The sequence below is a fragment of the Diplotaxodon limnothrissa genome, linkage group LG23 (genome assembly GCF_057381915.1).
Source record: "Diplotaxodon limnothrissa isolate DT_005_m linkage group LG23, D_limnothrissa_male_GT1.1, whole genome shotgun sequence".
In the NCBI taxonomy this organism is placed as follows: domain Eukaryota; kingdom Metazoa; phylum Chordata; class Actinopteri; order Cichliformes; family Cichlidae; genus Diplotaxodon; species Diplotaxodon limnothrissa.
In genome coordinates, this window is record NC_140617.1 from 1109294 (window position 1) to 1248596 (window position 139303).

The following is a 139303-nucleotide window of genomic DNA, read 5'->3' on the forward strand; positions in this document are numbered from 1 at the left end:
CCGTTTCGGTTCAAAAGCGGCACCGCGCGCTCGCAGGGCTGATCACACGGCCAAGAGCATTAGCGAAGGCCTGAGAATGGAGGCGCAAACAGCTGTGATTAAACTGAGGGATGACGATCCTCTGCTGAGACACAGCCTCATTTGGTCTCCCGGTGGCCTGCATACCTTGGCTTCCAGCAGGCGAAATGCCCCCCAGGGATCCTAAAATACACAGCAGGCCAGGTCTCAGCAGCAGGCTGGGAGGGGAAGAGAGGAAGGGCTAGGGGCAGAGCTGCAGCCTCACAGACCTCAAACAAGAGTCAGGCTGACAAGAGCAACTTTAACCTGTGAGAAACGTTCAGACTTGAAGCTGCTGTCAGGCTAAATTAAGGAGGAACAAAAGCTGACAACGCACAGACTCACACACGATCGCCGTGTGCTTTCCCCTCCGCAGCCAGCAGCTCTTATTTAGCTTTACTTCATCCTTGGGGCACTCCTAAATGAGTAGGAGGTTTAATTTGGGAATCACCGCTCGCTCGGGCCACTGGGGTCACAGAGGTCATTGTGTGCGTTGATACTCCAAGCTCGTGACTGATGCACACTGGCCGTGTGATGCCACTGCATTAGTTAGTTCCACACTGACAAGAGGACGCCTTCAGGCATCTATCAGGAAAACGCACTCTGGACTCACAATGACAACGACGGAGGGAAATTAAATTATTTTATTTCTCTCTTGAATCAGATGACATTTTAGTGATACTACGCACAACACGTGAGCCGTCAAACAGGACGTGAACAAACAGGATCACCTGACGCAGGAAACCGACTATAACAGGGCTGACGACGCTGGCTCTGACCCTTAACGACGTTTAAACATTTAAGTGATAAACACCAGTGCGAGTTTACCGAGCTGCTTTCAGTGAACAGCTGGTGATGCTTTACTTTAAAGAACATCACCCTGTGGTTTGTGATTTTGGTCATCACTACGTTGTTGTTTTTTGGACTGGAAGCCACCACATGTGAGAGCAAACTTCACTGGAGGTGAATCACAGACACAGGCCTGCAGCTGCCTGTCACACATTCACCTCGGCCCGACTTTAAGCCTCAGCAAAGTTTAAACAAGTGAGGTAAGAAAGAAAAGAAACAGTAAAGTTGTCAAAAAGGTCAAGATGAAACTGGTTCTAGTAGCAGGCTGTTAATGTGCTTACTTCTTCTGTAATGCTGCATTTTAACATGCGAGTCTGTGGGTAAATGACTCAATCTGGGAGTGGGCCTCAAGTGGCCACTGGTGGAACTGCAGTTTTTGACTCTTCTTCATTTTTCAGCCCCTCAGGTCAGAACTGGATGTGTAGAAACATGACCAAGCATAAAAATGTACAGCATGTTTCTATCTGCTTACAGCCACATCACAGTATGATGTTTAAATCAAATATACTAAACTGGGGATTTAAGGTAAAGCATTAGCAAACGATGGCACATTTGTTACAAACTGAGTTACAGCTGACGGCGACGGTCCATGAACGCCTTTCAGTGTGCACGGGTACTAAACAGATGCTCCACCAAAGACGAGTGTGTGTGTTTGTAGTTTCACTTGGTGACAAAGTGCATACATGTGTTGACTGGCTCGCAGCCGTCCTGATGAGGGTTAAAATAGTTAAGGCTCAGGTCCTGCCGTCCGTGCATTAAGACTTTGCTGTTGCTCCCAGCAGATTCTGCTGTGTCAAAAAAGAGAATTCTGGCGCTTCGAGTCGTGATTTAAACTTTAATGTGGAGGAGAAAGATTTCAGTTTCAAAAGTGTAAAGTGACAGTCCGTGAAACTGATTTGTTTTGGTGCTGACAGCTACTGATCTGTATCGCTGTAGCTCTACGGAGGCCTGTGAAGACTCTGCTCTTGTAAACACGGGAGCGTGTCGGGACTAAGAGTTCAGAGGATGATCACGGTCATCATCTGAGTCTGGGGAAGATTCTGATGAAGAGGATCATGCTGATAAAGGTGAAGGAGACTAGGATGAGCATCAGCCACAGCAGCCAGTTCACAGACTTCTTCGTGTGCTGCTCCAACCGCTCGGACTCCGTCTTCAGCTTCTCGAAGTTCAGGTCCGCCTGACGCATGGACTGGCTCAGAGTCTGGAGGCAGAGGGAGACGTCGCCGATATAAACATCAAAACCACAGACAAACAAGCCCGCTGACGGGAACTCTCGGAGTCTTTATGCACAGTGTGGCTCCAAAGGCTGTTAGCTGGCCTATACTGCCCCCTTGTGGCCAGAATCAGTTAAACTCCTCCAAGTTTCTCAAAGAGAGGCAGAAATAGCTCTAGAGGTTGCACAACTTTTTTTCTTTCTAACAAATAAATAAATAAATCTTAAAATAAATGATTTCAAAGATTTAATAAATGTAAATACTGCCAGCACGAGAGGAGGGAAAAAAGGATCTTCAATAAAAATATCACAATTAGCACTTTGTCACCTTTTTATGATGCCCTGAATTCGTTAAGTGTGGGCTTCACTCATGGAAAACTATTTTTTATTTAAGCTGGTTCGAGTTTTCCCGATAAGCAGTTAAAACAAGTTTTGTTATGGACCAAGTTTTTCCAAGTTTCCATCATAAGACTCAGATTTGGGCCGGTTGGCGGCCACATCAGGTCCTTCAGCACAAATCTTCTTATTAACGTAACTAAAGGTTTGGAAAGGGCAGCTTTTAGCTTTGATCCCCAGCTGCTGAGAGACTCTGCAGGAGGACCTGGGAGCAGCTGGAAGCCCGCCTCTTTCTTCTTCAGGCTCTGGGCGTGCTCACATGAAACATCATGTGACTCCTCTGCACAAAACGATCCCTACGAGTGTTCCCTACTGCAATCAGGGAAGCTAGCGGATAATTATGATAAAAATCTATGTCAAACATTAAAAAAAAGCCCAAAAGCTGTTCTTCTTAATAGATTTATTCTGAGTGCGCTTTTAGTGCTGCTGCTTATTTGTAGCATTACAGCTTAAACATTGCTCCTGTCCTGCAACCTGATGCAGCAGCTGCAATTCCAGCAGCGTAAAAGAGATTCGGCAGCAGATTAGAGACAGTTTTTGGCTTAACAGCCTACCTACACAAAATGTATATGGGTACAGCAGAGGGTCTATACTGCACTAAATGGCTGTTGTAAATAATAAGTCAGTGGAAATCTGGCCCTTCCAGCATCCTCTGCTCCCACAGAGATTTTCATCACAAGTGATCTCTGTGATTTAGTAAAAAGAAAGGTCCTTCTGACCATTAACCTCCCCTCATAGCACACCCCTCTGCTTGGGCTTTGTATACTCTGACTTCACTTTATTTGGATTTAATTTCTCACTTTCAGCTTGTATTTATATTGGGCAGGATGCATGATCACCCTGAAACAACTTGAGGAAAGTGGCCAAACCTCAGCTAATCATTCCCATATCTTTTACCGACCCAACCATCATAAAAGTTTGTTCCCAGAGTCAGAAGTGAATCAGGAAGAAAGGCTTTGAATGTGTCGCCCCCGTGTCCTACAGAAATCGACAGAAGCAGCTCAAAGTGTCAGAACTGGTCACGATCGGCGAGTTTAATATATATTTAAATGAGAACTGTGCTGGTTGTGCTTCACCTCGACACAGCTAAAGTTCCAGAATCATCTGCACATTCAGGACGCTTCTCTTTAGCCCACTGTGTGTTTTCTGCTGTTAAGTGTGGGAGCTGACTTCCTGTTTAGCTTCAGCGCCACACTGACTCACTGTTCTGACCATATGTTCCCACAGTCTTCCCATTTTGCTCCTGAGTTTAGACACAGCTGACTGGGAGCAAACAACATGTGTTGCATTTCCTTCTTGGAGGACTCGCACTGTTTCGGCTGAACGCGCTGCAGCTTGGGGGCGTGCTTTGGCTCGATTAGCCAGGTGCAAGAGCTCGTTGTGGTCTGAAAAGCGTCTATTTGAACTGCTAACTATTTTGTGCGTTTAGATTTGTGCATGCATTCGGTTTAGAGATGCAAATTAAAAGGTGAATTTTTTCAACTTCTTCATCTGGAAACAAATCTGCCATTAAACTTTTTTTTTCCACAAACACAGACTCAAAAACAGTTTTGCATCAAATCTGTGAGTTATTTATTCCATATATCTGTCCGCTTACCTGGTTGTCTTGTTTGATGATGTTCTGCGCAGCCAAAGTGTTGTTCTTCAGATTTCTGGCCAGGTTCAGCATGTCTTCAGCCAGCTTCTCCTGCAGGTTGTGGTGATGCTGCAGGACGGCGTCCAGCTCTGCGGCAGACTGACGCTCGTCCAGAGGAAAACATCTGCGCAGAGGTGACACAGGTTGAAGCTTTTACACCCAAAAACAAGTCCAACACACGAGATCATTTAGAAAAGCTCGACTTTACCTTCGGTTCCTCAAGTCTCCGTCTAACGTGAGAAGAGAAAAGAAAAATAAAATCACCTCGTCTTAAAAACAAACAAATACAATCCTATCGAAATATAATTCGTCATATTTCCATCTGATGTTATTAAATCCAAGAGGCCGAGTACTTCGTACCTTTTCCCGACGACCCCTGCAGTGACAGAAAAGAACATTTATGAGTTCAAGACAAAATGTGGGAAACGTTTTATTTAGATGTTTCTACCACACTGTGGTAGTTTAGGAGGCGCGCTGCAGTTCGTACAAAGAGGTCACGTCTGCAGTACGGTCAGAGCGTCCTACCGTGCCGAGCAGCTCGTCCCTCATCTCTCCCGTGCACCGCGCCTTCGTCTGCGTGTGGACTTTTTTAGTGACAGACATCCTCTCGTTGGCCATCGTGGCCGTCCGACCGGGGGCGAGGAACTGATTAGCTAAAGCTTTTTCTGTTGGTGAAGACTGAAGCAGAGCGGGAGGGACAGGAAGTCAGAAAACTCAAAGCTTCACTTCAAAATAAAGAAAACACAGTTGTGTCGTGTTAAAAACAGGAAAAACTGACCAGCTTCTCTGCTTCTAGAGTTCCTTTCAGAAAGTTGACTTTTCTCGTGTATTCAGCCAGGACCTCTGGTGTTGGTTTGCTGCAAGGACACACAACCGCTTACTGACAAAGCTTTGTGTTATTAAGCTGCAACGAGCAGATCAAACATCTGCGCTCATAACACGTAAGCCTGATGTGACCTGTTAGAAGATATACTCTTTTCCCTAAACACCAAACATGTTTAAAATAGGTTCTTAGTAATATATGTACATTTCAGGCAAAAAAAGAAAACACTGAGACAGAAAAGTGGAGGCTGGTGTTACCTCGGGCTTTTCCTCAGAGCCACCAGCATCTCTTCCAGGGCGCCCACATACTGGAGGAGACCAAACAGAAACAGTGATGCTGCTCACATGCTCTCGTTCATCTCATCAATCACATCTTTATTTCAAAGTAACAAATGTTAAATAAACATCCGTATATCATAGACTACACTGGGCCAAATAACAGAGTTTAACTGATGAGGTTCTTGTAAAAGTAGGCTGAGTTTCTTACAGAGGGTGGGTCACAAAGCCACACAGAAGCCACTGAGACCAGCTTAGGATGACTGATGACAGCACACACTCACTACTGCAGGTGGACACTAGTGTAGTCTTCATCGACACACACACACACAGATAATGCGGAAAAACAGCTGTGACGCTGCAGAGACGGTTCCTGAGAAAAGCAAATGACTCTGTGCAGTAAACAGCATCAAGTGGAGGCTCCTTAAATTTATCTTTAATAGTTCCTGTTTGTAGCAAAGCATCGTTGAGGTTACACTAACACACACACTGAACACACCTTCAGTTTGCAGCTGTTAGAAAATAAGTCACGGCAAAATGCACCGTATCTCAAACTCCCACCAACGCCCAGTGGTTGCTGATCTCCACCAACCAGTCAAGCTGCAGTTTCCAGCCACGCTGGCACGGATGAGTCAAATTGTTGATTTGGTGACGTCTGCTGTCACAGCGAGTCGGCTCACTGAGAGAAACAAAACAGACTCTCACCACATCAGACCAAGTGTGCATGTGGTCTAATGACAAATGTAATAAGGAGGAAGCAGTGCAAGATGAACGTGTTTGACAGCTGTCAGAGTCGCACTGACTGTTCTTACTTTAGTTACTCTAACCTTTCATTTACTCTAAAAGTAAAAACCATGCAGCTGATTGGTTCATCCTGCTGGTTCAGATTAAAGGGTCTTCACTGCTCAGCTGTAGGGAGCCACTCGGTACAGCGTGACACGAGGTCACTGAGAAGAGGCGTCTTGATTTATTCAGTCCCAAGTGGCCTGGCGACGCCTGTTGTTACTCGTTTGCGTTAAAGCTACAGGTCACACGTTTAACTCAGCGACTGTTCCTTTAAAGCTGCTTATTGTTCATTCTTGGGTGTAAAAAATATTAAACCTCATAAACTAAATTAAAGCTTTCAGTGGAATTTAAACAGGCAAATGCTCTGAATTTAACCAAACACGTGTGTGTCAAAGATAAAAGCTGCACTTTGTTGTAAGACCACTTTGCGCCACAAGAGGGTGCAGTGCAGTGTGTCACCGTAACCTGTGTATTTTAAATCAGCGGTCCCCAACCCCCGGGCCTCGGACCGGTACCGGTCCGTGAGTTGTTTGGTACCGGGCCGCGAGAGTTGAGGCTCGGGTGTGAAATGTGTGGTTTTCAGGGTTTTTATCGTTAACTTGGTAACACGTGTGTTATGAATAAATCTTCTTTTTTTCGGTACCGGTACTAGTTTTATTTTGTTGTATTTATCCGCGACACCTTAAAGGCCGGTCCGTGAAAATATTGTCGGGCATAAACCGGTCCATGGCGCAGAAAAGGTTGGAGAGCGCTGTTTTATATGACAGCCTGGCAAAAGACGAGATCTCACGAGGCTCTTTACTAAAAAGAAAACTGTTAGCAGTGCTGCCCCCTGGTGGTCAAAGTTTTAGTAACAAAAGTTAGCCGTAATTTCCCATCACCGAACAACCACAATCGTCCATGAAAACGGTGGTACAAATCTCTGCGTTACAGAAGTGTCACATCACGACATCGATCATATAGCAACTCTATGAATTCGTGTTTCCTAGCACATAAGCCGCACAGAGAGCCGCGTAATTAATTGAAAATAAATCAAAACTGATGTTCTGAACTCTCAACAGATGTGATCTGGTCCATGTCATCTTTGTTTTAAATTTAAATTCTGTTAACATTTCACCCAATGAGAGTTCACACAGTAACGTGTCTCCATGACATGAAGCATGATGTAAAAAGACCTCAACACAGTTTCAGCGTCCAAACGTAATACCACCAATCTGTTTCAACAGCTGGAGCACAATCACAATATCGCAGCTTTACAGCCGAGCGCATTTACAGGTCAAACCCTGCCAGCAAACTGTCGGGGCAAGAACAAGTACATAAAGGAAACTCCTTCGTTAATGTTAATCGAGGTAAAATGTTCAATTGTTTTGATTTGAGGCCCCGCCCAAGCATATCTGAGTACGAGAGCAGTGTGAGGACTTAATGAGGGAGCTACTCAACAACCTCACTGCTCTGCAAAACATGAAAGAGCTGTTCCTGATGAAAATGGCAACAACAAACATGTTTCACCACTAGAGGCACAAATACTCCGAAGGAGGAGACGCCAGGAGCTGGTGTCTCGGGTTGGAATCCAGTGTGGGGCCTTTCTGTGTGGAGTTTACACAGCACAAAGACATGCATCTGTGGTTAACTGGTGATTCTAAATCGGGCCAGTCCCCTCACCCATCGGCTCTAAGATCTCCACTGCCTACTGGTTAAGACTCAGAGATCAGATTAGTTAGACAGGGAGTCGATCCAGACTTCCTGTACTGGGGGTGCTGGTTCCACAGATCAACAGTGTGGGTGTGAGTGGTTATCCGTCTCTCCATGTAAGCCCTGTGACACACCTCACCTGGCCAGGATGTACCCTCCCCCTCATCCTTTGACAGTTAAGGTTAGCCCCCCCCCCCCCGAGGAATATTGATGGATTGTGCAGATACTTAAGAATTACAAGTTTAAGTTACTTTAGTTTAACAAAAACTAAAACTACACTTCCAGAGAAAACTCGACCCAGAGTATCTCACTGCAACTCTGCGGCTTTCAAAGGAGTGAGGAGGAAAGGAGGTCATTTATGTGAAAAGGGAAAGTCCATCTCTGAACCGAGGAGGGGGCCTAAGAGCACGTCTTTCACTTTCTTACAATGCTGTGATTGCAGCCATTCCCCTGTGACCTCTGAATGGTTCTCATGCCCACCATCAATGAGTATGACAACAGTATATTGAAGATCATGAAACTTGGCTGGTGCTAGTTTTGGCTGATATGCAAATGTTTAAAAGGCTGGGAAACTGCAGTGAGCTGAGAATGAGGAAGTCACAGGTGAGTGATGAAATGTTTCTCCCACTGAAAACAAACAGATGAACAGAAACAGCTTTCTGGGACTAGCTAGAGCACCTGTGTGCTTACATTTGACTTTTGCTGTGTCACTGCTGCTTAGTCACACTTTAAGGTCACCAGCTCACTGGAAAGGAAGAAAGGATGGCTGGATGGATGTCCTTCACCCAACATGATGCGCACTATTTTCCATAGCATAATAAATATTGTCGCAAATATTTCTCTGAAATATCGCGATGTAATTTAAAGGCTGCATCACACCCCGCTGGTGCGCATAAGCTGAGTCTGCAGCTCCTGACTAGGTTAACTGTCTATGAGGCAGCAGGGGTTGGACGGCTGGAGGAAAACTCGGGTTGCAGCTGATTCTCAGCCGATCGTTCTTATTAAAAAAAAGAAGAAGCTATAAATAAATACAGTTACTGTTAAAGATATGAACACATGGAGGATCTTCTGTGAGGAACATGGGTGAAAGGAAAGCTTCGGAAACGAGATTAAACACTAAAATACAGCAAATCTGCTGCAGCAGACTCGCCGTGTGTCGCTACAGTGACATCTCGGCTGTGATTGAACCTGTGCCTGAGGGGCGAACAGCTTAAATGTGCCTCCCGACAAAAACAGAAAGCGGTTTGCGCGACGACGTGGCTAACAGCGGCTCACAACAACAACAGTCAGGCTAACGTCATCACGACACGGTCGTTACAGCCGCTCCGAGCCGTGCCGGGTTACCTTTTCAAGCCTCCACTCCGTCTCTCCCCGTTTCTCCGACGCCAAAGACTCACAGCGAGACAATAACCTGATGAAATTGATTTCTAGTCTGGAAGCCATGTTTGGTTTGAAGCCGACACAGCGGCGCAGCAGTTTGACGTCAAGCCGAGCGGCGCAGACGTTATGGGCGGAGCGTCGCCCCGCCTCTTTTTTTTTACGTTGTCAATGATAATTTTACTTTAAAAAGCTAGACTTATAATAATAATAATAATAATACATTAATTATTATATTAATTATATTAATAATAATAATCTCGCCAGATCCCAAAGTTTTATCTTAATCTATTTCTCTCTATTCGAGAGAAATAAAATAATAAAATAAATATAAAACATCATTCTGGCACGAAACCCACAACATGTCTGTATGTAGTACTTTTTTATTTATGTATGTTTTGCATGTGTTTATATACAGTTCTTAAAAAAAATACTGCCATAAAAACACTAAAAGAAAACAAAGTTAAAAATATTGTTTGTAAATTTTATTTATTGGGCAAATAAAACACTAAATTCACTTTTTTATACCCCAATTTGAGGCGCCATACTGGACTTCTCTGAGAGTCAAGCACAACGATTTTTTATTTTACGCAATGCCAGTAAATAATAATAATAATAATAATAATAATAATAATAATAATGTGCTTTCCTATTTTTTCTGCTTTTTTGTAAAAGATTACATAAATAAAATTAAAAATATGAGTTTTGACTGACAAGCTTGGACAAACTGGCGTCTCAGTCGTTACAGAAACATAGAAAATGAGTTTGATATTTTCAGTACTGTTAATTTAGGGTAATTGTGGCATAAACATTACACTGGGTGGTGGCCTGATAGTCTATCAAGTATCCATGTATGCCTATATTGACTGTATTGATTATGTTTTGTTTTATAATACATGGGTTATTTTGCTGTACGGTATCTATGACACTCAAACTGCTTTACATGTAAACAGATGGAATGAAAGATTAGCACTGGATATAAAGTCATGTTGTGCTTATCACTACACTACAGTGCGTAAAGTATAATAGCCCATTTAGTGCACGGTCTGCATCACTTTATTTAGTGGCGCAGCAAAGATGAGTCAGGGCACTCAGTGTTTAGACCTTTTCTTATGGTCTACATCATCTACAGCTCCTAGAATCATAACTATTTTTGCAACGTGGAGCACCGATTGGAGACAGTTGACTGAATCTTCTCACCAAAGTTTTAATCTGTAGCCGGAAACTTCTGCACCACCAACGGGCTGAAGTTGGAGCTGCGTTTTCCAGATATGAGGCATCTGTGGATCAAGTCCAAGAAGGAGGTCATCCGGCAGGTCACATGACACAGCCTGTTCAAATCTTCAGAGCAACAATTTTAGTCTTCATGTCAAAAAAAATAGTCCCAGTCTGTTCAGGACTTTGTTTAATGATTTGTTAACCTAGTTCAAAGACCCCACATACCTATCACTGCAGCGCCCTTCCACCTGAGCATGCCCAGCTGTGTGGGTGGTGCAGAGAGGAGAACAATCATCTATCAGACTCACGTATCCCAACCCGCATGGAGGTACGTGAAACAACATAAACTTTAATTTGCTTAACAGTGGATGGTGTGCGAGGCTGGTAAATCACCCATGACCAGGAAGGAAAATGCTGACCACAGCTCAGGGCGTAAAAACGGCAAAAATAAATGTAACCACTTCAAGGGGCGCTTGCGTGACACTGTTAAAACTCATGTTGGTGTAATTTCCTGTGCGCGGCTCTGGTGCAGCTTTATGAAGTCTGAAGAAATGACTCGTATGACATCACTTGAAAAACAGATCTTGCATTGTGGCAGCTGATCCTGAACTGTGGAGCCTTTGTGTGCTCAAGGTGCATTAATTCCACTCCACACAAAATCAAAAGCAGCGAGGTCTGTGCAGACGGCTGCAGTTTACTGTGACAAAGAAGCGGCTCATTTAAGAAGACCTGACCCGAGTTGTAATGACTGTTTAAGGCAGGAATGGCTCCGTGAGACTGTAAAATTATACCCACCTCTGGGAGTTTTAGCCATCTTAAAGCAAAATGTTAAACATACACACTCCGGCCACTTTATTAGGTACACCTGTTCACCTAGTGGTTAATGCAAATATCAAATCAGCCGAGTCAGTGCTTTTAAACACGCAGATATAATCAAGACGACCTGCTGAAGCTCAAAATGAGCATCAAAATGAGCAAGAAAGGGGATTTAAGTGATACTGAACAGGGCTGGTTGTTGGTGTGAGGATTTCAAAGACTGCTGATCTGCTGGGATTGTCCCACATAACCATCTCTGGGGATTACAGATAAAGATCCAAATAAGAGCAAATATCCAGCAAGCGGCAGTTTGATGCTAAAGATCAGAGGCTGGCCCGACGGCTTGGAGCTTCTAGGAGTGCAGAAGATCATCTCTGAACATGTTAAACCCTGAAGCAGATGAGCTACACCAGCAGGAGACCACACCAGGTGGTCTGTACCCAGTACTAGCAACATGTACCTAATGTAATGCCATGATGTGCAGTATTTCTAGTTTCATGTTACTACATATTGTCTGTGCTGAAGGTCCAAGTCAACCTATGAACCTAATTTGGAGCAGACTAACTCCTGGAGAGTTTATAAACGTCCTACAGTTTTATTTTAATAACTCTTGTTTATCACCAGCTTCTGTTTCCAGCGTAAAAGAAAATCGTTCTAATTGTGCGTGATGGAAACACAGAGCTGCGCACGTTACAAGCATCATGTACTGTATTTTCATGTTAATACTAAGAAACATTACAGCTCATTCAGTCAAAGTCACCATGCACTCTGTTACACATCAGAACATCTTCCTCATAATCCAGACGAACTAACATCATCATACATCATCATCATCAGCAGTCAGAGAGGAACATTAGTATTACATCTCATACAAAGTTGGCCGGAGCTGTGCTTCAGCAGACTTTTCTAATAATGGGACCGAGTGATTTTAGAGGAGGGGAAGTTCAAGGACACGCGGTGGCACCGCTCTTGGATCGTGGCTGGGTTTGTGTGGGTTTCCGTGGAGAAAGTGGCGTGTGCTGCTCCCGTTCCCTTTGCTGCGTGAATGCAATGACTTCCTATTTGGTGTGTTGTGCGGCGGGTAAAACATGAAGGCGAACAGAGAATGCTGTGTGTGTGCAACAGTCACAATGTGCAGGTTTAGGTCCTTGTTTTCCACGACAAACACATCCCTCCCTCTGCGAGCACCGTTCCATCATCGTGACATGAGAATGAGCTTTTTAACAAGTCAATGTACAACATCAAGGCACTAGCTAACGTTTCAGCGAGCGGGTTTCACTCACTGGGAGAACTAAGAAATGAAAAGTGCGACTGAAACCTGCAATATTTTCTTGAATTAGCACAAATTAATAAAAAAATCATTATGAGGCTACGGGAGGAAACTGCCTCTGGTCCCACTGAAGTAATCAACAGTGAGGACAACATATTAAAAAGATTGAAAAGGTGCTTGGCAACATGTGGTCCAGTCCTTTTGACTAACGACACGTTAGTTCCCTCAGACAGCAGCAGCTGCAGTTTGTGTGAGCTGGGTTCATGCATGTGGAGCCGCAGCAGCTGCGCCTGCGTCGCGTCTCTCCTTTCCTTTACACACATCAAGTTCCAGCCTGTCCGAGCGCTCTGCTGCGTCGAATCCGAGAGCGGTTGAATTCCTTTTGTTTGTCTGCTTGCGGGTCGCCGTCCTTAATCCTCTTCACCGTTCCAGTCGTTTGTGCTCCTCCCCGCTCAGACTTCATCATCCATGTACGGGATGTCTGGGTCAGAAAACCGTCTGTGGACGTTTGAGACTTTCATGTCACTGTGCTGGAGCTGAGGAGTGGGCGCAGCCGTGGAGACGGAAGAAGAGGAAGAGGCGGCTGAAGGAGGACAGGAAGAAAAACGCAGCAGCAAGTCGCACTCTGACCCGTCGAGGTAAAGGGACTGGGTGCTGTCTTTACGGCGGCCAGGCTGCTCTCGTCTCTTGGCCGAGAAGGCAGGCGCTCGGCTTCCGGGAGGGGCGTGAGACTGAGGTGGACTCGAGGTTGGCGCCTGGGAGCAGACTCCCTGCGGGAGTTTAACCGTGTTTGGGATGATGGGGTTGCGACGCTGAAGCGGATGCCTGAAGGAGGCGTTGGAGGATTCAGAAGTTGAAGAAGTGCAGCTAGCCAAAGAAGAGGTGGAGCTAGCAGGGGTGAGGGTCGACACAGAGATGCGTCCACCGGGGACTTTAGGCCTCTGGGTCAGATCTGAAGGTTTGGGAAGACAAAGCGCTTTGGATCTCCTCAGCTGATGAGCACCGCGTCCTGGAAGAGAAGAGGATAGAGGAAGGATGAGGAATATTTAACCAAGAGGCTCACAGCAGAGTGAAAGCCAAAAGGAAGATCATGCAACCATGTTAGGCAAGAAGAAAAATCAAAATGCACCCAGTGAGTTACAATTACAAGCATCTGATCTGATGTGGACGCCAAATGTTCAGCAAATCAACTTTGGGTGAAACGTGAGCATGTAGCCGTGCCACACATGCATTTACATGCACACAAACACACAAAAACACGGTTGCCGTTCCTCCGACCTGCTTTGCTACAGAGCAGACGTCACCGCCCACCTTCACCATCACTGGTCCAGACCTGTGCCACAAAAGACAGGAAGGGCCCCGCCCAGCAGGCCCCGCGGTCTGGTCAGAAACCCGCAGGAGACAGAAACAGGTAGGAAGTCCAGACTGTACCTTACTACTGACCTTCAGGCTCCGAGCTGTGAGCCGAGCGCTGCTGCTCGTCCAAGAGGCTCTCAGAGCTCAGCGAGGCTTCGGAGTCGAGATTCTCCTGGTCTGAACCAGGCTGCTCCATCTCTGGCAGGCGACAGGCAAGATCCTCTCTGAAGGTGAGATGAAGAGGAAATCACATGCATTAGGAAGTGGACAATGAAGACAGCACACCTGAGGAACTGAAAAGTGCTGAGAGCGCAATCTTACTTCTCCTGTTTGATGGACTTGATACGTTCCATCAGGTTCTTCTCGGCCTCCGTGTCCGAATCCAGAGGCTCGTTCTCGGGGACCACGCTCAGATCAGTGCTGACCTTCTCGTGCATCTGCACAAGACAGAGGATCACACCTTCACCCAAACTGAAAACGTCCACAGTATAACAAACGCTAAAGAAACAGACACACATGACTTTAACCCAAACCTGAAACTGAACCAAAAGGTGTTAGTGAGGTCGATGGGGAGGTTTTCATGCACCTGCATATGAATTCTTACAGAAAGTATTCAAAGAGATCCAAGTGAATACACACTTTTACTCTTTTCACCAAAATGTGCTGCCGAGTGATTGCTCTGTAGACAACACCACCTTCAGAGCTCTGTGGCCTTCTTTCCTCTTAAGGTTGAACAAATCAGTCACAAAACAGCTGTTCTTAGGTAGTAACAGTCCTTCAAACCCAGAACCACGGTGTGCTCTCACATCACAAGCAGGGCACAAACCAGTTAACAGCAACATGCAGTCTATTCCCAGTTAGTATGGAAGAATAAACAGTATTAAGGAAAGAAAAACCCCCAAACACACACACGACAGCCAAAGTTTGACCCACATCTTACATGCCATGCACAGGCGCCTCGACATGGCAGACCACTACAAACTACAACTACAAGGTCGACTCTACCAAGAGAAATCGATGATACGTACCACCGCTCCTTTGTAAGGAGCTGGTAGCCTGAGCGGTAAACGCCAGTAGTGCTAAAGAGAGACAAGGAACATTGGACACGTTACGCACGGAAGCTAAAGATATCAGATTCTGACAGTGGGGTCGACTTTATTACGTGACCTTCATCCAGCTTCTTAGTGTCGACTTAATTTGTCTAAATGGACAAGGACGCGGACAGAGGCGAGCGGCGCTCTCTTCCTCACCGTGTTCTGCCTCTTGAGCTTCAGCTGGTTAACGGCTAGAGCCTCGGCGTACTCCAGCTGCTCGATTTCCTCCATCTTCTCGTTGTAGCGCCGGATCTGCTCGTTGATGAGCATCTCCACACATCTGCAAACAAAAGAGCGATCAGGACCCACACTCCTTCCAGCCTTTGGGAGGTTTTGGACCGATTAGACGGCTCACGGGAGGGGCTCATGTGATTGGTGGGGCTTCTTTCTACTATTTTAGCGGCTTAACATTACAATACAAAGCATCTTGAGGATTGGTTCTATATAAAATAAACTGACTTAACCGAACAAATTAAAATGTAAATATTTCCTCTTTCAGAGTCCAAGTGAACACAAAGACCCCACACCCACCCAATTCAACCCTCATATTACATTCATGAGATTTCTTGGCGGTCTTACGTGGTTGTCTTGGCAACGTCTTTCATGCTGAGCAGTGGGTCTGCGCTGTCCGGGCAGCGGAGGATGCACGGTGCAAACACTATGGCCAGTGAGTTGGGAGACATGCGGTTGTGAGCCTCTTCTTTGCACACCCTGCAGGAGAATCACACACACTGCTGTAAATGATCACCTCGCCGTTTAACTGAATACACGCATAACAAATAAGACGGGACGCAATGAGCCATCTCAGCGCAGGAGAAGTGATCAGAATCAAACAAACGAGGATCCCTGCCTGACGAGGTGGAAGACGAGCCTCTCCAAGGTGTTGTAATTTGCAGTCGGGAGCTCGTCCAGCACTTTATAGATGGCATGAAGCTGCTCCTGCTTCTCTGGAAGGTCTGACGAGAGGAAAATGCAACAAAAATCAATTCTTCAAAAACAGACAAAAATGCAAAGACACGAGCGCACTAGTGAGAAACGTCCTCCTCACCGACTGCATGCAGGAAGTCGTTGTAATGTGTGAAGGTCATCAGTGGGTCTGGCAGCTCCCTCAGCCACTGCTTTACCAAGCCTGTCACTGTGTGGATGGGATAGTCTTCGAGGCAGGCCGAGTTGGGGTCTAAACACAAAGTCATCGTCAGCTCAGCGATGTCGTTTTAGGAGTCAGAAAAAGCAGAAACCAAGTTGATGTCTGACCTGTGTCCAGTTTCTGGTGAAGCTCTTTCATCCGGTTGGCAGAGCCCGATTTGCGATAGATGCCCTCCGTGTAGAGGCCGTGCATCTCCACGTGCTCCAGCATCATTTCCAGCACCATCGGTACCGGATTCTTTTCATTGAGCAGGTGACACACACGCACCCCGAAGTGCTGCCCGGTAAACTCGTCATCATTCTGTGGAGTCACCAGACGGCAGCGGTCAGTCGGACCTCGCCATGATCCACCCACAACATCCGAATCACACATTCTTCACTACAAACTTCACTGTGCTGTTATATATAAAAACATGTTCCCAAATATTATTGAACACGTGGAAGCGTGCTTCCCAGGCAGCTGCTTCCTCCCGAAGGGCCGCTTTCATTAACTTTATTTAACGTTTTCAAACACTGCGTGTCTATGATCAAAGATAAATATGCAGCCGACGGCGACAGTGCAAAAATGCTTCTTAAAAAGACCAGCAGAAAAAAAATTACTTGATTAGAAAATTTTATTTTTTATTCAAAGCTAGTGGAACAGGGGCTGGATTAGAAAACTTTTTATGCACAGTGTTTATGACTAATCACTAACCCAGCCCTGTATTTTATTTAATGCACAACACAGACTGTATATAAAAGATGGATACCACTGCAAATCGAAGCCAATGTTCTTAAAACTGCATTCTCTCCAATGGCCAGTAGAGGGCAACGCTGATGGTAACAAACCTCAACTGGAGAGAAAAATGACTCGACTTTAGTTCAGTGAACGTCTCGTGATGAGTTCATGGTCCCAAACATGAGTTTCAAACTTCTTCATGATGATAGGAAATTATGGTTACATTTAAAAACAAAGTGAGGTTTGATTCTGGGCGTGGCTACTTTGTGGCTATGACATGAAAGGGAGTGACATTTCGTAGTCTTCCTGACCTCTCCGTGCAGGTTAGACTACACACCACCTTTAAACATACATTTACACACAATGTCAACTAGCACATCATTTTTATTATGTTTGTGTTTTTTAAATTGAGTTAACAGGAACAGCAGGTAATTTTAAGTAGATGAGAATCATTTAAAACACTGGATTAACTCGTTTACAGTATTCCACAAACTTTAAACACTTCGTCTTCCTCTCATCCACGACTTCAAATCACGGATTAACCAGATGTGAATGTTAGCAGACGGTGGGAGGAGGAGAACCACTGCACCGACATGCTGCAGGAGTGTGCAGGTCTAACCTTTGGTGGGCAAATGCAAACCAGCCATCCTTTACTTACAGTCTATGATGAAAACCCACCTTTTTGGCAGAGAAGGTGGAGCAGTCGATGTTTATCTTGGAGATGCACTTCTTGTGGCACACCATTTTACAATCTGTGAGAAAAGATTAAGAATTGAACTCAGTCGAAGCTGAACTTGAGTCTTTTACAGCATGCTGTGCTGAAAACGCTTCGTCGGGCTCACTCACTGCTGCACATGTAGGCCTTCTCCATGCCCCAGATGTAGGAAGTACACTGGTCACATGACTGCATAATGTTGACCTGATAGTTACTGAAAATGTGATCCAGCGGATTTTCCACCTGAAAAGACAACCAATCAATTAAAGACAAAATCATTACTGTGATAAAAGACGTCAAACGCTGCATCACTTACACTTTTGTCTTTCTTCCTCCTCTTCTTTCTCGCTTTGGCGGGCTGACGACAGACAGGCACAAATCACAGGTGTGAACACTGTTTTTCTTATTCGCAGTGACGAGGCTGAACAAGTCGAGTTGCTTTGTTTTTACCTTTGCAGGTTCAGCCTCCTCCTTCTTCATCTCTCCTCTGATGAAACCATCCAGCACCGACTGGAACAGGTTCACCACCAGTTGGACTTCTTCCTTCCTTTTGCTCCCTGCCAGGTGCATCACTTTGTTCTGGTAGCCTGACATTAGACCTTTGTAGCCGATGGTGGGTTTCTGTTAGGAGACGGGAGGGAAAACGAGGAAGAAGAGACGATGGTGAGGGTGAACGTTGATCGTGTGATGAAGCTGCTTTGATGGCAGCTCAGAGACTTACAGGAAGAGAATACATGGCTTTGATGTTCTCTCTGAACTGCATGGTGGCTGTCACAAAGATGTTTTCCGTCTCTGACAGCGTCTTGCTCCTGGAGCGGAAATCGTTCACCTGCAGAGGAATAAAACCCTTTTAGAAACGTGCGAATCTCATTTCCTTCATCGAGTCCGTCATCTTGTCGCCTTTCGCTCACCTGGTTGCCCAGAAACTCGTCGAGGTGCCGCAGCTCGTTGGCGTTGGTGATTTCTCGATCCAGCGAGGCGTTCCACTGTTCAGAGACTCGTGTGGCTCGGCTGATTTTAATGCTGGGATTTCTGCCTATAGCTTTGCCGCCGCGGTCACCGGATTGAGATCGGGGCGCGTGTCCGGATATCGGGGCTGAAAGAGAGAATGCGTCCCGAGTCGTTAAGGCCAGAAACTACAGCAGGTGAGCAAAGCAGCTTCAGCTACTCCTCTTGTGCGATTTACCTTCCCATGCGGTCGACTTCTCGTTGAGAGTCTGAGCGAAGGTCAGCTCCCCGTTGTCTGGAGTCTGGGCATCTTTGCCTTTTTTAAAGATTTTGCTGAAGAAACCGCTGGGCCTGCGATCCACAGAAGCAAAACACATAAGAACGACCACACATTAGTTCACGTCACAGACACGCCTGACATTCATTCGTTTCTTTTTATGCAACCAGAACATGTGTTTGCACTCCATCAGCAGCTGTGGTACCTGTCAGGTGTGGATGCGACTGAGTGGGCTGAATCCTGGTACCCGGCAGCCTCCTGCTGTCTCTTTCTCACGGAGCCTCCCTTTGAAACATCACCAGAGCTGTCAGTCGGGGAAAGCTGTTCAGCAGAGAATATCCAGTTACTTACACGACATCAGAGTGCAGATGTTTCCACAAACTGACAAACGTTTCTCTATAACGGTCACTTTACATTGAATCGACGGAAAATACCTCTTTGATGGAAGCGCCGGCATCAGAGCCGGGAGACAAGCTGTCGATCGACGAGAATGTTTCATTCCTGAAACGCAGACAGAAGAGGAAGATCGATTAAAGAAAAGCCGAACTGAACCAACTGTTGTAAAGTAGCTTCAGCCAGCAGAATGAGACGTACAGCTTTTTGGTCTGTTCTCTGCTTTGAGGTGGAGAAGGGCTGATGTTCTCAGAGAGCTCCCCGTTGTTACTCCTCCTCCCCCTCCACTTTTCCGGCTTCTCCTTTATCGCCCCAGGCCGACGCTGCAGATTTACCGCGCCGACATTCTCGCTGAGGCCGTTTCTCTCCGACAAAGAGTCGGCGGGCGCCAGAGGTAATGAAGACGGACGGACAGGACCGGCGGAGGGAGGAGAACTTTTTGCCTCCTTCTTCGCTCCCTTGTCTTCCTTCACTTTCCAGTTCACAAAGGTGTACTGGTCCAGCTCCTTGCTGTCTGAGCGCTCTTTTAGCTTCGATGGCTCCTGGTTTTTGCTCTTCGGCGTGGTCGTGGGATCCTTGTTGGTGGATGAAGACGAGGCGACTCGCTCGGACTCTCTGCGGCTGTGTTCCAGCCCTCTTTGCCTCCTCTGCTCCCTCTTCTCCTGGCTCCTGGTTGACAGGCCCCTGTTAACAGTCGAAGATTGTGGTCTCTTTTGTTCAGCGTTTGGAGGTGTGGAGGTTGTGCTAGCTTCTTTATCCTCACCCTCAGCTGGAGATGTGGGCGTAAGTGCACTGGAGATGAGCCTATCAGAGGGCAGATCAGCCTTTGACTCTTCTAGTGTTTGGCTCTCCAGATCCTCCTCCTCCTCATCCAGCTGGGGTCCAGCCTCAGCTTGGTTACTGCAAGCTTCCGAATGCATTGCCTCACGCTCCAGCTCTTTCTCTTTGCCACGTTCTTCCTCTGAATTTGAACTTCTATTAACATCTTCACCCTCCTCTTCCTCCTCTAAACCCTGTGCATTGAGGTTTTTATCCAGCATCTCCTCAGTGACCAGCTCTATATCCGAGTCCTCTCTCGTTTGAGGTTCCTCTGCAAGTCGTTGCTCCTTTGCTTTCCTGGCTGCCTCTTCTGCCCTTCTCCTTGCTGCTTCTTCCATTCTTCGCCTTTGCTCCTCTTCTGCTTTTCTTCTTGCCTCTTCCTCCTCTTCCCTTCGCATCCTCTCTTCTTCTGCAGCCCTCCTCCGAGCCTCTTCTTCCTCCTCCTCTTTCTTCCGTTTCTCCTCACGGATTGAAAGGCACCTGAAATGCACAGCAGATAATGCGACACCAGACTGTCAGCGTCACCTCTCACGCAGCAGATTACACAGGCAGCCCTGCCGAGTGTGTTTTCTACCTTCTGCGTGCAGAGTGTCCTCTGACCAGGGCCTGGATTTTGGTAGCGCCTCTTCTTTGCTTGGCGTACGCCGATCTCTGTCTGTGGCCTCTCCACACCGCCTGGATCAGGGTGGCCGCCTGCCGTCTTTGCTCCTCTCTGCGGTACCGACGCCATGAACGCTGAGAGAGAGGGCGACGGTGAAAACAATCAGCACCGTTCTTAAAATACCTCCCAGAGTTTGGAATCGGGTCTGTGTTTACCTGGATCGTGACGGCCGCCTGCCTCATTTCTAGAAACTCTTTCCTCTGCAGGTGAGCTCTGACCCAGCGCTGCAGGAAGATGATCTTGCGCATTACGTCCTTGTGCAGCACGTCCTGCAGCTGCTGTCGCTCGAGCTCTTTCAAGAACACCTGAAAGGACAAAACACACCAGGGTGGCATCACGAATGTGGATGCTGGTGTCTGCAGGACCACGTTTATAGGAGCGTAACAGGTTGTACCTTTGTTTTGCCTATCTGGTATGTGGTCGGGTTGAGGCCCATCTTCTTCTCAAGCAGCGCTGAGATGTCCTCTTTGCAGGCAGTCGCGTTCTTTGGCAGCAAAACCCTGAACTGCTCCATGAAGTCCTGCAGGAACAGAAAAGCATATGAATACAGCAGGTGGAGCAGTTTCCACTTCTGTTTTTCACATGTGCCCTGACGCAGACCAGAATATTAACATCTAATCAACATGAAAATATGAACTCCGCGCCTGAAGTAAATTTCCCAAAGGAAGGGCACGTTTGCAATACCTGGAATGTGTACTTGGCTCCGTAGCCGGACCTCCTGATGCGAACGGTCTCCAGCATACCCGTGTATCGCAGCTGCTGCAGCACCAAGGCTTCATCCAGATGCATCTCCTTCTGCTCAGTTTGACATAAATACCCACGATCCTCATTTACAAAGTGGTAACAATGTGACGAGTTCTTGTTATTAAAAGCACCAAGAATTTACGCTGTTATTGCATTTAAAAGGAAAGAAAACATCAACGACTAAAGAATCGCGCTTACCTTCTCAGCATTGGAGCGGATACACCGAATGAAGAAAGGCTCGGCTCTGTTTAGAGTCTCTAAGAGTTTGGTCAGAGAAGTCTGAGGACAACAAAAACAGCGGTTTGCCGAAGCTTCGCAGAGGCGATTGTTTGCAAGCACAATGTGCAGATAAGGTTACAGGTAAAGTTACCTGGAACTGGGCACTGATGCTGGGAGGCTTCTTCTTCTTGTGCAGGTGGAGCAGAGACTTGGTAGTGCGATCCTGCAACGTCAGGCTCACGATGAACTTTAGAGATCGAGAATCCAGCAAACTCTGCAGAGCAATAAATGGAAGATGAATTCCTTTGCTTGCAATCTTCAAACTGAGGAAGAGCACAATCTCAGGTTTATCTGCCTTTACACTTTACCTTTGGGATGGGTTGCCTTATTTTGATGCCCTTGTTTTTCCTGCAAAAAGTGAAGAAACAAACTTTGAGTCTGACGGACAGAAGTGCTGAACGCCTGACGACTTAATGAGGAAGCGGATGATGTACGTGAAGGCCAGGTTAGTATGGATGGGTGACTCCTTCATGCGCAGACAGTGATGAACATTAGGCTTGGACCTGAATCGGATGAATGACGAGCGCGAGAAGCAAGACTGATGAGAAGGTGAGTGACGAGGGAAGGACGACAGACAGAGGAAGAGGAAGTATGCTGCAGGAGACGGGATGTAACTCTACACAATGAGCCCAGCAGAGGCTCGTACTCAGACGTACTCTCTCTTTCATCACTGCATAAAAACAAAACCCTAAACTTCAAATCCTCGCCGCTGCTTCTGCTGTAAAATGTAACATGCTGCAAGGCTGCTGGGCCATTACGTCACAAGATGCTCTGAAGGACCTTGCATGCCAACAGTCTAGAAATTCATGCAGCAGCAAAAGTATTCATGGCGTTTCAGCCTTCAAGAAACCTCGGCACCTACACACCAGAGCTAACAATATGAAAACGCAATAATGAATATTTTATTTGATCAAATCACATCAGACTGGAATCATCTGGCTTTAAATGTGACCGCGGAAACTAGTCACTGCTGGAAATATCGACTCCAGCTCCAAACACGTGTGATCTACTTTATTATTTAAATAAAGTTTAACATGAGCATGGTCTGCCTGAGCTGCACTGATCTGAGCAGGAGCTGATGCCAGGTCTGTCTGCAGACTCACTGAAGGACGTGTCGCGGGAAGCGGAGGCGACCCCAGGACTGCAGCAGTTTGCGAGGGTCCTCACCATCCAGCTGCAAGTTCTTAATGGAGCTGATGATCTCTGCATGCATGTTTCTGATCACACCGCACGCACACGCACAATCGGCGTAAACAGGGGGGAGGGAGGGGAAGCAGGAGAGGTGGGGGGGAAACAGAGAAGGGGCAAAGAAGGAGGGAAGGAAAAGAAGTAAAGCGGGGTGTGACAAAACATCTCTGTTAGGAAAACAAACCACCAAAAACACACACTCAGGAGAAACGTCAGCTTTCACACTGTGAAGAATGACCCACAAAACCTTTAGTGTTCATGTAGAAGGAAACCACAACACACAGACACACAACCAGGAAGCTATGAAGCCCTATAAGAGCAAAAAAAAGGACACAGAGGTCGGGAGATACAGGGTCGGACGCACACACACACACACACACACACACACACACACACACACACACACACACACACGCACATACACGCACGCACGCACATACACACGCACACACACACGCACGCACACACACACGCACGCACACACACACGCACACACACACACACACACACACGCACATACACGCACACAGACACACGGACACACACGGACACACACACACGGACACACACACACAGACACACGGACACACACAGACACACACGCACGCACATGCACGCACGCACAAACACACGGGGACACACACAGACACACACGCACGCACACACACACACACGCACGCACGCACACACACACACGCACACACGCATGCACGCACACACACGGACACACACACACGCACGCACGCACATAGACATACGCACACACACGGACACACACACACGCACAGAGACACACACACTCACGCATGCACATGCACGCACGCACAAACACACGGGGACACACACTGTGGTGAGATCACATGCAGAGCTGCTGTTCCCTCTGTCTCCATGCTGCGGCTGTTACTGGCTGTGTGGCTGCTGGACGTCCTCTGGTACTTCAACAGAGGCCGGTGAGGTTAATGGAACACGGGGCTTTTCCGTGCCTCAGATCTAGTCCATGCATTACTTTTGCAGTACTTACCACGACTGGACATGAGAACAGGAGGTCAGACAGTGAAGGAACAACAATTAATGTGCCAGTGAAACATAACCTCTGCAGCTCACTGCTGCACATCTGGAAAGCGTCGGGCGATTGAATGTTGGTGAAAACTGAATTTAGGGTGTTTTTGAAACATAATTTCAGACCTGCAAGCAGGAGGCAGAGGTCTCAGCAGACCAAAATATCTGTTATGGTTTTGTTCCAGTCTCTGAAAGCTCTCAGTCGTCTTTGTGTGTGAGAGCAGGGCTGTCGGCACCTGCACCAGTGTCTGCGAGCGCTTCCTGATGCAAGTAATCCAGGTGGCTAATCAGAGCGGACCAGCTCAAACACTGTCCTGCGCTCTACAGCAAGAATAAATACGAGGAAGAGGGATTATTGCAGCTGGGGGTTTACAGTGAGGGAAGACGAAGCACGACTCTGCTGAGCTCAGTTCGGCTGCTGTGCTGGGCTGACTCCATATTTAAGGGAGCAGACATTTTAGCATGTAACGTATCCGAGTGCTGTGGTTGGACAGCTCGGATGATCGCTTTGTTTGTAAACGAGAGCAAACTCAGAAAACGGCACAAAACAAAACGCAGTTCCTTCGTGTTTGGCCTCGTGCTCTCTGGTGTCTCACGTCTCTCCCCTGGCCAAACAAATTCACTTACTTCTTACTGTCAAAGCTAGCAAAGATGTCTTCAAAGGCCTCTAGAGGGCGCTCCTCTGAGTGATCAAAGTAGAAATCGAGCATAGAAGCTCGTCTGTGGAGGGGAAACGGAGAGGAGAGAACCGCACACACAGAGGATATGGGTGACGGAGGTAAAGTGAAGGAGGATTTATCTTTAGTGGCGCTGGTGAGAGATGCGTCTGTGCCAGTGCTGAGGATTCAATTCAAATTAGACAGTAACAAAGCAGAAAGGATCAATGTGGAGGTCCAGATCTTTCACCTCCAACAGGAAGCTGGTGTGTGTGTGTGGCAGCTTCATGAAGGGTGAACATTATGTTGATCCCGTTTAAAATAATCAGTCTGTGCTTCGTGACAATAACACCGTTATTAGCTGCCACGTCCACAGGCACAGATTTCCTCCAGAAGAGCCTGAAGGTTAAAAAACCAGCCCGAGCACGACACCCAGAAGGCGAGTTTCATAGTTTCGTGTTGAATTACGTTACTTACTTGTACATTCTTTCTATTGCGGTATTGCACCGCTGAAGCTCTCCTAAAGGAGTTCTGGTGACTGGACGGATAACACCTGACACCCCGAACAAACACAAGAGAGAAAAATCATTATTAACATCGGGAAAGCCGTTCGATTTCAAAGTTTCTGGCAGGAAAAAGGTGTTATCAAAGTCACATGACTCTTTTTTGTGTGTTTAGTATATTTAATCCTGATAATGCAAATAAAAAGGCAGCAAATCAGACTTGTGGGAACAGTTTTGGAGAAACTTTAGCCTCAACTCTGCAGGCTGCATTACTTCTATGTGCACAATGACGGAGCAGAGACACTGCAGCAGTGAAAGTCATCAGATCGCTTACTTTCACTGAAACCAATGCAGTCTTTTATAATTATCAGCTTAACAATTAATTCATCTGCAGAATTCAGATTATTTTGCAGACGATTCATTTCAGTTATTAAGATTAATCATGTGCTAAATAATTAATCTGGCATGTCTTCACACTAATAACACACCTGCAGTTTTTGCTGCCCAGGTGCGACCGGCCTCGTTGAAAGCAGCGAGGCCCCTGATCGTAGCTCTCAGGATGCCCCATCGAAACATGGCCACCGGGTCCATGCCTATGAGCTGCCGCACGTACGCTCTGTCGCTGCTCCGCAGCAGCGCCACAATGTCCGGGCGCATGTGGTCTGTGTTCTTCTCCCGGAAATCCTGGTGAGGTGAGAGGCAGTTACGAGTGAGACACAAACCCTCGCACTCAAACCGAGGTCCAATCGTCCTTTTGTCTCCACTCCCTACCTTGATGTGATATTTTACTTTCCCAGCAAAGTGCTGGATGACGAAGGCGGGCTCCATGACCGGCGTGGGGACAAAGTATTTGTTGCACTGGTGCTGCTGCTTGAATTTGGCTAATAAAGTCTCATCTGTGGCATGTGGAAAGCTGGGTCACAGACACAGAGAAGAAGGAACGATGAGAGAAGCACAGATTAAGGAAAAAGAAAATCAGGATAAATCGACGTCGATTAAAATAAACTTTTCTTACTTGCTCTCCTCATCCAGGAGGTAGAGCAGGCCAGTGGGTTTCTTGCTGATGAGATGGATGCAGCCCACGTTGTCTATGTAGTCGATGTTGTGCCAGGTGATGCCCTCTGCTTGGTACTCCTCCTGGATGCGACAGGACAGAGCATTAAGAGGTTAAACGTGTCACCGCTGCTCTTTTAACCCAAATATCTGGATTTTTAGTCTCAAAAAGAAACAAACTGCACCATCGTGTGACTGCAAAGTTATGTTTGACTACAAAAATGCAATATTATTACAATAACTTGATTTATAAACCAGCACGAACTCCCACATAACGGTTCTCCTCCGCGGAGATCGGGTAATGTTTGGATGAGTCATCCTTCACACGCTCGTTATTATAAACAGAGAGTCTGAGGCGCTCGAAGGCAAACCTCCTGACAGTGCAGCGTCCACTGCACGTCTCACCTGCTCCAGATTGAAGATGTGATGGTTGAAGTAATACTGCAGCTGCTCGTTTGCATAGTTGATGCAAAACTGCTCGAAGCTGTTGGTCTCAAAGTCCTCGAAGCCAAAAATGTCCAGGACACCGATGGATAAGCACTGGAAAACAACCAGAACGCCAAGTGAACGCCAGCGCCAAGCGAACAAAGGGAGGCGACCTAACTGGACTTTTCATGTCTTTGCACTTTCTGATGTGTGTGTTTCTTACTGGAACAGACTCCTCCATGTCTTTCTTATTGAGCAGTGCGTGATTGATGCGCAGGACAATCCAGTCAAATAAGGCGCTGTACAGAGATTTGGCCATAGAGTCTCGTGCTGTGATGGCCTGATAGGAGATAAAAGAGGGGGCGATGCACAGAGCGTTAGAGGCAGAAAAACCCAGAACACACCAACAGGAAGAAGAAATCCAAAGCACGAATAAAGAGGAAGTAGACGCTAATGAGAGACTGCACTGATGCTCCTGAGCCCACCTCAGAGTGTCTGTAGGGCAGGATCAGCTTGTCGTTGACCGTCACCGTCTTCCTCTTAGTCAGCGCCTCCACCAGCAGCTCCTCTTTAACCTGAGTGACATCAGCAGTTTAACAGTGGCAGCCGCACACACCTACACAAACTGAAGCACGGAGTCACAAACACACATTCAAGTTACCTTTAGTAGGTCAGAGAGGGTTGCCAGGACCTCTGGTGGGCCCACGTCCAAGCCTTCATCTCGGCCCGTTGCCTTCTTCGTGTAGGTCACGTTGCCAAGGTACAGGATGGCGGAGAGCACAGAAAAGATCCTGCGACACAATAATAACAATGACACACTTTAGAAAGAAGACAAACATGAGACACGTGTGGTGCTGGTCTTCAGCCCGAGCGTCCCTTTGAGCTGTGAACTGAATAGAGCCATTGTAGTAGCTGCACGCCGTCTCTAATAAACTGGCTGATTGGCTCATTAGCTGCAGAGACTGCCAGGCTCTGAAAAGTATCTTTGTTGTAATCTGGGGCTGGTAATGTGACTCAGTGCTCACACTAACATAACTCGTGTTTACAGGACTGAAGGCAAAGATGCTTCTGCGTGGAACAGCGAGGCTTTCACTTCACTTACTGTTTCTTGGTGGCGGGAAGGAAGCCGACCATTTCCATCGCCTGCTGCAGCCGTTCAAAATCGTGACGCAAATCTTCCTCATCTTCAATCTTAAAATTTTGCTGCGAGGAACAAGAACGAGGCAGTTATCGAGTGTTTGGAGATGGAAATAAAAAGGTGAAGCGCAAAACGGACACACGGGTGAAGGACGGAGGCGTGTGAAAAGCAGGTGGAGGAGAGGGGAATAACAACGAGAGAGAACAAAGAGCGGCTCATTAACATGCAGGACACACGGACTGCAGCTTGGCTGCATTCATGAATATATCAGGTCACTCAAAGGGAAGCACGGTGTGACTGTAGTGCAGGGGTCGGCCACCTTTCTGATGACGAGTGGCGTCTAAAGTTCCCTCAGACGTCACTGCGCCATAGCAACCGTGGCATTAGCAATACATGTAATAACGCTCTATATCAGTGGTTGTGTTTGTGTGTATTTCCATGGTGCTGATGCTGAGCAGACAGATCCCTGATGCGTTTGAAGCGTAAAAACTGCCAGCTAGCAACGCCTCTGTCACCGGTAGGCGGAGTGATTTTTAGCCAATTACAAGCTGAATCTGGTAGTTGGGGTTGTTAGCTGAGATAGCGTCATTAAGAAGCGGCACAACTAACGTGTCTACGCGAGCTAATCTGCGATGTGCACCGCTGGCCCGGCCATTTATTTTTGATGCACCTTCTCAGATTAACTCGAGTGCTCAGGGTGGCCGACCCCTGCTGTAAAGGCCACGCCCATGACCAGGTTCAAAGGTTAAAAATCAACAGGAAAGTTATTTGGTGGGCCGAAAACAGGAGACTGAAATTAAATGGAGAAAATAGTTTAGATAGGAAAGCTTGCTGATTCCTGATCTATCAAAAGAGACGTCACACTTTATCTGAAAATGCTTCATTTTAGGTATAAATGAGCTCATCAGCCGTCCTGATGAGTGTAACTCAAATCTGATTCCTTAATACTTAAGAAACATTTCCATTGCTGGTGGAAAAAACCAAAAGCAAAACGTGAGCCTGCTATGAAACATTAAAATGATGCAGGCAGCTTCCTAAATAAAACCTGCTTTAAATGTTATCTTAGCTAAAGCCCAGCTGCAGATCGAGCAGATGCTGTGGGCCAAAACACCAGACAAATATTTTAAATAAATAAATGTTGTTCATTTCCATATTTATCACATTTGTCACAGGCGGCCCTGGAGGAGGGCGACTGAGGCCCCTGTGGTGCCGGAGCAGCGACTCTGTACCTGCTTGAGGTAGAAATAGTCTTCAGGCGGCAGCAATTTGAACTCCTTTCGTTCTTCCTCTGAAGCGCCCAGCAGCAGGTAGTAAAACACGTGATAGTTCCTGGAAAAGGAAAAAAAAAACATGAACTTTACACCAAGTTATTACTGAGGGAAAAAGTTCCCTTCATTTTTATACCATTGCTGTTCATTAGTAGATGTACGAGCTTATGGCCACAAACAGACTGAGTCAACACACTTTATAAAGTCTGAAGCTCGGTGCTGTTTACAGAAGTTTTCCACTGGCGCTATCAGCGAGCAGGTAGCTTTGTTGTATGAGCACACGGGAGTAATGAGTTTCCACACTTATCACTAAGAAACAATAACACCACCCAGCAGACGCACCGTCAACTGCAACTGCAACTATGTGATTAACGGCGCACACGGAGCAGGCGGCAGTGGGCGGGGGGTAACGTGACGTAATCGGCAGCAGTAGGTGAACAGATTTTCCAAAACTAGCTGTGAAAACCTCGACAGGAAGCTCGTCTCCCACCTAAAAACAGCTACTGGAGGCTTTTCTACACACACGAAGCATCAGCTGAGCTCCAGAGTTTAAAGTGTGTTTTTAAGGACAGATACGCACACCTCCATGTGGCAGACACACAAAGGATAAACTAGTGTCAGTCCCACTTTTTAGATTATACTCTTTTAATCTTGTGTTTCTTTTAAAGATCATCATCAGCATTCAGCAGGAACCACTGATGTTAATGTCAGTTTATCTGTGACAGTCGGCCTCTTCCTTTGACTCACTGATAGATCCCACAGAGAAAACAGAATGATGAAGCAGGATTACGTCGCTCTGACTGCGTTTCTCAGTTACCAAAGTGAAATAACTGTTTGCATATTAGTCACACAAGCAGCGACAGACTAGCAGTCTAGTTGGTAGGAAACAGTGCAGTGAGCAACACGAGAGGCAGCGTCAAGGCGACGAGTTGGTTTCAATGTGCAGCAACGAATCTTCTTAACTGTTGGTCAAAACTTGCTTTTCAGTGTTTATTATCTGCAAATAAACACAACTGCAGGTCCTGGTTATATAAGACGACCTCATGAGGGTCAAGACCCCGTCATTCCTCACCTCTCATTCTTCTCCCTAGAGACCAGACGAGACTTCTCCAGGAGGTACTTCTCCACCACTGCCCTGCAAGATGGAGAAAAACACAGTGAGGGGGGAAGGATGAGAAAAAGCAGAAGGAGGATGAATCATCTGATCTAAAAAAGGTCACTCGGCTGTGTCTGTGTCTCCCAGGTCACTTGTGAAAGTGGGCTGCTAATAAAGACTGAGGGGAGGAGCAGGGGAAGTGAGGGCAGATGGTCAGAACAATCAAAGAGGGAACAAAGCTCTCAGATATGGTTGGACGTGTGTCATCACACAGCAACACGCCGGCCGCAGACAGCTTAGGATTCATGTATTTGACTGAATAGGAGACGGAGGGCAGTGAAAAAGCAGGCTGTGTTTTCACTGCAGTCGACAGATACGCAGCTTTATTTACCTGCTGCACCAGGCCAAGGCCATAAAGTTTGCCAAATCAGATTTTATAAGTCAAAGTTGGTTTTTCAGTAGCCAAGCAAAAACAGCACTGACGCCAGTCCTGACACTAAGAATAGAGCTGTGCTGTGAGAAACCGGCTTGCAGCTTCGACTAGAGACAGACAACGTAAAGTTAAACGCTAGCTTACGTGCTCTGTGACGTCGGGGTGTAATCAGTTGTGCCCATCATGACCACAAAAACACCCACAAAATGCTGTTTATCATTATTATTGTAACAAACAAGATCGTCTGACGGGAATCCTGATCACGCTGCCCACAGATACTGAGGTAAGTTGCACTTGAACCTGTTAGAGGCTTCTGCAAACGTCTGAATGTGCACAGGCATGCAGGGGTGTCCAAGCAATACAACAGATGGTGCATCAATAACAATCCCTACTCATTAGCTGATCTGAGAACAGCTGATGTTTGCTGAACGTGAGCTGAAGAAGGTTGAGAGACGGAGAGCATAAAAACATGCAGACTGTCGGTCAGTTCAGAGAGCCGAGGCGAGCAGCAGCTTCCTCTTTGCTGATCCACTCCACTGGAGACGGAGAGACACACAGCCTTTGTCAAGTCTACAGAGCAGAGCTGTGGTGGCCTCCTGAGTCCTTAACCGCCTAGAAGAGTCTACACTAGAAAGAATAATGGTGGTGAAATATGCTGGGCGGTGTGCTTTGAGTAGATATGATATGTTCTGCAAGATAACGATCTTTGGTGGGAATCACAGAAAAGCCTCAGCCTGCTAAAATCGACTCCTCGGATCGAATTACAGAGCTGAGGCTGAGCAACGAGAGCTGGTGCTATCAGGCTGGGGATACCCACCTAGTGTGGAGCTGAACATCGTCAGCACAGGCATCAACGTGTTTATTCACCGCCTATTTTTAGGACCAGAGAATTAATCACTGTGTCAGTCATTAGTCTGAACACTGTACTAAATGTTCGCTGCAGTTAAACAGGGCTCTAGAGTGCGACTAAAAAAAAAATATTTGGTTGCACCTGTGCGACCAAATGTTCAGGTAGCAAAAAATAAATAAATAAATAAATAAAAATCTGTAACCTTCCCTGTGGTCAACAGACACACATTTTGCCCCTATCGTGGACTAAACCAATCAGAGATAGTCAGGGGCGGGACCTCTCTGATTGGCCGTGGTCCAGTTGAAAGTGCAGGTGGAAGTGGGAGGTGAGTAGCTTGAATAAAGCGATATCAATTCATTAAATCCTGAATAGACTTTTAAATATAACTGTGTTTTGCCAGAAACACCAGATTCTCAGATTAAAGCTCACAAAACCATTTCAACAACAACCAAACAGCAGATGAGAGCAGGTACACGGACTCCACACAAAGACGTAAACACAGACCGACGCATCAGAATCAACTTTGTCTTTCTCGGCTTTCTCACCCGACGGCCCGCAGACGGACACGCTGTCGGAGCTCAGCGATCCTGATGCATCAGGTCCGCGCTGTGTTTACGTCTTTTTGCGCTGATTCTGAGCTGCAGGTTTTGTCTCTCCAGCCAAAATCCACCGAGCCAGCAGCAAAAGAAGCAGCAAACTGCGCTTCACATTTAATCAATGTCGTCATGAATTTTGCTGTTTTGCTTCCACGACTATTAAAATCACACTTCATGCACAGCTAGCTCTCTCTCTCTCTCTCTCTGTACTTCAAGAACAGTTTCCCGTCTCCAATCTCTGTTTTCTGTATTATTCAGTCGCTTATTACCCACCAGTCTACCGTTGTTTACAGCGCTGTGTCTAGAAATTTAAACTTTATATGCAGAACATTGTAGAATATTTTTAAGGTTTTCTGCTATAAAAAGCCAGACCAGGAAAATCTCCTTCATGTTTTTCTGTGTTTTATTCTCAGTTACTTTCACACAAAGGCATCTGCTGTGATGTTCACAATTCTGATGAAGTCAGTACTGATAAATGATCAGAATTATAATATTTCTGACTCTTCTGGCTAAGTTGAATCGAATCGGGACTTTGAAAACCAGAATCGAATGGATTATAGAAATCAGTGATGATACCCAGCCCTAGTGAGCAGCCTAGGCACGACAGAAGTGGATGTAGCTGTAATAGGAAAAGAACTATTGCTAACTTTTCTGTTAAGGCCTGATCCTTCTGAAATTCATAGCCAGTGCTCTGACACGGTGTCATCAATCTTTGAATGCTGAAAAAGCACAGTGTATCCAGACAAACACATTATATTACATAAATTATTAGAAAATTTGTGTGCGCCTAACTTTTGTGCTGGTACGCCTAACTTTTTAAAGTTAGGCGTACCGGCACGCCCATGGCAAAAAGTTAGTCTAGAGCCCTGTTAAAGCTCGACGTGTTGCCTTTTTTTTTTAAAGACGCTGAGCATCTGTTCCTCTGCCTTGATGAGGAAATGAGGAAGTGACACGGCTGACCAGACTTTGATGCAGCTCCTAACCAGAGTCTGGCTGCTGAGAAAAAGGAAGGACATGCTAGTGGTTGCAAGTTTCAGTCCATATACACACAGTGAACATAGGAAGGCCCATGTGACGCGGTAGAAAAGTAAAGAGGAAGACGCAGCGCTGTAGAGAACACACACGCACGCACGCACACACACACACACATACACACACACACACACACACGGTGTTACTTACCCTCTGACCACGCCGCTCTCCAGATAATTAACCTGGATGAATTTGCCAAAGCGGCTGGAGTTGTTGTTGTGGGCTGTCTTGGCGTTCCCAAAGGCCTGGAAGAGAGAAGAGGATTAAAGTCAACTACACAGAGCGCATCGATCTAACCAATCAACAATTTAGCCCAATGTTCTGGTCAAATAATGAGAAAAAATGAATTTAAGTGGTTAAAACTGCAGTCGGGCTTGTGTACAGGAGAAGACATCAGAACACACAGCACTACCAAAGTCATTTAAACCTCTGCAGCTTTTCTTTAAACTGTTAACCTTCAAGCCATCAGTGGAATCAGGACCTTTGCTGAAGTCACAACAACCCTCCGTAACTACAAAGAGGCTGCACAGTCCTGGGTTAAACCTTGTTTTGAAGCTGAAACTGTAGAAGCGGGTGGGAGTGAGTGGGGTAAGCATCTGCAACTCATCTGAATTTGCCCTTTTCTTACTCTCATTGAATCGCTCTTTGCACCTCCTCGGGGTCAATGTGTGTGAGAAAGCTTAGGTCAGAAATGATAAATGAGGCTGGGGCAGACCCTCTGTACGGCCGTGTCACACCAACGTTTCTCTCCAGGTCTCGGGCCAATTGCAACCCAGCCAGAGGCGCAACGACCCCAGGCTCACCCAGCCTCTCTGAGGCGCCTTGTTTATTGCACGGATACGTTACGAGAATAGCACGTTTTCCCCCTCTTCATGATGAGATGTTCACATGGTCACACACAAACACAAAACAAGGCCACCACAGGGGAAGTTGACTCAATGCATGTTAAATAGGAAGTACATTCTGTTTTGTAAGGCGGTCGCAGGGTGAATTTGATACACTGGTGTCGGGGAAGATTGGAAAAAAGACTGCAAGTGCGTGCACACACACACGCACGCACACACGCACGCACGCACGCACGCACGCACGCACACAAACACGACTGAGATTCCTTAGGATGAACCGTTGACCCATTTTCTTTTCTCCTGCATATTTACACCCCTTGTGCTTCAGCTCTGTCCGTGCACGCTCATCTGCTCTTTTTTGTTCTTTAAGCAAGAACAACTTTGATCAATTTTTATGTTTTAGTGCAAAAAAAGAACTCAAAATGTGATTTTAATATTGCCTTGAAGGAAGTGAGGGAAGAGTTGTTACTTGTTGATGGATGATGAAAGATGCTCACATGAGGTGTGTGTGTGTGTGTGTGTGCACGTGCGTGCGTGCGTGCGTGTGTGTGTGCACGTGAGTGTGTGTGTGTGTGCACGTGAGTGTGTGTGTACGTGAGAGACCAGAACAGTCTGCAGCTCTGAACTTGCTCAGACGGGGCCTCCACTCACCCACTCACGAAGGTTTTTCCCCTTTTTTTCTGCACACAATTTATCCAAGCTGTCTGCTTGTTCAGATCAACCATGCAGTTGTTTTTATTCTGTTTGCTTAAATGGTTTTCTTTCTATTTCTTCTATTCCCTATATGAAGGTCAGTAAATGTGTTCGGTGTCCAGCACCAAACCCTGGGAAATCTGTGCAGGACCCAGGCTGCTGCACGGAGGGAATTCTAAACATGTTGCAGCATCATTCGTATTCAAACATGCCCTTCATCAGCTCGTCTGATTGGTTTGAAGCGCAGCAGGTATGAGGAAATACAGCAGCTGTTTCGCTGCACGTTGTCTATGGAAAGACGAGGCCTAATAGGAACTCTTACGCAATATGGTTTGCCCTCAACAAGTTCATAAAAGAAGCAGAAAAAGAACGAGGTGGAAAAAAGGCACAACTAGGTGAAAGGGACCTTGGCAATCTACAGCGAGTGCACGCGCTGCATACAGAGAGCTTTCAGCCCACTTCTGTGTGTTTAGTCATTTATTTTAAATGAGCCCACATCCAAAGTATGAACTCCAAATGTGAATAGACGAAGCAGACAGACATTTAGATAAGCATTCAGAGTGGTTGTGATGTGTTTTTGTCCTTTCTCACATTCAAAATTTAATATTGGTGAAACGATCCACCTGATATGAACCGTTTAAAAACATGTGGTTTCGACAGGCCGCAAAATCTGCTGTCAGTGACTGGACATCAAATATCTTTGGGACTTATCCTATGTTAGCTTCAGCAGAGCCAGACAGGTACCTTTAAAGGTTAATCAGCTCCATAAGGAATGGAATTTTAAAACAGTCCCTCAAAAATGAAAAACATATGCGGGAGACCGTGTCATCACACAGCGCACATTTCTCACTGATTTCGACCTGCAGAGAGCCGGTTTCACTGGTATCCAACTCCCCGTACATTCCCACTTTATCAGAGAGCCAGACCTACCAGTCTGAAGACTCACATCCCTATTTAGACAAGCTCCTCCCACACACACACACACACACACACACACACACACACACACACACACACACACACACACACACACACACAGAACACTGGGGGAGTGTCTTTCACTGTGCAGTTCATGAGCAGTTTGTCTCAACAAGCGAGTGTGACATGATATAATTTAAACACAGCTTAAACATGAGATGTAGTGAAAGCCTGCATAAACATGAAGAAACCAAAACAAAAGAAAACCCAGCGTGGAGGGAAAGTTTGATTTTGCACAAGATTGGATGTTTTGTGACTTTGCTGCCCTGAAAGTTGTTGTATTTCCCCATTTTCTGCATAGTTTTAGCGTGCACACTGACGCCAAAGCGGAACGTTAAGACAACTTTGTAATCAGTGAAGATGTGTCCCGGAGCATCGCTGCATCCTTTCAGGTTTTACAGTTCAAAAGAGCTTCAGTTAAAGTTTCCACAGGCGCTGCCTCGCTACAGCAACTGCCAGTTCCCACATTCACAGCGGACAACGGCAGTCACTCATGCAGAAATGACTCAAAGTGCTAGGTGGACATGTTTACTCGTTTGGCAGCAGAAAGTTTAAACTAAAAACTATATCTGTCATGTTTTTGAAGCCTTAGACACACTCATCTATTACCGGTTACATTGGAAAACCAAGCAGCAGGGATCTATATCATCGCTGGCATAACGCTGAGGCGAGGCTGATCGGTGCTTAGAGACAAAATAATCGCTTTGTTGTTGACATGAATGTGAGAAATGCTTTGGAGAGATCACATGATGTTGGCAGCGATTGAATCCAACCACATCTCTGCACAGTTCTTGCTCTAAGCTTGGCTTCAGGCTGCCAATATATCCCACTGACTACGCTTAAACCCTTCGAGCTCGTCTGAACCGCCGACAACGAACGGATTCTTTCAAGCATCACAACGCCGTCGACGTCAGAAACAAATACTTCCATCTCCTGTAATCTTTCTAGACAAAACAAACACAATGATGCCGGTTTGGACAGAGAAAAGTTGTAGAAGTAATTTTTGGGGAGTTTTCTAATTAGATTTATTGATTATTACAACAATCACACACAGAAATGGCAACTTATGCTTTTAAAAAGTATCAGAATCAGAATCAGAAACTTTATTGTCATTGTCATGAGAACAACGAAATTAAGAATGGTCCCCAATCATTGCATCATCCCTAGCAATATCAAAATATAAATAAAACAATAAAATTCAATAAATAAAATAGATAGAATACTTAAAATACTAATAAGATATAACAGTAAAACATTCACATACATTCCCACACACATGCTTCAGACCGTGCATAGATTAACACAAGAGTGGCGTGATGGACATTTTTTTGTAGTATTCAGATGTGTTATTGCAGTTGGATAACAGCTGTGTTTGAGTCTATTAGTCCTTGCTCTGATTGCCCTGTACCGTCTGCCTGAGGGCAACAGTTCGAACAGGGAGTGGCCAGGATGTGAGGTGTCTTTTATGATGTTTTGGGCCTTTTTAAAACAGTGGGCGTTGTGTAGAACTTCCAGTGTGGGGAGAGGGCAGCCAGTGATAGGGCAATTATCACCTGGCAGCTACACAGCACTAAATCAATTCCTGGATGCATGGTGGTAATAAAGCGGTGGTGGTAGTCGTGGTCGAGGGGAAAAAGTAATCGCTTCAGTATGCAAAGGCTGATTGTAACAAATTCTCCCTATTATTAGCAAAGCCTGGAAAGCAAATCAGAAACTGACAGAAACCAACTTAAAAGCTAAATGATGGAGTTTTGCTCTGGTGTAAAAAGTCGTTTTTAACTCTAAACCATCTGCGCCCAACTTAAGTTTCACAATAAACTGCACAATTGTCTATATTTTAGGAACAGGATCTAAAAATACTGGCACCTCCGCAGAAGCACAGGCATACTGAATCTGCAAGCAGGAACAGCTACCACGAGAGGAACCAACCGGCGGGGTCACGAGGAGTCATTCTGCACAATCCATGAAGGAGGAAACGGGCACACACGACTTTTTCTCCGATTCTCATTTAGTGCAAGAATGTCAGCAATTCTGATCTTTGTGAAGTGTGTTTAGTCTGAACTAGGGTTAAGTGACGAGCGCAGCTGCCGAGTCGGTCGTGGAAACGGCAACAAGCGGTGATGATGAAGGAGGCGCAGAGTTAAAGGATGCATCAGCAGGAACATCGTTTCAGTCTGCTGCGCGGGAGCATTTTGTGCTCTCCAAAGATGACGGCGGATAAACTGAGCGCGCTACCACTGTGCAACACGTGGGGCTCATGCTATCGGCGGCACGGCACCTACGGAGACATCGCCACGGTGTGTTTACTGGCAGCGCAAGGAAGACAGCCGGGTAGGAAAGAACAACGTCTACTCCCTGCAGCTTTTAAACAGTCAGGGCTAAAAGCTACAACCAAAGCAGGAGTGTGGGAGGTTTCACAGCTGAGGATGCAGCCTAAAGCTGCTGCAAAGCATTCAGGATTTCAGGGTATCAATGAAGTAACAATATCCCCTCCAGATGACGCTTCAGAAAAGACACAATGAGGAATTTTTACCACACCACGTGGAGCTCTTACTAAAGCAACCTCTGACCCTAACCTGCAGAACCACTGAGTTTTCTGTTTACATCGCAGCGGAGATGGACCGTGAAACTCTGCAGGCTCGGCCACACACGTTAGCGTCTCGCTGACGCGCCGACAAACGGTGACGGAATGGAAATGAAGGGCAAAAGCACATCCCTGTTATTACAGACGAAACAACAACACAACAAATGCAATCAATGCAGCAGCTGAACTGGGGCGTCAGATTGTGTGTCTCAGTAAAACAGGCTCCTGTTTGTCCACTGAAGCACAGCAGCCAGCCGTGCCCTGAAAACCGAGCAGGAGAAGCTGGAATGGCCTGTTCACAAGCACGTGACATGCTGGAGCGCTATGTAGAACAGCAGGAGAGTCTCATGCACAGAAACTATGTCAAGGATACTGGAGAACCTAATTAAGGTTCTCAAACCTCTGAAGGGTACAATGACTGATGAGCACAGAAACCTATCAGCCCTTTGCAGAAGGTTATATTGAAATCCATGACAGCTCCACCATCACAGAGCTACAGTCCTGGACGGCAGACGCAAAGATCTGCACAGAGCCGGATCCTGGATCCAGGATGTAAGTTAAAGCGCTTTTAGGGTTCACAGACTTCAGAACTATTTCCTCTTTTATTTAACGAGACAATCTAAACCCACAGCAGTTCATTCTGATAATCACAGCCGATATGCCACAGTCAGTCCAGTCTGTGTGATGACCTTGCACAGAAGGTATCAAGCCTGCTGTCATAACTGATAACGCATCTGCAGCTTCTGAAGGAAGGCCTTTGGTCCAGAGCCTCGGCGCCGAGTTCAAGAGGAACCTCCCACTGCAGCCATCAGATTTCTGACATGCCTTATTTTTTCAGGCTGAATAATTTTTGATGATCATCTTTGATGGTCATAAAACTTTTTCCAGTGTTGCACTCTGCAGAAAAAAAATGTTGCTAAAGCCAAAGTGCTGCTCCCACCTCAGAGCCTTTTTGGGTCCATCTAAAACAATAGATGTGAGTCGGCAAGGCTGATTCATCGGACTGAAAAGTAACATTAAGCAGGACATGAAGTGAAAAGGTTCAAGAGGTATGTTAAAGTTTTCATGCACCAGTTTTGCTCCTCTTGTGGTTTGGTGTTTTACCAGATTGGAGTCATTTTAAGCCACTCCACCCATGTCTAGATGGGGACCACATCAAACCCCAGCCTGTGGTGTGGTCACAACACACGAATAGACCCTGAAGTGGCACAGCTGACATGTACTGCTACATGTCAGCTGTGTGCGGACTGCAGGGCGAAGCATGTTCTGCTTTTCAGCAAGATGCTGAACGGTATGATTACAGGAGGCCTCTGCATACGTGTGCGTTTATAGGACGGCTGACTCATGGGCTGGCACTGTGACTTAATCACAGTAATGCCAGCTTTCCCCAGACTCACACACAATGCCACCCAGCCTGAATAACTACTCATAAGCAAGAGATAAACAATGGATCAGCAGATGCTATGGCCTCCTCTGCACTTCCTGAACTACAATACAATACTCTGGCCTGCCCACACCCCTCAAGACTCTGAGCTAACAGTAGACAGAGTTACTGCTGCTACTTCCCATGTCGTAGCGACTTCCTGTTTGGTGCTTCGGGATAACAGGAACTTCCTGTCTGAAAGAGTGAGCGTGGCAGGAGGAGGCTTAGGATCTGAAAAAGGCATATGTGCTTGAGTAAGATGTTAAGCTTCCAGCACAGAGCTTTATATTACATAACCAACAGGCCACCTATATTCACGCCTTTATTTAAACTGTTCAACATTTCTCAACTAATTTCTTTGAATATGTGTCACATTTTAAAACGACCACATTTAGAAGAGAGAGTGACAGGTGAAACGTTCAGCTGGTACTTTCACTTAAAATAAATAAAAAACTAGAATTCCACTCGAACGCCGATCTGTGCCCTTCTTAGACGGGCTGATTGTGCGATTAATCGCACAACGACCCACATTACTCATCACATAATTGCATCAAAAGACACCGAGGCCACAAAAAGACAGCTATTTGCCATAACTGCCAGTTGTTGTCCACACTGTACGGTCCAATACAAGCTAAGCCAGCACATATTCCACGATAATAACTGTATGATTATTAGTGTGATGACAGAGCGGTGCAGCATTGTGCGTCTGTAGGAATTCACTCACTTTCAGAGGCAGCTTCAATTAGAAGAACTGAAGTTCTGCTGGTTTCATTATCCATTGTGTGTTACAGCAGGCACACATCCTGTTGCTACTTACAGTGCTGAACATATTCATTAGACCACCTGCCATAAAAACACATTTTTCTGTTTAGGAATGCAAGTAAATAACTGATTTGGTATCTAAAAATAACAATGTGCTTTACTATTTTTCTATAAATTCACAGATGGCAACAATTCTATTTTAGCATTAAAAATTAGGATCTTGCACTCACTAGTGGACTGACCATTAGAGAAACAACATTTATGACATAACTAAGGAATAATGGAGTCTCTCATATCAGGAGCTTTCATCTGCATGAGAAAACAAACTGTTTGCACAGCGTTGCCTGGCTTTCTCTGCATCCGTCTGCGGGACCACGATTGACTCAATCATGCTTTTATCCTGAGCAAACTGCTAATATGCTTGTGTTGTTGAAATAAAGTATTCAGCAAAGTGTTGCAATGGACTAGAAACTGTTTGTATTATCACTTTTTTTTTAAATAACTGAGAGACTTTAATTCTCTTTCCAGCATGCATGAATCTGCACCAGAATATAATCAAAATATTTTGTCTGTTCTAAAGTTTAAAGCTGCATATTTCACCCTCTCAGGAGTATAAGATCATTCTTAACCACAGCTTTCAAACGCACAGTTCTCCTATATGAAAGCCATCTTGCTTAAACAGAGCCAGGCCCTACTGGCAAAAAAAGAAAAAGATGGCTTTAAAGTCTGGCAAAAGAAAACAAAGAAGCCAAAAGAACCACGTAAGAGAGGCTCAACCAGTCGAACCGGTTCACGAGTGGAAGCACAGCTTTATTGCTTTTCTGCAGCTTGAAGCTTTTATTTGTTCCATTATTTTCAGGACAGAGGCTGAAAAATTAAAGAACAGAGCAGCATATAGAAAAAGGGGGGCGCTAAGTAGGACAGGAGCTTTGCAGATGGTTTCAGGTTGTGGCCATTCATTCTGCCAGCAACAGCACGCAGCCAGCACCACACATGATGATCTCACCTCGTCAAAATGTGGGCCGGACCTTTAGGCCTCCCCTATAGCTCGATGACACACACGTGTTCAGATACACAGTCACACACTTTCCACTGCTGTAACCTGACCAGCCTCCAAAAAAGGAACCAAATTAAATCCTTTTGTAAAAATTCCTCCATTTGGGCAAAAACACTAAAAATAGTATAGAACCCTCTAACGACGTCGACAGAGCCGTGAGCGCTACGAACCTTAAAACGACCAGAACTTCTACACTCATTACTTAGGAGGTTCATCCAGCTCAAACACAACCTGACTAAAGTAAAAGAGATGATGAATAATCACTCAGGCTGAAAGGGTGAGTGACCAGTCAGATTACTGAGGCCAGATTCTTCTTGTAAAACAATAAAGAGGAGGAACTATTACGCTATGACAGTTTAGTTATTAAGAATTCTTGGATGAACGGTCGTCTTTGGGTCGCCTTCTTTGTCAAAAATCACCTTATTGATTTACTTCTGTGCTTTGTGTCATTATGTTGGTGACTCACCCAAACACTCCTAAGCTTCTGGGTTTGGACTGCTGCTCTGACAATCTGTAAATGTTTGGATTAGAGCTGGGCGATAGAACGATAACGATATGTATTGCGAAATAACTTTTTCTCGATAGAAAAATGTAACTATTGCGATAGGCCTCATCGCTCTTGTCCTCTTAAAAAGAAGAACAGCCAATCCAAATTAAGTAGCGCAGAGCCGAACCAATCACAGCCGCAGCGTCACGTCACGTGACTTGTTACGTACAGGACAAGTGCCAAGCCGCACATGCGTATTTGTTTGGGAAGCAGCCAGCCGCCGTGGCGTCCGGGTAATGGAGGAAATGAGTGCGCCGACTAGAGAACGGTCACGCTCTCGGTTGATTTAAGGTTACCGAAGAGAAAACAGATGATGGTTCCAACGCCGGAGAGATTGTCGAACGGAAGAGCCACAGAAGTCCCGTAGTGTGAAGGTGTTTCGGCTATTTCAAGTCTGACAAAAAACAGAGTAGCTGCACTGTAAATGTGCCGAAAGCAAGTCTGGAAATACAATAAAGCGGTGCAGCTCAGTCTCTGACTGGAAGCGCTGATTCGTCATTCGGCTTTTGTCAGACTAAAGTAACTGTTAAAACTGTTTGAAAAGCTCAGCTATACAACAAGGAGAGATTGAGAATTTCCTTTTAGTTCTCAGTTTATTTGATATTGACAAAAGTTAGTCAGTTTTGTCTGTTCTTCTGTAAAACAAACTAAGATTTATTTTTAGAATTAATATTTTGTTTCTAAGTGGAATTGACAATTTAGTCTGTTTCGTTTGTTCTATTTTGAAACTTAAACGCTTTAGCGGCTGCCTTTTGTGTAGTTTGCAATATTTGCCTTTATTTATCTGAAAAAGTCTCATGTTCCTTAAGTACATCTACCCTGTTGAACTTATTATGGGAAATAAATATTTTAATAAAAACAAGCTGCTGGTTATTTCACATTTTACTTGTGAGCAACGGCACATTTAAATCTTACAAATATAGTTATTTGGCTTATATCGTGATAGATATCGTTATCGCCTGAAATGAAAAAAACATATCGTGATATGAAAAAATCTCATATCGCCCAGCTCTAGTTTGGATGCAATTTTTAATACTTATTCCTTGAAAGACGGCGAGACATCAAGTCTGTAGAAGGAGAGCCCGAGTAGCCAAACCACGATGCTGCCTCCGCCGTGCTTCACAGCTGGGTGAGATCCTCCAAACATCTTTGTACATTTTTGCCACAAGTTCGACTTTTGTCTCATCTGTCCAAAGAGAATTGTGATGCGGGACAGCCAGGTGGCCGTTTGTGCCACGGTGGTTTCCTTTGTGGTCTCCTAACCAGTGTTTTTTCCATACTGGCCAGACCAACAAGTATTTCAGCAAGCTGCAGATATTTTTATTCATGAGGTTTTTCATGTTTAAAGAACACCTTCTTACAAATTAACTGTATTTTCTACAGAAAAGTTTCAGCTATCGTTGTAACACTTTTTCTAAGACCCTTCCTAAGTTGTTGCGCCAGCACACCTCACACATTCAACCTCATGTCCTTAATTGGAACAAACAACTACAAGAAGCTTTTAGAGAAGTCGTTAGCACAGAGATCAACTCAACAATTCAGCCTGGACTGCATGTTCGCCATGTGCCTGGTATGCCTGCAACCTATAGACGCACACATTAAGGTAACAAGTGATCTGAAACTGGCCGCCTTCCTCTATTAGCCTCATATCCTGCCACCTGCCCTGAATTTGATAAGCAGGAGAAAAATGGATGCATGGCATTTGGCCCATATTTAATAAGTAAACACTGCAGAAATTCAAAGGGTTCCCATTACATTTGTGTGGTATTGGTATACAGGGAACATTTGATTTCTGAGTAAAGAACATTTGCTTCATGTCAGCCATCTCAGCCATTTTCACATGAAGAGTCTTTCAGCAGGCTAACGCTAAGGAGCAAACCTTAAAAACACTAAAGTTTCCACGTCTCTAAGTAAAACCCATCTTTAGCTGCTGTAATGATGCCAAGAGGAAATGCACAGCTGGTCAATATCCCGGGCGATTGCGTGACTGGTCCCAGATGCAACCCAACCCGATCGCCATTTCCTCCGCTGACCAGGCCAGTAAAGGCCAAACTCGTCTCCCTGTCTGGCCCTGCAACCACAGCTCTGGACTGACATAGCACACACCCATTGCATTCTGGGAGTAAACGGCAGAGAGGCACTGTGTTTGCCAGAGGGACCAGAACTCTGCTGATTGAAGGGGAAAAGCCTCTGCTGCCTCCTCCCCTTCTTCCCTCAACCTGCCATCCAGAACCAAAGACTCTGACAGAGTGACACACATCAAGGGACCCAGGCTGCGCTCATTCAAATGCATCTGAATAAAGCAGCAGCAGTTCTGTGAGGAAGAGCTCGAATACTGAGTCAGGGGTGGCGTCAGAGATGGGACAGATGATAGATGAACACACTGAGTTACTGCAAGTTATGGCAAACCCTCTGTTCTTGCCATTCAGCCAACAGCTTGTGGCCAGTTCTTGTTAAACTTCTTTTTTTACTTAGTTCTGTTTCCAAGCAGTGCGTGCTCTACAGACTTACTTTCAGAGATCGGGGTGGGGGGTTCGCTTCTCTGCACCATTTTGTGCTCTGAATAAACCACATTCCACATGCGGCTGTTCTGACTAGAGGTTTATTTTTAGCCCCACTTCTGCAACATTAAAACTGAAAAATATGTAGAGATTTACTTCCAAATCAGGACCGAGAGTAATCGCTTCCCCACTCTGACGAAGGCTATCAAACTAAAAACAAGTAGTGGGATTTCTGCTTTTTGTCTACTTGGCATTTAGGTGAATGTGCAGCAGGGCTTTCCAGCCTGAAATCTCATTGCAGCCGCAGACAGAAGCTTTTTATCTGTCATCATCTGCACACAGCATCATGGTGAATTCAGTCGATGCTGCAGGGCTAACACACTGTGGAAAATATTCAAAGCTGACTTAATCTACAAAATACAATGTAAGACAACACTCACTGCTTATAAGAGAGTACAAAGAGACGATGATGTGAATGCTGAAAATGACTTTACAATAATAATGCTGCTCGAGGTCTGACCAGAGGTAAATTCTTCCATATGTGAAAGTGGAGGAGACCCCGTTTCTCATTACGCCGATGAAAAATAAACAAAACCAAGTCGACTCTGTTCTTTGCCACGTAGCTCCGAGTTTCAGCTCGAGCAGAGGCAACAGCTGCACGTTATGCTGCAGCGCTTTGTTAAAACAATGTAAAAGTAGGCAGCTGTTAGCGTTTACCTACATATTTGCACGATTTATGTTTTTTATGTTGTTTTTTAAACTGTGATAGCAGCCTGACGGACAGAAGACTTCGTGTAATGAGCTCCAAAGTGGACATTTGAATATGTGCATGCATGTCGTGCAGTTCATCTGATTAGCACCGCCCTTTCCTGTCCTGAGACGCGCTGTTCAAAGACCCGGCCACGCCTCTGTGCTGTTTTTATACTATGGAAAATTCTTTTTTTTAATCATTCGTAATTACCCACCAGCGACTTACACCAAGTGCTACGTTTCACTTTGTTTATCGTTTTGGTTCAGTCTCAGCTGTCAGCGGTTGTAGAGCGAGTCAGTACAAGTATCCAGTTTCTCACAGCAGAAAGCAGGAACACGTACGGTCACCTGACCGAAACTTTGACAAAAGTCCGTTTGGTCAAAGTTTAGCTCCAAATTAAACGGGCACATATTTCTCCTGTCAAAGACAGAAGTCAGAGAAAAGCTGTGTTTTACCTTCAGCTACGTAAACCAGCACTGCAAATGTAATCAAAATCATCTGTGCGCTCAAAAGCAGATAGGAAACCAATACAAAGCCTTTTATCTTGCCTGGCTTCCCACAGCATTTTCAAAGGCAATGAAGCAACATGATGGTGTTAATAAAGCAACTTCCCTTTTTTTCATTTCTTCTTTCTTTATGCCACAGACATTTACACTGTACAAAAACAGGCTCTGTCATGTTAGCCCACGCAGCAGCCTGAAAATAGATTTCCTCAGTTCGACATGAGCTCAGATGTTTTCACCATTCATAACTACAGACATATAAACCTGTGAAATATCTCCAAATGTAGCTCGCTGCAGTTTTTTCATCTCGTGTCTGTGCTTTTGTACGTCTAAGCAAAATCATGAGTCACTTCTGAGGAAGTGCTCTCACCACTCGATGTGACCTAATCAAGAGAGCAACTGACTGAAACCAGTGCAGTAAATAAGTATGGCACTCTGAGGAGCGACGCCCATGTGGAGGCACCTTAAACCTGCAGTGGTTCTAAGGAAGTGGAAGTGAGATCGTGTAGAAGTCTATGGGAAAACTTATGTGACCCATTACTTCGGTAAACACTTTCCTAACGAGTTTATAGTCTCGATTACTAATTTCAGGTCTTCTTCAATACAGACTGATGCTCATTTTGTAAATTATGGTCCAATATAGATTAAAAAATGACAAAGAAGCGTATGCCTAATGATGTGGCAACCTGTGTGGACTTCAGCTCTCAGTCCAAACCATCTTTTTTCTGCACCCGTGGGTCTATGTAAACATTTTTAATATACTTTCTTTAGTCCCTGCAGCTGGATCAGCTAAGGTTTAAGGCATGGCAAGGCTAGGCTAATTCAAATTAGCTGAGCTACAGTTCAATTAAATTGTCCACTGGAGTAGAGACAGACCCAGCCATCACACATAGCATCTTACCTCCAGAACTGGTCCAGCACCCAGGATGGTCCTCTCCACCCCGCTGGCGTAGCCCTTCTGGCTGAGAGCAGTCAGACAGTGGATCAGGAAGTTGGTACTTTGGGTCTTGCCTGAGCCACTCTCCCCAGAGATGACAATGCATTGGTTGACCTTCTTCCTGAGCATAGCATAGTAGGCCACATCTGCGATAGCAAAAATATGAGGCTCCAGTTTGCCCAGCTGGTGGTTCTCGTACATCTTGACGTACTTAGGGTTGTAGATAGGCAGGAACTTAAAGGGGTTGATGGCGATGAGGATGCTCCCTGCATAGGTATAGATCTTTTTCTTGTGAAACCGTGTGCGCAAGTTGTTTAATATGCTGTCCTCATTGAGGACGGGGAGGTTGCAGAGGTCTGCAAAATCATCCTGGGGAGGGGGAAGGAAGCCCCTGGCAGCGAGCCGCTGTGCCTCCTGTTCCTTGGACAACATCGGGAGGTGGACATAACGGATTGAGCCATCACGATTCCTCTCCTGGATTAAATTATAAAGACAAAAACAGCACGTATTAGCCGTCTACTCGTCAAACTGACACACTGATTTCTTGAGACTGTTAAAAATATTCCGGGCTGTTTGCATTCCTTCAAACCGGCCAAAATCATCAAGGCCAGGGCCAAACAGCACTCGTCTCACACATGCTGCTGTTACATGTGCTGGAAAAATGATTTTCTCGCCTTTTCTGTTACATTTTCCATAAATAGTCTGCAAACTTGTATCTAGGGTTTAACAACTTGCTGTTTTTTCTCACTAAAGGAGAAACAGAGAGTAGAAGCACGTTGACTGAGCTGACTGTAACGTGTCGTGTGCTGTCAACTCTACCTGTAGTAAGAAGTAAAAGCCAAGGCTCTGAGGGTGTTGCTCCTGTGCTTTTCGAGGCCACAGCAGGAACCTCTGTACCGGCAGGTCTCCGGCCTCCAGCACCCACTCTTCCCCACCACATTCCTTCACCTCTGCCAGCACGTACAGGCGTCTGGGGTCCAGCCCCAGTGCCGTAGTGGCGTCCGAGATCACCGAAGCAGCCGTTGCATCCTTCTGCACTCTGATAGAAGCAGGGCAGATTAAAAAAACTATTATAAATAAGTTGTGCAATAAGTTTGTGCGCATAAAAATAAATGAAGCAACGACAAACTAACTAAACCGTTGATGCTGATGTTTATTTTCCAGGTGAGATACTCACTTGAGGTTGCAGCAGGTGGATGGGTAAGCAGCCAACCTCGGATAGATCTGGAGCGTGTATGAGCGGCCATCCTGATCGACAGGGTTAGCTTGCCCGCCTCCCCCGCCTCCCCCACCTGCAGTCGTTGCCATGTTGGCAGCGCCATCTCTGACACTCATTCTGAGCCAGGGGGTGTGGCCTCAGCATGCCGCACACACCGCTTCTCTCTCACTACGCAGCACCTGAAGAAGACAGATTACAGATAAACATTGGTGTCAAGCCTAAAGAAGACAGTGCTGAGTTTCCCACAGAATAAGACTACACTTGTGCAGCTGAGGCATGTTCCAGTGCAAGGATGAAAGGAGTGACACTACCTTTGCAGACATTAACAGGTGATGGTGCATGTGTCCAACCCAATCATATGGTCACAACTGCACGCATCCATTTGCCTCAATCTGAGTGTGGCAGGCAAATATCTTCAGTTTGCCTCCTGCACACCTTCACACAGGAGTCAAAGTATTTCCAGTATAGTCACAAAGTATGTGAAAGAGGCCACCTCCTCCCACACGTGACATGTTAAAATAAAAACTCTTCTCACATTGTCCAGAGCTTATTTACGAACATGACTTTTTGAATTCCAATATAAATCGTTTTAGCGTTTCACAGGTCTAAACAATGAATCAAGCACAAAGTGAAATAGTTTCTCTTCAGTATCAGATTTCATCTGTGGAATTTCACCCACAGAATTTCACTCCAAGTATCCTGCTGATTAACCTAGCAGACAGCTCTATATAAGTAAATGTAAGAGTTTGGTAGGTCAATATATGTTGATTTAAATATATTTGACTGAAAAAAAAAAGCCCTTCCATGTTTGCGGTCTTTAAAAACAGCTCAGTCATCTAAGTAGGTCAGACACATCCATTTCAACGAGAGAGAAAACGACGCGTTTGTCAAGCATCAGATGCATATTATTGTCACATCACTTACGTCACACGGCCTTGCTAGGGAAACCATAAGTTGCAGCTGCAGATGCTGCACAGGAATTCAACCCTTCCGCTTAGTGATAGCAACAAAGACACAAATGCTGAGAGCACTTAGGGCAAGCCACAACTGGGCTAATGACTGCACATGATTCAGTCTTAAAAAACAACTACAGTAATGTATGCTGCACCACTTGGTTCAGGTCTAATTAAGTTAAGCAACTCTGGACCACAACGACTCATCTCTATCTGCCAATGACTTGATTTTCACTGCTGACATGTTGCCAACACAAAACAGTCTTTGCACAACTTCCAGCAGATCACCGAGAGCTGTTCACTCCTTACTATGGACTTGACTGACTTCATCACCACGGGGAAGCTCCCAGACTCGCCCTCATGCTGTAAGGGACAAACGTCTTCATGACGAATCACATGATTGGCACAACTGCAGTAACATTTACTGCAGTTTAACTGCAACACAGTCAGACACCGGCTCTTTCAAAGCATCGGCTAAACCGTTTAGATGTAATATTGCAGTTCAACAGCATCATCTCATCGTTCCAAAGGTTTATTTAAAAAGAAAAGAAGAAACCACGCTCTCATTTCAGGTTACCAGTATATTAACCAGTGAAACCTGCCTATTTTTATCACAGCAGAAGATATGTGTATTTAGGCTGTAAGTATGGGAGGTAGGTTATTACCTGCATTAACATGTTTCAATCTAAAATCTATTTAAAAGCAACAGCTTTGCCCACACAGCAGACCCTGAGAGGAACTTTCTGCAACTTCTTGTTGCACCATGAAGTGATGATGATGATTTTAGTGCTCTGGCAGTTTAAGTCTTTTAATGGAAACTCTGTCTCCATCATGGGCTTTATCGCCCGTAAAGCAAAGAAATACTATTTAAGTGACATAGTGTCCATGTGTGAGACTATATGAAGGGAGGCGTGACTGCAAACAGGAACAGGAGAAAAACAACATTATTACTCCTGCTGCTGGAGACAAACATCGCTGTGACCATCATAAAAAAAAAGAAAAGAAAAGATGGTGATCTGAATTCTCTCAGAAATAAAGTTTCTTTAAAGTTTGAGGTTTTCAGTCAGAGTTTTTATTGGTTCCTTGATGTCTTTTAAATAAACTTTGTATGGCTTTAAATCTGTTTGTGTGTGTTTAGCTGTATCTTGAAGTGAATTGTATGACATCAGCTGGGACATTATTTTAACCCCACCCCCAAGTTAAGCACTTCTCCAGTTGGTGGACCACACGTGCTGCCACCCGGGTTTTCTATTGGCGGTTCCCCTGTTAAAGTCAACAGCGCCCACGCCCCAACAGCATCGTTACAGACTCATGCAGAGCCTAACTGCATCCGAATCATTGTAAAGTGTCACTTCTTTGAATCTGTTTACTTTAGACTAAAACAACTCTGGAGATGTATGAGTATCTCAGGCTGGCACGATGACAGCTTTACATCACTGACTCAAAGTCTGGCTGTTATTGCAGATTCATTAGAAGTCACCTGGAGCAGAACTGAAGTAGTGCTGAGCACTGATTCACTGTAACATCCAGCTGGGTCACAGCCAAAGAATATAATCCAAGTTAATGCTGTCTATCACAAACGTAATGCAGAACAGTGATCTACAGGTCAGCTGAGTGTGAATCACAGGAGAAGCAGCTGGGTAAAGTTTGCAGGTGATGGATCACGTAGCGTGGCTGTGCATCAGTAATGCACGCTGCGCTCGCTGCGAGCCCCCTCTTGGGGAAACGTGAACCTGGCTTAAATCGCTGCAGGGTGAACAGCCGGCTTTGGTAAACCGATCCTGGCTCGAGTCCTGTAAGTACCAAGACGGATAGTTTATCATTTCTGTCATTGAAGCAGACGCAAAAAAAGGGAAAGTTTTACTCACAGAAATCCCCAAATTAAGCACCGCTACAGAAAGGAGGCACTGACACATGAGGTTTCTCAATTATGAATGATTAATTTCCCCATCATAAAGTTTGTTTTCAATTAAACTCTTTGGTGAATGACAAAAATCGTGAATACAGAGTCAGTCTGCAGATAGTTGGCTAGCTCAGATAAGATGACATCGCATTTCATGTGCACAAAAATCCAGTTGTGCAACGGTAGCAAAGCCAATGTTCTGGCTTTTCCCTGACTCGTTAATTGCAGGAGTATCTGCTGAAGAAAGAATAATTACACAACAATTAGCATCTCATGAAGAAATTCATGTTTTGGATTAACTAAGAAAGCAAAGCAAACCACACGAGGCTACCCAGCAACTGATGTGTTCTAACCAGTTAATCTGGAGCCTTCATTGGTCGTTTGTGTTTCCTGCAGTTTTCTTTTGCCTCTGTGATAAATGAGCATCATCTGTTCACTTTAAGTTTAACTGGAAAAAAAACATACAGCAGGGATTAATTCTATAACGCGTACAAAAGAAACTACATAATATAAAATGGAGAAATACAAAAATGCAACAATAAAGACATCTTCATGAAGCCAAGTCTGTAATTATCGAGGCCACAGTTGAGAATTAGAGGAAAAGGAGAGCAACTTCAAACTCATGAGCTTGTGGCTCTGCCAGGCTTGCTGACCACAGTCCCAAAAACATGCAAGCCTGTAAAATGCCAAGGCATGCAAAACTTTAGAGACCACAAAGGACAGCACAATCATTATCCTCCATCATGAGCTCCGTCTGGTTTGAATCTTTCAATAACTCCTGAGCGGCTCTCTCTACGCTAGCTTTAACAGAGAAAGCACACGGCTACAGTATCCGTATGCAAGGCACGAAGATTTGCAGCTCAATTTGAGCAGCAGTGCACAGAAGGAAAATCAAATATATCTTAAAATAAAAAGGTAGTGACAGAAAAAAGAGAAGAAAAAAATCTGCAGACACAGGCAGGAAAAAGTAAACATCTACGAGTGGTCTCAGGGGACAATCAAAGGAGAAAGAGGCTTTGAGATAATAAAGCTTCCTCCCTGCAGAGGAGATCCTCGGTGACGATGCCACGCATTCCTCAGATAAGACTGTGGGGCATCTGCTTTGCGTAGGCTTAGCCTGGCACTTCAGCTGCTTACGAGGGGCTGATAGAGAGGGGCTTTTTACCTGCTTACTGTGGGCAGCAGAACACAGTAATAACAAGCTCTGCTGCTAATTAAAATCAGACACCGCTCACCCCCACCTCTGCATTGTCCAGCCAAATACCAAATACAGCTTCAAACACCTCGGAGTTCACATCACGCAGGACCTGTCATGGTCCTGTCACATCAACATGAAAAAGGCCCGACAGCGTCTCTACCACCTCAGACGCTTGACAGACTTCAGACTGCCCTCCAAGGTGCTCAGGAACTTTTACTCGTGCACCATAGAGAGCATCCTGACGGGAAACATCTCAACCTGGTTCGGGAACAGCACCATGCAGGACAGACGAGCTCTACAGAGGGTTGTGCGGTCAGCTGAGCGCACCATCCGCTCCGAGCTCCCTGACCTGCACTCAATCTACAGCAGGCGGTGCTGGACCAAGGCCAGGAAGATGGTGAAGGACCTCAGCCATCCCAACAACAGACTGTTCTCTCTGTTGAGGTCAGGAAAGCGATTCCGCTCCCTGAAGACCAACACAGAGAGACTGAGGAGGAGCTTCTTCCCGCAGGCGATACGGTCTCTCAATCACACCACCACACAGTACTGACCCACACATGTGGTTCTTACACACACACACTGGACTTTCTGGACTTTGTTTACACTAGTGGCTGCTGCACAACTACACTGCGTGGTCATCTGATTGAATCCCTTTATCACTTAAGTCACTTAAATAAATCACTTTAAGCATATTTGCACTGCACAAGACACACATGTGGACTGCACAACCCTGGACAGTATATTTCTTCATTTCCATTTATTACTCGTACAGCTGCTGTTATTGTTTCTTATATTTCTTCATATATTCTTATATATTTCTATATTGTGTATTTTGTTGTACAGTTATTTTATTTTTAACTTTAAGTGTAAGCATTTCACTGCATACAGTACTGTGTATGACTGTGTATGTCACAAATAAAATTTGAAAATGGGCTTGCAGTAAATTGACTCAGCTGCACGAGCAAAATGTGACTGAGCTGATTTGTTTGCATGCAAAAGCATGAGAAACCCAGGAGAAGTGACCCATTTTTTTTAGTGAAAAGAAGCCGGCAGACATTTAAGTGGAGGCTCGCATCAAATGTTGATAATAGGGATGCAGCCCTCCTGACTCAGAAGGCTAGGCAGGCTAACGTGGGCCCTGTGGTTACTACCTCAGGTGTTAGCAGGAGCTACAGTAGCAGCGGAGGAAGCCAACAGCAAAGCAGACATTTCAGGCTGCTACACAAAGAGCTCTTTGGTTGTTTGCAGCAGCTTTGTACTCAAAAACACTTCTCTCTTGCTCAATTGCTCCTTTACATGCTTTTCAGGAAGCTTCGATTCCACTTATGGTAACATAAGTGGAATCGAAGCCTCGGTTGTCAAGACGATTAAAAGGATTTCACCTCAGTCATCTCTTGTCACATCCAAAAGCAGAAGCTATCATGTCTGTAAATGACAGCAGTACACAACCGCCTTATGACTAGACCAATGAAACAACTCTACATTTTCTAATTTTCAATGCATTTATCTTTTGTTTAATTTTAAACAAAGATTATGAAAGCAGTGGTTAAGTCATTCATTTAACCCTGGTATCTGCAGATACTCACAGCCAAGGTATCAGTATCATATTAAAAACTGAAGGAGCCCAATAATCTTCATTTCATGGGAAAATAACAAATAGAAATTCATAAGTAATTGTAGCAGGTGCAAAGGTTTGGACATCCAGGGGAACATCTATTTAATAAACCACCTCCTGCAGATATTACAGTATCTCAAGCCAAGAGGCTTTCTAATGTTGATATATTTATTTTCCTCGCCCACTCATTACATGTTCATGCACAGCTTGCACAACTATTCAAGTCAGTTGTGTGGTTAACATTTCATTGAGCTACGCTGTTTATACTAAATATTTCGGTTCTTCTAATACGTCATGTTTCAGACGATTTTAAAAGAGCGATGATAAACACGATCCAGGAAAGAGTACAGAAGAAGTCGATTACCCCTGTGACAGACTGCACAGAGACCAAATAGCTTAATAAAACAAGCACTTCATCATAACAGAAGCAAGACTTGGCAGTAAAACAAGAATTTTTGCTGGAAAAGTGAAGTAAGCCATCCAGGTCTTAGTCCCTCGCCTGCCTCCATCCACTTCAGCCACATTCAAAGAAAGGTCCACCCAGAGAAGACGAGGAACGACGCTGATTAGTGAAGAGAGAAAATAAATATTTTGCCTTTATATGGAAAGTTAGTGTAGCCTTTATAATCCTACTTGGAAACTTGTGGACATTGTGCTCTTTGCGCTACAGACGGTAAACCTGACCCCTAATGGAGCTCCAAACACCAACACACACCCTCACAGGACACACACACATCTCAGCCAATTAGTAACAACACACGAGCTGACAGGAAGTGAATGGTTTAATGACACATATGATGAGGCAGAAGGCTCATGAACTTCAAATACTATGGGACTCACAAGGACGCAGGCTATGATGTCAGCAGTGTGTGTGTGTGGACTCCCAACATTCCTCTGCAGCGCCATGAGAAGATGCCTGATGCTTCCCATGAGTCATAGCTGCAAGCAGCTCCCACCTCAGACATGACGCTCCACGGACATGACCGTTAGAGGAGACTGAACTGAAGCTGAGCCTTAGGATTCTTTTTCAGAGCTGGAACAACCAGGTTGTTTACATTATATTTATATTACATCGTCTCCGTTATCTTTTTTATGCTGGTCTATCACACATAGCACTTTACTATTGCTATTCTTGTTTGTTGAGAAGATATTTGCTTTACATATCTGGGATTTTTGTTTTTTTAAATACACACACACACACACACACACACACACACACACACACACACACACACACACACACACACACACACACACACAATACCATGAGATTTAGCATCTTCTTATACAGATGTAGTGACGCCACGCTTCAGTGGCGCTGTAACAGATTTGCACTCCATACATCTTATATGTATGATGACCAGAACATACGAGACCTACAGCTCAGTGCTGCGCTCGAACGCACCGTGTGCAGACCCATGAGCTGCTCACACTACACCTACTGGCTTCATAAAACGTACTGAGTGATTGTTGCAATGAGTGAAGATTACACTGCTCATCGTGAGTGTCAAAAGCAGACGCTTGTGGATGTGACTCACCAAGTGACAGTGTAACGAGACTTTGGCAGATTCATACGTCTACGTTTCAGAGTGGAACCAAACTCATGAAAGGTCGGAGAGGTTCAAACAATCAAAGCACAATGAAACGTTTTCTGCAGTTTTGTAAAAACGTTGCATACAGCTCTGCACACGTTTACACCCCCTCCACAAAACCGTGACTGTGTACTTTAGGTTTGTATAGTTTGCTGGTGGGAGTTTTTTTCTCCTTTCAGGTTCATTGATTTCTTACTTCGACCACTTTATTTTTGACATCTATAATTCTGATACAGATATCCTGACAATCCCCAAACCTCGACAAAACGTTAAATAAAGCTTTGCATTTTGTTTTGTTTTTTTTAGATGTGTTTGTGAAGTGGAGGAAATTGTTGAACAATCTGAACATCTGTGTTGAACTTAGAGCTGGGCGATATGAGATTTTTTCATATCGCGATATGTTTTTTTCATTTCAGGCGATAACGATATCTATCACGATATAAGCCAAATAACTATATTTGTAAGATTTAAATGTGCCGTTGCTCACAAGTAAAATGTGAAATAATCAGCAGCTTGTTTTTATTTAAATATTTATTTCCCATAATAAGTTCAACAGGGTAGATGTACTTAAGGAACATGAGACTTTTTCAGATAAATAAAGGCAAATATTGCAAACTACACAAAAGGCAGCCGCTAAAGCGTTTAAGTTTCAAAATAGAACAAACGAAACAGACTAAATTGTCAATTCCACTTAGAAACAAAATATTAATTCTAAAAATAAATCTTAGTTTGTTTTACAGAAGAACAGACAAAACTGACTAACTTTTGTCAATATCAAATAAACTGAGAACTAAAAGGAAATTCTCAATCTCTCCTTGTTGTATAGCTGAGCTTTTCAAACAGTTTTAACAGTTACTTTAGTCTGACAAAAGCCGAATGATGAATTAGCGCTTCCAGTCAGAGACTGAGGCTACGTCCACACGTACACGGGTATTTTTGAAAACGGAGATTTTCCGTTTTCGTTGTAAAAAATAATCCCGTCCACACATAAAGGCAGAAATGAAGGAAAACGCTGCTATGAACATGCCAAAGCAGCAGGTGGCGCTAGATTCCTAACCGTGCAGAAATGTTGGCCAATCAGAAGTCTAGAAGCCTCGGTGGGAAAAAGTAAACAAAGCTGGGGCATAGAAGCAGAACCGAGTCGTATGTGTGGAGGGACAGTAACTGTGTGTATATGTAAGCATTTAAACACTGCAGAGTAGAATTAACAGTATTGTAGAAATTCATTTCACCGAAACAATAACGTGGCGCACAGTGTGACGCATGCACCAGTTTATTGTATTTCCAGACTTGCTTTCGGCACAATTTACAGTGCACGCTACTCTGTTTTTTGTCAGACTTGAAATAGCCGAAATACCTTCACACTACGGAACTTCTATGGCTCTTCCGTTCGACAATCTCATTGGAACCATCATCGGTTTTCTCTTCGGTCACGCTCGGTTGATTTTTCTAGTCGGCACACTCATTTCCTCCATTACCCGCTGGCTGCTTCCCAAACAAACACACGTGCGGCTTGGCACTTGTGCTGTACGTAACAAGTCACGCGACGTGACGCTGCGGCTGTGATTGGTTCGGCTCTGCGCTACTGAATTTGGATCGGCTGACCTTTTTTTTTTTTTTTTTTTTTTTTTTTTTTAAGAGGACAAGAGCGGCGAGGTCTATCGCGATAGCTTAATTTCTCTATCGAGTAAAAGTTATATCGCGATACATATCGTTATCGTTCTATCGCCCAGCTCTAGTTGAACTTAAATGTAATCATTAGTTCTACGATGATTTTCTAATGACTTTATCTTCTCGAGTCTACGTGCAGCCGTTACGGGGAGCATCTGCGCGGCTGGCCTCCATGCTGTCGAGAAAAGTGCCTTTGCTGTCCCGAGGGAAAGCGGAGCTGGGGCCGCCGAGGTATCCATCACCGCTACGCTGTCTCTGCATGACCTAACGGGGATGAGAGGATCTGGCTCTTTGCCAAAGCGAGGCAGCATTGTGCTCTGTGACACCGACGAAAAGGAAGCTCAGATTCACTGTGTGTGTGTGCGTTTGTAACTTTGAATGTGGTTTCTGGCTAATGCTCACAGACGCACTCAGAAAGACAGACAGAGATTGCTCCTGCTGCTGCTGAGTGGTGGTAAATCAGCCTCAGGGCTGAGGCTCTATAGGAGGTGCAGTTGCACCCAAAATGGCAGTGAATGGCTCCTATTAGAGCCATGTGGTCTATTCAAAGACACAGCCTTTTGTTTAAAGGGGCCAAAAACCTCAATCAGGGAATTAACTCATCCAACAGTCACCAACTGGGCTGAATAAGACAAGCACAGATATAGAGAGAGAACTGTGGAGAGAGTGGAGGAAGAAGAAGAAAAGGGCACTGAAAGCTCATCTCCTCCCCCTCCGTCTTTAAGCTCCCAGGCTGGCCAGCCACAAACAATAAAACCAGAGCCGAGGAGCATCTGCTGCTCCGTCTAAAGAGGAGGATAAAGGAGAGAGGAGCCACAGGGATCCAGTCTTTGACTTGATGATATTATCCCATTCATTCAACAGAGCTCACGGTCACAGTCATCTTCCCCGCTACACGGAAGAGAAGAGGAAGACATTATTAGAGATGATAAACTCAAACTCCGCTGAGAGATGATAAATATTTAACATGACAGCGAGCGCCCAGTTCTTCAAAACCATAACCAAATGAGAGTTAGCCAGCAGTCCACAGCTGTGATGGACGGTGCTAATCAATTATAACATGGTCATCTGAGTGCACCGCATTGATCTGCTACTCCCAATATCATGTGTCTGAGTCATGTATTGACAAACGGGCAGCTGTTCATTTGACATCCCTCGGAGGAAGGTATGACCCCAAATCCCCCACAGAGGTTTAAAAACAACGTTACAGTCTTTGCTGTGTTCCTCGTCTCTCGTCCTGTGCTGTGGAGGAGAGCTGACATTTGTAAACTATTACTTCATGTACATTTCACAGCGCCGCAATAATCCAGGAGGCCCAGGCCACGGCCTTACACTCCCCCTCGTCTCACCAACCGTCAGCCTGATCTGCACTGCTGGGTTTGTAACCGCTCCCTTTGCTGTGCCCCTTTGCCTCCGTCCTATCATTGTCTGTCAGAGAGTTACCTCCAGCTCCTCCCATTCGACCCCCTGCTGGTCACCCCCTCTGCTCCCCACCGTCTAACATTTGGTGCTGCTGGTTTAACTCGGTCCAGATGCAAAGTCTCCTCGAGTAGAGGAGAGCGGACGAGCTTGAGGAAGCGCTCCGGACTATAAAAAGCCCGTGTTCAGGTGTTTCTGATTTACATGTAATGCCTCTTTACTAGTCTGTAACCCGGGCGGGTCAGACCAGAGGGCAAGCACCAGCGAGTGAAGCAGAAAGGTCAACAAAACAGTTACGAATGTAACACAAAATATTAGGAGTGTTTTTTATTTTTCAAACCTCGGGCATTGAGTTGCAACAGCGAAAACGTGATCTTAATGCAAATAAACATGCAAAGAATATCCCAGCTTTCGACGTGTGCACTGCACAGCCTCCAATCCCAAGGATGTTTCACCTAGAGATTAATCCAAGGAAAGGATGGAGAAATATGTTTCCGATCAGCGCGATGAGCCGAAACGTTAGATTCAAAGCAGCAGCATGCACATGAAGTACACCAGAGCAATGAGGCTGTTGCATGTCTGACATAATGCAACCCAGGAGCTGCTGCTCGGTGCGATTGGCTTGCTGTGGGAACCACGCTGGCTGGTGGCGACACGTTACTCCGGAGGGCTTTCCGGACAAGTCATTGGAGCCACGTACGACTAATAAACCAGTTTTGGTCGGCAGTGAACTCTTCCAGGATGCTGGCTGTTTCTCCTTCCTAGACTAAAAAAGTTTATTACGGTGAAGAGAACAACAAATACCAGCATAACCTCCTTTAATCCTTGAATATATTCTACATTTGACAAAATGGTCAATAACTAATAATGAAGTAAGATCGCGCTAAAATGTTTCCACTCTGTTACATTTTTAGTGATTTATTAAAAAACAAACACTCGCTTCATTTGATCAGATGCAACTTTGATTTCAGAAGCTATTATTCACCATTTGCTGACATTTGAATCACCAAGTGATTAATAATCTGATTACTCCGAATCATTCATGAAAATATCTGCTGACCTCCATGAATTTACTGTACTGTGTCCCATGTCATGGACCGGTTTATAAGGTTTGAGCATTTAATGAGATTTACTTGGAAAAACCCCGAGTTCACCAGAGTTCACAATAAAAGTTTCTATTTGGACTTTTTCCGCATTTAAAATAGGAAGTCATCATTAGCATCTTTCTGAGGGGCTTTCTGGTGTGAAATATGCTGCTTTGTGTTGCTGTGTCCACCTTCTGGATGCAACCTGGTTTACACAAGCCCATTTCGCTTGTGTTTATTAGATAGGAAATGCTTCGCCCCTTCTTAGCGCAATAAACTGCTATCGCAAGCACAAACCTACAGTATGTCATCTGGAGATGTGGGGCAGCTGCAGACAGAAATCAGGAAGGAGAGAAAAGGAAGCAAAGGGAAGGCGGCAAACAGAGGGGATTATTGTACACGCTCACTCATGTGGGCTACCAGCACTAAAAACACCTCCCAAACACATGACTCCATTGTAACACCAGAATAGTCGCTGCTCTGCACCAACTATATGTACAATCCCTTACTCCCACAGCCAGTTCACATGCCACACTCAAGACGCATGCCTTTGTTCATCAGGTGAAATTTAAACAGCCAGACAGGTGGGAACAATGCCACGTACTACAAAGCTGATCATAGTAGAAACAACACAGCAGGAAAGAAAGTGAGATGTAGTGTCTGTGGTTCACAACAGCATGTTTAAACCATTTGGATGCACCTTAAAGCCACTAACAGTACTCATCCAGTGTCTCGTACACGCTTTGACCTCAGTTTCAACTTCGAGAATCGTGTTGTTCAAACACAACCCACGTACATTTCCGCAAAGCTTAACGAACACAAACGTAAGAGCAAAACGACATAAATTTATGACCACTGCCACAAGAACCCCGGATTACGCTCAACTGACGAGACACTAAAGCTATTTTCCAAACAGCACATGTTCTTCTCCAGTCCTCGTCTTCCATCCTTAATGGACCGCATCATGTCTCCTAACACTCCCACCTGAGCCAGACATCCTGAATGATTTCTGTGAGATGAAATGCAACTTACATATAGAGCCATTCATCAGTGACCAGTGTCAGACTGCACGGTAAAAATAGAGCAAAAACAAACACGGCAGACTGGAGTTCAGCCAATAGCGTAGCCGAGGTCTACTGTTCCTGCCCTCGGCTCGGCTCTTTCTTTCCATCTCTTGGCTCTTCTATGCCTCCCTCGTCTGTGCTCTTCTGTCTTTGGTTTTTTCTCTTTCCCCTCTCTTGTTACTCTCCACAGCCCTTCAGGCATCCAGTGGTGAGACTAAGCTGCAGTCGGCACAATGGGACACACAGTTCAACCCTTAAACTACAAAGCTGTGCCAACATGTCCACGCTACACACACGAAAATGAAATAAAAAGCTAACAAACGTAAGAAAAGCTGTACCAAAAAATAAATGCAGTTCTGATATGTGGTATTGCATTTTCCAAAGATCAAACTACGTCATGTTTAAATGGACATCTGCTCAAACTGAACAAACGGGATTTTACTTGTGTAAAATTCCCCGTGCTTCACCTGGTGCTGTAAGGAAAGCTGTAAGCAAAAGTCTCAATCTGTGCCACTTTTCCCAATGTCCTCTGTAACACTGGCTTCTTTCTACCCTGGCACAGGCAACAGGAATGATTTGTCACCTAGACTGCCCAGCCTGGATGAAATAATCCTTTTCTTTTTCCCCTCAGGTCATTCCAAAAGGAATGACTAAGGAATGATGCTAACGTCCTCTTCCACCAACATATAAACAAGTCCAACCCAGTTTCTGCTTTTTGCTCTTTGAAACTTGAAGAATCTGAGTGAAGTTGTTTAAAATGAGCTTTTTTTAAAATGGTAAACTAAAAGAAAAACAATTTAAACTGACCTTTCGTGGTAGCTAAACTACAGAGGTGCCTTCAGTACAACAGGGGCAATAGACACACATTTAGCACTTGAGATAAGGGACAAACGTGCTTTTTGGAAACAGCAATTAAGATTATTTAAGTATTATTTTTAAGTCAAATGTATCTGTGACAAAGGTGATCCTGCTGGTGAGCATACAGGAGAACCAAACGGGTAGAAAAACTAAGATTTCACCTTGTGAACTAGGGCTGCCACGATTAGTCGACTAGTCACGATTACGTCGACTATCAAAATCGTCGACGACTGATTTAATAGTCGACGCGTCGTTTGAAGCTTTGTAAGATCACAAAAGACGCAGGAATAAGTAGCAGGATTTAAGAGTGTAATAACGGACTGAAACAGAAGATGGCAGCACTGCATGTACAAGGATGCCAGCTGCCGTTAAACCCCGAAGAAGAAGAAGCAGCTGTGTCCCAGAATTCATAGCGCAGCCCAGCTCAGTTTCCAACAATGGCGGCAGCTAGTTAGTTTTAATATTACTCTTATTATTCTTTCTGGGTCACAAAATAAACGTTTAACATATTTTCAGGCGAGAATGTAGCTGTGTAAACCTCAAATATCTGCTCAGTTTATCAAGACACCACGTATTTTCAAAAGCGCTCCGACGTTTTCTGAGACGTCTGTTACCCACTAGCTCGATAGCTAGCCGGGGGCTAGGTCACTAGCCCCGTGAGAACACCGGACTCCCGGCTAATCGTTTTCAAACCCACCGCCGTCTTTCGCTATTCAGGTTAAACATGACATATGAGTCACTTAGATAACTTTAAAATGTTGTTGTTTGGCTTTTTTTTTAAATTTTATTTGTTCCTGAGTAAATCGGTTTGGCTGAGATTAAAGTTATAGTTTTTACACAGCTGAATAAACGTCAAGCAGACAGCTGATTATCAGAAGTGTGAGATGCTTGAGAATTTACTCCGGTGTCCTGTTATATTTTAGATAGCAAGGAGTTTATTAAACTTCACCGAAACAATCTGAAAATTTCATTAAAATTTAATAAACTATCATCTTGTCTTTATTGTTAGTTAGCACCGTAAACACTTAAAGCTGTAAGCTAATGATAGTTAGATAAGAGCAGATGCTGCTGGTGTATGCTGTACGTCCAATGGATGATGATCTGATTAGTCGAATAATCGGTGACTAGTCGACTATCAGAATAATCGTTTGTGGCGGCCCTACTGTGAACACACCATAGATTCACTCAACACAGAATGCGACTGGCTTTTATTAACCGTGCTTAACCATAACATTTGACACTCAGGCGCAGAGCAACAGCAAATAAAGCCTCAGGGTGTGTCCCTGTCGCCCATAATCCAGAGCCAAGGGACGGGATCAGTGACCACGCAGAGGATGGAGGGAGAGGTTACAGCTCGCCGCAGCCATCAACCAGTCAGGCTGACAGTAACCTCCTACACAGGAAGGAGTGACAGAAAGACTCCAGCCAGACATGTCAGACTGGAAATCAGAAAGCCGGCTAATATAACAAAACAGCCTCACAGCAGTTTGTGAGAGAAACACAGCCTCTAATCTATTGATTTGTATGTTTTCTACTCAGAGAGTGAAAAGATCCACATTTGATGGCATGAATCATTTCTCTGCTCACACCAGAAGCCACAGGGTTTTATTTTCCTTAGTTGCATCACTTTTATCACCTTATGAACTTAACAAATTGTCATTAAAATTTACGAAGTTTGTTAAGACAACGATCCGGGTTTGGGCTAAAAAGCTGCCGCGTCTCTAAAAGCCTGTTCGCATGGTTGCCATGGTGACGCAAACAGTCTCTGAATGTAAACAATCGTGATGCAGCACGTTGACTTGAATCCAATGGCATACGAAATCACTGTACTTGAACTGCTGGAGGTTTAAGTGCACCTTTTAGACCAATTTGCACTTTTACTATGGAAAATTATTGATTTGTATATTTTGGATAAACCAACAGATTATTACTGCGCCTACACTTAGAACATAAACTGGCACATTCGTCATAATCATAATAATCCAAATTAGACTTCTCATCTTGACGTGATGTGTTTGACAGCTGCAGTGATGACTGAGAGAAGAATAAGTCGCAGCAAACAAATGCACTGTAAGTAGGCCATCCATAAACGATCAGCCTGCCTTTTCCTCACTTGTACCCTATCATTACAGCTGGGACTATTTATAAAGCCCATAAATTGAGCTTACCACATTGAAAGAGCAGACTAGGAGAGTTACCAAGGACTTTTTGGAATTGAAACACTCCACCACTCGCCTTCATTTTGCGTCTCTTCGGCTGCTTACATAAACCAACTTGTTCACTCACTCCCTAGTTCAGTCTCAACAAAACCATGACTGCATGCTACAAATGTCAGCTAACAGTTTCTGCAGAAAGCAAAGCTTTTTGCCTGATGTTTGCCACAGAGAGGCCGGAGCTTTTCTGTAACAGACTGCAATGCACAGAAAGCACAAACATGGGCGCATGCTGGTGTCCCAGTTCTTCTTTCTGCATGGATTCGTACTCCCAGTTTGCTTTACCAAGTGAAAAAGTAACACTAAAGGGAATCAGAAAGTCGGACTCATCACAATCAGCTGATTGGTATGTCATCTTTGAGTGATGATGCTATAAAACTGCCTGAGCCCACAAAGAGTCAGAGTGAAGCCCGTCCTCTTCAGTAGCATTGTATGTGCACGCACGCACGCCCGCGCACGCACGTCTCTACATGTCAGGCTCTCCTGGCCAAGCCCTTACCAGTGCCTTCTACACCTCACGCAGTATAAAACATTCAGGTTTTATACTGCGTGACTATGCTGCAGTATGTAGACCGGGTGACAACACACAGCACGAGCATGTTCAACAGCTAGAGAATAAGAGTGATTGTGTGAGCGCATTTAACAGAAATCTGTGCATTTTCCTTTTATTCATGACCTGTTGATGAACAGATATTATACTCAAACAAATCAAATCCCTGCTAACAAAACCAGTAATGAGATTTGATTACGACTTATGAGGAGAGAGTAAGGGATTTTCCTGTGAGGAACATCTGCTGTGGGTGCAACAACTTCCTCTATATATAATCACAGTTTGTACAGTACAGTTTTATTATCCACAGTAAAAGTCCCCAAAATAAATCTGTGATTCTTTCGGTTCAATTCAAGTTTGCCCACTGCTTACAGGATATAGAGATCGCCGCGGTGGCTGATCTATTCGACCTACTGAGGCTGCTCTGCAGTGTCACGGGACTGCAGGTGTCTGCATCATTTCACAGGTAGCCTGTATATGCCAGTACACCAGCTGCATGTACAGACGACGCATGCTGCAACAGTGACTTGTTAGCAAACACAGCGGTACCACAGCCCGCTATAGCTCAACCTGTTCTCCTGTCCTCATTCTGTCAGAAAACTTTAAAAGTAAAAGAAGGATGCAGACACACTCTGAAAAACTGAAAACGCAGTGGATGCAGTGGCCATTTTAACCCAATTTCTCACTCTGATCATGAGTAGTGTGAGAAACCAAATAGCTTCTGAGTAATTCACTTTTAGAAACCCTCCCCCAAAACATGTGACCATGAAAACAGTTGAGATAAGATATACTAGGCAGAGGTGCTGGCCGATCCTCTGCAAGCTACACTGCCGCTTTAGCCGAGTGCCAAGAGAAAATAGCCTCACACGTCTCAAGTCACCAGTTCAAAATAAGATGATTATGAGTAACTAGCTAACCACAAGTAATCTTACATCACATCAATGTAAAAATATACCAGTATATTTGTATTTGCTTTCTACCCCTTCGTAACCTTGAAAAACAACTTCCTGGCTGTGGTGTCGCTGCAGAAAACAGCTTGATAAGCGCAGCGTTTAGAAACAACAAAAGTTCCTGTAATGTGGTTCACTTTAATGATCCCAATCAGCCACAGCTCTGCATTTATTTTACATACATTTAAAATAAGTAGGCCAATGGCTTTGTACAGCTCTATCGGTTTACAAACTGATATCTGTGGGAAGAACTAACACACCGAGTGACATTTAATCAGTCAAAGCCGAATATGAAAGCTAGCTCTCCCGCAGTCCGTGAGAAATAACAGCTCAGCGATATCGAAGCAAATCTTTTACATTCACAATTTTACGCAATTACATCCAACAGGATGTTTAGACAATTAAAATTGAAGGCTGATCTGGAGATGTGGCTGGCTTTAGGTCCCCTCCCCCATCTTTGAACCACTGTCAGATCTGCAGCGGGGTTTGGAGACAACAAACCATTAGTGGGGGCCATATGGCTCTTTTCTTTCAAAGGATGGCAGAGGGCCATTCTGTGGACTGGCTGAACGTTTACATGCATTTTAAGGAGGTCTGTATAATTTTTGGGGGGTTTGGCCGTTTGCAAAAATTTAAGTTGGTGGGAATTTGGGTAAAGTGGGGGAAGAGTCCGAGTAATACTGCATCTCTGCTTTGGATTTATGTGAGAATAAAGAGCACGGTGTGTTCACATCTGAGTCACAGTGGCATTCATCCCATTTCTGGAAATAGCCAACATTTCTATGAATAGCTATAAAACAGGAAGCATTTTTAATAAATGCAAATCGAATCTTTGAGCTTTCTCTCGGGGATCGGGGGGTTCATTTAATTTTGAACGCGACAGACGGGGACACCGACGATATCCTGATGTTTAACTGGCATCGCTGCGCGGTCAGCAGGTCCCATATAATCAGATCTGCTGTACACACCCACAAAAGCTTCCCATTACAGCTGGAGAATGTGGTTAACACCTTGTTTCAGCAAAATATTACACATGCAGTGACTGTGCACAGAATAAAATTATGAGGTGATGTTTATCGGCTGAGCGGCACAATAAACAACATTAAATCTAATGAAGTCGTGCACATTGTTGTAATCTTACTCTGAAAACTGGTTACAGGCTGTCACTAAAGCATTTTTGTGGCCTCGTAAAGGACCTAACCAGATGAAATTTACAGGGTTAAAAAACTGCACTGTAATCAATTTTGAGCTTCAATATTATAGTTTATATTTTCAGCTAACCAGGTGATGCAGACTAACACAAACAAGCACTAGTCCCCTGCATGTTGGACCTGTTTTAATAATTCACTGGAGATAATGTCACAGGTCTATGTGGGATCAGCCAATACGAGATAAAGAAAGGGCTCCATTTCTCTTTTTAAATCCACATGTTCATACAAAGCTCATCTTCCAGTCATGATTCCTTCTATCCCCAAATAATTTTCAAATATAATGATCCAAGACCCCGCAGTTCCCACACAGTCTGTACTTCAGACAGATATTTATCTAAATAATAAAACTAATAATAAATATAAAGTCTATTCTTAAAGGGTCCAAGAGCTGTTCTGACACTTTCTTTTTGCATGCAGAAGCTTCATACTTCTATACTAATGATACTATACAAGCGAGTAAAAGCTACTCACACATGTCATTGGGACCGTTTCCAAATGTGTCATTTAACACGTACAGCAACATTATTAATATTTCTATACTAAACCTTTTAATTAACAACATGTGAAAATTGTGACACACCTGCTCATGCAATGAAAACACTGAAAGCCTCCTGTCAACAAGTTTTTCCCCCACCCACTTCTATAACGCCTGGGTCACAAGGTAACAACTTGAAGCTGTGCACCCCTACACCAGCTGACAGCTATAATTTTCCACTTTCTGGTCTGTCCCCTTATTTCAACCCATTCCTGAGCATGTGATTACCAGCGTGTCAAAAGGAAGTGTGAATGCAAAATTGCAGCAAAGGACTTTCTAGTTAAACCACAATTCAGTAAATGAGAAATGGAAAGACAGAAACAAGGAGGGAGTAAATACTGCGCTGTATGATTACTTTTTCCCACCACTGAGACGGTAGCAGTCGTCACAGAGGCAGTGATCTGAAAGGATTCATTAAGGTTCTGCACACATTTGGACATGACTATACTTAAACAATACTGGGAAACCTCTTTATAAATGTTACCCAGATAACACCACCAGGCATTTCCTTTAAACTGAGTTAACAGTAGTTCCCCAAAGCAGATGCAAATGAGAGGTGGGAAAGTTATGCAGGGGTTGTGATTAGTGATATTACTAAGCCAGACAGTCAGTTAACTGTTTGAATCTTGGCTCGCTGCAATGCAGTCCTGAGATAAAGGCAATATTTAAGCTTGATATGAAAATAAAAGTACCACAGAATACTTTAATACTACAGAAAAAGTATGCGGTCATCTCCCATTTCTTTATATTTTGTCTCCAAGGAGCTAGACTTTCAATTTCTAAATAAATAAATAAATAAATAAAAGTTTTCTGGAGCTGCCTGCAGCCTTCATACCAGACCATCTTCTTATTGTTTCTTTGTTGTGTCACTGACCTATGAATCACTAAAGCATAAAAAAGGTACATAACTCAAAAGATGAATCAGTATCATCCCCACACAGCAAACCTGGCAAAGAAGCCGTTTGTGTCTTTAGGCACTTGTTGATAGCAGCCTGTTGCAAAAACATGTCATTTGGTCCCATTTCGTCAAGCATGAAGTAGTATTTTTGTACCAACAAGGTGAGTCACAAAAACCACTATCACCACCCCAGAGCCCGAACCTGAACATTACTGAAACACCGCGGGACAAAAACGGAATAAAAAGCGATCAGCATCCAAGGACGAACTCTGAACAAGCCTGGAGAACTATTCCTGAAACTACTTTAAAGAAATCATACCAAACACTGGTTTTCAGGCTCATTAGAAAATTGGGCCATCTGTGGTTTGCCCTGTATAACGGACTTAGATTTACAGTTGCACTTTTCCATAAATCGCTGCAACTTTTCCTTCGTTTTCCTACCAAAATACAAGAAACGAGGGTCGACTCGAGCTTTAGCACAGCTCTGTGTACGAGTAGACGTCACCTTTGATTGTGCAACAATAATGAATTAGGGCTACAATCTCTCATGTCTTCATGTGCCACATGCACGACAGTTTGCAACAACAGCTGACACTTCCTGGATAATTCTGGCTGGATTTATGTCACCCAACACAAAACAAGTGGGATCCTTTCATTGTGAGAAGCCCGGTGACAGAAACCTAACCGGGCCCGCGGACACTGCACTGCAACGAGTCTGCCTCGATTCTCGGACGTTCACACAACGGATGCAGCTCCGCTACTGGGTGTCACTGACATGCTTTGACAAACAGACATGCTGCTATCACCACAACCGGTCCAAAAACTGGGAATACTGCCTGATAGCGTGTCTTAAAATGGGGCTTGAAGGGGGACGGTGAAAGGGTTAACGCATTATGAGCCGCCTCACATTAACTTCCTATAACAGCTCCGTCAATGATGTTCCTGGTAACCCTAAAAATAAAACACATAGCAACAGCAACTAAAGTAAAAACACTACAACACATTTAGGACTTTACTGTAAAAACGTTCTCATTAAACAAAATGAAAGAAGGAGCTCGTAAAAAGCTACGAGCTCAAGCAAACTGACTTTAACGTACCTTTGCCGTCTGTTTTTCTCATCGTCGCGGTGTAATCCTCAAAAGCATTCCCCGCGATTCAACCAACTGCTGACAAATAATAATAATAAAACAAAATAATAATCTACTCTTCTTCCCCCTCTCCTTTCTCCTCTGGTGAAAATAAGGCTGATTTACAGCACGCAGGCTAAGAACGGTGAAGTCCCAAACAGACAAAGCTCAATCAGTTTGAAGGTTTCAATCCGAGGAGAAAAGAACCTGAAATGAAAGAGAGGGGAACGCGAAGACCACTTAAACGCGCTCATTAAACAGCAAAGAATCGTTTGGGGGGATAAAAATTCCTCCTTCCTCGCAGGCGGTGTGATTTCAGACCGGCTAACCAGCTAGCCTGTCGCTACTTCCTTTCTCTGTGCCTAAATAACAGCAGCGGCAGGCTGAGCTGAAAAAGTTGAGGGAAAAGGCACACACACCAGATTCTATACAATAAAGACACCCTGTTGCTCACAGGGGTTTGTAGGAGAGCAGCGCCCCCTGCTGGGTTAGCGGTGGTACTACAGGTGTCACACAAAGGCTTTGTGTTTCACCCGCGTTTTCTTGTTGTTTGTTTGTTTTTTCCGCCTCAGTGGGAGGAGGCACAATTGACTAGTTCACGTAAGCTACATAAAATAGCAGCTATATAGCAAATAGCAGCTAAATAGCAGCTAAAATAGCTAATCTCCACTTTGTTTTGTATTATTTGTCAGAGGTGTGGACTCGAGTCACATGACTTGGACTCGAGTCAGACTCGAGTCATTAATTTTATGACTTTAGACTTGACTTGAAAAAATGTTCTAAGACTTGTGACTTGACTTGGACTTTTACACCAGTGACTTGGGACTTGAATTGGACTTGAACCGGTTTACTTGAAAAGACTTGATATTTTACCCCAAATATAAAATTTAACACGCATATTATATAGAGATTGAAAATGTGACGTCATTCACGGGTAGAACCGCAAAGGATTCTGGGAACTCGTGGCAAGCGGTACTAGCGCACTCAGGCTTTCAATTAAAATCAGTTATACAGCGATAAAAAGAAACACAAAAATGTCAAGAAGCCGTTGTATTATTAACTGCAATAGCCGGTCGCATGACAGCCACGGGAAGCCGACGGGTAAAGAGATCGGTTGTTATCGGATTACGTCGTTGAAGAGAAATTGTTCGAGCCATGTTTCCGAAGTAACAAAGAGGCGACGGGTGGCCTGGATTGCAGCCATTCAAAGATCAAATATAACGTCCCAGAACCCTCCAGCTCACAGGTTAGTCTGCTCCAAGCATTTCCACAAAGGTCAGTCTGCTGTTGTAGTTAATGCGTCATTTTTCTTAACATAATTGGTGATATAGGTTACAAGCAAGTCTGGCGCTGAACAGAAATTGTCGCGCTATGCTCCTTTGTTTATTGTGCATAAATAGTGAATTGTCCTGACACAATATTGCGTTTTGCTTCTGTTATTATGGTACATTGACAAAAACATATACTTTTATTCACAGGATAAAACAGGTTTTTTGTATAACTAATTGCCCAGTACGATTACAGCATACAGTATTATTGTCACTGCTACATTTCTGTGATGCTACCAGAAATTATTTCCACTACTAATTAATTACCGTTGAGCTCAAAGGTCCTATTAATAAACGGTTAATGAATGTGTATTTATGAAGACGATTTGTGAGACTGGTAAACTTATGATACGTACGATGGTCTTTCGTTCGACACGGTGCGTTTCAAGGTCCTGCACCCATCCGTCGGTAAACTGTACCTGGGCTTGTTGCAGTGACCTGAAGTTACTAAACTTCATGAGTGTGTGCACTCACTCCAAGAACCGTATGATTTATAAATATGCATATAAATATGCTAAGATGAGATAGCTGACTTCATCTAACTAGCAAATGTTGTCCAGGCTACGTTGGTGATACAGTTTTTTTTAATATGTATGATATTTTTGTCATGCGATTTTAAAGCCGGTCCTACAACCGCATCCAAGAATAACATGCAGCTTATCTCAGAACTGTCGGTGAAAATTATTCTAGGAGCTAGGTTTAATTGAGCTGCATTTTAAAGAGGTGCAATTTCACAATTTGTGTATATTTTCTAAGTTCACTATTTTGTCATGTGTTGAGAAAAACACAGATTTTAAAATTACATGGTCTAATATTTACATTTAGCATAACTGCAACATTATTTTTTCTTTTTTTTTTTTAAGACTCGAAAGGACTTGAAATTCAAAGTTTCAGACTTGTGACTTGACTCGGACTTTTACACCAGTGACTTGAGACTCGACTCTGACTTGCCTGACATTACTTGAGACTTGACTTGAGACTTGCAAAACAATGACTTGGTCCCACCTCTATTATTTGTATTCTGACACCACTAGTTTTAGTGGAGCGTTCCGTTGTCCTAGCAACAGCGTCTGATTTTTTTTACCCAATAAATATACTCGGGATTCTTTGGACGTCATCTCTGTACAGTCCGTATGTATCTGCTGCTGGGTGATCTTTCGTTTACTATTATTCCAAAACCTTTACACCTGGCCTCACATACAGTAGCGGGTTTTGATAGGGGCGACACGGTCGTGGTGGGGGGCGGCATCACGGCTTCTCTGACGTTCATCACTAACCGTAAATTTCAGACTCACCACTGTGAGTTATACTCTCAGGTAGGACGGTCTGCTTTGGTAAGTCGGAGGAACTCTCATTTATACAGTTTTAAATATAAGGCGATTCTTGGGTCGCTGCCTTCTTATCTATGTTCCCTGCTTGTAATGAAACATGCTGGTCGGTATTCTCTTCGTCCGCATGGTTACTTGTTGCTTTCTGTTCCATTTGGTAAAAGAGCTTTTGTCCATTTAGCACCCTCGGCTTGGAACAAACTGCAGAAGGAAAAAGACTGAATTTATTTCATTAAGTGCTTTTAAATCTAAACTACGAATCCTTGAGGCCAAGTCCATAACATGCAACTGTTTCAATTAGATTGATTGTCATTTTAACTGATTTTTTTTTAAATATTTATTTATTTATTTTTATTTGAATTTTATTGAATTTTATTTTATTTTATTTGCCCGGGGCGCCAAACAGGCTAGGACCGCCACTGCTCACATAGCAGAACCTTTCAAGGATCAAGAGGACAATTTAGGCTTCAAAAATTTTATTAAATAAATAAATAAATAAATAATAGTAATACAATTGAACTGAGCCTCTATTTTATAATTTTAATGATAAATCCATCAAACATATATATAAACATATATGGAGAGAGATAGGATAATATCAATGTTAAATAATAATAATAATAATAATAATAATAATAATAATAATAATAATAATAATAATAATAATGGATTGCATTTATATAGCGCTTTTCAAGGCACCCAAAGCGCTTTACAATGCCACTATTCATCCACTCTCACATTCACACACTGGTGGAGGCAGCTACAGTTGTAGCCACAGCTGCCCTGGGGCAGACTGACAGAAGCGAAGCTGCCATATTGCGCCATCGGCCCCTCTGGCCATCACCAGTAGGTGGTAGGTGAAGTGTCTTGCCCAAGGACACAACGACCAGGACAGAGAGCCCGGGGGATCGAACCGGCGACCTTCCGGTTACAAAATGAGAAAATAAAATAAAAATAAAACATAAATAATACAATTTCTTTATTCTATATTACATTTTACTTTAAATATTAAACTCTATCTTTTCAATAACCACACACTTTAGTTTTAAAAAATTATTTTCATATATTTGCCCAAATACACTATTCGTATAATAATTCACACTTATGCAAAGGTGCTGTATTCAATTCTTGTGAGTTAAGAAAAACTTTTATGACTATTTAATTAAAAGTGATAAGAGGGCTGAACAGGACAACATGGCTAAGTGGCTATAATAAATTTATTTTTAGATTATCACATGTAGGTTATTGTACCTACTCTGTGTTCAGTCCACTTAAATGATCTTTAATAAACTGTTATGCTATATTTGTTTCAGTTCCTGCTGCTCTCTTGGCCAGATATCTCTTGAAAAACACATTTTGAGTCTAATGACACAGGCTCCCAGGCCTAATGTTTGAGAGCCCAGGTTCACTGTATTCTGCATAGGACCCGAGCTAAGACGGACGTGGCTCAGTTCTCAGCACAGAAAGGAATTTGCAGGAATACCAGAGGGGCCAAAACCAGCTGCTGGTAGAGCAATTGTTCAGACTTCAAGCCAATAGCAGACGTCACCATCAAGTGTGGGATCTACCAAGGTGCAGCTATACCAAGTGATAGCAACATCAGGAAGAAGGAACACCAGAAGCTGGAGAAGACTTAGAGAAGAGCTTGAAAACCCAACTCACAACAGACTGACATTAAACACAGTGTTGTGTACGTTCTGTTCTGCTTGCTACTTCCTGGTAGGAGGGACAACAAAACTCATTTATTTTTATTTTCCTTTATTCATTGCTTTAGCTTACTTGGCAGGCACCTCATTCTTATTAGCACAGAGATTTTCCAGATTAAGGAAAATCACCAGAATAAAAATGCACACGAGAAAAAAAAAGCACAAAATACACGTTTTCCTCACTTAAATGACAAAATGAAAAATGCACAGACTTCGTTTGAGTAAGGTAAAGCAGATGTATTGTCCCCGTTCCACAGGCCCATTTTGAACTTGTTCAAACTTGTGACCATCCTTTCTTTTACCATTTTATCGCTGTCTCTAACAAAGATTTTAAACACAAACCTTAAGTCTTTATGGGGGAATATGCTTAGCATAGCTCTATTGTGCATTTGTTTTAATTGTTTTTTTGTTTTATTTGTCAGAGTGTGGCGGTTTGTGGGGGGATTTTCCCACAGTGTGATAGAAAGTGTGCTGAGTTTACTATGAAACCACTGCTCCAAATATACAGATGTGAAACTGTGAGTTAAAATTGACCTTTTTAAAAAACAAAACCAAATCTGCCATCCACAGCTTAAATAACTCCAGCATCCTAAAACAGTCCAGTGCCAACCTGCTTCTGTCAACAACAAAAAGCCAAATTTGTGGCTCATTATCTGAAAATTTGAACTTGGTAATTCAAACTTTTCTGTTATTTTCTCAGTTTTGAGGTTTTTTTTCTCAGATGTTTGAGTAAGTAAGTCAAAATTCTGAGATAACTTACTCAAAACTGAGATGATAAAATTAGATTTTAAGATAAGAGTTCTTCACACAGGCCAGCCGTTTCCTGGATTCTTTTATTCTTAGCAGGAACATTGCTTTTCCACCACCAGATGTTGCTCTCTCAACACCAAACAGTCATGTTCACCTTCTGAAACATCTGTTGTGACACCAGCTGGTGTCACCTTCATAATCTATGGTGACAAATAAAGGCCATGAGTCATTACACTCACCGTTCTGCTCCTTCAGGCTCTTTGCACCATCAAGCTGTTTCTACGTTTATCTCGTAGATGTCAAAGGTGACATCAAAGACCCAACAATTAGAAGGATGGCAGGTCTCAGTCAGTTTGTAGAGTCTAACAATGATTCAAGTATGTGATCTGAACTAGCTGGTGGAGTGCTACAGGTTACAGGCAAGTGTTAACCAATATCTAAGCTAATCCAAATTTGCAGTACGGTGTGAAGTTTTCGTGTTCAAGTCACTTCAATTTAATTTACACAGCGCCAAATCACAACAGCAGTCGCCTCAAGGCGCTTTATCTTGTGCAGATTTACACTAATGTGCAAAAGTCTTGAGCCACCCAATGTCTTTATATTTTGCTAATCTTTTTACAGTGCTCTTCAGCTTTCTGGAGAAGTTTTCTTTAGACAGTCTTTGGACCTGACTATCTTCAAAGAAATGTTTGCCGTGAGTAACTGTGAATACCTAACTGAAGGGATAAATCAGTGTTGTGAGTGCACATAACAGACAACTTTGCAAAGAACACATTTTAAAATGTTTAGACTGTTTATTGCAAAAACACATGATGTGTCTCCATTTCTCTGGCTGAATCTATGGAAAATGCCAAAACAGTCTGACAGGCGCAAAATGGTATTTTTGCACCAACAAGGTGATTCCCAATCAGCTGTTTGCTGAAAACTCAGCATATGTTGATGCAGTGTGTTCTTACAGAAACTGAGGAAACAGGACAAGTGGAGAAGAAAAGAGGTGTCAGCCCTAAAAATGATCAACAGCAGATAAAGTAAAAGTGAAGTAAAATTTTATTTATATAGCACCTTTCAAGATAAAACCACAAAGTGCTTTACAGAGGCAGAAAACAGCACATGAGAGTCGTGTTCCAAGGAAGTATGAAAAAGACCTGACGCGGGACCTGAGACTAGAGATGGCACGATACCACTTTTTTATGTCCGATACCGATATCATAAATTTTGATATCTGCCGATACCGATATGATATGGTGTTTTTTAATCAATAAAACTGTTTTTTTTTATATCTTGCTGCATTTTGTATAAGTTCATACTCAAGTTTAAATAAACAACAACACTAAAGCTATTCTGTTATACCTGTATGCAAAAAATACAACAAAATATTTCATAGTTCAGCAAAACTGATCAATCTAATAAACTTAAACCTGCTCCATCCTCCCTATTCTGGTATTTTAAAGAGTACTTAGCAGAAATATTAAGCAACCTAACTAATAGGGTTCCAACTCCCAGCAAAAAAAATAGGGAACCTCCCTCCACCTCGTGATGCTTACTCGACGTAATCAACTTTAATTTGATGCAGTGTGAAAAAAATGCACAGAAATAAATTATTTTTCAAGAATAATTAAATAGATTCAACATCTTTTTTCAACAGAACTGCAGACTGCACAGATGGTTCCCAAAGGAAAAAGTACTACAGCTTACTAGGGTATATTAGACTTATATACAGTAATGGACTTCTATACATCAGATTAAAACTTTGGGTGTAAGATTCAGATAATTATTGATTAAAAGCTCGACATTTTAAATGAGAATAAGAAAGAAAAGTATGTCTTTGTGCCCCCTTTTCCCTGTTCATGCCCTATCAGCCCCCCTGGCTAAACTTTGCTAGATCCGCCCCTGCACAGTTACAGCCGTCAGCTGTAGAAAAAGATCCTGGTGTAGAAAGTAATATTAAATACATTCTAACAACAGCTGATCAAGCTTAAACGTGCTGCTGTTGTTCAGCCGCTGGTTTCCTCTTTCTGGCGCAAAGTGGGCCAAAAACAAAGAAGAGAGACGGACTCGCGACAGAAAAGCCGATCAGCTGATCATTGATCAGTTTCATGATTGAAGTAGCAGCAGGAGAGAGAGAGAGGCAGTCGCTCCATATATCGGTTGTTAAGCTTAACGTGGGGCTTTACAAACATTCAGAGATGAACTTGCACACTTGCTTTACTTCTCTCTGGGATCACTTCCTCTGAGATGAAATGCTGGTTTGGTAGCGAGACTACAAATACACACAGCCGCTCTATCACGTGACCACACTGCTCCAACGTGCTACGGTTATGAGCCGAGTTACGCCGTGTTGCAAGTTTTGTGAGGTGCTTTTCTGATATTTAATGGATCGGATTACATTTTTTATTTCTCCCCGATATCCGATCCAGTGATTTAGGTCAGTATCAGACCGATACCGATACGTAATATCGGATCGTTCCATCTCTACCTGAGACGTGCATCTAGCCCTGCAGTTGACCCAATCCACTGACTTTCAAGATCAGTCGAAGTGTTCACACTATATTTTTGCCTCATACACTGCATTTCCATGTATTTTTGCACCTGTTTCCCATTGTGGGGTGGCTGTAGCTCAGGTGGTCGATCAGCTCACCTACTGCTGGTGGTCTGATCCTAGTCTGCTCCAGTCTACCTGCCAAATATCCATCGTAGTATGAATGATGTGTGAATGTTAGTTAGGACAAAGTGCTTGTGCAAATGGGTGAATGAACAAGTTGTGCTGTGAGTGCTCAGATGAGTAGAAAAGTGCTATAAAAGAACAGGTTTTATTATTTCCTAGCAAAATATAAAGAAATGCCCCCCCCCCCCCCCCCCCTTTTTTTTTTACAGCCAAAATGGTGATGAAGCAAATATCAGGGTCAAATCAGGACTTAATGAGATGGGTGACATAAACAGCTAGACAACAGACTGTCTATCCACTTAACTTGGAACCTGCCCAGTTTGTATCACAGGTGGTTATTTTAGCTGCCGAGTGTCATCGACTCACTATAGTGTCTGGTGGTCACGTCACTGTGAATCTCTTCCTGTGTGCACTGCCCGTTTCCCCTGCATTCTATTAAATGGTCAGCAGGCGAGCGACTGGTTGCAAAAAGATTAGTAGTTGCACAGGAATCGATGGGAGCCCCCACCCCTCCACCCGTGACTTCAATAAACCTGATGTATTGCTGGACTCTGTCACTAGTTTCAGGGAACAGTGAATATAAGTTTTTATATTCTGGTTATAAATGGAGTCAAAACGGGAGACTGTCAAGGCTTCGTCCATCAGCTGTGACTTGTTGATTAGAAGTTGTTAGCCAATAAGCATGGAGTGTCACTGCTTTCACAGGCAGATGTGCTCCTTCCTCATCAGGTCCACTTTAGAAATACCGAAATGTTGATGGTAAAATGTTCAGCTCGAGCTTTCACAACAGGTTTTCTCAAATCAGCAGGTGACGTCAGCCGGTTACAGAAACATCTTTCACAGGGTCCGTGTTGTGGACCAGTCTGTCTTCCTTTGTGCAGTGACTCTATAAACGACTTTTCTACTGTCGGTTTCTGTCAAAAGAACTTGGACTTAAATAAAATGGAAACACTGCATTGCTTGTCTTGAAACTGCACTCCAAGTCCTTCCTTGGGTGAACTTGCATCTTACTAACGAATACTGCTGTTATCACTACTTTGCTTTTAAGAATGCTTCACGTGTGATGACGCCTTCAGCAAAGAAAGCGCAGGTGTTTTCAATCACTCGTATCACTCATCAAAGGTTAGTGATGTCAGTGACACTGGCTGTGGTGAAAACAGTCAATAATCTGATGTAAAAACTGGCACAACAGCAATTTTCTGGGTTTTTTAATCTTTCATTGGTTAACCACTGCAGGAAAAAAACAACAACAAAAACAAGCCAAAGTGCACAACTCCACATTTGTGTTAATTTCAACAGAAAACTTGAAAAATGCACAAAAGTTCACCATAGAAAAATAGGCCTTCAGGACGTTGTGGATTTCCTAACTCTGCAAAGTGTTTAAGGCATGAAAGTGCTCACCGTCGATTATATTTTCTCATGAAGAAAGAGAGGAAGTCTGAAATCCGTAAACAAAGACCTGGCAAGAACAAATTTCGTGAGTACGATATTGTAGCAACATGGTGACTTGTTCTTTAGAATAACTGATTCCCTATCAGCTGCTCTCCTCTGCATTCATGCATTTTCACCTTAGCTTTAGTTTGCATGCTGGTATAGGTTTTCCTCTGCAGGCCTGAGTCTGCTGCACAGGCAGCACACACACAAGTAAAAGATGCTTGGCAGTAATTTGGTGGCTGTCACTGGAAACACAGTAATATCGCTGGTCATAGTTGAGGACGCACTTTTGTTTAAATCCCTTGAAGTGGAGACCTGCAGAGCTGGACTGCTTATGAGTGAAGAAGAAAAAACACACACTCATGCAGTTGTGGCCAGATACGCACATTGTGGTTATGGAGTGCTTTGAAGTTGTATTTTCAGAGTAAGGGCGTTTTCAACAGTCGTGGGTGTTGTTGACACCTCAGGATGTTGTAGCTTGTTGTACCTTTTCCGGGTGTTTTTCTTTTTCCTCAGTTTATTCACAATAACAGTTTCGCCACCACCTTTAGATCTATACAGAGTAACACAAGTCCTCTATCCACCATGATGGAGGACATGTCTTCAACACTAAAAAAGGAGAAGTTGTGTTAGTCTCGCAGGGGGACAGCACAGAAATGATGTAGTTAATTACAGTACACACAATGTAGGTCAAATATATATGCATGGGCGACCTTGTCTCGCCGTTTGTTAAAGAAACCGTGCAAACTGGAATAATTCATGCAGACGCAGGCGACTGCGAGAATGAAAAGAGATATCTGCTTATAAGAATAATTGGGCGCCAGTATGATTGGTATCATTTGACTTTTTTTGGCAGCACAATTACAGCCTGCTTGGCTCTGGAGCATTAAATGTACAACAACAGCTCTTTGAAAACGTCACTCGTGTTCGGCCACGAGCTCTGGTTTTGCTCATATCTGAAATTTGGTTTCTTAATTCTGGGGTCTGCCTCTGCTTTCTGCTTCTTGCAGGGCGTCTCTTGTGTTTGTGTGTTTATGGTTTGAAAATGGTCACAGCTTCAGCAGTAATGTCTGCCTCGTGGCATGTGGTTGGGGGCCCACTGGTGCATGGTAGGGGGTTTGCTGAAGACAAGGGTTTCATGCGTGGTGGCTATGTGTGAACAATGCAAGTGCGGCCTGCACACCCAAGCCAACAGCCCCAGCTGCAAGAGAAGATATATAGTATGAAACCTCACTATCTACAGGGAGGGGCACCTGAGTTCCTGTTTTTCTCTTGTATTTTCCCTTTTATCTTACTTACTTATATTTGAGAAAAGAAATTGTCATAACTCAGCAAGAGGCCAGTGCAAGTGGGTCTTTCCCCATATCCTTATTGCATAGCAAAAATTTACAACTAGTTTACAACTGGCACGGGTTTTGAAACCGTCTTTCCCGTTACAGGCCATAGAGCGACTTAAGCAATAGATTTGATTGGCAGTAGCGGTAACAATGTGCGACGTCCTGGGAAACAATAAATAAGAAGGTTAATAAACCAGAAAAAAATGTTGGAGACGAGTAAATGATCACTTGTTTTTTCTCATTACACAGTGATGGAACATGTGCAGCCTCTCTGTTATGCATGTGTGAATGTGTGTGTGAATGTGTGTGTGTGTGTGTGTGTGTGTGTGTGTGTGTGTGTGTGTGTGTGTGTGTGTGTTGGGTGTGTCGGGCTTACTTCCCCATGTAAGTAAGACTGTACTGCAAAAAACTCTTTAGTCAGCGACAGCAGCTGCACTATCACACACTCAGCATCACCAAGAACGGCCAGAGGTAAGCACTCACCACTGCACCTTCACCTCACTGCAGCTCTGCAGTGAAGTCAAATTCTAATCGAATCAAATTTATATTATAACAGGAAAAAAAATCAATTTACACCCATAACTTTTAAACATTAATTCCAATTAAACGCCAGTCAATTAATTAATTATAACATTTGCTATAAAGATTAAACTTGGTGTAAAATGTTCAAATATATTTTTTTTCCACTCAGATATTATTGAATACAATTTCAACACAACGGCAAAGCTGCATTTCTTCAAATATTTTTGAATATATTCACATATATATATATATAAAGAAAAAAAACTTTTTTTTTGTTGGTAATTATTTATTATAATTTCGCTAATTTTAAACGTGGGAATTTTAAGCAATTATTGTTTTGCATTCTTGATAAGAAAAACCATGTTTTTCCTTCATGTGGTGATTTAAATGCCCCCATTTCTCACTCATCCTGTGTTAACCGCAGATAGGTGGAGACTGTAGCGTTCGGGAGACATTTAAATGAGGCCTTTTAAACTGACTGAAACTTTGCAATGAAGCGTCTCAGAGTGCAGTACTGAGAGTGAGGGAAATTTCGTTCATGGCTTTGATTTTCATACAGAAATCACTATTGTTTCTTTGTTTTCTTCTGCTTTTATTCTCAGGTGTTTGTTGCTCACAGGCAGCGAGCTCCAGTGGTTAGAGTGCGCCCATAGCCTGTTTATTCACAGGAGTTTCGCACTAATTCCCGTGCAGCTCGGTTCAGCCTGTTCTCACCCAAAACCTTCATCCGACCGGCCGGCTCAGTTTTCCCATCATGTGTGCCTTGGCCTCCCTCACGTCCCCTTCCTCCTGCCCTCACATGTACAACATACCCACCTACCAGAGCAACAGCACGGCACCAAATGCCACCAGCGCTGCAACTGGGATCAACCACGTGATCCTGAGGCATTACAACTACACCGGCCGTCTGCAGAACAGGACCATCGCGAACTCCCAGAACCAGATCAGTGCCTCCGTGGCCGTCTTCCTGTTCTTCAGCATTATCATCATCCTGGAGAATCTCCTGGTGCTGGTGGCCGTCATCTCCCGCATCCGCCGCAGCCGTCGTTGGGTATATGTTTGCATTGCCAACATCACACTCAGCGATCTCCTCACCGGAGCCGCTTACCTGGTGAACATCTGCTTGTCTGGCAGCCAGACCTTTCGCCTGACGCCTGCTCTGTGGCTCTTCAGAGAGGGCATGCTGTTTGTGGCCCTGGCAGCCTCCATATTCAGTTTGCTGCTGATTGCTGTGGAGCGTTACACCACTATGATGAAGCCACTTCCCCAGAAGTCAACCAGAAAGACCTACTATCGAATCTATGGCTTGGTGGCGCTTTGTTGGGGTTTGGCGCTGGTTATTGGCTTTCTCCCCTTGCTGGGCTGGAACTGTGTGTGCAGCCTGGATGGATGCTCCACCCTGCTTCCTCTCTACTCCAAGACTTACATCTTTTTTTCTCTCATTATTTTTTTCCTCATCCTTCTGGCTATCGGTGTGCTGTATGGTGCCATCTACTGCCACGTGCACAAGAGTGCTCAGCTAGCGCCCCAGCGCAGTCGGAAGCGCTCCTTAGCTCTGCTGAAGACTGTTATCACCATTGTCGGGGTCTTTATGCTCTGCTGGGGGCCGCTCTTCATGCTGTTACTGGTAGATTTCTTCTGTGTCTCCCGCCAGTGCGCACTGCTGTTCAGCGCTGAATTTTGCATCTCCCTGGCCGTCTTCAACTCGGGCCTGAACCCCATCATCTACGCCCTGGGCAGCAGCGAGATGAGAAAAGCCATCGCTGAGCTGCTCTGCTGCTGCTGCCTGAGGGTTGGCTTCTGCCACCCAGACACATTCACATCAAAGGAGACCAGCAGCACCTCAGAGAGCAGGAGGGACAGTCTGAGGAACAGTTTTAATAAGGTCAGGAACCTGAGTGTGGCCTCCCCGCCATCCACCCCAAGCAAAACTCGCAGGGCACCTAGAAAATATAGGCTGAGCACCACCACCAGCTGCCTGTCAGTTTCAAGTGGTTAAACCACAACGTTCCCCTCCCAAGTAAACCAACCTGTGTGCACTGATACACATCTAACCGTTTCCTCACAGTTTTGGTTTGAATGTTCACTGCTTCATGAAATGCACATGCACTGCTGACTAAACGCTCCAGTAATATCCTCAAAATATTCCAGTTTGCAACAATGTTACAAGAAATTTTATTTTTTTTGCATAACAATGCATTCTTTTGTAACTGTAAATGATATTTTACATTCACCGTACTTTTCTATTATTGCACTTATTGTTTATGTGAATATAAAATATGTATGTTTAAGTTGTTTTTTGTACTTCTTCTGTGTAAGAAATATAAATAAAGTTTATTTTGCTTTATCCATGCGTGCCTGCTCTTTTCAGTAGGATAGTACCTCTGCTTACCTCTGGAGGGAGGCACCTCATCAGAGCTTTGACCCCCTCCTGCAAATGATCAGATGATTCAGTATCACTTAAACCTTCATAGACTGAAAGCGGACATTATACAGACCTTAATATCAATTCTAGATTTACTAAATATACCAAATATACAAATTCCAGCTCGTTTAAATGATTATTTTAGTCTGCCTAAAGAAGGCTTAATCTGTATTCTGCAGGCATGTCGCTGTACATGTAATGCTTCTTTCTGTAGTTTCAAAAGCTTTTCCTAACAGGCTTTTCAAGAGGCCATTTCCAGCCTGCTCGCCATTTCCTGCGTTTCTGACAGGATGACTGATTGGAGTTCAGTGGAGGAGGTGAGGGCTGGGACTGCAGCCCCAAGGGCATACGCAGCCAGGGCTAATTGATAAATTCATTATGACTGTCTGGCAGCACGAGGAGATAAGGTTCAGCAGATAGTATGTACCCTTAAATTATACAGGCTACTGTACTGTACTGTATTTCTCCTGCTGACGCACACTGATCTGAGATGGAGGAAAGTATTTTTACAAATCAAAAGTAGTCGTCTGCCGTCCTGCAAAGGCGCAGCATGCCAGCAAGTGCTTTATTTGTTTTTACAAAAGAATCAGTGCAATCACTCCAAGCGACAGGGGGTTTCTCACTAGCTGTAAAACTCAAAGCGATCTGTGGTTCAAAAGATTTGGAAGTTCCCACTCTTAATATAAGATCATGGTTAATTCTCTCAGGTTTTTGAAGTATATCCTAAAAGAAAGACCTGTTTACATGATAAGTCCTCTTAAAGTTAATGACCAGGAAAGAAGCATCTCCAGTTATTATTTATCAAGCAATTCTCTGCTAATCGTTTGAAGGCTGGTGTTGTTTGAGCAGGCACAGACTACATGCAGTCATCACGCTGTGACTCAACTGTTGCACGAAAATGACATTCTTGGTGCAGCTGGGAAGCATGTCCCGTCTGCCTGCAACGCTAAAACGAAAATTGCATTTAAAAAACCTCTTTAAAAATGAAACGGGTACAGCGTTAGAAAGTGAACGACTTATTGAAACAGTAGGAACGATGGATTATTACAAATTACTGCAAGTGGATTGGTGCACTGATAAGAGCCAGTGTGGTAAGTGAGTCACAAACCCGTGTTGGCGATAAAAAAAAGATTAGGCAAGATGGCAAATAGGCTTAATCCCTTTCCTAGAATTTCCAAGCTAGATTTTGCAGACATTAAATGCCTCAAAGTGTCCCCGTAGGCCAGAGCAATAAAGCCTTATACCCCGAGAGTTAGCCTCAGTTCCATTAGGCTCCCCAGGAAGTGTGTTTAAAAGCTCAAACATGATACTGGGATTTTCTGTCTATTGTCTAATAATGACCTGAAGTAGTTACTGCACCAGCACACGGTCTTTCAAAGACATTTCATGCTGGGTGAGACTTCAGTCTTATAACACATGATATTAGGCCGATCAGGAGTTATTGCCTCGTCTTTCTTTGTTTCACACACCTGGCACGACTTCCTGAAGTTAAAAACATTTGCTTATCAATAACGATTTCAGAGATGTTCCAGGCTCCTGGCAGTCTGTCATGCAGGCATTCCCGTTCATGACATCTGAAAGCTGCACGGGCTCGTCAGCGTCGACTGGAAATGTAGTGGTGAAGGTGAGGAAGGAAGAATCCTGCTTTCGCCCACGCAGAGCTTGAGGTGATTGTGTTGTGGCAAAATATGCAGGAAGCATGCACACACACACACACACGCTCATTATTCAGCGTTAAATCAATGTAAAATGACCAATAATGACATGTAGTCGTGCACATAAAAGATGCACGTGCACACGCTCAAGGTTAAACATGCACAGATACCCTAAGCTCTCTCGTCTGCTTTGTTTTTGTGGCTGGGGAACCGAGCAAGTTATAGCTAGTTGTGATTCCCCCCTCTTCATGAAATCCTGCATCTCTGCCGTTAAGTGCAGGGGATAAAACTCCCTCATCCTTGGTCCTGGCATGGCTCCAGGTCTGGCTGCCTGATGAAAAAGCAACAGCAAATTCCAGGCTTTATTAGCTCGAGCCTGAGAGACATTTGTTGTATCATTTCTGTAACGTGTCACGGGCTGATCACCAATCCATGCTGCTGCTCTCTCGTTCTCCTCTTACAACAACAAGGCCTTTTCACTCTTCTAAATGAGGTACGATGGGTTAATGACGGTTGCGTGCAGACGTGGCTATGCCCTCAATAATTACCTTGCTGGCTTTGCCTCCAGGTGTTCAGCAGACAGCTAATGATGTACTGTCTGAGGAGAGGGGAAGGCAGCGGGTGAGGCAAAAAAGCTACACGGGGGAGCTTGTGATTGGTTGCTATCAGCACTGCGACAACTCGGTGGCACATGTGGTGCAGAAGGACTGGGTGTAAGAAGAGCCCAGAAAAGAAAAGAAAAACAGGAACTCACTCGGGATGTGCTCGTAAAGACAATCCTGCTACATGTCCGTACAGCCGTACTGCTGAAGGGAAATGACACCGTTTTATAAACTGTCTTTCATTTTCAGCCTTGACGTCATTTCTGTGACACGTTTCTAGTTTCCTTGCAGAGATGCGTGGCTGACTAATACAGAAATCAATATCAAGGAATACTCCACCCAAAGGCCCGTCTTCTGAAAGTGAGTCACAGGTCATATATAGAATTCAAGGGTGGATCTAAGAAGTGTGCAGCATGCTCCACTAGGTCAGCGCTTTTTAAGATACGTTGCAGATCAGTCCAGTTTCATATTATCCAAAATATCTTTATCGACTCTTAAACCAGTCCTGCATTTTTGCCCAAATATGATGAAATGCACAGTTCATGCATTCTGCCCCAGCAAGACAAAGTTTGGAGTTTAGTTCAGTCCTGAAAAACAGCAGCATACACTATCGGCCAATGACATGGCAGCAAGTCCATGCCAAACAAATAAAAACAAATAATGATAATAATAATAAATAAAAATAAACTGGTGGAGTGGTGCAGCTTTTGAGGGGAGGAAATGTGGATGTTACTGTTATTTTTATTTCACAAAAGGACACGAGCACGATGGTAAAGTGCAAACTGCACCCAGGACAGAAATAACTGCATTATACAGTGAATGCAACTCTTTGCAAGCATCTGTTCTGACAGCATGCTAACGCTAAGCTAGTGATGATAGAGCTGCATGCATGCTGGCCCAGGTAACAAAGGCAAGGATCCATGTCTGTAGCAACACTTCTGGACCCCTTTAGTATCAGCTGAGCATGGTTTAAATGTCACAGCCTTCCTGTGTAACTTTGCTGGTGTTCACCTGTTTAGAATTAGAATTAGAATTAGAATTCAACTTTATTGTCATTGCACATGCACAGGTACAGGGCAACGAAATGCAGTTTGCATCCATCCAGAAGTGCTTTAGTGATATAGATATATTACAATATATATTAGCAATAGTATAGATATGTAAGATATGTTCACCTGCTTCCTGCAGGACAACACACCATGTGACTGGTTTCTTGAACATGACGATGAGTTCACCGTCCTCAAACGCATGCAAGGTGCACCTAATAGAGTGATCAGTGAGTGTGACTGAAACAGAGGTGGTCTTTGTGTTCGTGCGACGAACCCAATCTGTACATGAAGTCAGAGTTTAGGTTCACATTCTGCACCGTCCGGTTTCTCTCTGTCGTCCTACAGCCGCGTTCGTTTGGAGTTTAAAACCAGATGGTGCTTTCAGAAGATTTAAGGAAGTGATCAGTTGAGGGCCAGGTCAATTTTCTGCCTTCCTTCAACTCAGTAAACATCTTAGGATGCATTTCACTAAGGGCACAAACAAATGATCTGCTCTGAGGCTGAAGGAGAACGATAAACGATATGTTGTTGGGACACAGATAATTCCAGGAGTGTGTCTAAAGCTTTTTATCACTGTGAACAAACTGACCACAAAGTATTTCAGCCCATAATGGATAAAAAAAACGTGTAGCAGCTGTTTCAAAGCTACAGAAAAGGATCTTCAGAGATATGATTTCACTGCTGTTCAGAGAAACATGAGGACGTATTGATGCTTCGGTCCAGACAGCAGCATGTAAGCACTGCACATTGTTTAAAGACAGGGTGGGATCCGCCTCTAATGTAATAAATGTCTGAAATTACAGGAACGAACTGACTCACTGTTGAGAGGGGGAAGGATTATCATTCCTGTTGTGCTGATATGTTGTCATGCACACCCACAAAATCTTGTTCTGTTTCCTTCTGGCTGAATATGGAGGGAAATCACATCAGAATACTCGAGATAATCCAGTTGGAGACGGTCAAACTGTCTCATTGTTTTGCTATCGTAACACATTTGCATAATCGCAACCTGGCAGTCGATTTAAGCAGCAGAACACGTTCAGCTTTTTTAACCCACTTCTGTACTCACATCAGAACAGTTTGAGCTTTATTGCTGACAAATAAACTGTAAATCATTTTAGAACAGGAGACAGTGGCTGGAGTATCGCACATGCTGCACCGAAATCATTTATGTGCCCATTATACTTTATAGAGGAATACTTTTTAATGGCTCTATCTGGGTTTATGGTGCCTATAGCGTTTCCTTTATCTGTGACACACTTTCTAAAATATTCTTATCATTTATTATGGCTTCAATAATTTTTATGATTCAAAAGAGTTTCTATGTTCGTTCCACTGGATCTCTGTGCCACACGGTCTGAAAGCTCCCAGCTCCGCATCCACACACCAACCAGTACAAAGGAGATATTCAGCTACAAACACAGCATCCCTGAAAGCAGCATGCCTGTCTGCTGTGCTTGATGGATTGTCAAAGTGCATGTATTTGCACTGTGAAAAGAAAGTTTTTACAGGATAAACTAAACACACCCTGACTGCTTCAGTCAGCTGCTCCTAATGAAATGGGATGTCCAAAGGAGGAGGGTGGAGGAGCTGGCCACCTTACAATCACTGAGTTAACCATAAACTCCTTTATATAGCAAAGTACATCGCATGTGAGGTCATCGGTCCGACAGCTAAAGCTTAGCCCAAATTTGGGTCACACAACAGGACAATGATCATCACAGCAGCAAATCGACACCAGAATAACTGAAAAAAGAAGAATCGAGGTGCTGCAATGACCCTGTCAAAGTCCTGACAGCAGCCAGGTTGAAATGAGCTGTGCAAATGCCCACAAACCTCAATGAAGCGAAGCAGCGCTGCCAAAGTCAGTTACAGTTACCATTTAAAAAGGTGGTATTCAGAATACAGTTACTTTGTTGAAATAAATGGATTACACTGCGGTACTTTCCTGTTTCATATTGTCGCGGGTCAGGACTGTTTGGGTTTGTTTGACAGCTACGGTCTGTTGTTCCAGGCGGCAGCGTTACGGTTGCCATGGTTACAGGGCGACGCTCTCTCTCTCTGCGACTGCGTGCTTCCTGGGTGAGAGAGCGCCTTTTCGTTGTTGTTGTTGTTGTTGTGCTAAGCTAACAGGCTGAATGCTACAAGCATAGCTCTAAAGAATGTAGCATCATGGGCAGTGTAGTCCGTGCTGCAGGGAGAATGGACTGCCATACACGTTATGGGTCTGTGAGCGCGAGGAGGGAGAAAAAGGGGAGTGGAAAGGTACGAGTTGTCATCGAGGAAAAACGGGAGCTGGAAGCATGTAAATATAATAATAACCACTGCAGCCAAGAAGAGAGCCTGACGAGCCCAGTTGTAAGTAAGCTATTAAGACTCGACTGTACACCGTGTTCGTGTTTTCCTCCGAAAACAATAAGTTCCGTTGGAGCAGCCTTTCAACGCCTCTCTCTGTCTCTCGCAAGAAAAATTGACCCACACAACAAAGTAAAGCTATTTTTCGGCTACGAGCCGACAGGGACCCCGCCGTATTAGTCAGAGGTCCCTTTACTACAGTTCGGAGTCGCGGACCTTCAGTAATAGTAATAAATCACAGCAATAGTACATTCACGTTGTTGTAAAAAGCATGATAATATATTAAGTAATCCAAAGTATTCAGAATACGTTACTGTCATTGAGTAACGTAACGGAATACGTTACAGAATACATTTTGGGGCATGTAATTTGTAATCTGTAATGGAATACATTTTAAAAGTAACCTTCCCAACACTGGTTACAATGTAGCTGCAATAAGATCATAAAACTACATCGACTTCAGTAACGTTCAGTATGAGCCAGGAACTGTTAGACGTATAACTGTGTTATACATGAATGTAATAATTACTTCATGTAACAGACGTGGCTGCTGTTTAAGTAACCTTTGATAAACCGACACACAGCACGATCCCGGCATTTATTTTATGCAGCACGTCTCTTTTGTGTGCAAGCGTGCACTATGGAAATATCACTCTGCCAAAGCAGGTGCTCGTGCACGCGAGAACATTCATGTATAGTTCTTAGAGCGGAGCTGACATCAGTAATGGCCAGACAGTCGGTATCTGGTCGTCTTCACACACACACACACACACACACACACACACACACACACACACACACACACACACACACACACACACACACACACCTGGCAGCAATAGGGAACTTTAGGCCCTTTCCTATAGGGATAAACGCCTCCCTATAGGAGTAAGAATCCCATTTATTTAGAATTTTGCTTACAATTCAGCAGCCAGACATCAACAATGGCTGTGCAAATATCCAGTGTCGGGGTTATAATTACACCCAATCAATCAGTGGTGCTTGCCATTTTCCTTTTGGCATGTCAACAAGTAGAACAAAGACGACGGGCGTATTCTTTGCATGTCCGGATGGAAAACTCAAACATTTGCATACAGCCCTCTTTATCCTCACATGGTGGTTTCTGTTGACTGCACCTGGCTGAGGAATTCTTTTCGGAGGAATCCGGGAACACTTTTGGATCTTGCAATGATAATGCGCTCAACTTTCTTTCTTTTTTTAATGAATCATGTCTGTAGCTGTGCACAAACATACTGTAGCTCATCCACACACTATAAACTGGGAAAGAAAGCAGACGAAGAGGAACAAGGGAGAACAAAGAGACGCCTAAACAACAAATTGTGTTCAGTTGCTTCCTAATTATAGGGGAATGCGCTGCATGTTGTCTTCATTCTGCATTTTCCGCTGTATCATAACAAAATAATAAGTAAGAGAAAAGGCCATTGTGGAGAGATCTAATCTGATGCCAATATGGGCAACATGTGGACGGCGCTCCGAGACCAGCTGTTTCCTCTTTATCAGACTCTGGATAGCTGGACAGCGGACACAAAGGAGACTGGCTCCAGGTTATGAGATATGAATGAATGCAGACACACACACTGACAACACAGAGGCAATTATTAAGCAACTTTTTTTCTTTTTAATTTGATAATTTCAGACAAAAATTTCCTTCTTTGTTTAGTGTGGAATAAAATGACCAAAGACAACCGTTCTCTCTTCAGGTGCTGGATGTCGGCCATCTGCGCTGACTTTGTCGTCAACCTTGGGAATATATGTGATGAGACGGCTTACAGGGAGGAGGTCAGCGCCCTGACCCACTGGTGTCAAGACAACCATCTCACCCTCAACGTCGCAAAGACAAAGGAGTTGATAGTGGACTTCCGGAGGTGCAGAGAAGTACACACCCCCATCACCATCAACGGCGCTGCTGTGGAGAGAGTGAGCAGCTTCCGGTTCCTTGGCGTACACCTGGCTGAGGATCTTACGTGGTCAGTACACACAAACAAAACAGTGAAGAAGGCGCAGCAGCGCCTCTTCTTTCTCAGGAGACTGAAAAGATTCGGCATGAGCCCCCGCATCCTCAGGACCTTCTATCACTGTGCCATTGAGAGCATCCTCACTGGATGCATCACCACCTGGTATGGCAACAGCACCGCCTACAACTGCAAAGCTCTCCAGCGAGTAGTGCGGTGCTCTGAACGGATAATTGGAGGTGAGCTTCCCTCCCTCCAAGACATCTACAGGAAGCGCTGCCTGAGGAAAGCGGGGAGGATCATCAAGGACTCCAGTCACCCCAGCCATAAACTGTTCAGACTGCTTCCATCAGGAAGGAGGTTCTGCAGCATCCGGTCCCGTACCAGCAGACTGAGAGACAGCTTCTTCCATCAGGCCATCAGACTGCTGAACACGTCATAGACACCTCAGCTTCACTACTGGAACTTCAACATTATGCACTCCACACTGTATATAAATGCCACTTGTTTTGCACATATTCAACTCTGTATATTTTATATATTTTATTATTATTATTATTATTATTACTTTATTTTATTTTTTTACTATTTAATTTGTAAAAATGTGTATACACACACACACACACACACACACACACACGTAGGAAAATATTTAGTATACACATCCAGAAATGCATACACTATTATATATTGTACATATATTTATTAGTTTCAGGTTGGCCATTCTTGTATTTTGCTCGTTTGTGTTGTTGTGTTTGCACATCTCTGTTGCTTGTGGGGCTCGCACACAAGAATTTCACTCGCATGTGCTGTGCCAGTGTGCCTGCACATGTGATGTGACAGTAAAAAGTGATTTGATTTGATTTGAGCGTGTTTACTCCCTTTTCTTAATCCTCTCTCTCGGCCTCGCTGTGCTGTGGCGGAGTAGCGTGACCACTTAACTAATTGTGCTGTGCAAGATGTTCCAAGGGTGATGATTTGGCTTCGGTTTCCTAAAGTTTCCAAAGAGAGGACGTGAAGAGGGCTCTGCAGGAGACTCCTTTGGAAATGTGGAAAACAATCTGAGGCTTAGTGAGGCTAACGTGCTCAACATGTCGATGTCGAGTAGGTAACCTTAGCGATCCATCGCTGAATAGCTACCATTTTTGCTCTAATGCAGCAGATTTAGGCAAATACTGATTTGATGATGAGGCTTGCAATTCCTCCTCATCATCAGTGTGTGATCTACATATCGTGGTACTCCAAACACCATCCAAAAACCTTGGATATGAGCTACACGCTGGCACAGATACTGCTGTTATGCCAAAGTGGTTTCACAGGCTTTGAGTTTCTCTGTGAGTTTCTCACAGCAACCAACTCGTCGCATATAGACGCTCACAAAGGCTCACACTTAAAGAACTAGGTAAGCATGGATTAATCTTGTGAAGGGAGGCAACCTTATCCTAATCTTTAGCTTCTGACAGGCTGACACGAGAACCTTACGTAGATGCACAGACGTGCGAGTCGCAAGTTGCTCATGTTGAGTTTTGTGTCGCCCTTCTCGTACGTGACATTAACTTCTGCTGTCCTGCTGTTTGGTTTGGTTTAGGAAAATGTTGTGGTTGGCTCACAACACCCCTCCTTTACAATATTAACTCTGCACACGATACTACAGAGTTAATCGTGTGCAGAGTTTAATGCCTTAAACAAAGGTGCATATGTGACGACTGTGAGAGGAGGATCGCTACTTAGGGTCAGAGGTCAGTTACAGTTACATAAACCACTTGTACACAACGTTTCTGTATATCTGGCTTCCTGACAGCAAAGCTTACTTTTAGACTAGGACTACAGTCAGACTGAGGAAAATGGTGGAAAGCACACGTGCAGTGAACTTGTTGCCTTGGCTGCTTTGAAGATCTGTGAAAACTTGCAGTCAGCTGACTGGACGGGGATTAAAAAATGGAAATAAAACAGAGTCAGTCTGGTGCACACGAAGAAGGAAATGGTTTAGTGGTCGACAGCTTTGACAAGTGGAGATATGAGCATTACTTTGGTTTTAGTGCATGAAAGGACAAAAGTACAATGGTGAAATTAATAAGCAGCCATGCTATGCTGCTAACGCAACTTTACAAGCGTCCACACAAACTGCACGCTAACGCAAAGGCCGTTTTATGGAGTAACGTCAAACGAAATGTAACGAGTAGTGCAGCAAACGATTCTCTGCGCTGAGTAATCGATAAACATCCTGCGTTAACAACCCCAGCACTGGTTGTAAGGTGGCTGACGTCCTGCACAAGTATGCTCATTTTTATGGACTTACATCCGTGATAAACATGTTTGTAACCGTGCACGCGCTGCAGCTCCATAATAGACGTGTTCTGAGTGTCACTTTGTCTGTGGCACATGTGAAAACAATGAAGCGTTTTTAGTCAGTCGAACAATAAATCCTACGCGACTTCATAGATTTGGGTGTCGTGTTTCAAAGAATCGTCACTCTCTCATCTCACGAGAGGGTTGAGGCTCCGAGCGGTGACTTGCAGGTTTGATGTTACGTAGCAGCGAGCTGACCGCTGGCGTCGTTTGTTTCCATGAGGCCCGAGGAACGGAAGGAGCTAAAGCTTTGTAGAACAGATGTTCCTGCTCAGCTTTAAACCAAATTACCCAGCCGCGCTCGCAGCCATGGGCCAGAACCACACAGACGCTGATTGAATGGCGAAGGGGGCAAGAAAAGTAGATCAGGCTCAATAAAGCAGCCACATCATGAAATCTGGTCAGCCTTTGAGGCCTGAAGATAAAAGGGATATTGACATTGCTATGGAGACTAAGAGGAGAGCTGGCGGCTTCGGTCTGGGTGCCTGAGACTTCCTGTGTGTTTTCATGTTTTTCATTTTGAAGCAGCCGTTTTAACTCGCTTTAATTCAGACGGAAAGTTGAACCTGGACTGATGTGAAATGTAAAAAGCCTGGAAGTTGTAACAGAAGATGAGCTAAAATGTAAACTGTTGTTTTTACAGCATGTTATTTATTAAGTCAACTTTACATTTAAATTGTGTTTCCTGAGACGGCGAAATCAAGAATCTCTCCTCTGTTTAAAAGCTCGGTACTGTTTAAAAATGATTACTGACGACGTTTGTATTCACAACCTAAACACAGCGTTGAATCACTAAAGGTGGATTCATTCACAGGCCTCGGTGAGCACTAACACATCTCTGCTTCAGGCGTGCGACTCATGGCTCCACCACAGGAATAACATTTCTGACCCTCTGACTGAATCAGCAGACACGTTCGTGTGACTTCTGGCACTCGCTACGCCGTCACGACGATGGAAAATGTTGCGTGGGACAGATGTGGCTCAAATGTCAGGACACACCTGACATCTGGACCACATAAGGTGAAGCTGTGGTTTATGTGACACAGCTACACTCACCCCGAGTCCAGCCCATGAGTCAAGGCCATATGTGGCTCTTAAGCGAGCAGCAGATGTGGTCTGCTTTCGGCCCGTTGCTTTCTGGGAGCTGTGAGTGGTGGAGGTGCGTTGTGGGTTAATGCTGGCATGGCAATTTGATGAGGAAGAAGAACGAGTGGGAGACTCAGCAGCGTAAGATTAAGGCCGGGTGTCAACAAAAATAATATCTGTGCTGAAGTGGCAAAAAGTTCCTCCAACAACCGCTTGAGGCTGAAAGGAAACTCAAATGTCTTACAGCCTGATACAAGACCAGCTATATTTTTTATGATCTACACTTTTAAGCTTTAAAGGCATGCATTACTGAGGGAAGGCCTGCTTTGACTGACAGGTCGACGCTGACACAGGAGGCTGGAGCCAGAGGCATTATCACCGTGTTTGTGGTGTCGGTGCTTTGCTGTGCTGAAGCCCATACTGCACTTTTTATGCTTGTGTTATATTTGTACGTTACTCAGGACTAAGTAGCAGATATCCATGTGATGCTATCATCAGCTAATAACTTAAAAATTCGCCATCTTGCTAGAATTTGGTCACTTTTCTCTCTATAAAACCCAACGTGGTTAAAATGCTCAGAAGCATCAGCGTGACTATGATATCTTTCATATTCACAGTCATTCAGAAATAATTTTGATCCAAACATTGTGCGTCTTTTTTATTTTCTTTGTTTTAAAAACTCTGTAATTATCTTCCATTAACCTCTTCTTGTCATCCGTTAGGCTTAGGTCTCGCCTCGTCTCCTTCCCGATTGCCGCTATTGTCTTCGTCTTTGTTCTTTCCTGCTGCAACATGCTTTTTGTACCCGGGGATAAGCGATGTTATCTTTTGACACTGAATAGAAATAAAGCAATGCCAGAATTCTTTCTCAGGCTCATTTAAACTTTATTGCATTCAGTCAGTGCTGGGTTTGTGCTGGAACGAAACACCTGCAACATCAGAATAAATCATGCATTAAATGAACATGCTGACATTTAGAAGAATGCACTTCATGCATCATTTCTACTCAACACTTTGTTCAATTGAACACTTACACAAATCATAGCCAACTTGTCAGTGGTACCACCGGGCTGAAACAATGCCCTGAAGTCGGCATCACCGATAAAGAGAAACCCCTCTCTAACCTTTTCACTGGGTAATCTCCTCCAGGTCTGAATGGAACATTTATCTGCAGAAATTTCAAGTAATGGAAACATAATTTTATGGCGGCAGCCAGGATCAGTGGAGGTGCCGGATAAGAGCAAATTCATCACGCTTACTGATGAGCTTCCACTTTCCTCTGGATATGAAATTTTCAAGCACTTTTCCTTTTGTGGCTCCAAGTTACACACACTCCCATTCGCTCACAATGTGGGGCTGCTGGTTGAAATCCATTACACAGACATAGCAGACATTTCACTGGGATTAGCTCACAATGAGCCCTAGTCTCAGTCTGGCCTTTGACGGCACAGGTGAAGCTCGAGGGGCGTGTCTGCAGGCGTCTCAGGAGGAGAATGCAGGAGAAAGATGAAGGTTGAACAGAACAACAGGATTGGGTTCATTAGCATGTACGAGTATTCACAAACACCAACCCATCGGCTCATGAAACATTTACACGTCGACGAAGGAAAGCACAGTCGTCTAAGTCGGGACGCACTTCCACGGAGACGTCAAGCTTCAGTCTGACAGGTTTGGGGACTCTGGTTTGGATTTCATCACCGCCTTTGACTCGAGGCGAGCATCACGTCAGTTTGACACAGCAACCAACAACAGCTGAATCTCGGTCTCGCTGCTGTCGCTCGAAGCTGTCGCATGTCTGTAGGCTCCACTCCTGTTCCTGCTGAACTGAGCCAGTTTTCAGGTATAACACTGATACCAGTTCAGTAGGCACAGGAGGGCAAAGCCCAGAAACAACTGAGTGCTGCAGCTTATTTTTGCTCACATCATAGCAGCACGCAGCGTTAGAACAGCAGCACCAAGTTCGGGGTGAATTACGCAGCAATAGGCAAATTTACTGCAGTCACGCAGCTCACAGTGAGCAGCAGGAGAATTTGTGATCACTTAAGACACTTTTATTTCAGGAAAAAAGGGTTTTACTTCTTAGTTTGCACTGGTGTTAATTTGCTAAAAATCCACCCAAGAAAAATTAAGCGACAGCTCAGACCAACATGAAATCAATCAGCTAGTTTATCGTAGGAAAAGCTGGGAGACTTTCAGCTAAGGGTGATAAAGTGTGGGAAGGTTAGTGCTAAACACTGGCACTGACGTCCTAAGCTACCTCAGTCGGACGTGAAGTGGCACGCCCAGGTACAGTTGACATTTAGCACCACATTCCTAATCCAGATGCAATCTGAGGCATTTGCAAGAACACATTAAACCTGGGTCACATGGCCTCGCTCAAACAATTTCAAATATATTTGGCATGCACCATGATTCTTGCCAGATGTTAGAGGTAAGAAGACAGTTGTTGCTGCAGGCAAATGAAGAAACAGTACAGCTTGTCTCACCTCTGGACCATATTGCACAAGCACGCTGCCTTTGGTCCACAGAAGCAGGTGAGCCCACATTAGAGCCGTGAGCCGAGCTTCTCCCTTTCCCACCTAATCTCTCCCCCCTTCTCCTCCCTCCTTTCCTCATATCCGAGATCATCAGGTTCTTTCCATTCAGCGGAACAAATCCCCCAACGTCGAATCCACTATTTCACCTCAGGCACTGAACTTAGCCACTGTGAACAACACATAGCAGGGATCAATGCTCACCAATTAGCTAAGCTCTGTGCCTTTAGCAAGTGGGTGGCAGGCTTTCGAGGGACCAGAGCCTCACGCAGACCTTTACGTGACTGCTCACCGGTAAAGTTGGTGGCTTTAGCGCCTGCGGTGCTTCGGATGTTGAGGTTCGCTTTTGTGTTTCGGAGCGTGCTGCCGGTGTAGGATCAGGGCCGCTTCCCTGTGTGTTTAAATCTAAAATCCGAGAGCTGAAACGTGAGCTGACTCCAAAAGTTAGTTCTATCACGTAAAGCTGCACGGCCCTCACGTGCATTTACATCAACTTCCTGTCGTATTTGAAAGACGAGACGTGTGAAGAGTTTGAATTTCAGACAGCTGCACGTTTAACGGCAGCCTCGTGAGCGTTTCGACACTTTCTGTGCTATGTCACAGCTCTCCTTGTGAGAAGTCTGCTGAGAGTTGATCGCCGTATCTAACTTCACCCATATTTGACTCCATAGCAACATCCAGCATCAGAAATCAACTGAATCCAATCAGAGCAGCTAGGACGGCTACACAAAAGCAACCCGCGATGGAAACAGTGCGGTGGGTCACCAGCTGAGCTGTGAAGGAGTGGAAATCCCTGGCAATGTGATTTTTGTTTCTCTTTGTGCATCAAATCACGGTGCCAGGAACCCTCCCCACCACAGCCGAGATAGAGAGGCTGCATCCGCCCTCCCCTGCCCTTTGTAAGGTTACGTCCTCGTGGGCTCCAGATGCCTTTTTCCCACAGCAGCTGTGAAGCACCTGTGACCTAAAAGAAAGGTGGAGAAAGGGAAAAAGAAGATTTGAGATACTCCTGGGGAATAAAAGCTGTATATCAGAGCTTGAACTGATCTGATAATCTGTGATTCGCTTCATCTCGCTTTTGTAACCCTGGAGTGACAGATGATGCAGCTTATCTGTGACAAAGAAATAAAGATTACATTTGCAGGGTGAGAGGAATGACTCTGCAGACTTTCTGCTGCACAGATCAGCAGGAAGCAGCAGATGTGGAGACTAGTCGGAACATGCAGAGCCAGCTACCTGGTCAGTTTGTTTAAAGGAACTGGAGGGCAAAAATAAAACATCGCTTGTTTGAAATGGCAAAGGCAGCGCAGAGCGTTTGGTCCTCCTGGAGTCAGTATACACACCGTGAAATGTCAGCTCAGGATAACAGGCACCAGAAGGAAATCAGCTCCTTTTTAAACAGAACAACAACAAGTACAGCAAAGGGACTCGGTTCTGCTTTGTGTCCAATTAAACTGGAGGGTTTGGTCCCCCCCCCCAAGTGCAGATCACGAGACACAGGAGAAGAAAAAAGTTTTTTTGTCTTGTTTTTTTAACATTTTTTTTATTATTCTTGCAAAATGATAACGTCACCGTGTATTATTATCCTTTGTTGTTCTTGTTTATGCTGTTTTTCAGGGAAAATTCCAGGCCCACCCTGGTGGGGAAGAAATAATGACAGGATTGTTGAGCAGCACTGAGGGGGAGGTTAGGGCAGAGTCTCAACAGTTTCGCCTTTATTGCTTTTCGTACGTCGCCGCCGTCTCCTCTCCCTCAGTTTTAGAGCCGAAACCATGGAGACTTTTCTCCATCATGCTAATCCAGATCAGATGAGCGATATAACCCAATTGTCTCATGCTCATTCCCTTTGTTAGCTGGATGAGAAGCTTGAAGCCACTCCTCATGTCTGATCGTTAACTCTCAGGCTAAAGAAAGCAGCGAGTTCACGGAGAGGCATTTCTAAGCCTCGCTGATTAACGTGTTATGGCTGGTTTGTTAAATCTCACTTTTACGGTCAGACTACATCTTGGCAACTTCTTGGAGTACCTGGTGGGTGAAAGGGTGAGCCACAAAAAGAAAAACAGTCCAACACAGGTACATAAAAGACACTTGCTGTGCCTCAAATTGTGTACCATTATGTGCGCACACTGCAAGCACAGCTGCACAAAGGTCACCACAAGAACCTGTGTGGTTTACCCGTAACGATCCAAAGCCTGAGTGTGGAACAGTGCACACTTCACACCTTCAACAGTTGCCGTCCAATTAATTTTCTCAGGGAGAAAATTCTCGGAAATTTCTCCCTCACAGTAGGCGGACTGTTGAGGGACTGCTGGGTTTTTTAAACGCAGGTTTTCTTTTACCCAGTGATGACAAATGATGATAGCACCACGCCAACCACTTTCTCCCACCACAGGGACACGACACGATAGGTTAACGCAGTTGATGAAAAGAGATTGTTTAACCAGGAGTTTCACTTCCTGGTTAAATGGATGTTTAAGTAAAAGCAGGTAAGCAGAACTCGAATGTGTAATGGAGACAAAAAGCTGAAGAAGTAAGAAACAGAGTAAAACTTACCAATAAAGTGACTGATCAGACCAAAAGAGACACGCGGGGGAAAGAAACACTAACAAATTAAGTAATTCGTTACTCTGAAATAACTAAATAAACAAGTGATGAGTCAAAAGAAATAAAAAAGTAAATCATTACAGTCTCTAATTCTTCCTGCACTCAAAAGTGGAACATGTTTTACTCAATCCTGCTAGGCGACCCACCCAAACCCCAACCGCCTCCGGTAAACCAAGAAAAAAGTGTTACCAAAGTTACCAATCAAGGTGCTTTCAACTAATAAACACAAGTATGTTAAATGAAATCACATGCCACTGGTGCATGAGGTTACTGTTTGTTTGGCATGGAGTATGGAGACAAACTGTTCTGTGTAGAGGAGGCGGGGTCAGACACTCAGCAAGCTCTAAATCTTTGCAAAACACCCGCAGTCAGATGTTGCAATCGCCGTTTAGATAAGGGCACAAGCTGCAGTGTTTGATTGGAGATGATGATAACCTGCACTGCTGAGTACACATTGTGTAATATAAGTCTCAGTATGAGACACAATGAAAGCAGAATGAGAGACAGAGCCTCGGACACTTTCTCTACATTTAAGATCAGGCACGCCATCACAGGCTCAGGCTGCGGAGTGATTCCCATGATGCACTGCGTTTCTTCACTCTGCGTTCATACGTCACCACTGTATTTAATCAGTAATAATTATTCAACTTTACCCGAAACTGGTCGCAGCAGATGGCCCCGCCCCTCCCTGAGCCTGGTTTTGCTGGAGGTTTCTTCCTGTTAAAAGGGAGTTTTTCCTTCCCACTGTCGCCAAAGTGCTGCTCATAGGAGGGGGGTGTGATTGTTGGGGTTTCTTCCTGATATTGTAGGCTCTTTATGTTAGAATATAAAGCACCTTCAGGTGAGTTTTGTGAGTTTGTGCTACATAAATAAATAAATAAATAAATGATGAGCCCACAGGCAGGGCTGGACTGGGACAAAAGATCAGCCCGAGCATTTTGACTAGTGACCAGCCCACCATGGTATTAAAGCCATAAAGCCTTTATAATAAACTTAAACCTACACCATCCTCCCTATTCTGGTATTCTAAACAGTACTTAGCAAAACTATAAAACAACCTAATTTATAATTACATATACCTCACTAATAGGGTTGCCAACTCCCAGCAAAAAAAGAAAAGAAAAAAAATAGGGAACCACTCCCCCACCTCTGCCTCGAGATGCTTAACTGACAAAAATGTTTTTAATTTAACGCACTTATAAAACAAATGCAAAGAAATCGATTATTTTTCTCCAGCAATTAAATAGATTCAACATCTTTCTTCAGCAGAATCGCAGCCTGCACAGATGGTACGTTCCCAAAGGAAAGAATACTATAACTTACTAGGATATATACTAGACTTAATATTTACTGAATACACTCGGTAAATTTTTCATTTTACATCAGATAAAAACTTTGTTTGTAAGATTCAGATAATTATTTAACAAAAGCTAGACATTTTAAATGAGAATAAGAAAGTATTTCTTTGTGCCCCCCTCTCCCTGTTAATGCCCTACCTGCCCCCCCTGGCAACACTTTGCTAGACCCGCCCCTGCACAGTTACCAGATGTCAGCTGCTTAAAAAAGGATCCTGGTGTTATTTGTCTCTCAGAAACAGTTCATAACTTCAACTCATCCATGTCACCTAAAAGGTAAACCTGTTTCTCCATCACCTGTTCAGCTCTGATGGTTCAGTAAGGACATCTCCTGGTTTCATCTTCATGTTTCCCTCTCACCACATATCCAAACCGACATCATGACCAGCAGCTTTACAGCTGTGGCTCCAGCAAACATCAGCTGATACTAGAAATTAATATTAAATAAATTCTAACAACAGCTGATCAAACGTGCTGCTGTTGTTTAGCGCGACATCAGCTGGTTTCTTCTTTCTGGCGCAGAGAGAAAAGCCGATCAGCTGATCATTAATCAGTTTCATGATTGAATTTCACCTCAACTTTAAAGTTTGACCTCCTCGGCTGTAATTGGTCCAGCCCAGAGTCGACCATGACCAACTGGCCAATCCACCACCGTTCATTTATACCGTTAAAAAAAAGAAAAGAAATAAAACACCATCGGCCCATAAAAACGAAAAATCACGAGCGGCCGCCCGATGACCAGTCCAGCCCTGCACAGGTCACTTGGGAATGCCACGTTTCATGGGAACCGTTTTGAACTTTAAAACATGAATGTAGTTTTTTAGCACTTTGTACTTGTTTTAATGGCTCAGCCTAACCAGAGGTTAAAAATATCTGCGCCACAAGTCTCAGAATGACCCCACGGCTAACAAAAGACATTACAGGACCCCAAAGGCCTCTGTACACATTTTTAAAAATGGCCTGCGGAGCCCGAGTACACGCTGTGCAGCTAACGAAGGCATGTCGAATCCTTCCAGACAGAGAAATATGTCTGCCCTGTCAGGCAGAGTTAACACTCTGCCCCTCCCTGCTAAGGAATCATGAATAAATATGTTTGTCGAGCTTGTGAGACGTTGAACATAAAGTTGTGCTTCACTGAACAGTAAAGTGGAATGAGGGATTGTCTTTCTGCACGTGCGTGCGCGCGCCGTTCATTTGCATGCATGAGCTGCAGCGCGTCTGTGTGTGTCTGTGTGAGAGAAAAGGAGAAAACAGTGAGTGCGAGTGAATGAAGGGAGTGGTCACGTCCTCTAACAAATGTGAGTCACGGTTTGTTTGCAGGGTGCGAAGCTCGAGTTGTGAGAATAGCTGTCGACGTTACTGTCAGCTTTAAATTACTGGTGATATATTTTCTGACAAGCGGGCCGAATCACAGGGTGGCACGCGGAAGTTAGACGCGATAATGGTGAAAATAAAATGTCACCTCAAAAATAATCATTAGAAGGTGCTCAAAAACAGCTGCTTTCCATCGTCGTTGTTGTGTAAATGTGATGCCTCCACGTTGTGTGAGTGTCCACAAACATAATTCACAGCCTCAAGGAGCTTCTCGTTGTGCGTGAGGCTGGAGGTGTGACCCAGTCACCGCATTTAGAAAGCGCAAGGTGTGCACTCTCAGCCGAACAAACTGACCTCATTCACGCAGTTTAGACGATCTGCTTGTTGGGCGAAAGGCTGAAGGAGGCAACGCTGAGCTCGAGAGCCAGGTGAGGACACACACACACACAACCCCGTTCAGCTATCTTAGTGAGGACCTTCATTGACATAATGCTTTCCCTAACCCTACCCTAACCATTAAAAATGAATGCCTAACCATAACCATAACCAAATTGTAACCCTGACACTAAAACCACATTTTGAGCCTCAAAAAGGCCTTTAAATGTCTCCAAATTTGTGAGGACCAGGTTGTGTGTCCTCACAAGTGACTGTTGGTCCTCACAAAGATAGCTAGACAGGAACACACACACACACTTTATCTATAACATGCAGACATGAAAAAATCCACAGCATCTGCTAAAAACAATCACTTTGTTGGGTAATTCTACTCTGTCGGTTGGCTTTGTTTTTGCAGGGGAGATGTCGTGATGCATGTGGTGACCAAAGGTGTAAGTTTCACACGTGAACGCTGAGCTGACGTCACCCAGCATCTCACACGCTGGTGCCGCTGTCATCTGTCAGCCTTCTCTTATAAAACGCAGACAAAGTGCTGAGAGCGAAACATGGAAACAAGAAAGAAAGAATCGTGTGAGAAAGTGCAGCGTTGGATATCGCTGTTTCTTTCAGCATAGTGGTGACTTTATTTATAATTAGACTTACATTTGCCCCTTTATTAGAAACGTTCTTCAGGTCCATATCGACATGGTTTGAAAAAGATTTCTTGATTCCATGTTTTGAATCTCTAATTCAACCACTTCTCTATTGAGATCTGGTGAATGTGGAGGGCGTTAGCGTGCACTGAACTCATGTCCTGTTCATGAATCCAGGTTAAAATGACCTGAGCCTTGTGAAAAGGCATGTTGTCCAGTAGAAGAAGGGATAAAGATGGTCAGCAACAATACTCAGGAAGGCTCCGGCATTTAAACAATGCTCACTTTTCACCATGAGACTCGAACTGCTGGAAAAAAGTTTTTAAAAGTGCCTGAAAATATCCCAGTGTGGTCTTCTGCTGCTGTAGCCCATCTGCTTCATGGCAGGACGTGTTTTGCGTTCAGTAATACTCTTCTTCGTGTCTTGGTTGTCACTTGTGGTTATTTGAGTTACTGTCGCCTTTCTTTGGCCTTGAAGCAGTCTGGACATTCTTCTGTCTCTGACTCCAGGAAGGTCTTTTTACCCAGAGAGCTACGACCGTCCTCCATGAACCCTCCAGACCTTAGTTTGGGGAAATCGCAGCAGCTCATCAAACACTCAAACCAGCCCGTCTGACACCAACGACTGTGCCACGTTCCAAGTCACTTTTTTCCCTCATTCTGACGCTCAGTCTACAAATTCCTGAGCTGCTGCCGTGTGATTAGCTGATTAGATATTTCTTAACAAGCAGCTGAACAGCTTTAAATTTTGACTGTCTGTCATTTCATTTTGCAAACAGCTTCAAACTGCCAGTTTCCTTATCGTGTAACCACTCGGTCACAAGTAGCATCTGCAACAATCCAGCACCATGTGGTGGACGACCAAGCAAATAAAATGCTGGACAGAAGGCCAGTAACTGACATTTTCTGAAAAGACTGCCTGCATGATCACCTTTACCGAGTACTCGGTGACTTCATTCTTCCTCTTAGAGCTTTTTTAATTCAGCCACACAACATGAACTGAATGGGGTCGTTTTAGACCAGTCATGCAGTCGTGCACTTACAGTTTCTCCCAGGACTCTTCAATCTGTGCTCTCTACAGATTAACTAACCTTTGCATAAGTGTTGAAGGCATATTTTAGCAGCCCATCTGCAGACAGGCTTCCCAAGCATTGCTCAGGCTCTAATGGCTGCGGTGTGTTGGGATGCTTCATGTTACAAAGCTTTCTCTATACAAGCAAATAAAACAGATTGCATTAGAAACGTTTTGGTTTATGGATGCCATATAGTCAGGCTCAAGCTCCACCCTTGCTCTTTTTGATGCAGCAGTCTATAATATGACTGTTGTCTCCACTAAGCTATGATTAAAGTGCGTGCTGTGTGCCCCCCATCTAAAACTTGTGCAACTTTACAGAACTGACGACCACACCGAGCTCACTCAGTCACAGATTTCAGCTTCTTTTTTCGTTTCCTCACACGACTTCACGTGTGAGCAACCAAGAGAAACGCTGCCATTGTCTTCAAGGAGCGACTTGACCTAAATATGTATCACTGTCAGCATATTGAAACGATGCCGCTGCTCCCGCCTTTCGACAACATTGAGACGAAGCTTTTCACCCTCTCCTTTCAAGTGTCGCTGTTTGGAACAAATACTTGTAATCTGACATGTTACACTTCCTTTCAAGTATGCCTCTGCTTTAGAGGTGTCGGTAACTTTCCTCGTTTTACTCAGGAACTGGTCAACGTCGCTGAGCAAAGCAGCTTCGGGCTGTGAAATCTTTCCAAAGGTTTTTTCCCGTCTTTAAAAGAAACGGTGTCGTTTTTTGTGTACAAACAAGAGCCACATCCTGTGAACGCCTCTGAGGAAAGATCGCTGTTATTCTTGCGTTTCAACACCTATCACAACTTGTCCTTCTCAGTAACCGCTGGCTTTTAGTCTCCACCACCATTATCTCCAACCCCTTTTTACATATAGGACACAGCTGACAGGTAACCCCCCCTCCGAGCTCAACCAATCTATCGTCTGTAGGTAACTAAAGACCCCACGGGCATTAAAAAGTCATTACCAGTGTTCGTTGGGTCTGGGCTTCATTATTTAGCTCATTAGATCACTCATTCTCAATAAACCAGCCCTCACATGTGACTGATGAAAGGAGCAGACATCAAGCTGGAGCTTTTTCACATGTCCCATTAACAATAATCCACTTTGCATAGCGTTAATGCAATTTGGCAGAGATGTAATTTCATGCAAAATCAATCACTACCGACATTTTCTTGGAAAAGCAACAAAAAAGGACAGAGACTAAACAGATTTGGGAGTTATACGTTAAAAAGTACCTGGTGCTAAAGCACGTGAGTGCTGTCTTTAAAGAGGAGCTCACTCACCTCATAAGAACACAGCAGAAATGAAAAAGACAAAAGATCTGGTCCTCTGCTCTGAAAGGAACATGATCGATTATAATGCATGAACGGAAATGGCACGGCTGCATTAAAGCCTCTCTGAATCTGATAGTAGTAGCTATTTCAGCTATTAGCTAATAGCTGTGGCTGCACTGATAACATTTTGACTGGAAGGGAAAGACTCTCAGCAAGAACCTGAGAGGAGCTGAAGCCTGGGGGAGGCATCGGTGCAAACTGAGACAAAAAATGACGCACAAATGATGGCACAGTGTGGTGCTCGAGGAAGAAGAGAGGCCAGGTGACGCAGCACTCGGGGAGATAAACGCAGACATGGTGACATTAGATTGCCGGGTTCGTCTGAGGACGGCGGGATTTATCATCGCTGCAATTAATAAAGCTAACTCTAATAAAGCCTCTTACTGCTCCGAGCTAAACCACTCACTATTTTAATTTGTGCCACACCCTAGAAGTGGTCTCGCTGTACTTTTAGACAGCTCGAAGAATAAAATCCTGACCTAGCTGCTTGTGCGACTGCGAAGGAGGCTTGGGAGCGAGCCCCGACTGACTACTGAGATGCATCCGTCAGCATGGCGTGTGAGAAGGCCAGGAGGAGTTGGCGTGTTTGGATTGTGACCTCTGTAACCGACAAGCTCCCTCCCACTCCAAGCATGCGATCCCTCCACAAACCGAGGCCTGTTTTTCCACCACACATGGCTTCAATTGAAGGCTACTGCTGCCGCTGCTGCTGCGCCTGCAGCTCTGAAAAAAAAACAGCAGCAGCAGCAGCCAGGCATAGCACAACAAAACTGATTATGAAATCAGTGACCAGCAAACAAATGGAGCTGGCGCTGTCGCCAAGTCGTTGGGCAGAAGAGGAAATGGCTGAATTGATATTTTGAAAAGTCTTTGTCAGTTTGTGCACAAGCTTTTAAGCACGCGTGTGCGCGCTGATGTATCCGCGCCGATGTGTGCGCTTGTGTGCAAACAGGCCTGCATTTAAAGTCTCGCTCCAGCGCCAACAAGGCAAGCTGTTTACTACTTGGTTGGTCATAAAATGTAAATATGCATCAGTCGGAGCGCTATCAAAGGCTCCTTCATTTGGTTCCTGGCTAAGATGGCTTTGGATGTGCGCTGTAATTGCCTCGGTTCAGACAGAAATTCTCTGTGGTGGCGAACGGCTGCGCTGAAAGAGCTGAGGGAAACCATGCTGTCCTGTACGTTCTAAAATTCTGCAGTTGATCTGAGGGGAAGCAGCGGGCACACAAAGTGCAGGGAAACCATCAGAGAAGAGAGAAGGACCATGTGGCTGCACACACGGACACACACACATGTGCACAACAAACTACTGTGGAATCACACCAGAGTGCATTTGCAGGGGAAAACACACCACACGCACACACGCGTGTTCCCACTCCCACACAGACTCTATCAAACGACAACAAAATTAGCAGCTGAGCCCAAATAACAAACATCTGCTCATTGTTCAGGAGACAACGCCCATGTCAACATCTGCCTCGAGCAGGAATCTGAGCTGTTCGGCCTTTTTCGAGTTACAGCGTCGCCGTCTAAGACCTCAAAGGCAAGTCTGGCTACCAAGCGGCCACCTTTGTAACACCCCTGGGGAGTTACCAGCTAACCAGGCCAGGCCGATGTTCAAGTAAAGAGCAGGAACAACGGTAAAGCTGCATGCATAACACACACACAGACGCTTGTTTGAATGTAATAAAAATGGTTAAAAGGTCGGTGACTTGGCCTAATATAAGGTTATACAACGTTTAGCCTAGTTTTTGATGATTCACAGCAATAACTTCATTTTATGGCTCAATCCCAACAATCATCTCTGATGCGTCTCTGCGTCATCCCATCAGAGCACTTTAACAAATACTAATTCATGCTATGGATACATTAAGCCAAGAGTTGTCATTCAAGGCAATCGGACGGCGTTTACTTGATGCTTCTAGTGAAATATTTGGAACAATACAGCATAGAAATATGGTCCAAATGTTGCCAGGAGCCGTGGATCATTCAGACTTCTCTGTCCTTATTCTGGCAATGAGTCACAAACCGCGCTCAGAGGCAGAGACGAGAGGATAATGCGCTGATTGCATTTTTGTAAAAATCTCAGTCCCGATTATTTTGCATGTAATTTCAGTTCAAGTGGTTTCTCCTAATTTCCTGCTGCTCAAACGTTAAGTGAGCACTCACACATCTGCTCACACATCTGACTCCGATGAATGAAAATATTTACTGACACGTTTGTCTGTGGAGATGAAAGTCAGATAATGAGTTTGAAGGCCGGATTTAAAATCACACACATACAAATTATATGTATAGTATACAAACAGCTGTTAAAGGTGGCTGCTCAGAGTAAACATGGCCTAACATCACAAAGAGGCGATAACCTCAATATGGTAATCTCAGGGCACAGCTATGGCAGTGACGACAGAAGCCCCACCCCTTTATTGTTCACGATCTTTTGTTTCTGAGGTGCAACCAATCAGAAGAAAGTTGGCATAAAAGGAGGGCGGGTCTTAGAAAAAGAGGAGCTGAAACCTGTTTGAGTCGACAGACTTTACAAAAAAAGGACGCAAGAAGGAGAGGGCTGAAAAGTGAAGCCAAGGTGGGAACTGAGCGACCGCGTCGGTTTCAAAAAGCGTATAAAAGTCTGCAGACTTCAACTTTCCTGCTGGGTTTATGAGCTCAGTCGCTCATTTTGGGCAGAATGAATAAAACGTTGAGGTCATTTGGTCAGTTTTAGTCCTGCTTTAGAAAGTTTTATTCAGGGAACGTGCGCTGCCTTACAACGTCTGACTGACAAGTCATTAGCAAATGAGCGTGCGGTTTCATTGTCAGTCCCGCCCCTCGCTCGTCACATCTGGTTTCAAAACAACAAGATGATGATGATGGTGAAAACAATCTCAAGGCTCCAGAAACCAGCGGGTGACATCACGGTAGCTACGTCCATCTTTTCTAGCGGCTATGTCTGAGGAGGAGGAGGAACAGGGCCCAGAATAATCAGGATGACTCTGATGGTTTCCAAGAAATGATGAGCTGTGAATAAGAGCAGGTTCCCCTTTAAGTCCTTTAATTTAACCATGCGTCGCATGTAAAAATAAAACGTCTGCATCTTGATTGTGTCTGACCGGGTTTAGGTCACGCAGGCTTTAAGAGTTAACTCTTTTGCAACAACACAGCTGGCCTGATACATTTCCAACGTTTGGCTTTCATAAAGCAGATCGTGTTTCCGGGCGGAGGGGGTGAGAAATCTGTAATATCTGTAATATTTGGTGTGAGATCATTTTCCCAGACATTTCTATTTTTTAAGTGTTTTTTTTCTCCCAGATGTTCATTTATCCAGGTTGTTATATTCTGTTTCGTGCTGGGCAGGTGGCTCTGTGTTGCTCACTTGGTTTGGATAAATAGTCGCTGGTTTTATACTGGAGGGCTGATGAGAGCTGCGAGACTCAATTATACGCCTCAGCTGGGCAGGAAAACAAAACTAATGGCACAAAGTCACAAAAAGATGCTTACAGCTGCAGAGTCGGGTATTAATTCATGCTCCGATTAACGTTGCAAGTGCTCCATTAACTTTAAACTCTATTCATTTCTTTTCTATTAGCTCGATCAACCATAAAGAACTTAAGACAATATCGCACATATATACTGCAGAATTTAATTTAAATACTATACATTTCCATTTAAACAGCTTCTCTGAGCACGTTAGCCTTGCCCTTGTGTAACATGTCTCTTGCACATGGGAACAACTGACTGATTTAGCAGACCCAGATAAAGCCTTGGAGCAGGTTCAAATATTTGAACTATTTGTCCAAAAATGTTCTGTGCACTTGGCTTTAGGGATAGTTTATCAAATCAAACTCCTTCTCCAAATAGTGCTGAGATTATGGCGTTGTACAAAACCTCCCTCAGTCATGAGTTTTCTGAGAAAAAGTGCTGTTACAGCAGCCTGAAGTCATGCAGGTGTGTGTGTGTGTCTGCACGCAGGTATGTGTGAAATATCTGTTCTTCTCTTTGCAGGGATCAAAAATAAAACCCAGGTTTATTCAACTTTTATAAAAGCCTTTATTGATTTAGCATCATAAAATCCACAGTGTTGCGCTTTAAAGTAGCCTCGACTAAAGGGAGATGATAGTTTCCATTTAAGCCGAAACAAGCAGCCAGATTAAACCGCCCGTGTGAGATCTCTCCAGCTGAAAAACCAACTACTTGTTTGTCACACAGACAGATGCACCGTCTTCCCTAAAAGATCAAACCGTGGCAGGATAAACGCCGTAACATCACACCGATGGCTTTGATCAAACGTGTTATCTCGCGTTTGTGAAAAGTCAGCTGCCAAAGGAAGATGCATGGAAGGAAAAACACAAAGAGAGCACAACTAATATCATTTGGAAAAGGAGCACCGAAGTCACGGAAGGAAGACAAAAAGTGTGTGAGAGACAGAGAGGGGTGTTTGCCACTCACCATGCCCACAGGTCCGCTCTAGCTACATGGCAAGTCTGAGTCACCTCAGAGTTCAGATGAGGGTATGCACTAAGAGTTGACTCTTTGGGAAGGACCCCACTGACCGATTCCCCGGCTGACTAACTAACCCTCTGACTGGCTAATGACTGACTAGACAACTGCATCGCTGCCTGACCGACAGCCAGGCGGTGCCAGCGAGGTCCAGTCACTGCTCGGCGGTGAAATCCTCAGAGCTCGGCTCTCCCACTTGAGATCTCGCTCCCAAAGCTGTCCTGTCCTGTCATGTCCTCCTCTGTCCCCGAGCTCGATGGCCCAGCCAGGAGCAGCGAGAGTGGGGGAAATGAAGATCTCTCCTCGTTCCCACAGTCAGCCAGGAGAGGAGAGGAGATCGCTCTGTTCCCATAGAGGTCAGATGTGGAGTTAACACACCCGGCCAGCTGGTTGGTAACTGCTGCCGCCTGCCTGCTACTGGAGTTGTCTCCCTCCCCCTCTCTCCCTCTGTCTCTCCTCCCTGCAAACCTGATAAATCACTCTGGAGACACAGCAAGAACAGCGAGCCACTCAGCCGCTCACACACACACAGTCAGGAGTTACAGTAGAGAGAGACTTTCAACCATTGTCCCAGGAGATCCATATGAGAGTCTGGAGGCAGAGCTGCCAGATCTCCTCCTTCCTCCCCTCCCTCCCTGCCTCTCCTCTTACATTCCCCTCTCTAGTTTTTTTCTTTTTACAGCCTCCGCTGAGACGCTCTTATTGTGTGGCAATTGCATTAGCCTTTAGTGAGCGATGTATGGCTTTTAGTGTCTAATGCAATGTTGTGTCTCCCCTTCTTTATCTCTCTGCTTATCTTTCTCCCCCCTCTCTCTCCTTCTCCATCTCTCGCCCAAGTGTCTATCACTTTGACATGTACACGTATGCATAGACACCTCCTCTCCTTCCTTCTTTGCAGCCTTTCCTTCTTCCTCTGTGAGTTATCCCTTAAAGGGACACAGTCTTTCTTTCCTTCCTTTTTCCTCACACAGGTGCTTGGGTACTCTGAGGGAGTCCAGGTGCAGGATTATATTTCTGGAAGCTGAGAGGCATCGATTGTGTTTCTCTGTTTGCCTTGCGATTGTCTCCAATGTTTACCCGCTATTACGGGACTAATGGTCTAATGTGCCTTTGCAGGAGATAAGTCTGTTGAATCAATGAAACAGCAATGGGCAGAAAAGCCATTTAACCACTTATGGTCGCAAACATTAAGAAGCAAATTTTCACAAATTCTAAAGGAAAGATCAGATGAGTTGTTCCCACTCATTTCACTCGATAATGGGACTATGCTAAGTCATTTTATTTAAAAATGAAGTCAATTACTGTGCTTTGATGGCATGCGTACAGTCTACAGTGTGAAAATGTGAGTTCTTTAGACCACGTTTTTAAAAAAAATCCGTTATAGGCTGCTGCTTTGAAGCCAGATATGAAGATGCTTGAACGACAGGGTTTTGAGGCTTTGCAACTGAAATCAACTTGTTACACACACCTACACACCAGCCCAGCAACCACTGGTAGTGAGCAAGCGATGGGTTTGATGTCAGGCCTCTCCTCTTGCATACGGGACTATTTCTTCTCTTGGGAATGGACCAGTTCATGTGTAGGGCCTTGAGCACTCAAAGATCTTTATGTAGCACGTCTTATACATGCATTTAAATAAGCACTTTCTATGTCTAATTGCGCGCTCTGAACGAACGCAACTAAAACGAACCTTTGCTGCACATCCAGGGATCAAACCACCAAATTTCAGATTAGTGGCCACATCCACAGGAGATGCCAACTTGCCTGCTAACTGCTCTCTGAGCGAATCTGTGCAAAGTGTGACTTAGACAGTCCTTCCCTTAGCTTTTAAAGTAATGCTTGTTTACCGCTGTAGGCGATGCCTCCATAGTGTAGTGGTTCCTGGTTTGAGTCCAGCTGCTTAGATATTACCACATTATTACGCTCTTGTTTCCACCTTGTTACCCAACTATTACCGTTTTATTATCAAGCTGTAATAGAAAGTGCTACCAGAGAAAACAAAGCTTTTCATTGGTTGAGAGGGAAAGATTTAACAACTAGCCAACTCTAAACCAAAGTTTACTTTATCCACCTAAATCAATGTGTAATGTGCAATTAATCTCCGATTTTGTAACTTAAAATCATGGAAAAAATGAACGACCTCCACTTATAGTCCAGGCATCTCTGTGTCCAACCCAGTAAATCACTCTGTCAGCTCAGCCGGCGGAGGGTCGGCAGTGTTTCATCAGCAGGCACGATGCAGCAGTTTGGGACGTGGCCTTTCAGTCTGACACCGCAGAGTGACAGGAGGCCCTGCAGATCTTGTAAGTAGAAAGTCACGACTTTTATCCCCAAAACAGTGAGTCCAAAACAACTTTCCTGTCCTTATTGAAGTGTTTTTACAGCACAGTCACTGCCATAAAAAGTAGGTTTTGATAAAATAGTTCAACTTTGTTAAAACGTAGGATTTAATGCCACTGAGAAGAAGATATAAGGAACACGTTTTGTATAAAATGCAGCAAGGACATACTAATGATGCCCCTCCGAGCTGGAAGCAGCTTGCAGTGGCTCCAACTGCTCCCTGTGTAAATCTAAAATGATTAGAGGGCAGCAGCAAAGATTAGACAGTATTTCAGAGGGTATTACGTGTCCAGACATAACATTTATTAATTAAACTCTTGTGTTCCCTTTGAAGTTAGATAATATCTTACAGCAGCAGTTTGGAGGACGAGAACAGCCCCTGCAATGTTCTCCTGTTTCCTACAATAACTCACAATTTCATACTTTATCAGTGCAATCTGTCATTTCACTGCACAAAATTAGACTCCAGAGTTTGGGGGTTTTCAGTCCTCACTTTTCTAAGTGCTGACCTGATAGCAGAGGAGGATACTGGTGCACTCTGTTTCTCCAAATGACGTTTTCTGCGACAGTCACTCAAAATTACATAAAGACATATTTTCTTATTTACCTCCAGCTGTACCTCGCTGTCCACACATTGTAGGTTTTATTTGCACAGGCGTCCACACAACAATTTGGTTTGTGGTTCGTAAAGCTGTTCGAGTGCGCGCCACCAATGTTCTGACTCAAGCTGTCACAGACTGACGTTTTTAGCCTTTATTGGGATACGACAGGAAAACTAGGAAGACACTCATGGAATTGCCTCAGGACACAATCAAACCTGTGCTTCTGGATCAGCGAGCTATACCAGCACCTGGAGACTGACTGTTTAACAGGAGTCACATTATAAACCAGCGGGAACCCCCTTTTATCATTTTTCCTGTGCTTGGTGCAGGGTGATCCAGTAGGAGTCCCTCACCATCAGAAATAGACACGAGCAAAGGTTTGGCTGCTGTCGTTACTGTTGCAGAGCACGTAAGGACAGTCAACAGTAGTAATCAAGGAAATGTTGCAGTTGGTAGAGGATTACTTTTTGTTCTACGTTTAATTTTATGAAAGGTTGTATTAGTAACCAAACAATGCCATCCATCCATCTTCTGCCACTTATCCAGGTTGTGGGGAGAAGACTTCCTTCTTCTCAGCCACCTGCTTCAGCTCTTCCAGAGAAACATTAAGGTATTCCCAAGACAGTCGAGAGACCTAATCTCTCCACTGTATCCTGGGTCATCTTTGGGTGTCCTCCCAGCAAATCTTGCCCAAAACACCTCAAGTAGAAGGAATCCAGGACATGTTAGATGTCAAAATGATCTAAGTGAGAGCCCAGCCTTGGAAGGAAACATTCCCACTGCTTCTATCTCCCATCTCATTCTTTGTGTCACAGCCCATGGGGCCATAGGTGACAACAGGAATGTAGATTAACAGGTAAATCAAAAGCTCTCTCTTTACCTTAACAGACCGGTACAACAACTGAGGGCATCGCTCTAATCTGTCTGTCCATCTCCCCCTGCCCTCCTCCCTCACTCAGAAATAAGTACACCAGATACGTGAACTCCTTCACTTTGGGTTTTCTTTGTGAAACAATGAAAATGAGACAATCTCATAATTGAAGTATAGTCTGTATTTTATCTGTGAGCACCAGTGATTCGTTTTGTCATTCTGTGGCCTGCGACAGTCGATGCTGTAAATGGCTACTGCTCGCTGGCTTTGGGCACCCCGAGACAAGGCTGCTGAACGATGATGGGAGGAACATGCTGAGCTGTTTTAATGTTTTTCTGGCTTTCAGTGCATCAGTGTTAGCTTCAGAGATACATTACTCTGAAGTGATTGGTGCCTATAAACAAGGGTTTAATTGACCTGCAGCACCACGAGGCGTCCTGAGGTGAGTCCTGCATTGATACAGCACTTTTCCATATTAATATTTGACCAGCTAGTAAGTAGTAGTAAGCTAGTAAGGGGCGAACGTGGCTCAAGAGTTGGGCAGCCACCTTGTACTTGGAAGGTTCCCGGTTCGAGCCCTGGCTTGGACAGTCTTGGTCGTTGTGTCCTTGGGCAAGACACTTCACCCGTTGCCTACTGGAGGTGGTTGTAGCTGCCATCACCAGTGTGTGAATGTGTGTGTGAATGGGTGGATGACTGGATGTGTAAAGCGCTTTGGGGTCCTTAGGGACTAGTAAAGCGCTATATAAATACAGGCCATTTACCATTTAACCACAGGGGGCCGCAGTGTTTAGCAGCTGGAACAAAGAGATTTTTCTCATGAGTTTGTGCTCTTGTTGTAAAGTCGTCATCTCTGTGTTTCCCTGTTAAACTACTTCCTGTTTTAATTTGGAGGTCCTTTGTCTCACTGTCAGGGATTGGTTTCACCCTGTTTCCTGTGTCTCATGGCACACACACACTGATTAGCCCTCAGTGTGTTTCTTACATGACATCACTTGATGTGCACATTGTCCACCACATGTTATACAAGCACTGGTTGCTACAGAAGTGGTTTTTCCCTGTAGTTGTTCATGTTTGTCTGCAAATCACTGTCTGGTTTGGGAGCTGTGCCATATCAGACCGCAAGACCCTACAGCGGATAGTGGGAACAGCAGAGAAGATCATCGGGGTCTCTCTACCCTCTATTGAGGACATCTACACCACACGCTGCATTCGCAAAGCCACCAGCATTGTGGCTGATCGGACACACCCCTCTCACACACTCTTTACACTCCTGCCATCTGGAAAAAGGTACCGAAGCATTCGGGCACGCACATCCAGACTGTGCAACAGCTTTTTTCCACAAGCCATCCGTCTCCTCAGCAAAAAGGGACTGACTGATAAACACGCACACACACACATACACTAACATTATCACTCAGCTTAACTCAAATACCTCAAAACATTGAGACTGGACTGACTAACCAACACAAAGCGCAAACACACTGACCTACACCACCAAACCATCGCACACACCAACCTGTAAATGCTCTTTTGCACCATATTATTACTAGATATATTATATATATTTTTTTTTTTGCACTAACTTGTCTTGTAGCACCTTGGTTCCTGGAGGAACGTTGTTTCGCCTCACTGTGTATTTTTAAACTGTATATGGTTGAAGTGACAATAAAGTTGAACTTGAACTTGAGCAACAGGAAAACATGAAGCTAATGGAGGTGGTTTGCATTCAGATGAAAGTTGCAGCATCTGCTGACCTGCCTGTTCTGTTTACCTTCTGTTGGACTTTTGCATTGTGGACGTTTCTCGGCCAAAATAAAGGCTTTCTCTGGGTTAACTCAGCCTGCCTGTCATTCTCTGCATTTGCTAACGAGGTCAGTATGTCAAGTCTGTAACTTAAAAAATACATCACTTTGTTCGCTGCCCTCATGTGACCGAAAATACCAACAAACATCTATTAGCAGTTTAACTTTCTGCTAAAATATCTGCATGCCAAGCTGCTTGACTTCATTCAAGCAGCTTGGCATTGAATGAATGCCAGTCACTTCCACCTCCATGGAATTGACTGAAACACCCAAATTCACGATTTGGATGGGTGAGTGACCTCTGGCAATAAAGTGCATGAGAGATGTTTGGGAATTGTGCTCACATGCTATTGTGACCCTCATCACACTGGTTCATTTTTTTTAGGTTGTCATTTAAGTCTAGTCCAGTAACACAGCCTTTCAGCCTTCAGATGATATTTTTCGTAAACAGGAAAACTTGATCATGCTTGTAGAAATATTTCAATTTAAGCATCATTATTACTATAATCGTGCCCTTTGACAGCTGGGAGAGCATCCAGCCCCCTGTGACCCTAAGATGGATAAGCATGTTTTTCTGTTTCCATCTTTCTGACAAAAGTATAGGAAGATCATTGCATCCTCATGCCTGCCTACAAATGTCTTGGCTCAGCTGATTTTCTTATTTGGAAACAGTCTTCAGTAAAAATCAGAGGGCACGTGGGCAGAGATTCAAGGAGCCGCCAACTGTGCTCTAGGACTGGCTGCGGTGACAAACTGCGGACAGCGTTTTCTTCAGATACTCAGAGGGAAGAAAACACTGGCTCAAAGAAAGTAAAACAAAATCTCTGTGTTGAGGTGAAGGCAAAAATGTACAAATGTTTATAAGACAAAGTCAAATAAAGCCTGACTGCAGTTTATTATCATCTAGCCTGAAAACTAGAAGCATTCATCGTGATTTCTGAGGAAAAAAGCTTCACTGGATGAAAGCAGACGTGGCACAAATACATGAAGCGATAACGTCTCTGCGTAAAACGACATGTTTCGGGGCACAAATGGATGCTCGTTACTCAAGCCAAGGTGCCGATGTCGTCTCTGTGTTTCATATTTTCCCACTGGACTTATTTGTTTGTTGAAACTGACGTGAAGCATTCAGAGTTTCCAGCAGACTGAGCCAGGATAAAACAAAGATGCAGGGTGAACGACCGGGATCAGAATCTCTTTTTCAGAGTCTGAAACCAAACATTTACTGAAATACCAAGCAGAGTGGATTTGCAGCACTTAGCTGCACATGGCCATGTTACAGTATATACACAACGTTTCACATTGTTTGTATGATGAGGTCTCGTTTTCTTTTAGAAAGAAAGTCATTGGACGGTAATGTTTTCCTTTTACGCCATGAACCAACATTCGTGCATATCAGGGCGCTAACGACACGGTGCCAAGCAGTTGAGTTTTCTTGTTTTCCCATGTGACTTAAATCAAGATATGTTCTTTCCAAAGGTAATTTTTCACTGAAAAACTCGGGGCTTTGTTTATTTTATTGTTGGTGGCAATCTCCCAACTCAATCTTTGGTCACAGCTCTTCTTTGTGGAGATTTAAGCCCTTTAAAGAAACTTCTGCTAATGCAAAGATGACATTATTGGCTGAAAATTGGAGTGGTTTAACCCCCTGAGGATACCGACCGTCACTAACACGCGTCTCAGATCCTCCACGTTCAGCGATTCGACAGATCCGTGCGAGACGGCAGAGTAGGAACTTATGGCAGTCTGGGACTAGAAGGACCAAAGGCAGCTGATCGCACAGACGTGGACGAACCAGTCAAAGGTCACTCAACAATCAGTTGACTGTAATCCACGAGGAAAGCGAAGAAGAGGATGCCGCAGACAGACATGGATGGGAGCTGCTGGGCGACGGCCACAGTAACAGAAGTGGAGACCAACCGTTGAAGGTGTGCTCCTCAAGGTGTAAAAGAGGACTGAGCAAGTAAGCAGCCCCCTGAGAGTGGCACTGCAATGGGACGCCACGAGTCCATTCATGAATATAGTGTTTGCAAAGAGGAAGCATTCAGCGAGCACAACATCAGTCATTAAGTGTCAGACCAATTAAAACGGGGCTACTGAGTACTGAGGCTCCACAGTGAGTAAAACACTCTGCTGACTCAATAACAGACAGGCAGACATGCTCACACTTATGGTCAGTTTTGAATCTCCAAGTAACCCTCAAAGCTTCTTTACTTTCCACACAGCTTGTGTGCCAGACAGTAAACAAAACATGTAAATAAAGAAAAACAAAAATAATAATCAAGCTTGCTTGCATTACCTAATTGAACGTAGCGCTCCACCTTTTGTGGGTTTCCTTCAGATTCAAGAGTCCACAATGGAGACGGCCGTAATGCCAGACTAAAGGTATTAAACACAGAAATGTTTTAACTAAAATGTGACACAGGTACAAATTTAATGCACAGGTACAAAACACAACCTGTACTTTTTCTAAATGTTCTTAATTATTTAAACATCTTCCAGTACCCTGCTCTGTCTGCACACTACGACCCGGGCTTGTTTATTTGTACTTTAATCTTAATAACTGTTCAGTACTCTGTTTTTATAACTGTTGTCCACGATGTAAATATTTGTTTCTGTAAACACTGTGTGTGTTTGTTTGTATTTGTGCTTTTTTCTTTGCTGCTGTTACAACCAAATTTCCCCTTGTGGGACAATTTAATTCAATTTTATTCATACAGCACCAAATCACAGTCGCGTCGAGGTGCTTTATATTGTACAGCAGATCGTACAATAATAGATACAGAGAAAACCCAACAATCATATGACCCCCTATGAGCAGCACTTTGGCGACAGTGGGAAGGAAAAACTCCCTTTTAACAGGAAGAAACCTCCGGCAGAACCAGGCTCAGGGAGGGGCGGGGCCATCTGCTGTGATTGGTTGGAGTGAGAGAAGGAAGACAGGATAAAGACATGCTGTGGAAGAGAGACAGAGGTTAATAACAACAATTATTTTAAGTAATTAAGCAAATATTTAAGGTCTTTGCTTTCAAAGAAATACATAAAGTAGCAGATATCAAGTCATACATCCCTAAAAATGAGGAAAATCCATTTTAATTATAGGTCACATCCAAGTTTTCTATGATGTTTTGTGACTGAGCAAATGCTGAAAATAAATATGACACATCATTTAAATTTGTTCACTTGTCAGGGAAAATATTGTCTTGCTTCTGTTTTTTCCTGCCTTCGTGGTTTGATATAGAACTGCTCAGTTTTAGGGCAGAAAGATCATGAGGTGAGGCTGATGAAAGGCCAGAGGAGACAGGCAGCAGCAGGGTGGGCTGAAGACGTGCCAGCTGGGATGCCATGCAGGCTGCTGTGCCAGGAAAAGAAGCCTACGCAAGAAACGTGGGAGGGAAACAAGCTTGCATGCACAGACACATATTTATGCACGCACTGGCTTTTCACTGAACAGAGGCATGAACCAAAAATTTGCAAGCATAAATGCAAAAACTGAACAGGCACATGCATACAAGGATTTCAGTGGACGCCCAGCTACACACTGAACGCGCGCGCGCACACACACACACACACACACACACACACACACACACACACACACACACACACATAACCTATGCAAATAAGCTCCAGAGGCTCCATGGCATGTGGCAGATGCCCAGTTCTCCAGCCCACATCCTGTTTCCAGACCAAACCAGACCTCGCCTCCTCACCCAGGGCAGCAGCAGCAGCACATGAGAAAAATGACTCTGAAATATCAAATTTTTAAAAAAGAGTCTATCATCTCTGCTTCTGTGCCAGATCTCTTTCAGTTGATGTATGTTCCTGTGCATGTTTCTGGCTGTACAAACTTAAAGATGTTCAGAACCTCTAAGAGTGTTGGGGTTGTTTCAAGCATGGCGGAGGCTTGCTTTAATCGGACGGACATCGTTTAGTTAAAGGCGGCCATATTGCACGGTGCAGCTCCAGTTCGCAGCAACAGTTATTTCACTGACCGTTAAAGCACCTTTTCTGCAGCTGTACTCTATTGTTAGCCAGATACAGTGAAAGTAACTGGAATAGAGGCCAACACACACACACACACACACACACACACACACACACACACACACACACACACACACACACACACACAAACAGAAAGAGGCTGATAACTGTTTCGAGTGAAAATCGACACATGTGTTCCCCAAAGCTCAGGGACTTCTAGCTGTAAGCCTTTAAAGAGAGGGATTGTGTGTGATGCATGCTGCCCGGAGGGCTCGCTGTCAGACCTCTCACTCTGTTCTTTCCCATACTTCTCAGGCAGGAGGTCATCTGTAGCTCAGTTTATAAGAGACACCGCAGCCATATGTGTGTATGTTTCCAATGCCCTCACTTACTTTCTGTTTACTTTGACCTTTTTCTGTTTTCTTCATTTGTCTTTTTGCCAACAGACATTTTCATTTGTCATGGTAGCAAAAACACAGGTGAAACCAAGAACAATAACAATGGCTCAGTTAAATTTAAGCATCTCAGTTTATCCATGACAGTGAGTCATCACAGTGAGCTCCGTGATGATGTAAACATGTAAAATTAAACTTCAAATGAACAGAGAGGCAGTGAAGTGAGGCAGATTAGCCACTGGGACAGATCACAGAGGCTTTTCTGTACCCTTCAACCAATACGCTCGTTCTATTAGCGATCCAGCTATAAATCGGCAGCAGTTGGGAATTTAAGAGGCCTCTGAAAGGGCAAAGAAAAACTGAGATATAAGGGACAAGGGTAAAAACTAGAAGGAGGTAGGAAATGGGAGGTGAGATAAAGGTAGTTATAGTGTGAAGTAAAGGTGTACAGCAAAGTGCCATGTAGGGAGGAGTGAGCAGGCAGGGAAACAGATGAGAAAAAGCTGCATGGCTCTTCCCAGCGGCCCTGCCTGTATGAGGGGCTCAGGGGGGAAAATCCTCAGGGACTAACTGAACTATTTGCTCTTCTGCCGCCACATCTGGATGACACACCACTGCCCAGCATCAAAGGAAAGGACGCGGTGGACAGCTAGACAGGTGCTGGAAGAGTGTGCCACACATACTGTACACAGATATAGATACAGTACACATGCACACTTATGTACAAACGCTGCCAGCTTTTTAATTTTGTGCCAGACACTACATTTTTATTCTAATGGGATGTGACGACCTTCTGCACCTGTTTATCCTTCAGACGAGCACAAAAGAGAAGAGTTAGTGAAACACGAAGGTGGATGCCATTAAATAAATACATAAGAAGGGTGGTTCAGTCAAGCAGCAGCCTCTGTGCCTGGAAAATGAAGCTAATGCAAAAACCGCAGTTCCTAGAATGGCCACTTGAGGCTGGCTATAAAACGTGAGAGGCCATCAGGCAAAACATTTATTCTCTGACTGGTTGGCAAAGAAGGTGCTGCACCAAAAGATGCCACACTGCTGCCAGCAAACACTTGCCAACTGCTAACTGAGAGGCAGGAAAACTTGGAAAAGTGTACCGCAAACCAGAAATAGAGAAGGTTTGCCTTCAAAGTAAAAGCTTTGCCTTTTATTTTGAAAGGCAAAAAACCTCAATTTCTAGTTTGTGCCATGCTTTCCAGTTTCACTGGACAGTGTTTGTAGACAAGTCCATTCAAGCTACAATCGTAGCAGGTTTTTGGTAACCGCGTGGGGAACAAATGTTTTTCTCTAGCTGCCAGAGGAGGACAGAGGGGGGCACTGACTGGTCTGCAGCTCTCTGTGACTGCAGCTTTAGCAACCATTTTCCCACTCCACCACTTTTCCAAGTTTTCTCCATTAAAGTATCAGAAAATCAACACAGATCAAAGATCCGAGGGATCAATGCTTTTTTTGTTATGCTACATCACAGACGGACTCATTTCTGAAGTCTGGCTACAGCTGTGTTTCTTTCACACAGCTGTAGCCAGACACAGAGCTCAAATGTGTCTTTTAGCCCTAAAAATGTAACGTAGCCGTCACCTGTAGTGCAGTTATAAAGGCTTAAAAACCGCTGTCAGTTTTATTCATCCCACTGTACTTTGAGTAACATTTCAAAATGTTTCATAGTAACATTTTACAGTGCTTCATTAAACATGACCAAAATAGTGAGCTGGTTTTAAGGCTGGTCTTGTGGTCCAGTTCTTTGAGTGAGCATCTAGTATTTTATTTGTATGTTGGAGCAATAAAAAGTTTCATGACATCGGAAAAGCAAAGAAATAAAACAAAGCTTTGATAGTAAAACAGACTTGACCTGCCATTGATGGGTCAGAAACTCCCCACCTGGGCCCTCCTCCAATGCCTCAACATCTTTTCGTTTTGTTAAATCAAAAGTTAGGGAGCTTTGGAAAGTAAAGAATGAGTCCTTCCTGGGTTCTGATTGTACCGGCTCTTTCTGCGGGTGTGATGACATTAATAGATTTTCTGTAACCTCTGCCTATTTTCTGCTTTTCCCAATCTATCACTTCAACACGTGGATGCTGCACAGGTTGAACTAATCACTGCGCTACGCTACAGGAGGCTCTCCGAAGCACATGTTGGACTGAGCACCCAGTGGGGTACTCGGAGCAGAGCGTTCCCCAGACAGACATTCCCAGGTCCCCCCCACCCCCGGCCCGGCGCTGCTCCTCTGCCTGCCGCCGGTGATGGATGGGCTGTGAGGGATGATGAATCGGCTCCTGTCAGGTCCTCAACACATCCTCATCTGGGATTCAGCCATAAGGAGAGAGCAGCAACACCACCATCACCCTGCATTGTACTTTAAAATGCAGCTTCGCCTTGAGACAAAACGATCACTGACACACTGCATCACGAGGCTGCGCGGGAATAATGTGTGTAAATGCTGATGCGAGGTTGTTGCTCTTAATGACGGCAGCTGAACTGAAATACTGGGTTGAAAAAAAATTGACCGTGCGATACAGTTTCAACCCCGGAGAAATTACAAACACATTTAACCCGCTCTTTGTGGAAACAATACCTTTGCAGCGCCTCATCCTAACCACCAAGAAAGTACCTACCTCACACTTACACTACACATTACATGCTTTAACTCGTCAGCCCGTCTGGTGTCCAAGCCTCTGTAATGCAACATGCATGATGCGTCAGCAGTACTGGAACTGCAGGAGAAACCAGGAAAGTAGCATTGATTCTGCATATTCAGAAACCTGTTCATAGATATTATATGTCTCTGGCCCTTTTATTAGGTATACCAGTTCAACTGCTCAGTGAAGCAAAGTTCTAATCATCCAAATCACATGTCAGTGAATTTAGGCTTCTAGACATGAAAGCTGAAACTGAGCATCAGGAAAAAAAGGTGTTTTGAGTGACTTTGAATGTGGCATGGTTGTTGGTGCCAGATGGGCTGGTCTGAGTATTTCAGAAACTGCTGATCTGCTGGGATTTTTCCACACTAAGGTCCACAGAGACTGATGGGAAAAGAGAAAATATCCTTTTAGTGAAAACGCCTCAGAGGAAAACAGCCAAACGTCTTCAATCCAACAGTAAGTGAAATAACCACTCATTATAGTCGAGGCATGGAGAAGAGCATCTCTGAACACACAACAAGTAAACATGGACCCAGATGTGCTGCAGCAGAAGCAGAAGACCACAATGAGCACCGCTCCAGTCAGCGAGGAGCAGGAAGCTGAGGCTCATGGAAATGAAAGGACGGAAAATTGGCACAAGGTCGCCTCATCTGATGAATCTCCATTTCTGCTGCAGCAGTCAGATGGTGGCGTCAGAATTTGGCATAAACATGATATGGGGATATTTTCTCTGCACACTTTGGGTATTGTTGATGAGCATATTTGTTCCTTTATGACCACAGTGCACCCATCCTCTGCTTCCAGCAGGATAACACAGCAAAGTTAAATAATCTCAGACTGGTTTCTTGAACATAACGATGACTTTACTGTCATCTCATTCCAGTACAGCACCTTTGGGATGTGGCGTAACAGGATCATGGATCATTGATGCGAAGCCAGCAGATCTGCAGCAACTGTGTGATGCTATTGTATCAATATGGACCAAAATCTCCGAGGTGTGCTTCTTGAATCTGTGTCGGGAAGAGCTAAAGCAGTGCTGGAGCCAACAGGGCCAACCCAGTCTGAGCGAGGTGTGCCTAATAATGTGGCTGGTGGATGTCATGTTTGGTAAAGCTGCAGAGTTAGATAAAACCTTTCTTCATTAATATTATACTGCAGATAATCAGTTCGTGTGGTGGCTGGTGAGTGTGTCATATATAAAATGATATGACAGCTAACTTGGCTCACATGAAGGATCAGCTTCGACTTTACTGTTTGAACCTCATCTTTCTCCGCTTTCCTCACTCATTTCATCACATTTTCTTCATTTCCTGTGTGCAGTAAGTAGATGGATGTGAGTTTTGGCTGGGGCCTGGGTGTTATCTGTGCTGAGTGAGAGAAGGGCTTCAAAGCCAGCAGATTTTGAGCTCTTTCAGACCACAGAGTCTCACTGTTATCCTGAGTGCTGTTTCCCACTGAGGTGGTCAGCTGGCTTTATGAGAGTCAGCAGCACAGATGTTTCGTGTTTGCGTGGGGAGATCAGGTTAGCGCGCCGTGCTGATATCGTGTAAGCAGCTAGATCGATAATCTGCGGGTCAGTGCTGAGATATCCACTGAGAGAGATAGAGTCAGAGGGAGGCGAGTCTTATTTCACACAAAAGTCAGTGAAAGTGCGAATAAAAGCAGAAGGAAACCATTCGTGCTCAGCTGCGTGCGCTGGTCCACATTACTTCCTTCTTCCTCCCTCACATTCTTGCATCTGTCAAACACCAGCCAATATTTATATTCATAACAAACAATGACTCTGAGAGCAAAGGAGAAAATGATGCAGAATAACTCAGGGAGTGTGGCTCGGGAAGCAGATACCCCGCTGTAGCAGCCATGCTGTGATGGGCTGCTGGCAGATATTGGACTTATAAACCTCATAAACCTTCACTGGCAGGCTGAAGAGAAGACAACAAAGCCTCCAGCAGTCCACTCAGCCCCTCGTATCATCCTTACAGTAGCACGCCCAATTACAAACCAGATGCAGCAAAAGCTCAGAGATCAGGGCGTCCTGATTGGAGCAAATTAACGTCTCACGTTTGAGTCGGGCTTTTGATTGAAGTTCTGCTGAGCTGATCTGAGGGCTAACTCTGTGTCACCCTGTCTTGAGTGGTGGAGGCGGGCAGTATTTATAGAGATGGCCAGACTGAAACCATTACTTACATGAGGATGTGCAGACGCAGTGCATGGCAAATAGCTGTAGGCCATATCGTAAATATTTTCCTCCCTCTATCATTTTCATGTGCAGGCACGAGAGCCACTGTGAGGACTCGTGTATAAAAAGCCTTTTTGCATCTTAAACATTTTGTTTAATTGCTGACAAAGAGAAGCTAATTACATTTTAATTGGGTTAAAACTGCTCTGCTAGAAAACGGTGGTTACTGGATATAACCCCTGTGCTACGAGTACCAGAGCAGGTACGAGTATGAGTAAGATTTATCCTGGCTTAGACCCTCGCTGTAACAGGTCTGATGGTGCCAATCTTACCCACATGTTTTGGACTTTCTCTGCCCTGGCAAATCTTTGGGAGGTTTTCTGCACTCTGAACAAGGCTCTCAACCCCCTACTTGCTCTCTTTGGTACAGTGGGTGAGGATGATGAGAATATTACCTAGGCGTGCCATTTTGATGAGGTGGAAGGCCACTGCCCCATCCACCCACGTTCAGTGGTTGATCTCATGTCGTGCCTCAGTCTGGAAAAGATCCACTGCTTCATCCAGAACCAAAAGGGCACATTTGATCAAATCTGGGGTCATTTACTGTCAAACTTCTCTAACCTTCGATTTAAGGATGTTCCTGCTGACTCTGCTTATTCCACAGAGGCCTGATGTGTGTCTGTGTTAACGGGAACATGAAGCTCAGTGATGCTGCAGCTGACTCTGTGCTTTGTAAGGAAAGGGTTTGTTAGTATCAATCGGCGCTCCTGGGTTGTGTTTTTTTTGTTAATTTCTTTGTTTGTTTGCTTGTTTGTTTGTTTTCTTTTTTCTTCACCTGTGTTCTAACATGAGAAGTTCTGTTTTGTATTCAGTGTAACCAGATTCTGTGTTTCCCTTTTCTTTTCTTTTTGTCGTTCACTGTATCCACTCATTAAAAATATTTTGAGTTACAAAGGCAGCCTATTCACAATAACAGCCTTTTGTTTCTTGTCTCTTTTTTTTCTGCATATGAACTTGGATCTAAAGAATATTGAACAGTTGCTATTTTAAATAAATGCAGGGAACAGAAGGTTTGACAACTACAATAATTGTCCAAGCTGCAAAAATGAGAAAAAGCATCATGCTAACACACGCTAGATACTGATATTGTCCTTGTGTTCATAATCTGAACCAACCTTATATGTGTACACATGTTTTTTATTTGTTCTCAATGCACTTAACAGAACAGACAACCACAAAAGCAGAGATTAGCAGTTTGACACATACAAGAACAACAACGAAGCGCCAAAGATGTTGGAATAAATCAGGGATGGATACCTGGTTACGTTTTATATAAACAGTATTTAAAATAGTAATAGTAAATATAGTGTTAATCAATATACTGATTTTAAATTGCACATTACTACCAAAACAACTTTGTTGCTTTGACGCGTCATTTCAGAGAAGGTGCTCATTGCAGCTATAAATCCGACCATAGTTGGACTGATTTAATACAGCTGCTCTTTGCTTTTAGTCTTTACGGTTGTCACGGTTTGTGGAGACAGACCGTGCGGAGATGTGTGTGGTGGACCCAGGTGCAAACACAAGTGAGGATACGGGAGTGAACTTAAACAAAACAGGGGCAGGGATAGCTCAGTAGGTAGAGTGGTTGCCCCATGATCGGAAGGTCGGGGGTTCGATTCCCCTTAACAGCTACCCTGAGGTACCGTCCCTACACACTGCTCCCCGGGCGCCCAATGGCTGCCCACTGCTTCACTGAGTGAATGGGTTAAATGCAGAGAGCAATTTCCCCACGGGGCTCAATAAAGTATACACTTTCTTTCAAAAGCGAGCCTATTATTGTGGCTGATGATCACGAAAGAAACAAACAAGAATGAGGGCAGCAGAAGAGCAATAACTAAACAGAAACCTAAACAAACTGTGAAAGCTAACTATGGCTGTGACTCTGACTATGGCGAGAAAAACAGACGACCTGACGACGAACAAAGGAAGACTGAGGACTTAAATACACACACGAGGTGATCAGGGGAGGTGGAGACACACGAGAACACAGCTGACTAGAATGAAACATACAGGAGAGAGTAACACTAACTACAATGAACAAAGGACACCAGACTCTTCCAAAATAAAACAGGAAACATGTGAAGAAGACAAACTTGATAACATAAGACATGCAGTCAAAGCAGCCTCACAGACAAAGGGTGAGGGAAACGTAAGTACAGGGGAAGAAAATACAAGAGGATTTGAAATAGACAAACGAGCTTAGGTAATCTAATGAACTTGAAAATGAACCATAAACATCAAACATTACCTAAAACTTAAAACGCTGGGTCAAAGACCCAGGATCGTGACAACGGTAAGCTACGTGAACCTTAAACATCAGGTGTGAGGTCTGGCTAGTAAATGATATCAAACTTAATCAATAAAGTCTCAGCATGAACTGTTCACTCAGGCTCTTAATTGGGAAGAAAATAATGTGTCTGTATCAGACAATAACACTGTGGAATTCTTCAGTGTCTTGCACAACTGTTTGAGATTGCTTCACTTCCCCTTTGCTTGGACCCGAAACCTTCACCTCACATACACATATTTCTTTAAGTTGTTTGTCCAGGCCTGTAGTTCTCTATATGCAGCATGACTCAAATTGCCCCCCTCTGCCACTCCAAAAAAAGAAAACCTAAGGATAGTAATAGAGGTATAATAAGTGTTTTCCATGACACACTGCTTCACGTGACAGTGTGTCTGCTGGAAGAAACAACAGCCCACTGTAATGATAACGTATGACCAGACACTGAGCTCTAAAAACACGAACGCATGCCACTCTGATCCCAGTCCTGATTCCTGCTTCTCTCCCAACATCCAAACAGCCTAAACCTCGCCGGCAATCAGACGGCAATCAGCCAAAGCAAACAGCGGGAGGGTGAGCAATGGTCGGACAGTGCTCCCACAGGCCTGATGGGACCTCTGGATGGGGCGGCCTCATGACTAATTGGTGTTTGAGATCAATCACAGCCAGCACACTTCCTACTCCTGTGGGCCGTCTAAATGGCTCTATTCTCCCTGCTCTCTCCCTTCCTCTCTCTCCCTCAAGGGTCTCCAACCCCCCTTCAGTCTGTCCGTCTGGAGGGAGGCACCGTGGGAGTTTAATTGCTTCGTATTTTCCATGAAACCAAGTTCATTACATTAACAGCTCCGACCCACGCTGCATACTTTCAACCTGCTGCAATTTGTTTTTGTATTTATTAGGCTGGCAGACAGGCAGCTTCCCGCTCAGCTGGGCGACGCAACGAAATTACGGATGGGTGAGGGAGAAGGTCAGAGGGCGCTCGGCAGGCGCAGGCATCCATTGTGATGCACCAGCCAGGCAGATGAAAACATGACGGAGACGCGAGCGAGGAGGAGATCAGGGCCGCTCTGTTCGAGATGCAAAAGCACGAAGCAGCGAAGGAACGAGGAGGGGAAGGTCGGAGGCAGTGCTATCTCCAAGTGTAAACATCAGTTTTAGGGGGGGTGGAGGACACTTCCCGAATAAATTGTCAGCGGTATAAACAGGTAAACAAAGCAGAGAAAACTTTTATCCCGACTGTAATCTTCCTAATACGTCAACCACTACAGGATTATTTCTGTCACTTGAATGAATCGCTTCATTTGCACGATGACTATTGACAATAAATGAGCTGATTATATGTATTGTAATGTTAATGATGGTTAGAAATTACAGTGATAAACCTGCAGAGGTTTTATTTGCCTCAGCCAGCCAAGCAGCCACATCATTAGGGAATATTACATTGGACCCCCATTTGCCTTCAGAGCTGCCTTAATGCTTCGTAGCACAGAAGCATTCCTCACAGATTTTGGTCCATATTGACATGATAGCATCACATAGTTGCTGCAGCTTTGTTGGCTTCACATCAGGGACACAAGCCAACAAATCTCCTGTTCCACCACATCCCAAAAGGTGCTTTACTCAATGGAGATCTGCAGACTGTGGAGGCCTTTTATATACAGTGAACTCATGTCATGTGGTCTTCTGCTGCTGTAGCCCGACTCCTCCAAAGCACTGTGTACTCAGAGATGCTCTTCTGCAAACCTTGGTGGTACCACGTGGTTATTCCACTTACTGTTGTCCTCCTATCAGCTGAAAGCAGTCTGGCAATTCTCCTCTGACCTGTGGCATCAACAGGATCATTTGACCCAGATAACTGCTGCTCATTCTAAACTTTAGAGATGGCTGTGTGGGAAAATCACACCAAATCAGCTGTTTCTGAAATACTCAAACCAACACATTCAAAGTGAATTAAATCACCTTTCTTCCCTGTTCCGATGCTTTAATGTACCTAATTAAGCGGCCGGCCAGTGTATAATATTAATGGGACAACTTTAAGTGATAAACAGAGATGGACAGTAACGCGTTACTGTAATCCGATTACTTTTTTCAAGTAACGAGTACAGTAAGGGATTACTATTGCAAAAACGGTAATTAGATTACCGTTACTTTCCCGTAGGAACGCTGCGTTACTGCGTTACTAAAACCGTGATTTTTTGCGAGAATGTCTCATGACAGTGACGTAAGCGAGTGCGACGTTGGTGACAACAGCTGTGTGCAGATCAACAATGGATCATATATCGAGTGCAGAGAGAGTATGAGCGTGCAGCGTTTAAAGCGTGGAAGTACTGACCTTACTTTGAGTTTGACTCCATAAAAAGTGACAAAAACATTAGTGTCCGCTGTGCGTGGGAAGAAAACTTCTTTTTACAGCGAAAAAACCCCTAAACTTCCAACAAGCACCAAGTAGCTACGACGTAATGGGAAACTCACAGAGAAACTCGCGGGTTCTTCCACTGACCGCGGCACACCTGCACCAGGGTAACCCTCCGCCTGCCCCACTCCTGCTTTACAGGTGAAAATAGAGCAACAGGACCGCTGAGTCTTTGACTTTATTTATTTTCTGCTGTGTTTTACTTGCATCTATTTGAAAGACTGAGTGTAAACACAAAAAATATTTTATTTATGAGCTGGAATGTGCAGAAAATAGGTTTAAATGTTAAACTAATTTCTTCCAGTCAGAGAATGTTGCAGATAATTAAATGTTTGCTTGATGCATAAAGTTAAAAGATTAAAACTAATAAAACAAGTTTTAAAAAGAGACTTTTCCATTTGATTACATTTTGTATGATGGATTATGTAGAAAAAGTAGAATTGGGCTGAAAGATCTATCGCTTTATCACCTACTCAGGTTGTAAATCGTGTTTTTAAAAAGTAACTAAGTAATTAATTACTTTTGAAAATAAGTAATCAGTAATGTAACGGGATTACTTTTTGGGGGAAGTAATCTGTAATTAGTTACTAATTAGTTTTTTCAAGTAACTTGACCAACACTGGTGATAAACGTGAAGCAGCTCGGAAAGACTTTAGCTTTACAGATTTGGTTCACTGTCGCTACCGATAGAAGCTAATTTTAAACAGCAGGCAGTTTTCTAAGCAGATCGAAGCTCTAAAAAACCAAATCCCAACTTATAAAACACATTTTTAAAGAAGTGCTGCGCTTTAAACGAACAGTTACACAGTAAAATAAGAGACGTCATACATACACAAACTCATATCGACAAACACAACAGCAGTCTAAATTACCTACGATCTCCCGCTTTGTTAAAAGTCAGAGAATAAAAACGAGTTTTAAGGCGTACTTCAAAAATGTGCTCAGTGCGGAGCAGCCTAACATGCAAAGGTACTTCCATACGTTGTGAAATGAGTTACGTCGTGTGTAATGAGGGAACTTCTAGTAAGAAGGTGAGCAGCAGCATTTTGGACCAGCTGAAGGTGTTCAAAGGAAGGCCTGATTTATACGATCATAAAGGGCATTACAGTAAAAACACGTACGACTCTCGCATGTTTAAGACTCGTTTGACCAAACACTAAACAACAGGTGAATATTCATTTTTTAAGCTGCTAGCTTCCAAGCAGAGAGTCTGTGTAATCTCTCTTTGTGCTAATTTTGGCAGTTTTTAAGTTTTCTTCATGCATCCTGATTGCTACACGCAGCACCTTTAGTTAAACCAAAGAAAGTCATCTCAGTACAGCTCGGCTGATGCAACATATTTCCTGCTGTGAGAGCGATGTTCTGAACTGTTACTGTGCAGAGTTCACGCGAGCTAGATATTGTTTCTGCTGATTATTATTTTAAAAATGTATTTATTTCTAGCAAATTGTTGAACGAGACTAAAACAGAGCAGCCAGATAGATGCTTTCCCGTCCTGATGTCGGACAGAGCGAGTCGACAGTTTTCACTCTTGCATGAACCACTGATCACTGAAACACCTTTTAATAACCACGACTTCATTAATAATTAATTATTTTGAATTTAATCAGTGAAATTAAGGAATTTACTTTAATATTGTGGCCTTTATTAAAGCCCTTTATTGAGTCCACATACCATGACTGTATTTTTGACTGATGTATCATTGAGTCGCTTCAACTTTTAAAGTTGATTTTATGCAAGATTTGACAAAAAGTGATCAAGTCAGTAAAGATGGGCCACAAAAAACAAAGTACATCAACATGGAAGCAACTCTGAGTGTCTTTGACGCTCGATCCTCCAGGTTTCTGAGATCAGGCTTCTCGGTCACACATCACAGATCAGTGTTGGCAGACAACACATCGGCTTGGTCCAGCTATTGATCTGTGGTTCAACACAAACTATTCTTAAAAGAAACAAAACTACGACTACCTTTACAAGGAAAGCTGCAAAAACATTTCCCACTTGACCTGAGTATGAGTGAGACACACATCCCCAACTGACGTCTTTATTTTTAGCTTGTTAGTGAAAAACTGATTCAAGTCAAATGAATCCATCCAAACAAAAAGGAATGAACGACTCATATTGTGTAAGCTTTAAATACAAAAAGAATAACAAAAGAAAAAAATTACATGACCCACGAAAATTACAAAATACATCCTCCCCTCAAAATTTTGTGTGACCACTGCAAAGTGGACAGATGGTCGTGGGAGATAATTCCACAGTGGCCTCTAATGTGCAATGGCGTGTCCAGCGGGGTGGCCTGGGGGGGCACAGGCCACCCCCCCAACCAGACTGGCCACCCCAGGTGCCACCCCAAAGGCAAAACAATACAATTCAATCAAATATCAAATGTCCGATTATGTTTTCACGGTGAAGCTCAGATATCCGAGTGTAAGTGAATGCAGCATCGGCTTCTGCGCTATGCGCATCACGTTAGCAAAGGTAGGAGAGCCAAGCAAGAAAGACGGCACCGCAGGAAACAATTTTTCGGTGAAAGAAAATGAGGACAGAATAAATGTCCCGGTAAGTAATATTAAGTTTGTTGAGTTTAGTAAACTTCGGTGAAATTAGAATACCAAGGAAAAAATAACACTTAAAGAATTATTGCAGCCGTCGAATATTTCTGACAGTATGCTACTGAGGGCAGCTAGCATAAGAGTTATGAGTTATAAGATATCATCTAAGTCGTAACATTGCTGTATGGAGCTGCAGATTTGGTTGCAGGCTAACATAGCTGGACTGGCCATCGGGCATACCGGGCATATCCCCAGTGACTTATTTTTTATTTTTATTTTGTAAGGGCATGAACAATGAGAGGTGGTGGATTGGCCAGATGCAGGTCGATGTGTAAAAATAACTCAGTTGTTTGGTGGTGGCTATGGCGGGGCTTCCACAGAGGCCAGCAGGTGGATGAGGGAAGGGGAGGCAGGAGGAGAGCCCCGAGGCAGCCACCAGTCCGAGTGTCAGGTGAACTGAACTTCAGGTAAGAAGTTATGACCTGCAGTCTATCTGGGTCAGATATAAACCAAGTTTAGGTGGAGTTTATTTTTGTTGTGCTGACTTTTTACCGTCAGTTGCAATAACTCGTACTGCCCGAGCTAGCATGACGGAGTTTCTGTACAGCTGTTCAGTTGCTATGATGTTACTGATAGTGAACTTTATTTTATTCATAAGGTTAGTAGAGTTGCCAACGGCTCCTTAAAAATGGAATGGTCCCTCAATCAGAGAAAATATTATGCGTTTGGTATTGAGCTGAGAAGAGACGCAGTTTGTCCCGAACTTTAGCTAGAATGGAAAAAGACAAAGCTGGATTTATTCTGTCTTTATGCTGCACAGCTGCCTCTTCTTCTCTCATTCTCTCCCCCTCCCTCTCCTGTTGCTACTTCAATCATGAAACTGATCAATGATCAGCTGATCGGCTTTTCTCTCTTGTTTATTTATCACCCACTTTGCGCCAGAAAGAGGAAACCAGCAGATGTCGCGCTAAACAACAGCAGCACGTTTAAGCTTGATCAGCTGTTGTTAGAATTTATTTAATATTAATTTCCAGTATCAGCTGATGTTTGCTGGAGCCACAGCTGTAAAGCTGCTGGTCATGATGTCGGTTTGGATATGTGGTGAGAGGGAAACATGAAGATGAAACCAGGAGATGTCCTTACTGAATCATCAGAGCTGTGATGGAGAAACAGGTTTACCTTTTAGGTGACATGAATGAGTTGAAGGGAAGTTATGAACTGTTTCTGAGAGACAAATAACACCAGGATCCTTTTTTAGGTAGCTGACAGCTGGTAACTGTGCAGGGGCGGGTCTAGCAAAGTTTTGCCAGGGGGCCAGGTAGGGCATTAACAGGGAAAGGTGGGCACAAAGACATACTTTTCTTTCTTATTCTCATTTAAAATATCTAGCTTTTATTAAATAATTATCTAAATCTTACAACCAAAGTTTTTATCTGATGTAAAATGTATAGAAATCATACATATACCAACAAGACTGTACATCACTGTCACAACAGCATTTGTTTTCATTCAAAGGCTTTATGGTTTTAATACCTGGTGGGTCGGTCTGTAGTCAAAATGCCCGATTTTCTGTCCCAGTCCAGCCCTGCAGGTTAATACTGGCAGTGTCACCATGCCAGCTGACTGTATTTCATCGTCATCCAGTGTTGTTCTTTATCAATATTACCAAAGTTTACCATAAGGCAGCATAGCAAGTATTTACTTGCTTTCAGGTTTTATTCAAATGTTAGTCTTTTCAGTTGTTTCCCCACTTTTTTCCTGTTTCAAAATCAAACACCAGTTTGTGAGAAGATTATCTTCTTTTTTTAACAGGCAGATAAAGTTTTACATTGGCATTGGCTAATTTGTCAATTGTTTGTTACAAATGTTCGTATTTTAATATTCAAAAATGTTTTTGCCCAAAACATATGTGCACTACATGTCAGTAAAAATACTATGCAAATATTGATGTCCTTGAATGCTGAGTAAACACTGACAAAACACTGATTGTATCTCTTGTACTTTATCAACGCAGTATCTAAAAACTTTGCACCGTAGTGGTTAAAATCTCATTCTAATAAGAGTTAAAAGCTCATTCGGTTATTAGGTTTATAGGATTATTTTTAAACATTATCTGCCAATTACATCTGCCACCCTTCTCCAAATCTGTGCCCCTACCTGGCCCCCCCAACAAAAATTTTCTAGACACGCCACTGCTAATGTGGCAGAAACAAACCCCACTCTACACTATACATTTCCATCGTTACACACAAGGGTGATTGCCACATGCAGCATATGCAAAAAGACACACCCATGTCTCCATTCATGAATTTCTCTTTGTTCCGCCTCCCAAAATGTAAAGTTTACACTGTACAGATAGTAGTTCACATTACACGCGCCTCTTGCTCAAGCCCAGAGTTCCCAGTTTGCCACACACGCATGTTGCACCCACACGGTTGCATAGTATTTGGGAGGCGCACAAATCTAAAAATAATATTCTAAGAATCTGGATTACAAAAGTGTGAATCAGCCACAAATCCCTCAGAGTAGTAAATCAGAGACAATATGTACCCCTTCGCCTTGTGCAATGATGCTGCAAGATCAGCTAATCTGAAACAGCAATGCCCGTGATCGTCTGAGACTCAGCACAGAGAAGGAAACAAAGGCTAAAAAAAGGCAGAAACTCTGAGAGAAGAAAGGAGAAAGCAAACACTCTGATCTGCTGAAAGACTTAAGAGGAAGTTAACTGCAGAAACGGAGACGATGGGAAGAAAGAGAGAGAGAGACGGGGAGATTGGTTGAAGCAACCAGCCAGCAAGAGTGAGCGTCTCTGAAAGTGGATATGAAGGCGGATGAGCCACGCCAACCTCCTCTGACTGCATTAACGAAACCTAATGGAACGGCTGGCTCCGAGAGGCCTCGTCATCCATTATCTGACTGTTGCCCTGCGCAACCGAAGAGGCTCAGGGTCTGGGTGGCTGCAACTCAGCTGTCATACACCATTTTCTCCTTTTTCCTGTCTTATTTCCACTGGTCCTAATGAAAATGACCAATAGTCAATTGCCTGTTACATAAAGAAAACAGGGTATTATTGCATCCACCAGGCCACAAATCACTGTAAATCAGCAGGAGGAGAAAAGAGAAGGATGGCCTGTTTTCTACATGTAGTAGAACCACGAGGTCTTTATAGTCAAATATATGATGTCACAGTAAACGCGGCACCTATGGCACGGCCCTGCCAGCACTGGTGGTTATTAAGTGTTTTATTTTAGATTCAGGTGCTCTGTGAATCCTGGTATTTGTTTAATCTTATTAATTTATGTTCGTAAGATTTCATTTTACTGATTTATTTATCTGTTTTCAACCGAGTTTGTGTGTTTGTTTGGTTTAAGCTTTTATTCAAGGTTCAAGGTTCTTTATTTGTCACATGCATAGTTATACAAGTATAACACACAGTGAAATGTAGCCTGACACGCTCCTCGACATGTGCAAAAATGGGGGGTGGGGGGTGGGGTGGGGGGGGTGTAGAGGAAGAACATTATATATATATATATATATATATATATATATATATATATATATAGTATATACATTGGGTGAATGTGCAGTAGTAGCAGCAAGCAGGTGAATTCTGTACATTAATATGAATAGACATCTGACTATTTTACAGGATAGACAATATAAACATATTTAAAATTAAAGGAATTGAAATGTACATTGTGCCTTGGTTTAGTGTCTGGAAGAGAGTCATTAAGACACAAATTTAATTTTTTATTCTCTGAACTATTTTAAATTTTTATATAATTGTTCTAATTCATAACTTACTTGTTTTGTGATACCATATTTATTTAAAGGAGCTACTCTGCCCTATTAAAATTATTTAGTTGTTGGTTGTATTTAAAAAGTTTTTACTTTCGTTTTTATTTGCTTAGGAAGTCCCTGCAATTAAAATCTTTTTTCCTGGTCAAGAAGACAAAGCGTTGCACATTATACAATCAATTATTACATAAACACCAAAAAGATTTTTAAAAAAAACAGATAACAAAATACAAAATATAATATTACAAGACGTCTTTATCAGAGCTGTGAACTGAAGCATGTAGCTTCAGCTTGTTCTGAAGGTTATTCCATGATCATTTGTTATAATTAATAATGAAATATTATTAAATAAATTGGAGATATTTAAAATAAGTGAAAGCATTCAGAAATTACTGAACAATCGGGCAACAATTTGTGAAGATGGGAGAAGAGAAATGTGAATATTTAGAGGTTGTGGGTGGCGTCCCACAGGGGTCCGTGTTGGGGCCAAAGGCATTTATTATGCACATAAATGATTTATGTTAAGTGTCTGATTTGCCAACAATACAAATATCTTGGATCTGATTAGAATTTACAGCAACCTTTGAATTCGTTCACCTCAGAGATTAATAAAATATTTTATGGTTTGAAAAAAATAAGTCAGCGTTAAATCGGAATAAGACAAAAATGCTGCTATAGAAAAACATAGTGTCAACGTAGAACGTGAATTTATTTAGTCAGAAGTGGGACATGTTAACGAGCAAAGCACGTAATAAATGAGAAATCATTCACATTCTTTACTGGTGCTTCCGCTTTATAACTCCTTTATGACTGCAGTTTGAAATGTTGTAAAAGTGAGAAAAACAGCTGTGAACTGCTGATATTGTTGGATTTGTTGAACACACTAATTTTCTGTTCTTACAGTCAAAAACTGTAAAATTCAAAACCACACAAACAACAGAATAAAATAAAGTAAAAACGAAGCTTGGAAACAAACGTTAAACAGCTGAATAGAAATACAATGATATTATTGTTACCAGGTAAGGAGACGCACAGGTGTCCAATCAGGTTAGTTTGTGAACTGCATGTTGGATGTATGTGTGTGTATAGACTTGTGTATGCTTATGTATGCATACGTGAGCTGCTTAGTTCATAATTCATGTGCTGCTCCTTTTCAACAATGTAAATTTTCTGCCTATTTTTTATTACATGTTCAAAATCAAGCGATCAATCGATCAGCCAAAGAGGAGCCGTCTAATGTGAGGCCAATCACAGCAGCAGTCTGTGAGCGTTTGCAGGGCTAAGAAGGGCGTCTCTTTATGCTTCCTGACAGCCAAGAAACCAGCCAAAGTACACAGTGATGACTGGACAACTAGTTTGACATGAAAAATAAAGACGTGTGATGCACAGTTAGACAATGTGTGTAAATGATTTCACCATAATCAAGAATATTTAGGATTAACGCCTGTACAAGTGTATTCCTGGGTGCTACATTAGAAGAAGGCCGTATTTCCATAATAAAACTCTAAGTGCTCAATATGCAGACTAACGAGAAGTCCCTCCTCAGTTAAGCCTCCTCTTGGTGTATAAAGAAGGTAATGTGATTAGACATTGAATATATATATTGAATAAAGTTGGGTTGTAGACAGTGTGACTGCACATATCAGTAAGACTAATATAGGAAGATGGACTTTAGCTACTCTTAAAGCTCCATGAGGCTCACAATGGGCTGTCATATCATGGACCTCTGCACTTATTCTCACATTTATCCATCGGATGGGATCTTGTTGTTTTCCAGGCTTCTGCTCATTAACAAGGGGATTACAGCCGGTGGTGTTTTAAGGGTTGAATGTACCCAGACGAGCTGCTCCGAGGGTTTAGTCAGACAGACTACCATTGTGCCGTAATAGTGGTGTCTGTGTGGGGAACTCTGGCCCGAGAGCGCTCCCCCTTACAGTGTATCTTTGGCATTCTGCAGTGCTGACCTTGTCGTTGAAGCACTTCAGTGTGACCATGTGGTGAGAAAATGACAGCATCCTCTGAGAATGGGACGGGGGGGCTGCTACGTACACAGGCATGCTACACAGAAGTTGCTTACTTACAGCTCGGTAGATAATCTTTCGTTAATCCACCGTACTTACCCCGACACACACACTGACTGCATCTTTTGTGTGGTTTCACAGAGAAAGTGTTTCTCTGTGGCTCGGGGTCGGGAGCAGGGGCCAGACTGATTCAGGACATTCCCAGGAGCACTGGAAGGAAATGAGGACACTGAGCAGTTCATGCAGGGTGTGTTGGGCTGTTGTTGTATCGCTCAGGCTTCAGTAGAGGAAAATGATTATTATTATTTTTTAAGTTTTTGCCAAGGCGACATCAAGAGAAAAACGTGACCGCACACATTTCTGTGCGCCAGTGTGTCGGGTGACCGCGCGATAACAGAATGTTATGAATTTTGAGCGATTGGACTCATGTGATGCAGCTGCTGCCATGCCGCTCACGCTCCAGCCACACAAGAACATCACTTTCCTCCACGAACAATTCTCCTTTTCTACTTTTGTCTACAGCGGTTTGTTTTCCTTCAAGCAGGCGGCGGGCCGTGTTAGCGGATCTCCAGATGATCATTTCTCAATAATGCGAAATCATTACAATGAGAGTTTCAACATCCACACTAAATTGGTTTTGTGCTTTGTTTGCTGCCTGCCCTCTCACCAGCCTGGACATGGATTACTCATACAACAGGAAATAATGACGCCAAGGTCCATTAAGTGGGATGGCAGGACATCATATCAGCATTAATCTCCCACTTAGCAGAGAAGCCCCGGGAGAAAAGGAGAGAGCGATGGAGGGGAGATGAGAGAGGGAGAATATAGCCTTTCCCTATTGTACTGGGGCCTTTAATTTTTATTGTTTTTGTTTTTTTAATTATATAAAACTTCATTAGAAATATCTTTTTGATTTGTCAAATCTGCACCCAAACACGAACACCAATGATTTAATACTCAACATGAAGAGACTTTTGAATCGAACTTTAGTCAAAATAGACAATTCGATTTGACTGGATGCCTTTATTTGATATAAATATTATAAAATGTTCGTTACTGCTGTGCATAATCGAATCATAGAATCTGTTTGCAAAGAGAAACAATACACGATCAGGCGTCACTCTGAGGGAAATCAGGGGGAGGGTAATTATTAGCAGTCTGTAAGATCCTGTGAACAGCAGGTTGTTAATGAATTAAATAAATGTATTATACCTTCCTGTGAAGTAACAAAAAAAAAGCTTGCTAAAATATTTATTTCGTTTACATGTTTTTCTTTTTTTTTGGGGGGGGGGGGTCCTCAGAGGAAGTCTTCTGGTTTTCCATAAAACTGGACAAAAACTCCAATAATGTAGGCCTCACTATAACTATACACATCTGAGCTTGTTTGTAGGCATGAACACCTCAGGAGAAATAGTTGAAATACTCAAATTAGTCATAAATGGTAAATGGCCTGTATTTATATAGCGCTTTACTTAGTCCCAAAGCGCTTCACACTACATTCAGTGGTCCACCCATCCACACACACATATTCACACACTGGTGATGGCAGCTACATTGTAGCCACAGCTGCCCTGGGGCGCACTGACAGAGGCGAAAAGTCATACAAAATCTATAAAATGAATTTCCAGTCAAATTTGACTTACAGTTCAGTGCAAAATTCTTGAGCTACCCCATATTTCTTAATACTTTGGTAGAAAAATGGGAAAAAGCTGCAGAAATGTATTGCTTGCGTATAATAAAATACAGTATATAAGGCTTCTTGAAGGTAATTCAAAGCGCTTCTTTGGATGTTGGCTGCCTTTAGTTCTGTTCTCTGTCAAGATGATCCCAGACTTTGGGTTCATTACTCCGTAAGTTCTGTGACCACGGACATGGACATCAGTGGCTCAGGAAGTAGCACTGGTCCTCTAAAAGGTCAGTGATTTGATTCTCCAGTCTGCATATCAAAGGATGGGAAATCATTTTAATATATCAAACATAAATAAATTATAACCCTGTGTTGCTTCCATCTGAGTATGTGTGCGAATGTTAGCCTTTGTATGAATGTGTGTGAATGGGTGAATGAGGCTTGTAGTAAAAAATGCTTCGAGTGCTCAGTTCACAGGTCCATTTACCATTTCTGACGGGGCTTCAGTGAAGAGTATCAAATGAATGAGCAGATGCATCATTCAGGTCCTGTATCAGGTCTTGGTTGGATTTCTTTTTTCCATTTCAAAGACATGACTTTCATTTCTTCTGCAAATAGTTTTTAGGCCCACTCCTTCTTTTCTTCTCCATTTGTACAGTTTTCATGGCTGTTTTTTTAAGGAAACACTGCACACAATGCTGAGGTATGCCAAGTTGTCAGCTAAAAGGTCTTTGGGAATGACTTTGTTGATACAAAAATACAATTTTATGTCAGTCAAACTGTCTTTGGCCTTTTTTTGTGGATTCAACGAAAGAAATGGAAACAAATGATTTGAAGTGCTTAAAGATACAATTTAAAGTCGGCTCTTTGCTAAGTTTTGTGTTATGTGTAGACACAACACTG

At 43.9% G+C, this 139303-nt stretch overlaps 3 protein-coding genes across 3 annotated transcripts; 1 reads left to right on the forward strand and 2 right to left on the reverse strand.

Annotated features, from left to right (window-relative positions):
• Window positions 1–715: 715 nt before the first annotated feature.
• On the reverse strand, window positions 716–9182 carry use1 (unconventional SNARE in the ER 1 homolog (S. cerevisiae)). Its single transcript, XM_085347952.1, has 8 exons — window positions 9072–9182; window positions 5232–5281; window positions 4930–5008; window positions 4677–4829; window positions 4512–4527; window positions 4360–4381; window positions 4113–4275; window positions 716–2107 (listed from the first exon to the last, which is right to left on the reverse strand). The coding sequence occupies exons 1-8, from the start codon at window positions 9168–9170 to the stop codon at window positions 1925–1927; spliced, it is 765 nt and encodes a 254-aa protein (XP_085204078.1). The 5' UTR covers window positions 9171–9182; the 3' UTR covers window positions 716–1924.
• A 2691-nt stretch (window positions 9183–11873) lies between these two features.
• myo9bl (myosin IXb-like) lies at window positions 11874–68874 on the reverse strand. Its single transcript, XM_085348752.1, has 44 exons — window positions 68469–68874; window positions 47615–47835; window positions 47257–47476; window positions 46402–46911; window positions 33007–33101; window positions 29922–29984; window positions 28811–28910; window positions 27546–27646; window positions 27105–27234; window positions 26929–27018; window positions 26667–26783; window positions 26423–26557; window positions 25980–26101; window positions 25736–25877; window positions 25453–25648; window positions 24939–25014; window positions 24433–24525; window positions 22662–22775; window positions 21867–21906; window positions 21650–21772; window positions 21478–21558; window positions 21220–21330; window positions 20930–21055; window positions 20691–20840; window positions 20449–20609; window positions 19257–20354; window positions 19097–19163; window positions 18868–18983; window positions 18624–18736; window positions 18349–18533; window positions 18159–18266; window positions 17888–18058; window positions 17754–17795; window positions 17569–17680; window positions 17401–17474; window positions 16113–16305; window positions 15907–16035; window positions 15709–15814; window positions 15438–15569; window positions 15015–15138; window positions 14793–14843; window positions 14086–14201; window positions 13852–13988; window positions 11874–13417 (listed from the first exon to the last, which is right to left on the reverse strand). Exons 2-44 carry the CDS (start codon window positions 47770–47772, stop codon window positions 12861–12863), a joined length of 6885 nt encoding a protein of 2294 aa, XP_085204878.1. The 5' UTR covers window positions 47773–47835; window positions 68469–68874; the 3' UTR covers window positions 11874–12860.
• An 11448-nt stretch (window positions 68875–80322) lies between these two features.
• On the forward strand, window positions 80323–81580 carry s1pr4 (sphingosine-1-phosphate receptor 4). Its single transcript, XM_085348378.1, has one exon. It carries the CDS (start codon window positions 80323–80325, stop codon window positions 81565–81567), a length of 1245 nt encoding a protein of 414 aa, XP_085204504.1. The 3' UTR covers window positions 81568–81580.
• The last annotated feature ends 57723 nt before the right edge of the window (window positions 81581–139303 follow it).

What these genes read in the sequence shown, in the direction of transcription:
- myo9bl (XM_085348752.1), bottom strand. Translation starts at nt 47,772, where the DNA reads ATGAGTGTCAGAGATGGCGCTGCCAACATGGCAACGACTGCAGGTGGG. An exon ending in CCCTCTCTGACCTACTAAAG is followed by an intron (nt 27,019 to 27,104) that starts GTAACTTGAATG and finishes GATGTCACTCAG; the next exon opens with GTTAAAGAGGAGCTGCTGGT. An exon ending in GGACACTCTGCACGCAGAAG is followed by an intron (nt 20,355 to 20,448) that starts GTAGAAAACACA and finishes TGTGCATTTCAG; the next exon opens with GTGCCTTTCAATCCGTGAGG.
- use1 (XM_085347952.1), bottom strand. Translation starts at nt 9,170, where the DNA reads ATGGCTTCCAGACTAGAAATCAATTTCATCAGGTTATTGTCTCGCTGT. An exon ending in CGGAGTGGAGGCTTGAAAAG is followed by an intron (nt 5,282 to 9,071) that starts GTAACCCGGCAC and finishes GGTCTCCTCCAG; the next exon opens with TATGTGGGCGCCCTGGAAGA. An exon ending in CTCTAGAAGCAGAGAAGCTG is followed by an intron (nt 4,830 to 4,929) that starts GTCAGTTTTTCC and finishes GCTCTGCTTCAG; the next exon opens with TCTTCACCAACAGAAAAAGC.
- s1pr4 (XM_085348378.1), top strand. Translation starts at nt 80,323, where the DNA reads ATGTGTGCCTTGGCCTCCCTCACGTCCCCTTCCTCCTGCCCTCACATG.